The sequence below is a fragment of the Ursus americanus genome, chromosome 25, assembly GCF_024610735.1.
Source record: "Ursus americanus isolate L20-20 chromosome 25, mUrsAme1.1.p, whole genome shotgun sequence".
NCBI lineage: Eukaryota > Metazoa > Chordata > Mammalia > Carnivora > Ursidae > Ursus > Ursus americanus.
In genome coordinates this window covers 6,502,293-6,625,511 of record NC_142151.1, presented here as the reverse complement: position 1 = coordinate 6,625,511, position 123,219 = coordinate 6,502,293, and the positions used below count along the sequence as shown (strand labels likewise).

The 123,219-nt window shown below is 42.3% G+C and overlaps 2 protein-coding genes and 1 pseudogene across 5 annotated transcripts; 2 read left to right on the top strand and 1 right to left on the bottom strand.

Annotated features, from left to right (window-relative positions):
- Nucleotides 1-31,743: 31,743 nt before the first annotated feature.
- On the bottom strand, nt 31,744-32,950 carry LOC123781695 (large ribosomal subunit protein eL6-like; annotated as a pseudogene).
- A 13,110-nt stretch (nt 32,951-46,060) lies between these two features.
- On the top strand, nt 46,061-81,286 carry FGF6 (fibroblast growth factor 6). 4 transcript variants are annotated; one of them, XM_087855554.1, is made up of 4 exons: nt 46,061-46,634; nt 47,574-47,677; nt 59,770-59,920; nt 80,163-81,286. In XM_087855554.1, exons 1-4 carry the CDS (start codon nt 46,289-46,291, stop codon nt 80,195-80,197), a joined length of 636 nt encoding a protein of 211 aa, XP_087711680.1. In that variant the 5' UTR covers nt 46,061-46,288; the 3' UTR covers nt 80,198-81,286. The 4 variants fall into 4 exon arrangements, with proteins under 4 accessions (XP_087711680.1, XP_087711681.1, XP_045637146.1 ...); XM_087855555.1 differs by lacking the exon at nt 80,163-81,286 and adding an exon at nt 76,090-77,705; XM_045781190.2 differs by lacking the exon at nt 80,163-81,286 and having other exon boundaries at nt 59,770-62,746.
- A 26,260-nt stretch (nt 81,287-107,546) lies between these two features.
- Nucleotides 107,547-115,723, top strand: FGF23 (fibroblast growth factor 23). Its single transcript, XM_045781257.2, has 3 exons — nt 107,547-107,943; nt 113,818-113,921; nt 115,286-115,723. Exons 1-3 carry the CDS (start codon nt 107,547-107,549, stop codon nt 115,721-115,723), a joined length of 939 nt encoding a protein of 312 aa, XP_045637213.2.
- The last annotated feature ends 7,496 nt before the right edge of the window (nt 115,724-123,219 follow it).

The window sequence follows — 123,219 nt, the reverse complement described above, 5'->3', positions numbered from 1 at the left end:
AGAGGTCAGAGGGTAGGAGTAAGGGTTCACTCATGGAAACTTGGTGAATGCTGCTGCCCCGTCCTTCCTTTTTCACTCTATAATGTAGTGGCTTTCACTCCAGGGCAATTAGAGGTACTATTTGGCCCATGGAATCAAGATAAATGTATTAAGTATCCTTTTTTTTCACATGGTACTGTATTATGAGATATACGGAGTGGTAAGATTGGAAAAATGCTTATGATATTATATGAAGACATACCAAACTCTGAGCTAATAACAAATATATAATTTAAAGCACTAATTATATGTATTCAAGTGATGGGGATTTAAGTGAAGCAGTACATGAGGAAGTTCGGAATTTTGTGTTTGGGCCGGAAAGGGTGAGATCATGACCTTTTCTGAGTGTTCTAGAGGGCTTCATGGAGGGGAGTGGTTTGGGGCACTTCATGAGTGATATGAAAAAGGTACCTTAGCAGGCTGAGAATGGAAGGGGCATTCTAGGTCTAAGATACAGATAGGAACAGAAATCAAATGAAGGGAGGCACTGGTAAGTTGAGAGAAGCTGACCACAGAGCCTTATTGGGGGTGGGGTAGAGGGCCTCAGCTCAAACATTGGTGAGCATGAAGCTTTCTGTTTTCATAAACAGTTAAGTGTTTGTGAGACAGATGACAATATGGTCCTCAAGGCCTTAAAAATATGCTTTGGAAATCACACAGGGGCATTGAGTCTGGTGTCTCCATTCTATACTGCTCTGTCCTCCCATTCCCTGATTTTTATTCTCAAAGCACAAAACCAAGCAAAGCTATAACCTTGCCATTGATCAAGAAGTGTGGCACCAGCTGTTCTCAGCCTGACAGTGTGGCCGGAAAGGAAGAAATGCATGACAAAGAATTTCAACAGAAACACAACTTAGTTTGCCTGGGAGTTGGCAGATCTCTTACTGGCACAGTGCACACATCATTCGTGCCACTTCAGTTGGATGCTGGCTCACTCTCAAGAAGAAAAAATGTTCCATAAAGGAAAGATGAATTCACGGAAACATTGCTAATGTAGAGGCCCTAAGGAGAATCAGCAGAGCTGTGCCGAAAGAAGGAACAAAACTTAGCGGAGTCTTGGCTGTTTGTCAGTCTCTAGGTGAGAATGATTGCTTTTCTGTTACTCCGTTCTCCCATGTAGATGAACTTGGACTGCTTTGCTCAAAAGGAGTTACAGCAGTGTGAAAATCATTATCACGGTTATGAAATGAAAATGTTTTATGATACCTATTTACCAAAAGTACCATGTATTCAGAACAATTTAGATCAATGGTTTGCTACCCTTTAACCATCAAAGACCCTTTTTTCCATGATCTTCCCCGTATTTCTCTGGAATATTTTGAGAACTTTTACGTAGCAAACGATTGAAGTTAAAAAAAAAAAAAGTTATCTTTTTTTGCTGTTAAAGACATATCTGTGAAGCTGAGCGACAGTATTAGCAAACAATACATAGTGTTCTCACATAGATGATCATTGCATAATTCCCATATGTAGTTTTTACACATAAAATATATAGAATTATTGTGTAATACCAGGGAAATTCACAAGAACAACCTTGCTGTTTTACTTAACCTGCAAGGTCTCATCCCAGTGAAATGTATTTCAGAAAGATTTTTTTGTTTTTAGTTTTGTAGTTTCTTTTTTTATTATGTTCAGTTAGCCAACATATTAGTTGGCATCATTAGTTTTTGATGTAGTGTTCAATGATTCATTAGTTGCATATAACACCCAATGCTCGTCACAACATATGCCCTCCTTAATACCCATCATCCAGTTACTCCATCCCCCTGCCACCCTCCTTTCTGTAACCCTCAGTTTGTTCCTGGAGTCCAGAGTTTCTCATGGTTTGTCTCCCTCTCTGATTTCTTCCCATTCAGTTTTCACTCCCTTCCCCTGTGGTCCTCCGCTCTATTCCTTATGTTCCACATATGAGTAAAACCATATAATTGTCTTTCTCTGCTTGACTTACTTCACTTAGCATAATCCCCTCCAGTTCCATCCATGTCAATGCAAATGGTGGGTATTCATCCTTTCTGATGGCTGAGTAATATTCCATTGTATACATGGACCACATCTTTATCCATTCATCTGTTGAAGGACATCTCAGCTCCTTCCATAGTTTGGCTATTGTGGACATTGCTGCTATGAACATTGGGGTTCATGTGCCCCTTCTTTTCAGAAAGATTTTTTTAATAACTCCGTAACCTCTCCAAGGACCACAAATTCCAGGAACCTCAAGCTGGGAACCACAACTTTAGACAGAAATACTTATGTGAGAGTACATTACAAAGGGAGGGCAGGGATAAGGACAACATGAGTGGCAGATTGACCCTAGAATCGCGTTCAATAAATGCCAAGTGTTTACTGAGTTTCTTGCACACACAGGCACAGTGCTTAGCAAGAGCCAGCCTCTAGAAGGCTGTACAAAGGCTATGGGACTTGGGGAACTATTTGATGAAGGTAAGAAGGCTTGGCAAACTTTTCTGTGATCTGTGATGCTGACTATGACCAAGATAAAATCCCAAGTGAAGCAGGTGAAGGGATGAGTAGCTTCCTGAGAATACCTATAGAACTAGTGATATGGGCTTGTGATGTCCTGTTCAATATCCACAGCTACAGTTACTGCAGTGCAATCCAGGTCTCTCTTGCTGTTCTTTTCCTGACATAACCAAATCCAAGATTTAGCTGAATTTCATGCCGTGTATAGTCAATCCTCATTAATCATGGATTCTATATTTATGATTTCACCTATTGCTCAAATTTATTTGTAATTCTAAAATTAATCCATAAAGGCATTTACCGAGGCACATAATCATTTACAAAAGCACTGTTTTTTATCAAATCCAAGTTGTGTGGCTGTTGTAACTGGCCCACAGAATGAAATAAAGAACGTTTGGCAGCACTTTGGCATCACTCAGGAGTGAAAAATTTGAGTAGACACACACAACTTCCCAGCTGAAAGGAGAAAGGTAACACTCTGCCTTCTGGTTTCAGCTCTCGTAAACAAGTGTACTTTTCATGGTCTATTTAGTGTCGTGTTTTTCACACCTTTATTCTTTTTGTTGGTGATTTTGCTGTTAGCCCCCAAGTGCAGTGCTGAAGTTCTGTCTAGTGTTCTGAGCACAAGACGGTTGCGACGTGCCTGATGGAGGAAATGTGTGTGTTAGAGAAACATTGTCCAGGCATGAGTTATAATGCTATTGGTCATGAGTCCGTGGTTAATGAGTCAACAATCTTTATTAAATAAGGTGTCTTTAAAGAAACACACGTTTAAAAATGTTATGTATGGATTAACTCACAAAACTGTAGTGAGAGGCTCGCATTAACCTCACCCTATAATTTAGGAGCAATGGCTCAAAATGTGTTCCTTCGTGTTCACAGCACTAGAATCAACTGTCTTGTGGGTCTTCTCTCGTAGGCCAGAGCACCTCAAGAGCTACCTGTGGATATCTTTAGCACAGGGGGAGTAGGACATGAAACATATTACCAGAGAAGCAAACAGATCCTTTCTGGAGATGCTTGGGAATTAAGCAGAAATTGCTGTCACAGGTTAGGTATGATATCTGCAGGAGGAGAGTGTATTTGTGGATCTCTCCCTCCCTGTTTATTCTATCCTGCTTTCTATCCTTCTCCTTTTTTTCTTTCTTTATAATGAAGTCCTAGCTTCTTGTTACCAGCAAATCTGTATTCAAAACTACTTAGGATGACAGTATGCATCAGCGAGGGGGAGCACAGTCCCTTGAATTAAACAAACCAGGTTCAAGTGCCACCTCCCTGATTGACTTTCTGTGGCTTGTCACATTGGGCATATTACCTAACCCCCCTAAGCATGTTTCCTCATCTGGAAGCTAGGAAAAATTAATAATAGTATCTACCTCATTGAGTAGTTGGAAGGATTAAGTAAGAAAGTGCACACTACCTGGCATATAGTCATTCTATAAATATTTGCTGCTATTATCCTTCCTTCATGCCTTCCTGTCTCCCCTTCCTTCCTTTCTTCCTTCCTGTCTAACCTTTCTCCTTCCTTCCTTTCACTAGATAGTAGGGATACTAAGTCACTTAAAACATCATATCCTCAAGGAGCTTACACCCTTATTGAGTTGAGAAGGGAACCCATGTAACTCACAGTATTAGCCCACATATAGTAAGGGTATACAGTCAGTGCAGAATAAAGTGTACACAGAGTGCTGTGGAAGTCAAAATAGAAACATGAGCAATGCATTGGGCCGAGAGGGATGTTGAGCCCCTTGAGAGCTGCTTAGCCCTGCCTTTCTCTGGCATTGAGTGAGTATCCTCTGGGAGCCCTTGTTATACCCAATAGGTCAAGCACAAATCCTCCTGGCAGGCAGACAGAATGCCACCTGTGCCAGTGGCAGCAACAACTTCAGAAACAAAGGACAGGGCAGGTTAGAATGTCAGGAGGAAGTCACAAGGTAGGTGAGTAACCCTGTATTTGGAACAGGAAGGACTATTACATTTTTATCAGGTGAATCTACATTTTAGACATAACGATAGTATGAAGTAGTTATAAAAGTGAAAGTCTCCTAGCTCTGTAGTAGCAATGTAGAATTTGCTTCTGTAATGCTTCCCTGATTCTTCTCTTATGACTCTTTGTCAGTGAGCTGATCAAAAGTTTCCTATCTTACAGGTGACTGAGGCCAGAGGATTAAGTGCTGGCAAAGGATTAAATGCTAGAAAGGTATAGGGAAGAAGTCCTACCAGTGGAGGATTAGAATTCAGACATAACTAGTCGACTTGGTGTACTTTCTGCGTGTGGTCGCGGTGAAGGGGTGGGGATAATAAGTACAACTCTTTATTTTAAAAATCATCTTGGCTATCAGAATAACAAACCACTCTAAAATTTAGTGGCTGAAACAAGAAGCATTTATTATTCATGACTCTGTGGGTCACCTCTCTAGTACTTCTGGTCTTAGCTGGTCTCATTCATGAGTAAGTCTTCAGACCTACTCCAGTAGGTCATATAGGTAGTTCTGATGATCTTAGCTAGGCTTTCTCACATGTTTGAGTGTTGGCTGGCTGTAGGCTGGAATAGAATGACCTCAGCTGGGACAACTGGACTTGCCTTCACTGGGTCTCATCCTCCAGGAGACTAGTCCGAAATTTTTCACATAGCAGTAGCAGAGTTAGCAAAGAGAGAGTGGAATCATGCACTGACTTTTGAGGCCTAGACTCAGAGCTGACTCACTAACATCTTCCACCACATTCTATTGGTTAAAGCAAGTCACGAACCAGCCCCTACTCAAGGAGTGAGGTAGTAGACTCCTCATGTTGATGAGAAGGGCTACAGAAGTCACACTGTAAAGAGCAGGGACACATGGGGCGCCTGGGTGGCTCAGTCGTTAAGCATCTGCCTTCGGCTCAGGGCGTGATCCCGACGTTCTGGGATCGAGCCCCACATCAGGCTCTTCCGCTGGGAGTCTGCTTCTTCCTCTCCCAGTCCCCCTGCTTGTGTTCCCTCTCTCGCTGGCTGTCTCTATCTCTGTCAAATAAATAAATAAAATCTAAAAAAAAAAAAAAAAAAGAGCAGGGACACAGGATGGGCAGAAGAATTGGCAATATTTTTGCTATTAGTGTATCACTCTCTCCTTAGCAGTTACTACTTTCTTGATGTTATTTTTCATTCTTATGGGTTTATTCATAGTTTCAATGCATATCTATATAGTAGAGCCATATCTATACAGTGTAGCTGTAAAATGTGTCCTATTGAAATGTGCCAAAGTGTCATATTGAAAGCTTTATTTTCTATATGTCATTCAACAACTTGCTTTTTTTAAAATCCCACATCATGGGGGCACCTGGGTGGCTCCGTCAGTTGGGCATCTGCCATCAGCTCAGATCATGATGGTGGGATCCTGGGATCGAGTCCTTCATTGGGCTCCCTGCTCTGCAGAGACCCGGCTTCTCTCTCTCTCTCTCTCTGTCTCTCTGAATAAATAAATAAAATCTTTAAATATATATATATACATTAAAATCCCACTTCATGTTTTTGAGATTTAATCATGTTGACACAGCTGCTATATTATTTTTGAATACTCTGAATTATGTGCTTGCATATAATAGTATTATAGTTATTTATTCATTCTCCTATTAATGGACAGTGGGAGGTTATTTTCACATTGTGCCACTTTGTACCATGCTGCAGGAACCACATTCTTACACAGGTATTGTTGTGCACATATGTGCTGGTTTCTCCAGGGTATATACGTCTGAATGGAACTGCTGCATTATAGAGTATTGACATCTTCGAATTTGATGGTTCCAAATATTACTCCAAAGTACTTGTACCAAATTCCCCTTCTACTGGCAGTATGTGAACACCCCGTTTTCCCCATATCTCATATGAACTAGGCAAGAATTTTCAGAAATTTTAGTTTTTCCTATTTGGTAAGTATGAAATAGCTTCTCATTGTTCTTTTGCTTTACATGTCTGTGGTTATGGTGATGATGAATAGCACCGCATGTTTGTTGTCCGTTTTAATTTTTCTTTTTTTTCAGTTTCCTGTGTGAATCCTTTGTCTACTTTTTCTATTGGTTTGTCCTTTCCATATTGATTTGTAGACTTTCTTTTTATAGTCTGAACACTAAACCTTTATGACTTATTCTTGTACATCTTTTCCCCCAGTTTATAGTTTTCTGTTCACTTTTTTATTATATATTATTTTTTACAGAGTTTTAAATTTTAGTGTAGCATAATTTATCACTCTGAGATCTAAGCAGGAAAGCAAAAATAAACCTACATCTAGGGGCCCCTGGGTGGTTTAGTCATTAAGTGTCTGCCTTCGGCTCAGGGCGTGATCCTGGCGTTCTGGGATCAAGCCCCACATCGGGCTCCTCTGCTAGGAGTCTGCTTCTTCCTCCCCCACTCCCCATGCTTGTGTTCCCTCTCTCACTGGCTGTCTGTCTCTGTCAAATAAACAAATAAGAATCTTTGAAAATAAATAAATAAACAAACTACATCTAGGCTTTTCATGGTAAAACTGCAGGACACCCAAAATGAAGATAAAAATCTTAACAGTATTTTATTTTATTTTATTATTTTATTTTATTTTATTTTATTTTATTTTATTTTATTTTATTTTATTTTATTTATTTTTTTAACTCAGAAGTCCCCAAACCTTTTTATTAACCAGGAAAATAGTTCTATTCATTGTGCAGATAAGGAAATTTTCAAATAGAAGATTAGGAAAGACACATTATCACGTGAACAAATAATTACATTAGAGATGCAAAAGTTTTTTTGAGATTATGCTTTTGTAAACAAGGTGATCTTGTTAAAATGGAGGATTTGTGATAACTGCAATGTAAAGGAGCCTCAGAGGAAAAATTAGGAAAGCTGAGTATGAGAACTATTTATTGCCCGAGTTAGTTGTATGCATAAAATCCAATGAATGCCAAAGACTGTGCAAAATCACAACACACTGCATTCTATGACATAGTCCCATTCACTTCTTTTAAATATCTAGGTAACTTGTCATTTCTTGTAAGTGAACTGAGGAAATGTTGTCTCAGACTGACACACTTCTGAATGTTTTAAATCTCTAACAATCAAAATTTTAAATAAAAACCAAGCAAAAGCAATTTGAATTACAATTTGAAAAAGAGCAGACTTCTCAGTAGCAATAATGGATGCCAGAAAATGATCAAGGTGTCAGAGAAAATAACTGCCAACTAAAAGTTTTATACCCAACTAAACTATCATTCAAGCCATACATCTACATAAACACATTTAAGTCAAAAAAGGAGGTTTCAACTAGCAGAACTCTCTAAAAGATCTTCTCAAGGAAATTACTTCAGAAAGAAGGAAACTTATCTTCAAAGGAAGGGAGAATCTTTCAAATTGAGAACAGAGGGTTTGTTCATATACAACAACAAAAGGCCAAGAGAAACTTGGCCAGGTCATCAACAAAAACATTTAGCTATTTATGGATTTTCTGAACTACCTTAAGAGTTTAATCATGGAGCACACATGGCACGCTGTCTCCGTTTAATATTTGCTAGTGTCCTTTTGTTGGCACATCCACCTTAGTTAAATCAAGACATCATTACCCACATCAGAATTTCCCCATCTCTAAATCTTTATTTCATATTTTCCACCTATGCTGCATTCTAAGTCAATACCTTTTATCTGCTGTCTGTTCACTGTTTCTCTTAGTTTGTATGTAACCTACTGTTTGTTTCAATTTCATTTAACTTCAATGCTGAGGACCACATATTTTTTAATATTTTTTATTATATTATGTTATCCACCATATAGTACACCCCCAGTTTTTGATGTAAAGTTCCATGATTCATTACTTGCGTTTAACACCCAGTGCACCATGCAATATGCGCCCTCCTTAATACCCATCGCCAGCCTATCCCATTCCCCCACCCCCCCTTCCCCTCTGAAGCCCTCAGTTTGTTTCCCAGAGTCCATAGTCTCTCATGGTTCATTCCCCGTCCCCAAAGATACAGACGTAGTGAAGAGAAGGGCCTTATGCACCCCAAAGTTCATAGCAGCATTGTCCACAATAGCTAAATCATGGAAGGAGCCGAGATGCCCTTCAACAGATGACTGGATTAAGAAGATGTGGTCCATATATACAATGGAATATTACTCAGCCATCAAAAAGAATGATTTCTCAACATTTGCTGCAACATATTTTTTGTATAGAAATTCTACATTGTTTTCATTTATAAAAATTCTTTGTAAATCTGCCTGATATCTTGTTGTAGTGTCTTGTTCTTTTCTTATGTTTTATATTCTTTCTATGACTTTAATCATTTGAGATATATTTTTTATATATGCTTATCAGATCATTAGATTATTATTTTAGTGAGAACATTTAAGTTCTCTCTTAGCAAATTTCAGTTATATAATACAGTGTTATCAACTATACTGACCATGTTTTACATTATATTCATAGATTTTATGCATCTTGTAGATGGAAGTTTGTATCCTTTTACCAACCTCACCCTATTTCCCCCACCCCTCAAAGTTTGACTTTTTTTTAAGATTCTACAGATAAGCAATGCCATGCAGTATTTGTCTTTCTTTGTCCAGCTTATTTTACATAGTGTAATGCCCTCAAGTTCTATCCATGTTGTAGTAAGTTGACAGGATTTTATTTTTTCTCATAGCTGATGTGTGTGTGTGTGTGTGTGTGTGTGTGTGTGTGTGTGTGTGTGTGTGTTTATACACACAGATACATCTTCTTTTTTCATCTGTTGACAGACATTTATGTTGTTTCCATATCTTGGCTGTTGTGAATAATACTGCAATGAACACGGGAATGCAGATAGCTCTTTGATCTCCTGTTTTCATTTCTTTTGGATATATAACCAGAAGTGAGATTGCTGGATCATATGATAGTTCTATTTTTAATTTTTGAAGAACCTCCATGCTCTTTCCCATAGTGGCTGCACCAGTTTACATTCCCACCAACAGTGCACAGGGTTCCCATTTCTCCACATCCTCATGAGCACTCGTTCTCTCTTGTCTTTTTTCCCTCAGTTTTATTGTGATATAATTGACATATAACACTGCAACATAATGATTTGTTATATGTATACATTGTGAAATAGTTATCATAATAAGTTTAGTTAGCATCCATTACCTCACATAGTTACAAATATTTTTTCGTATGATGAGAACTTTTAAGATCTACTCTCTTAGCAACTTTCAAATATAAAATATAATATTGTTAACTGTAGCAACCATGCTTTATGTTATATCCCCAAACTTACTTATCTTGTAACTATAAGTTTTACCTTTCAACCACCTTCACCCATTTCCTTCCCCAACACCCTCACCTCTGGCAACTATCAATCTGTTCTCAGTTTCCATGAGTTGATTTTTTTAGGGTGCACATATAAGTGAGATCATACAGTATTTGTCCTTCTCTGTCTGACTTATTTCACTTAGCATAATACTCTGAAGACATCACGTTGTCTCAAATGGCAGTATATCCTTTTTATGGCCAAATACTATTTCATTATACACACACACATATACATGTCACATTTTCTTTATTTGTTCATCTGTCAATGGACACTTAGGTTGTTTTCATGTATAGGCTATTATAAATAATGCTGCAATGAACATAGGGGTGCAGATATCTCTTCAAGATAGTGATCTCATTTCCTTCAGATAGATACCCAGAAGTGGAATTGCTGGATCATATCATAGTTCCATAAACTTTTTGAGAAACCTCCATACTGTTTTCCATAGTGGCTACCCAATTTACATTCCCACCAACACTGCACAAAAGTTTGCTTCTCTCTGTGGCCTCACCAATACTTATCTCTTGTCTTTTTTATAATAGCCATTCAAACAGGTCTGAGGTGATATCTCATTGTGGTTTCGATTTGAATTTCCCTGATAATTGGTGATATTGAGCAACTTTTCATATGCCTGTTGGCTATTTGTATGTCTTCTTGGGAAAAGTCCTATATAGTTCCTGTCCATATTTAATCAGGTTGCTTGTTTTCTTTTTTTTCTATTGAATTTTATGAGTTCTTCACATATTTTGGATATTAACCCCTTATCAGATACATGATTTGCAATATTTTCTCCCATTCTGCCGGTTGCCTTTCCATTTCATTGATGGTTTTCTTTGCTGTGCAGTTTTGTTTTGTTTGTTTGTTTGTTTTTAGCTTGATGTAGTTCCACTTCTTCATTTTTGCTTTTGTTGTCTTTCTTTTGGGGTTAAACCTCCCCCACAAAATCATTGCCAAGACCAATGCAAAGAAACTATGCTTTCTTCTAGAAGTTTTATGGTTTCAGGTGTCATGTTCAAGTCTTTAATCCATTTTGAGTGCAGTTTTGTGTATGGTGTAAGATAGTGGGTGACTTTCTTTTGCATGTGGTTATCCAGTTTTTCCAACACATGTATTGAAGGACTATCCTTACCCCATTGCCTATTTTTGGCTCTTTGCCATAAGTTAATTAACTATATAAGTGTGGTTTTATTTCTGTGTTCTCTTCTGTTCTATTGATCTATGTCTGTTTTTATGCCAATACCATACTATTTTGATTATTATAGCTTTGTAGTATAGTTTGAAATCAAGAAGCATGATGCTTCCAGCTTTGTTCTTTCTCAAGATGGCTTTTGCCATTCACAAAAATAGACAAGGCAAGAAACAACAATTGTTGGAGAGGATGTGGAGAAAGGGATCCCTCCTACATTGTTGGTGGGAATGCAAGTTGGTACAGCCACTCTGGAAAACAGTGTGGAGGTCCCTTAAAAAGTTAAAAATTGAGCTACCCTATGATCCAGCCATTGCACTACTGGGTGTTTACCCCAAAGATACAGACGTAGTGAAGAGAAGGGCCATATGCACCCCAATGTTCATAGCAGCAATGTCCACAATAGCTAAATCGTGGAAGGAGCCGAGATGCCCTTCAACAGATGACTGGATTAAGAAGTTGTGGTCCATATATACAATGGAATATTACTCAGCAATCAGAAAGAATGAGTTCTCAACATTTGCTACAACATGGACGGCACTGGAGGAGATAATGCTTAGTGAAATAAGTCAAGCAGAGAAAGACAACTATCATATGATTTCTCTCATCTATGGAACATAAGAACTAGAATGATCAGCAGGGGAAGAAAGGGATAAAGAAAGGGGGGGTAATCAGAAGGGGGAATGAAACATGAGAGACTATGGACTATGAGAAACAAACTGAGGGCTACAGAGGGGAGGGGGGTGAGGGAATGGGATAGACTGGTGATGGGTAGTAAGGAGGGCACGTATTGCATGGTACACTGGGTGTTATACACAACTAATGAATCATCGAGCCTTGCATCGAAAACCGGGGATGTACTGTATGGTGACTAACATAATATAATAAAAAATCATTATTATAAAAAAAAAAAAAGATGGCTTTTGCCATTCAGAGACTTGTAGTTCCACACAAATTTTAGGATTATTGTTTCTTTTTCTGTAAAAATTGACATTGGAATTTTGATAGGGATTGAATTGAATCTGTAAATTGCTTTGAGTAGTGTGGATATTTTATTTTTTTAAGCTTTTATTTACATTCCAGTTAGCACACGGTGTAATGTAAGTTTCAGGTGTAGAGTTTACTGATTCAACACTTCCATACAACACCCGGTGCTCATCATAAGTGCCTTCCTTAACCCCCATCACCCATTCAACCCATCCCCCCACCCACCTTCTCTCAGATAACCATCAGTTTGCTCTCTATATTTAAGAGTCTGTTTCTTGGCTTGCTTCTCTCTCTTTTTTTCCCTATGATTCTTTGTTTTGTTTCTTAAATTCCATACATGAGTGATATCATATGGTATTTGTCTTTAACTGACTTATTTCACTTAGCATAATACTCTCTAGCTCCATCTATGTTGTTGCAAATGGCAAGGTTTCATTCTTTTTATGGCTGAGTAATACTCCATTATGTATGTGTGTGTGTGTGTGTGTGTGTGTGTGTGTGTGTAGATAGATAGATCTATGTGTCTATTTTTGTGCCAGTATCATATATATATGTGTGTGTGTGTGTGTATATATATATATATATATATATATATGTATATATATTTGTGCCAGTATCATATATATATATATGTATATATATATATATACACACACACACACACACACACACACACACACACACATATACACACACATTTGGGTTCTTTCCATAATTTGGCTATTGTTGATTATGATTCTATAAACATCAGGGTGCATGTATCCCTTTGAATTGGTATTTTTTATTCTTTTTTTTAAGATTTATTTTTTATTTATTTGAGAGAGAGAGAGATCGTGAGTGAGGGAAGGAGCAGAGGGAGAGGGAGAGAGAGAATCCTCAAGCAGACTCCCTGCTGAATATGGAGCCTTATGTGGACTTAATCCCAGGACCCTGAGATCATGACCTGAGCCAAAAATCAAGAGTTGAATGCTTAGCCAACTGAACCACCCAGGTGTCCCAAATAGTTTTTGTATTCTTTGGATAAATACCTAGTAGTGCAATTGTTGGATCATAGTATAGGTCTATTTTTAACTTTTTGAGGATGCTCCATACTGTTTTCCACAGTGGCTGCACCAGTTTGCTTTCTCACCAACTGTGTAGGAGGGTTTCCCTTCCCCACATTCTCACTAACACCTGTTGTTTCTTGTGTTGTTGATTTTGGCCGTTCTGACAGCTGTAAGGTAATATCTCATTGTAGTTTTGATTTGTATTTCCCTGATGATGAATGATGGTGAGCATCTTTTCATATGTCTGTTGGCCTTATGGATGTCTTCTTGGAAAAATGTGTATTCATGTCCTCTGCCCATTTTTAAATTGGATTATTTGGTTTTTTGGGTGTTGTTTTATAACTTCTTTGTAGATTTTGGATACTAACCCTCTCTCAGATATGTCATGTGCAAGTATCTTCTTCCATTCCACAGGTTGCCTCTTAGTTTTGTTAGTTCTTTGCTGTGCAAAAGATTTTTTTTTTTCAATTTTACTCATTTATCTGACAGAGAGAGAAAGAGAGAGAGCACAAGCAGGAGGAGTGGCAGGCAGAGGGAAAGGTAGAAGCGGGTTTCCCACTAAGAAGAGAGCCCAATGTGGGGCTCAATCCCAGGACCCTAGGACAATGACCCAAGCCGAAGGCAGATGTTTAACTAAGTGAGCCACCCAGGCACCCAAGAAGCTTTTTATTTTGATGAAGTCCCAATTGTTTATTTTTGCTTTTGTTTCCCTTGCCTCAGGAGACATATCTAGAAAGAAGTTGCTATGGCCTGTGTTCTCCTCTAGAATTTTAATGGTTTCCTGTCTCACATTTAGGTCTTTCATCCATTTTGAATTTATTTTTGTATATGGTATGAGAAAGTGGTCCCATTTCATTCTTTTGCATGTTGCTATCCAGTTTTCCCAATACCACTTGTTGAAGAGACTGTCTTTTTCCCATTGCATATTCTTGCCTCCTTTGTTGAAGATTAATTGACCATATAGTTGTGGGTTTATTTCTGGGTTTTCTATTCTGTTCTATTGATTTATGTGTCTATTTTTGTGCCAGTATCATACTATTTCGATCACTACAACTTTGTAATATAACTTGAAGTCTGGAATTGTGATGCCTCCAGCTTTGCTCTTCTTTTTTCAAGGTTACTTTGGCTATTTGAGGTCTCTTCTATGCTTCCATATAAATTTTGGGATTGTTTGTTCTAGCTCTGTGAAAAATACTGTTGGTATTTTGATAGGGATTACATTAAATGTGTAGATTGTTTTTGGATAGTATAGACATTTTAACAATATTTGTCATTCCAATGACATGAGTATGAAATATCTTTCCACTTCTTTGTGTTGCCTTCAATTTCTTTGATCAGTGTTTTATAGTTGTCAGACTACAGGATACTTAGGAATAAACCTAACCAAAGATGGTAGTGTGGATATTTTAACAATATTAATTCTTTCAAACCAAAAGCATGAGAATATCTTTTCATTTATTTTTGTTCTCTTCAATTTCCTTCATCAGCATCTTATAGTTTTCAGTGTAGAGATCATTCACCTTTTCGGTTAGACTTATTCCTAGCTCTTTTATTCTTTTTGATGCAATTGTAAATGGGATTGTTTTCTTAATTTCTCTTTCTAATAGTTCACAGTTACTGTATAGAAACATAATGAATTGCAGGGAGATCATTAGGAGAAGGAAGGGGAAAATGAAGGAGGGGAAATCAGAGGGGGAAATGAGCCATGAGAGACTATGGACTCCGGGAAACAAACTGAGGGTTTTAGAGGGGAGGAGGGCGAGGGTATGGGCTAGCCCAGTGAAGGGTATTAAGGAAGGCACATATTGCATGGCGCATGGGGTGTTATATGCAAACAATGAACCATGGAACACTACATCAAAAACTAATGATGTACTGTATGGTGACCAACATCTCATAATAAAAATAAAAAGAAATGCAACTGATTTTTGTATATTGATTTTGTATCATACAACTTTTTTGAATTTATTAGTTCTAACAGTTTTGTGTGTATATGTGTGGAGTCTTTAGGGTTTTCTATATGTAATACCATGTCATCTTCAAATGCAGACAGTTTTATTTCTTCCTTTCCAATTTGGATGTCTTTTATCTCTTTGTCTTGCCTAATTGCTCTGGCTAGGACTTCCAGTACTATGTTGAATGAAAGAGAATTGTGGGCATCTTTGTCTTGCTCCTGATCTTAGAGGAAAAGCTCACAGCTTTTCACCATTGAATATGATGTTAGCTGTGGCTTGTAATGTATGGCCTTTATTCTCTTGTGGGGCATTCCCTCTATACCCAGTTTGTTGTGAGTTTTTAATCACAAATAGATATTGAATTTTGTCAAATGCTTTTCTTTTTTGCATTTATAGAGATAATCACATAATTTTTATCCTTTATTTTGTTAATGTGGCATATAACATTGATTTTTAGATGTTAAATCATCCTTTTATCCCTGTAATAAATCCAACTTTATCATAACATATGGTCTTTTTAGTGTATTGTTGAATTTGGTTTGCTAATATTTTGTTTAAGATATTTGCATCTACTAATGAATCATGGAACTTTACATCAAAAACCAGGGATGTACTGTATGGTAACTAACATAATATAATTTAAAAAATATTATTATTTAAAAAATTAAATTTGATCATAAAAATAATAAATTTCAACATAAACATATTTGAAAAATAGAGAAAACACAATATAACTATGTAAACATTCAATTTTGTTTCTTTTCTCCATGCATATGTATACAAACTACAAATATTAGTAAAATTATTTTCATTATAAAAAAATAAGATATTTGTATCTATGTTCATCAAGAATGTTGTCTTATAATTTTCCTTTCTTGTCCTTGTCTGGTTTGGTATCAGGGTAATGCTGTCTTTGTAACATTAGTCTGGAAGTGTTCCCACCTCTTCCTCCCTGTTTTTTGGAAGAATTTGGGAAGGATTTGTGTTAATTCTTCTTGGAATATTTAGTGTAATTCAACAGTAAAGCCATCTAGTCCTGGATTTTTCTTTATTGGGAGATTTTTTTTTGTTACTTATTCAATGTCCTTGCTAATAATTGGCTTGTTCAGCTTTTCCGTTTCTTCATGATTCAGTCTTTAGTACCTTGTATGTTTTTAGGAATGAATGTATCCATTTCTTCTAGGTTGTCCAATTGTTTGGCATATAATTTTTCTTGTGATCCTTTGTATTTTTTGTGGTATTAGTTGTAATGTCCTCTTTCATTTTTAATTTTATTTATTTGAGTCCTCTCTTTTTTTTTCCATAGGTCTAACTAAGGTTTTTTATTTGTTTGCTTATCTTTTTTAAAAGACTATCTTGGGGCACCTGGGTGGCTTAGTCAGTTGAGTATCTGACTCTTAATTTCAGCTCAGGTCTTGATTGCAGGGTCATAAGTTTGGACCCACATTGGGCTCCATGCTAGACATGGAGTCTACTGAAAAAAAAAAGATTGTATCTTAGTTTTATTGGCATTTTCTATTGTCTTTTTAGTATCTATCTCCTTTATTTCTGTTCTGATCTTTGTTAATGTCTTCCTTCTACTAACTTTGAGCTTAGTTTGTTCTTTTTTTAGTTCCTTGAGGTGAAAGCTAAGTTGCTTATCTTTTTGATTCTGTTTACTTGTCTATAAAGTACAGTTAATACCTTTTCTCTCTCAACTTCAGAGAATCAGACATAGAAGAGAAATGAGATATGAGAACACTTTACAAATTATTAAGTTACCAAAAAAGTAAGATTTAATTTGATTCTTAAGAACCAAGGCCATATCTGAATATGAGACTATTATTTCCTTTGAGGATATGTAGACAGAAGGAAGAATAAAATTATCCACTAAATATTTATTGAGTATCTGTTATGTGTCATACACTATTTTAAATACTAGAAAAATTACACAATGGTGAAAAGAACAAATATGATCCTATCCTCTGCCTAGTATGAGAGATATAATAAATCAAGAAGTAAATAAATATGTAATTATAAATTATGAGGATTCCTATGGGGAAATAATAAGAAGAATATAATTGATATGCAAATATGGGAAGGCTTTTAGGAGGAAATGACATTTAAGCTAAGACCTGTACAATTAATAGTAATTATCCAAACAAAGAATTGAGGAAGAGGTTTTCCCAAGCTCAGGAAATAAAGCAAAACAAAGAACAAATAAATTTTTTTTAAAAAAATTCAGCAGGAAGTATGCAACTGAAGGGAGAAACTAAAGCCCCAGATTTCTTTTTTTTTATTATAATTTTTTATTATATTATGTTAGTCACCATATAGTACATCCCAAGTTTTTGATTTAAAGTTCCATGATTCATTACTTGTGTATAACACCCAGTGCACCATGCAATATGTGCCCTCCTTAATACCCATCACTGGCCTATCCCGATCCCCCACCCACCTCCCCTCTAAAGCCCTCAGTTTGTTTCCCAGAGTCCATAGTCTCTCATGGTTCATTCCCCCTTCTTTTTACCCCCCTTCCTTCTTCCCTTTCTTCTCCTACCAATCTTCCTACTTCTTATGTTCCATAAATGAGTGAAACCATATGATAATTGTCTTTCTCTGCTTGACTTAAGAAGCCCCAGATTTCTGACTAGAAGATGAAAAATAAGAGACACAGGGAAATCATAAAAAGTGAGAGCTTTAATACCCCATGAAGTTGTTTATGAAATCCTGGGCTTACTCTAGAGCTGTGTCAACATGGGTCTGATCCTAAACATCATACTAAAAACTTTGATAATTGGATTATTAGGTAGACCACCACACAAATGCTAGACTGTTCACTGACCAGCACATATGCGAGAAAAATTCAAATAGCACCACCAAGACTTTGAAAATGGAACTTACATTGAAATCATGTTTCACAAAGTTTGTTTTGAATTTATGGCCAGAAAGAAACTGGATTGATTGCCAGCTAAGAGAAATATATCAACATTCTCCATAGGGTTTAAACAAGACCCATGATTTTATAACATAATATTTTAAATGTCCTGGATGCAATCTAAAAATATTTGTCATAGACAGGACAAGAAAAATCTCAACTCCCAAGAGATAACCAACAAATGCCAATTCTGAAATTACACAGATGTCAGGATTATATAACAAAGACTTTAAAAATAGCTATTATAAAAATGCTTTATGAACTAAGGACAAACTCTTGCAATGAATAAAAAGTAGAAATTCTTAGCAAAGAAATAGATATAAAGAATTTCATGAAAATTTAAGAGCTAAAAAATGACATCTCTAAAATTTAAAAAAAAGTTACTGGGTAGGATCAGAAATAGAATGGAGATGACAAAGAGAAGAGTCATTGAACTTGAAGATAACTCAATAGAAATTCTCCAGGCTATACAATAGAGAGAAAAAAAGATTGGAGAAAAAATGAGCTGAGCCCCAGGGATCTCTGGGAAATTACCAAAAAGTCTGGTATTCATGTCATTGGAGCCCCAAAAAGAGAATGAATGTAGTTTTGAAACAACATGTGAAGAAATATTAGCTGAAAACTTCCCAAATTTAGTGAATGATAGAAACATAAAGATTCAAGAAGTTCAGCAAATCCCAAACAGGATAAAATCAATGAAACTTACACCCAAACTCATCATAATCAAACTACTGAAAACTAAAGACAGAAAAAAGCCTTGAAAGCAACCAGAGAAAACCAATGCATTGCCTATAGAGAATGCTAATTTGAATGGCAGCAGATTTCTCATCATAAATTGTAGAGGCCAGGGGCGCCTGGGTGGCTCAGTCGTTAAGTCTGCCTTCAGCTTAGGTCATGATCCCAGCGTTCTGGGATGGAGCCCCACATCTGGCTCCCTGCTCAGAGGGAAGCCTGCTTCTCCCTCTCCCACTCCCCCTGCTTGTGTTCCCTCTCTCACTGCCTCTCTCTCTGTGTCAAATAAATAAATCGTAAAAAAAAGAAAGAAAGAAAGAAAGAAAGAAAGAAAGAAAGAAAGAAAGAAAGAAAGAAAGAGAAAGAGAAGAAATTGTAGAGGCCAGAAGGAAGTGGAAAAATATTTTTTAGGTGCTAAAAAGATTGTCAACCCAGAAATCTGTATCCAGTAAAAATATATTCAAGAATGAAGGTGAAGTGAAGAAAATTTTTAATGAAGGAAGACTAAGATAACTTCTTGTCAGCAGACCTGATTTGAAAGTATTGCTAAAGGAAATTCTTCAGACATTAGAAAAATGACCTCCAGGAAGAAATTTGGAATATCAAGAATGAAGGAAGAGCAATAGAAATGGTAAATGTCTGAGTAAATATAATAGACTATTTTTCTCTTGAGTTCTTTAAAGTACATCGGATAGCTGAAAGCAACAAACAAACAAAAAATTAAAACATTGTCTAATGAGGATTTCAATGTATGTAGATGGAACTACCTAACAACTATAAAATAAAGGGAGGGGTATAGGGCTTAATATGCTGATCAGGTTTCTATATTTCACTGAAGTGGTAATATTAAGCCTAAGTGGACTATGAAAACAATCAAACAAATAAATAAACAAGTAAAAAAACTGAAACAAGAAATTTGTCTGATGCATTCAAGTAAATAAAAAGTCAAATTGTACCAAAGGGCTACTGGGTCGTGATTGCTCCTTCCTCATCTGAGAAAGATTCCAAATGGAAATTTTGCCTCATGGCCCAGCACTTTCCCATACCCCCATATGTAGACAAACACCAAATCCTTACTTCTTTCAAATCTCAAATATTTCTCTCCATTCTGTTGGGGTCTTCATAGACCAGGACATCATTTCTTTTTTTTCTTTTTTTTAATTTTTTTCTTTTTCTTTTCTTTTTTTAAATTTTTTATTGTGTTATGTTAGTCACCATACAGTACATCATTAGTTTTTGATGCAGTGTTCCATGATTCATTGTTTGCATGTAACACCCAGAGCTCCATGCAATACATGCCCTCCTTAATACCCATCACCAGGCTAACCCACCACCCCACCCCTCCCCTCTAAAACTCTCAGTTTGTTTCCTGGAGTCCATAATCTCTCATGGTTTGTCTCCCCCTCTGATTTTCCCCCCTTCATTTTTCCCTTTCTTCTCCTAATGTCCTCTATGCTATTCCTTATGTTCCACAAATAAATGAAACCATATGATAATTGTCTTTCTCTGCTTGACTTATTTCACTTAGCATAATCTCCAGTTCCATCCATGTTGATGCAAATGTTGGGTAATCTTTTTTTTTTAAAGATTTATTTATTTATTTGAGAGCGAGAAAGAGAAGCAAGGGGAAGGGGGAGAGGGCGAGAATCTCAAGCAGACTCCCCACTAAATCCAGAGCCCAACAAGGGGCTTGAACTCATGACCCTGAGATCGAGACCTGAGCTGAAATCAAGAGTTGGACACTTAGGGGCACCTGGGTGACTCAGTTGGTTCAGCATCTTTGGCTTAGGTCATGATCTCAGAGTGCCAGGATCAAGCCCAGTGTCAAGCTCCCTCCTCAGCGGGCAGTCTGCTTCTCTGTCTCCTTCTGCTCCTACCCCTCCTCGTGCTACTTCCCCTCCTCATGCTCTCTCTCTCTCTCTCATTCACTCTCTCTCTCAAATAAATTTTTAAAATCTTCAAAAAAAAAAAAAAGTCAGACGCTTAACCGACTGAGCCACCCAGGCGCCCTTGGGGCATCATTTCTCATCTATGTACCATCCCCCCAAATGGTCTCCTAACCCCAGTTTTGCCTCCTACTTTTTTTCTTCATCCCCCCCCAATTGCCTAAAATTCAAATGTCAGTATGTATTTCTGCTTATAAGATCAGTTGTTCCCTCAATGCTTTTACAATAGTGAGTTCTTCAGCCTGCTACAAGGCTTTTCATAGTATGCCTCCTGATCATCTCTCTACTCTCATTGTTTGCCACTCTAATTTCTCCCCCTAACTATATTCTCTAGACCAGCATAGTAAATATTTTAGGTTTTGAGAGCCATATGTTTCCTGTTGGAACTACTTAACTCTGTACTTGTAGTGCAAAAGCAGCCGTAGACAATATGCAAAAAAAAAAAAAATGGGTAGAATTATTTGCAAATAAAACCTTAATTACAAAAATAAGTGTCTGCCTGGATTTGGCCAATGGGCCATTATGTGGTGACCCCTGCTTTAGACAACTGAACTACCTTCAATGTGAACACGGCATTTTCTTTTATCTCTTGAGTACTGCACAATCTATTGTCTGTTTGGAATGTTTCTCTCCTTTGTCTGGCTGCTTTCAGTTCATTACCAGGTATCAACCTGGATGCCACTTCTTCAAACTCTTTCCTTAGACTCCTTGTCCCTCTATCTCCATTGTTGCACCTACCACACTAATGTATTTACCTACTGATGTATTTACCTGTTTACTTGTCTGTCTTCTCCCACTTATCTATAAGCTTCTGGAGGGCAGAAACTATGCCATGTCCACACTTTAATCCCTAGTGCCTAGAAGAGTACTTGGTACATATAAGCACTTGATAAAACTTTCAGTTTTTCCATTGAGTGAAGGGAAGGCCAATAGCCCTCTGGCTGACCCAGCCCCTGTCCTAAACCTTCAGGGCTGGGAATATACTGCCTAACTAGATGGTTGTATCTCCATGGAAGCTGTGATCTGTTTTGGGCAAGCCATCCCTTTCCTTTGGCCTGGCTTCGTCTTCCAGGGAAGTAGAGGTCCAAAATTAAGGACCAACCACTGTATCTCCTCTCAGGCAGCACCCATCCCATCTACCAGGCGTATGCCCAGTGCAGCCTTACCAGAGCTGTCTGACCCCACTTTCGGCAAGCATTCTCAGCCACTGATTTTAAAAATAAGCCCCGAGGGGGAAATTGCTACATCTCTTTCCAAAGGCTGTCGTAGATGCCAAAGGCGGTGGACAATGAACCATTTGTGGTTAAGGGTGGAGCAACCGCCATTCAGCCAGGCATCCTGGGGACTCTCCCTGCCTGTTCAATGTCCTCCCTTTCCAGCCCATCACCAATAAAGTGGGGAAAGGGCAACTTTCTCTGCCAAACCATCAGGTAATTAAGTACCAGAAGGATCAACCATGTGTCCTGTTCTCAACTAGTGCTAAATGTCAGGTAAAGACATGGACCCTTCCTGCAGGACCTTACAATCTATTTTTTAAAATAAGACAGGTATGTTTGAACCATTTAGAGGTTAGCAACATGCATTTATTTATTTACTCGTTCACTTTTTAAAGTACCAACTCAGTGCCAGGCACTGTGTGGGATGCTAAGTCACAGAGACAAAAAGTTCACTCAAGGATACTCTCAGTCTACTAAAATTTCCAGGAGGAATCTGTAATGTGAACGGGGTTTAGAGTTAAAGATATCAATAAAGGCTGAAGTTGTCAGAGAAAGTTCCATCAAGGAGGTGGAACTTGGTCTGATCTTGAGGGAAGTATGGCATACAGATTTACGAATGGAAAGAGAAAAGAATTTCGGAAGAGATGACGTGGCCAGAGGTGAGGAGGAAAACCAAGTGTGGAGAGAGGGAAGGAGAGGTCAAGAGTGGGAAATAAGGCTAGAGAAAAAATGAAGGATTGTAGTGGAAGACCTTGAAGACTGGACATTTAACTCCGAGGGGGGAGATAATATCCTTCTTTTCTTTAATTGAATTGTGATTCACATACCATAAAACTCACCTTTCTACAGTGTAAAATTCAGTGTTTTTAGTATATTGACAAAGTTATGCAACGATCATCATGATCCAATTCCAGAACAGACAATAGCCTTTTGAATATTTCTGAACAGAGAATTCATGGGTAAACCTGTATTTCAAGCAGAGTACCCCAGCTATATGAGCAGGAATGATTATGTGGGAAGAAACTGGATGTGGAAGCAAGCTAAGAGGTTCAGAGGCTTGGAGACCTGGACCAAAATAGGTCATAGTGCCACCTCCTGTCTATGATCTTCTCGCTTCAGCCATGATAGTGAGGTTTATGGCAGGATAATTCATTGAGATAATAATCTATGTCTTGCTCTTCTTGTATTTTCCCTCCCTTATTCCAAGAAGATAGCAGACATTTGTGTTTCTTAGCCTAAGCAGTTTTGGGACCTAGGCTAAAAGCAAGTTGCCTGTGGACAGCCACCCTTCCTGACTTCTGTTTTAGGAGTTCAGACTCAATATTGGGATTGTGTTGGGGGAGAAGAGAAAAGAGACCTTTGGGGGCAGTGGGAGCTGAAGATGAGAGAGCAAAGAGAGCAAAGCAGAGAGGGAGATTCCCCCAAAACTCTGAGGGGATTTCTGGTTCTGAGAGTAGGAGGAACTTCAGAGGGGATGAGAGCATGCTTGACCCCCAGGTCCCAGGCCCCAGGTCCCAGAGCTCCAAGGCTGCAAGCTTCAAAAACAACTCCTGTACCCAATTGTGGTACAGTGAGTATATCAATTCTGACAAAGTGGACTAAAGACTAGAAGAGCTCTCTCCTAAGTGTTCTATTCAACAAAAAACTCCTGGGATTTTGCCCTGTCCTGGGGGGTGGGGAGACCCAACAATAACAGAGACTGCATTAACTACCAGCTTGGCAGGTTCAGAGTCATACTTAAAGAAGTTGAAGCACTGGGGACTTTCTTGAGAGGTAGTACAACATAGGGGCTACTCCACCAGGTTCTAGGAACCAACTGTCTGGGATTGAGCCCATAAGATGGGCACAAAAGAAAAGCTATATAAGTGTTTGCTTACTATTACTAATTAATAAGAGGGAAACAAATAGGGGAGAGGAAGAGTGTTGCCCTATAAAGGAAAAGTATTGGGTGGAAATAAGGGTGGGAAAAATAGAGGGAATGAAGAATTTTAAAAGGCAGTATTAAGGAAGAAAGACTTAAGGTATAACCATTTAGACATAAAGAAGAAAGGAGAGTGAAATTAAAACAGATGAAGATAAATAAGGATAAAGAAGTAGATGAATTGATAGATATGAAATTAAAAGAGATTGAGAAATAAATGCATTACATAATGCAATAATAAGAACATCACAAAGTTAGAACAATGGTGGCAAAGAGTAACTGATAAAATTATATAATTGAGAAAGAGCTAGGAAGATCGGTAGGAGAAGAAAGGGATAAAGAAAGGGGGGGTAATCAGAAGGGGGAATGAAGCATGAGAGACTATGGACTCTAAGAAACAAACTGAGGGCTTCAGAGGGGAGGGGAGTGGGGGATTGGGATAGGCTGGTGATGGGTATTAAGGAGGGCATGTATTGCATGGTGCAGTGGGTGTTATACGCAACTAATGAATCATCGAACTTTACATCAAAAACCAGGGATGTACTCTATGGTGACTAACAATATAATTTTTAAAATATTATAATAAAAAAAAGAAAGAGCAGCTAATATAGATAGACAATAAACTCAGAATGAAATATAGAAAATAGCATCAGATACGACATGGAAGAAAAGGGGGACATAAAGGAAAGATTCAAGGGAGGTGGTGAGAACTCAGTCACGATGGATTGAATGACTTCCAGTCTGTGAGACAGAGGGTACTACTGTCCCCCTGCCTAGCCCTGCCCCGCCAGTCCCCTCCCACACAGTGCTCAGCTCCATCTTCTCTGCCTTCCAGACCACGTTCCTCCAATTGAGAACTGCCTGTTCTCTGTTCTTTACAGTTCAGAAATTATTTTCTGTCTGCTTTTCTAACTGCTTTGTGTATGCAATTCTTGTGTCCATTCCAAAAGACTGTGTCTACCACTCTCTCCAGTTTTGTGTTATCTCACCCAGTACGAAGAGGAGAGGAAAATGTGTGGAAGGTGAGTCCTGGTATAGAAATGGGAATAGTAAGGGGCACTCCAGTCTCCAACTACTCGTATCACCACCCTGTAGGACATTACCAATCACCCCTGGAAGGTTCATCTTTAAAAACAACCTGGAGGGAAATGTCCAGCTTGCCCTAGCATAATAAAAATTTATGCAGTATGTGATGATCCCTTCCCCTCATGCTTCTCAAGAGTCCAGACATCTGTAACTCAGCATTTTCCTATAAATAATCGGTCTCCCTACAAAACTGTGATCTCCCAGAGGGCAGAGACTATATGGGAAAAGCTTCAGAAATGTTACAGAATGAGCAAGAGCTTATATTCTGTATCTACCACTTCCAAGCATCTGAAAATTTCTACCACATTGTAGTTTATGTGCTTGGTCCTAAGGACAGAAACTATATCATCAGCGGAAGGGGAATTTTGGCACGAGAAAAGAGACCTAGGAAGCTCTGTTTACACAGGTCCTGAATATAGGACCAGGGCTTGTTAGGATCCAGAGAGAGTTCTGGTCATTTTGGCCAAATGAAACTCCCCCAGACTGACCTAAACCCGTTCCTTTCCTCCTAGACAAGAGGAAGGAAAAGTCCCATTCGTAACCACGGAGAAATAAAAGTCTTCCTCAGTGATTATATACAATTTACAGCAGAGTGTTTCATTTAGTGTCCAGGAGCCTGTAATAGCTGGAATTGCCCTTGTTCCTCTTCCTCCTTGAAGGGCCAGAGCTGAGAAGTGCTCTGTGATTATGGGTCAGGGTATGGCATCTCTATGCCAAACTTGCTCAGCCTGGTTTGGTGTTGTGTGCATGTGCGCGTGCATGCCTCTGTGTGTGTGTGTGTGTGTTTGTGTGTGTGTGTGTGTCTGCTTCCAGAACAAAATTTTCCCACCTCTCTGCATGGTTTTTCAATTCATAAATGATGAGTTAAAATGTTTTTGCCATTTCACCCATCCTTACTGGAAGGGAGGGAGGCAGCAAGGATGGGAGGAAATTAGAATCATTCCCCCTACCCCAAAACTTCACAGTGGATTGAGAACTCCAGTATCAACAAAGCACAAAAACTGAAGTGAGCTGGGCTGAAATGTACTGATGTTTACAGTACAGGTGATGAGAACCTGAGAGTAACAGAGTTCCTAGATTGTGAAGGTGAATGCTGCCTCGTGAAGATAGTTTATGACTGGTTCTCTCCCAACGTTTTGCAACACAGAAGCCCTGGGGAGAGTGGTATGCAATAAAATATTAGAAACCTTAAGTCTGGGTTGAAAACTTTTTCTGTAAAGGACCAAATAGTAAATATTTTAGGCTTTGTAGGCTATACAGTTTTTGTTACAACTTCTCAGCTCTGTAGTGAAAAAGCCGACATAGACAATATGTAAACAAATTAACATGGGTATGTTCCAATAAAACTTTATTTACAGGGGCACCAGGTGGCTCGGTTGGTTGAGGGACCAACTCCTGGTTTTGGCTCAGGTCATGATCTTGTGGTCATGAGACCAAGACGCAGTTGGACGCTGTGCAGAGTCTGCTTTAGATTTTCTCTCCCTCTCCTGTTCATACTCTCGCTCTCACTTTCTAGCTCTCGATAAATAAATAAATAAATAAATAAATAAATAAATAAATAAATAAATAAAATCTTTTTTTAAAAAACCTTTATTTACAAAAAGAGCAGATGGTTAGAGTTGGCCAGTGGAAGGTGGTTTGCTAACCCTTGCACTGAGTGATTTAATAGTATGAGGACCTGGTTTTGAAAAATCTTGATACTTTTAGAGTAAACACTGAAAGACAGAAAGGATGAAGAAGGAAAGGAAGAAAAGGAAGAGGTGAAGAATGGGTAATAATTGTTTTTAGAATAAAAACAACTTGGAGCATCTGGACTTACAGGCTGGGTACAAAGGGAAGCACAATTCCAATTTGAGTCATTTGTGGGTGAAATTTTGGACATCTTTAAGTGGGGTTTTGAGTACTTGCAAGGAAAGCAGTTGTGACCAAGTACTGAGGACTAGAATCTGGGTTCTAACATGAGAGAACTATCTCCTGGTATTACTTATCTATTCCTATGTAGCAAATTAAGCCCAAACCTAGTGACTTAAAACAAAAATAAATATTTGTCATCTCTCATATTTCCTGTTGGTCAGGAAGTCAAGAATGGCTTGGCCAGCTGTTTTGGCTCATGGTTTTTCATAAAGTAAAGACAGGTCAGCCAAAACTGCCATTATCTGAAGGCTTGACTATAACTGAAGGACCTGGTTTACTCACATGCCTGACAAGTTGGTGTTGGCTGTTGGTAAAGGGCCTCAGTTCTCCACATGGGCCTCTCCACAGAGTTGCTTGAGTGTTCTCACAACATGGCACCTGGCTTCCTGCAGAGTAAGTAAACCAAGAGGCCAAGACAGAAGCTGCAATATTTGTATGACCTAGTATATGAAGTCATACACCATCATACCTACCATACTTCACTGGGCACAGTGACCAGCCCTGATTCAGTGTTGGGGAAGGCTAGTGCTGGGTGTAAATACCAGGGGGCAGGGATCAACGGGGTCCAAACTAGAGGCTGACCACCTGCCACCTAATAACAGAGAGAGGTAAAAGATATGTCTATGGTCTCAGTCTAGGATCGGCATATTAACATGGCCTAGGAATTTGTGTTAGAATGCATCTGGCTAGAGAAAGAGAACAACTTGAAACACCCCACTTCAAGTTGCTTAAACAGTAAGATTGATTTCACTTATGAAAGAGTCTAGAACTGGGAGTTTTCAGGGTTAGTCAATTCTGTAGCTCAACAATATCAGGTTCTTGTTCAACCTTTCTGTGGTTTTCTTGGCTTTTCCTTCATGGTCACAAGATGGTTGCCACAGCCCACATTACATGTTTATACAGTTGCATGTGAAAGCAGAAAGTAAGGGATATCTATTGAGTAGCCAGCTAGCCCTGCTTGCCACAGAAACTGGTGTGACACCCTGAATTGAGTAATATGAACGGTGTACTTGTAACTTTCCTAGAACCACAGGATCTTAGAGATGACTAAGTCCAGTTCCCATGTAATACTTGCATCCTTTCTATTGGATCCAGGGAACATTGCCATATACCAAAATTTCCTCTCACTGTCGTAAAATAGCTTGGAGACCATAAATACATGACAGAGGCTTCTGGTCAAAGTGCAGGATTGTAAGAAATGTAAAAAGTTGAGGCCAAGCTATTTGGGGGACAAACCCTGAACCCCCCACTGGTATCAGGAACTTCGGAAGCCCTAGTGGAGTCTTTTATTAGGGACTGTCTCAGCATGTCCTGACCACCATGTAGATGAGTATCTTTCTTGCCCTTTAAATGAGTTTCAGAAGAGGCACATTCCCCTAAGTGACTTTTGCTTATAATGGTAAAACCCAAAATTGAATAACTAATACCCAGGGATAAAAGTCACCAGGAGAGAGACTTCCAATTCAGTACTAGCAAAAACCATTTTCAACAATTAGAATAGTCCAACGATGGATTTGCTAATGGGAATTCCTCAATAGGAGGAAAATTTACATAACATGACCACCAATTTTCCTCCTAACTCCAAAATCAATTTTTCTATATTTACTGCTAGGAATTTCTTACCAATGTCAAGACTAAACCTCTTTTGCTGAGCTTTCAATCTACTTCATGAAGCCATGGACTATCAGAGTTGGTATGATTTAAGAGACTGTGTATCCTTTTATTTCTTAAATATCTTGAGTGAGAGCTCCTATTCATTTATAATCAATATTTCATGACCTTCCTTCTTTTTTCTTTTTTTTAATTTAATTTTTTTGATGTAAAGTTCGATGATTCATTAGTTGCGTATAACAGCCAGTGCACCATGCAATACGTGCCCTCCTTACTACCCATCACCAGCATATCCCATTCCCCCACCCCCCTCCCCTCTGAAGCCCTTAGTTTGTTCTGAGAAACATGACCTTCCTTCTATGACTAGAAATTTTCAAGTTATATTTGAATAAACTTTCTTAAAATATAATTTACTGAGAATAAAATGCCATCATCTTAAGCATAAGATCTAATAAGTTTTGAAAAATGTGCAACCCTTACCACCACAGTCAAGATAACGGAACGTTTCCATTACGCAAAATGCTCCCCCACACCCCTTTGCAGTCAATTTACATCCCTCCTGGCTCATGGCACCACTAAGCTACTTTCTATCATTATAGATTTTTTTTTTTGTCTATTGGAGCATTTCATTTAAATATAGAATCATAAAGCATGAACTCTGCTGTGTAAAGTAGCTTGGGCCAGCAAATTGTTTTGGACATTCACTCATGCTACTGCATAGAATAGTTCCTACCTTTTTATTGTTCAACAGTTTTCCTTCATACAGATACACCAGTTCATTAATCATCCTCATGTTGATGTGCATTTGAGTTGTTTCCAGTTGAAGTAATTATGTATAAGTCTGTGATGAATTTCCACATACAAGTTTACAGTCTTCACATAAAGTTGATAGGTTTTGTACAGAATATGCTTTCATTTCTCATGGGTAAAGATGCCTGAGTGAAATTGCTGAGTTGAAGAGCAAATGTATGATAGGTTTGTAAGAACCACCGAGTGGTGGTATCAATTTACATTCCCACCAGCAATGTTTAGAGTCCTAAGTTGTCCCACATCCTCACCACCACTTGGCATTATGACACTTTTCAAATTTACCATTCTAGTGGATGTGAAGTGGTATCTCACTCTGGCTTAATTTATCCTTCCTGGACAAATGACGTAAAACATCTTTTCATGTGCTCATCGACCATTTTTCTACTTCTTTTATGAAGAGTCTGTTCAAATCTTTTGCTCGTTCGGGTTGTTTATAATATTATTGATCCATGAGAATTCCTTATATATTCTGAATACTAGTCCTTTCTCAGATACATGTATTACAAATATTTTCTTCCATGCTGTGGCTTAGCTTTTCATTTGCATAACATTGTTTTGAAGAGTAGAAGTTTTAATTTAAATGAAATACAGTTTAAAAGTATTTTCCTTTATTGATATTGCTTTTGGTGTTAGGATTAAGAAATCATTTCCTAACCAAAGTTGCAAATGTTTTTTCATATGTTTTCTTCTAGAAGTTTTATAGTGTCATATTTTACATTTAGGTCTATTTTGAGGTAGTTTTTATATAGGGTGTGAAGAGTGAATCAAAGTAGCTGCAATAACAAATTACTATATATTTAGTAGCTTAAAACAACACAAATTTACTATCTTACACTTCTGTGGATTCAAAGCCCAACACAAGTCTCACTGGGTTAAAATCATGACGTCAGCAGAGCTGCAATCCTCTCTGGAGGATCTGCAGAAGAATCTATTTCCTTGCTTCTCTAGCCTCTAGAACATATCTTGGTTTGTCATCTACTCTCTCCATCTTTAAAGCCAGCAACTTTGGGTTGCATTGTATCTTCCTTTCATGGTCACATCACCCTCTGACTCTGTCCTGCCTCTCTTCCGCCTCTCTTCCATGCTTAAGGACACTTGTCATTACCTTGGGGCCACCTGAATAATCTAGGATAATCTCCCCAACTCCTCAGATCTCTCACTCAGTCCCTTTTGCCATGGAAGATAACATATTCCCAGGTTCTAGGGATTAGAGCATGGACATCTTTGGGGGTGAGGGTCATTATTCTGCCTACCACACTTATGAATTGTTCCAGTACCATTTGTCGAATTACCTTGGCATCTTTGCCGAGGTCAGTTTTTACACGTGTGAATCTATTTCTGGGCTCTATTCAGTTCTACTGATCTCTATATCTGTCTTAAGCCATACCATAACCTCTTGATTTCTGCAGCTTAATAGAAATCTTGAAATCAGATAGTGTTAGTTTTCCAACTTTGTTTTCTTTCCAAAATAATATTTGGCCATTCTATGACTTTTATATTTCCTCTAAATTTTAGAGTCAAATCATCAATTTCTATAAAAAGCCCTCCTGGTGTTTTTTTTTTAAACAGCTTTATTGATGTGTAATTTGCATACCATAAAAATTTATTCATTGTAATATAAAACTCCAAGAGTTTCAGTAATTTGCAGAGTCATACAACCATCACCACAATTCAATTTTAGAAAATTTCCATCATCCCAAAAGGATCTCTAGTCCATTTGCAATAACTCTCTTTTTCCACCCATAACCTCAGGAAATGACTAATCTACTTCTGTCTCTATGGATTTGCCATTTAGGGACATTTCAGGTAAATAGAATCATATAGTATGTAATCATTTTCCTGTGGTTTCTTTCATGTAGCGTAATGTTTTTGAGGTTCTTCTATATTGTACCATGTATCAGTACTCTGTAACATTTTTTTGCCAAAAAGTATTCCATCTTAAGGATATATGCATTTTGTTTATGTATTCACCAGTTTGACATACATTTGCTTGGTTCCATTTGGGGGTAACTATGAATGATACTGTTATGAACATTCATGTATAAATCTTTGGATAGACCTATATTTTCATTTCTCTTTAACTTTTTCAGCATTTTTGCTCAAAACTATTTTTTGGAGGCTGCATGATTTTACAGTCCCACCAGTAGTATGTGAGGGATCCAGTTTTTTCATAATCTTATAAACCCTTGTTTTTGTCTCTTTTTTATTACAGAGTTATCCTGGTGGGTGTGAAAGGATATTTCTTTGTACTTTTAATTTGCATTTCCCTAATACTAATGATTTTGAGCATCTTTTCATTAGTTTATTGGCTATTCATATAACTTCTTTGGTAATATGTCTATTAAAATATTTTATCCATTTCTTAGTTAGGTTATCTGCCTTCTTATAATCGAGTTGTAAGAGGTCTTAATCTGTTCTGGGTATAAGTTCTTTATCAGATATATGATTTGCAAATATTTTCCTTAGTCTGGGGCTTCTTTGACTTTCTTAAATGACCGTAAAGTAAAGCACAAACACTTTCAATTTTGATGAAGTCCAATTTATCCATTTTTAAATTTTTTAGTTACTTTTCTTGAAATGGATCAGTTATTTAATTAGGTTCTTTGTAAGAAATTTAGAACACTGACTTGTGAGGGTAAACTCCATTTGCGAGAGAAAACACAGAGCAGAGGTAGCCCTGAAGCTAAGAAAGAGCTTCGATTTTTGGCAGAATTTGAGTCCACAGCTTTCTGATCAAACTTGAGCTGTTCTGTAGTCCCATACTTCTCTTTCTCCAAGTGGAAGATCTCACCTGTACACAGCTTCTTCTTCTTGAGGTAAGCATCCATAAGATGTTTTGGGATTTTAACACAGTTGATATAAGTTCTGGTGGATGTAGCAATGACAAATTTCTGGTGTGTTCTATGCAGAGGAACTCAGTTGAGGGCCAGAAGTCCAGTCACAAGTAGCAAGTTACTGCTCAGTGGCTTCAGGAAAACCACCTTCTTGTCTCTGTGGTACCCAGTGAGAATGATCAAAATGGTGCCAGGAGTGATCCTAGCTGGCAGTTTTCTCACATGCTGACTGAAAGGTTTTGGCTTGGGTTTTTGTTTTTTTTTTTTAAGATTTTATTTATTTCTTTGAGAGAGAGAGAGCACAGAGCAAGAGAGAGAAGCAGACTCCCTGCTGAGCAGAGAGCTCGACATAGGGCTCCTGAGATCATGACCTGAGCTGAAGGGAGACACTTAACTGAATGAGCCACCCAGGCAACCTGACTGAAAGGGTTTTTTTTTTTTTTTTTGCCATGGCTCAACAGCTTTCAAGGCACATCTTCAGTAGGATAATACCGAAGCATTTTGTGAAGTTTAACCACTCGGGTACCACCATTCTTGTCACCATCTGGTTTTGTGACAGTAACAATCACCTTCTCCTTCTTTTTCTTATCAACCACGGATTTAGCTGCTGAATACTTCCTCTTGTACATGGCCTTTCTGGAATATGTAGCTGACCAGGAATATCTACCAATTCCTCTGACTAGGACAGGGCTTTGGCTGTGGTGGGGCTTCCCGTTCTTTGGTGTTTTGGCCTGGAGGTTACCATTCTTAACCTTGCCACAAGCATCAGGCTCCTTTTTTTTTTTTTAAAGATTTATTTATTTATTTGAGAGAGGAGGGAGGAAGCCCTCTGCAGGACTCCATCCCACAACCCAAGATCAAGACCTGAGCCAAAATCAAGAGTCGGTCATTCAACCAACTGGGTCACCCAGGCCCTCCAGCATCACACATTTTGTCTTCAGGTTTTTTCTCTTTAGTATCCAGCTTCTCAGATTTTTCACCTGCCATCTTTCAAGATGGGGAAGAGTGAATTTATCAATTTTTTTAAAGTTAACTTTTGTGTATGATATGAGATAAAGACTTAAATCCATGTTCTTATATATGGACATCCAGTTCTCTTCAGAACCATTTGTTGAAAAGGTAGCTCTTTACCCCCGTTGAACACCTTGGCAGTTTTATCTCAGAGCAACTTACCCTAAACGTGCAAGTTTATTTCTGGACTCTCGATTCTGTTCTATTGATCTATTTCTATCCTTATGCAAAAGATCTATTAAAAACTTACTAGAAAGTTAGTTTTAATAATCAAGATGGTTATTAAAAATCAAGAAGCCCTCCATTTTGTTTTTCTCAAAGAAATGGCTATTTGGGGTTTTTTTCATTTTCATATAAATTTTAGAATTTTATTGCCCAATCTGCAAAAAAAAGCTGAAATTTTTATAGATATTCCATAGAATCTATCCATAAATTTGGGAAGAATTGCCATTTTAATAATATTGAGTCTTGCAATCTATTAATATTTACTTAGATCTTTAATTTCTTTTTGCAGTGTTTTCTTTTTTATTTGAATTCAATGAGCCCACATATAGTACGTCATTAGTTTTCTAATCTTCAGTGTACACGTCTTGAACATCTTTAGGTAGATTTATTCCTCAGTGCTGTATTCTTTTTGGTGCTATTGTAAATGGAATTATTTTCTTAATTTCATTTTTGGGTTGTTTATCGTTGTACATAGAAACAAGATTGGTATATTGGTGTTGTAGTCAATGACCTTATTGAACTCATTTATTAGTTTTGATAGTTTTTGTTGTTAACTTCTTGGGACTTTCTATCTACAATTTAATGTCATCTGCAAATAAAGACCATTTTACCTCTTCCTTTCCAATCTGGTTGCCTTTTACCTTCTCTTGCCTTACTGCACTGGTTAGAACCTCCACTACAATTTTGAATAGATGTGAGAAAAGAAACATGTTTGCCTTGTTCCTTAATTTAGGGTGAAAGCCTTCAGTCTTTACTATTGAATATAAGGTTAGCATAGATTTTTCATAGATGCCCTTTATCAAGTTGAAGATCTTCCAGTTTATCCTTGATTTTCTGAGTTGTTATAGGAAATGGATATTAATTTTTACCATTTTTTCCATGTTGAGATAATTATAATCTTTTTTTAGTTTGCTAACTGGTGAATTACACTGATTGATTTTTTATAATAATTTTTTATTATGTTATGTTAGTCACCATACGGTATATCCTTAGTTTTTGATGCAGTGTTCCATGATTCATTATTTGCATGTAACACCCAGTGCACTGTGCAATATGTGCCCTCCTTAATACCCATCACCAGCCTATCCCAATCCCCCACCCCTCTCCCCTCTGAAGCCCTCAGTTTGTTTCCAGAGTCCACAGTTTCTCATGGTTCATTCCCCCTTCTGTTTACCCCCCCCCTTCATTTTTGAGTGGTAAACCAAAATTGCATTGTTGGGATAAATTCCACACTGTCATAATGAGTTACAATTTATCTATATTTTTGTAATTGATTTGCTAAAATTTCCTTAAGAATGTTTGCATCTATGTTCGTGGAGATATTTATCTACAGTACTTTTTTTCCTATTGTAATGTCTTTATCTGGTTTTGTTAAGTGGTAATGCGAGCCTCATAGAATGAGTTTCTTTTTCATCAATTTTCTGCAAGAATTTGTGGATAATGGATATTGTATCTTCTTTAAATATTTAATAAAATTTACCAGTGAAGCTCTCTGGGTCTGAAGTTTTCTTCTTGGGAAAGTTTTTAACTATAAATTTTAGATTATTTATTTAGGGCTATTCAGGTTATTTATTTGAGGGGTGGGATTATTTATTTCTACTTAAGTGAGCTTAAGCAACCTGGATCTTTCAAAGAACAGATCCATTTTGGTGAAGTTACCAAATTTATTGTCATAAAGTTATTCATAATACTTCTTTATTACTCTTTCAATACCTGTAGAATTTGAAGGGATGTCACTTCTCTCATTCCAGATATTGGTAATTTTCATATTTTCTTTTTTTTTTCCTGATCAGTCTGGCTAGAGGTCATTAATTTTATTGATCTTCTTTAAAAATTCAGCTTTTAGGGGTGCCTGGATGGCTCAGTCAGTTGAGCATCTGACTCTTGATCTTGGTTCATGTCATGATCTCAGGGTCTGGGATCCAGCCCTGCATCAGGCACCACGCTCAGCAGGGAGTCTTCTCCCTCTTCCCCTGCCCCTCCTCCCGTTAGTGCACACACACTCTCTCTCTCTCAAATAAATAAAGAAATAAATAAATAAATAAAATCTTTTTTAAAAGTTCAGCTCTTAGTCGTATTAATTTTTTCCCCTTTTTTATTTTATTGTTCTCTCTAATCTTTATTATTTCCATTATTCTTACTTTGGATTTAATTTACTCTTTTCTTCTAGTTTCTTTTTTTTTAAGATTTTATTTATTCATTCAACAGAGAGAGAGACAGCCAGTGAGAAAGGGAACACAAGCAGGGGGAATGGGAGAGGAAGAAGCAGGCTCCCAGTGGAGGAGCCTGACGTGGGGCTCAATCCCAGAACACCAGGATCATTCCCTGAGCTGAAGGCAGACGCTTAACGACTGAGCCACCCAGGCGCCCCCTCTTCTAGTTTCTTAAAATCAAAGCTGAGGTCATTGACTCGAGATCTTTCTCTTTTTTTCTAATATAGGCATTCAGTGCTATAAATTTTCCTCTCAATACTACTTTAGTGGCAGTCCACAAAGTTTTTAAAGTTGTATTATCATTTTCATTTAGTTCAAAATACTTTTTAATTTCCCTTTAGATTTCTTCTGTTACCTGTGGATTGTTTAGAAGAGGGTTGTTTCATTTTCGAGGATTTGGAGATCTTCCAGATATTTTCTGTTATTGATTTCTAATTCTATTGCTGTCAAATAACATACTTTATATGACTTGAATCCAATCAATATTTGGTTTGGGGCCCATAATATAATCTGTCTTGGTAAATGTACCACGTGCCCTTGAAAATAATGTCTGTTCTGCTATTTTTGAATGGAGACTTTTATAAATGTCAACTAGGTCAAGTTGGTTGATAATGTTGTTCAGGTCTTCTCTTTTGTCCTTACTTATTTTCAGTCTCTTTGTTCTGTGAATTGTTGACAGAAAGTATTGAAATCTCTGACTATAATTGTGGATTTATCTATTGCTCTTTGTAGTTATATCAGTTTTTGCTTCATGTTTTCTGAAATTATCAGATGTATAATTATTTCTGACTGTAATGTCCTCTTAATTGTCTCTTCTTCATTATGAAATGAACTTTTAAAAAATTTCATACTATTCTTTGATATAAACTCATTTTGGCTGATATTAATGCAGACATTTCAGCTCTATTTTACTTTATTTTTAATGTACATTTAATCTGTACATTTATAATGGTTTTATTCTAGGCAGCACACATTGAGTCATATTTTTTTAATCCAATATGATGCTCTTTCCCTGCTAATTTATACATTTAGGCTATTTGCATTAATGTAATTATTGACACAATTGGGTTTTAAATCTAGCGTCTTGCTATTTATTTTTCTTTTTCTTTTACTCTTTTTTCTGTCTTCCTTTGGGTTAGCTGTGTATTGTAGGGAATTCTATCTTAACTCGTTTGTTAGCTTATTAGCTATAACTCTTTGTTATTTTTTTAGTCATTGGTTTAGGGTTTATAGAGTACATATTTCTACACATATTATAAACTCTATACTATATTGTTATTTTAATCCATCAGTTACCTTTAAAGAGATTTAAATGACAAGTTTTAAAATTTTATATATTTATCAACATATTTACCATTTCTTTTTTTTAAGATTTTATTTATTTATTTGAGATAACAAAGGAGAGATCACAAGCAGGGAGAGGGACAGACAGAGAAGCAGGCTCTCCACTGAGCAGGGAGTCTGATGCAGGGCTCAATCCCAGGACCCTGGGATCATGACCTGAGCAGACACATAACCCACTAAGCCACCCAGGTGCCCCAACATATTTACCATTTCTGATGCTCTTCCTTTCTTTAGGTAGGTCCATACTTCCCCATCTGGTATCATTTTTACTCTCCCAAAAGGACTTCCTTTAACATTTCTTGTAGCATGAGTCTGCTAGCGATAAATTCATTCAGCTTAAAAAAAAAAAAGGTATTATGGGGCACCTGGGTGGCTCAGTTGGTTAAACATCCAACTCTTGATTTCAGCTCAGATCATGATCTCAGGGTTGTGAGACAGATTGAGCTCTGCATCAGGGTCCCTGCTCAGCAGAGACTGCTTAAGAGTCTCTCTCCTTCTTCTTCTGCCCCTCCCCTACTCACGTGCAGGCATGCTCTAAGTAAATAAATAAAATCTTTTTTAAAATTTTAACAATATATTGCATGGCCATCAGGGAAATTCAAATCAAAACCACACTGAGAGACCACCTTACGCCAGTTAGAATGGCAAAAATAGACAAGGCAAGAAACAACAATTGTTGGAGAGGATGTGGAGAAAGGGGATCCCTCCTACATTGTTGGTGGGAATGCAAGTTGGTACAGCCACTCTGGAAAACAGTGTGGAGGTCCCTTAAAAAGTTAAAAATTGAGCTACCCTATGATCCAGCCATTGCACTACTGGGTGTTTACCCCAAAGATACAGACGTAGTGAAGAGAAGGGCCATATGCACCCCAATGTTCATAGCAGCAATGTCCACAATAGCTAAATCGTGGAAGGAGCCGAGATGCCCTTCAACAGATGACTGGATTAAGAAGTTGTGGTCCATATATACAATGGAATATTACTCAGCTATCAGAAAGAACGAGTTCTCAACATTTGCTGCAACATGGACGGCACTGGAGGAGATAATGCTAAGTGAAATAAGTCAAACAGAGAAAGACAACTATCATATGATTTCTCTCATCTATGGAACATAAGAGCTAGGAGGATCAGTAGGGGAAGAAAGGGATAAAGAAAGGGGGGGTAATCAGAAGGGGGAATGAAACATGAGAGACTATGGACTATGAGAAAGAAACTGAGGGCCTCAGAGGGGAGGGGGCTGGGGGAATGGGATAGACCGGTGATGGGTAGTAAGGAGGGCACGTATTGCATGGTGCACTGGGTGTTATACGCAACTAATGAATCATCGAGCCTTACATCGGAAACCGGGGATGTACGTATGGTGACTAACATAATATAATAAAAAATCATTAAAAAAAATAGAAAAAAAAATTTTTAACAATATATTGCATGGTGCACTGGGTATTATATGCAAATAATGAATCATGGAACATTACATCAAAAACTAAGGATATACTGTATGGTGACATAACATAATAAAAAATTATTTGAAAAAATAAAAATAAAAAATAAAATAAAAATTTTTTAACAATAAATAAATAAATAAATATTTTGCTGAACATAGGATTCTACATTGATAGAGTTTTCTTTCAGTATTTTAAAGATGTTGGTTCAGGGGCACCTAGGTGGCTCAGTCGTTAAGCATCTGCCTTCAGCTCAGGGCATGATCCAGGCATTCTGGGATCGAGTCCCGCATCAGGCTCCTCTGCTGGGAGCCTGCTTCTTCCTCTCCCACTCCCCCTGCTTGTGTTCCCTCTCTCGCTGGCTGTCTCTCTCTCTGTCAAATAAATAAATAAAATCTTAGAAAATAAAATAAAATAAAGATGTTGGTTCACCATCTTCTCATTTGCAATATTTCCTACAAAAAAAAACTTTGCTGTTATCCCTACCTTTGTTTCTCTGTACGTATTAAGTGGTTTTTCTTTGGTTGCTTTTAAAATTTTGTTTGCTACTGTTTTTCATAATTTGATTATGATTGCCTCAGAGTTTTCTTTATATTTCTTGTGCTCGTGGTTTATTGAGCTTCTTGAATCTGTGACTTTATAGTTTTCCTCAAAGTGGGAAAAATTTCAGCCATTATTTCCTCAAAATTTTTTTTGTCCCCTCCCCTACATCAGAGACTCCAATTACACATATACTAGGTTACTTGAATGATGCTCTGTTCACTTTTTGAATTACTTTTTCTCTCTGTGATCAGTTTGGATAGTATCTATTGTTATGTCTTTGATTTTAAAAGTTGTTTTAGTTGTTTTCTTCTGCAGTGTCTAATCGGTCATTAATCCTATCCAGTCTGTTTTCCGTTTCAAGTACTATGGTTTTCATCTCCAGAAGTTCCATTTGGGTCATTTTTATATCACCTCTGTCTCTACTTACCATGTTTAATCTTTTGTCTAGTTTTTAAGCATATAAAATACAATTATAATAACTATGTTAATGTCCTTGTCTAAAAATGCTAACATTTGGGTCAGTCATGGGTTGGTTTCTACTTTTTAAGTTTTTCTCCTTATTATGACTCTTATTATCCTGCTTCTCTGTATGACCGGTCATGTTTTATTGCATGTCAGACATTTGAAGTTTACCCTGCTGGCGTCTGCATGTTCTTTTATTGCTATGAATATTCTTGAGCTTTTTCCTGGAGTGAATTTAAGTTACTTAAAAATAGATTGATCCTTTTGAGTTTTTCTTTTAGTATTTGTTAGGTAAGACCAGAGCAGCATTTGATCTGAGGATAATTATTCCCCACTATTAAGGGAAGACTCTTGTAAGTACTCAAACTAATGTCCCATGAACTACTATATTTTTCCATCTGTCTGGTGGGAACAAGCACTGTCTCCAGTCCTATGTGAGCTCCAAGTACTATTCTCTCTAATCCTTTTGGGTAGCTCTCTGCCCAGCTTCAGGTAGCTTACACATGTGCTAATCTGTACCCTGCTGATCACTCCAGGGGTTTGCTCCTCTGTATATCTCTGAGTTCTCTTTCATGCAGCTGTCTCTTTTCTGGTACTCTGCCCTGAAAACTCCACCTTCATCTCCCTCAGTCAACTTCATTTCCTCAATTCAAACTATTTACCAGGCTGTACCTACATTTTTTCTCTCTGAGCCATGCTTGAGAATTCTCCTAAGACAGTCAACTGGACAATTTTCTCATTCACCTTGTTAATTTCTCATTTTTCAGAGATCATTGCCCTTTATGTTCTGATAGCTAATGTTTGAAAAACTGTTGTCTGATACATCTTTTCCAGTTTTTTAGTTTTTTTTTCACTTATCCAGATACTTTATTTTTTATAATATTTTTTATTATGTTATATTAGTCACCATACAGTATATCCTTAGTTTTTGATGTAATGTTCCATGATTCATTATTTGCGTATAATCCAGTTTTTTAGTTGTTTTGAACAGGTAACTAAATCCAGTTCCTGTTGTTGCTTCTTAGCTGGAACTAGAAGTCTTGAAATTTTTGAGGAGGGTCCAGAGCCTTAGTCCAGGGCCTAATTATCACTATTACTAAGGTGTGCCTCTTCTGGGGTCTCTGGTGAATGCTGTCTACAGAGAAAATCTAGTTCTCTCCACTCTGGCTGGTCTGGACACAAACAACCCTGTGAGCTCTGGAAATTGTCCACCTCCCAGCATTCTCACGGTGCTTATCCTGTTCTTGTGGAGTTCACCCTATATTTGTATGGCTGGGTATTGAGCAACGGACTTAAGAGCAAACACATCCAGATTTCTGGAGCTCATTCTTTACATACTCCTTCTTCTTTGGTGCTCTACCCTGCAAGTTCTTGCTGCCTCAGTCTCCTTCAAATACTGGTCTCTGCATCCTCATCTCCCTATGACCTCTGGGCTCTGCTTGGGTTCTGCTCTCCTGCTCTGTGGTCTGGAAAGTGTCTCCAGGCAGAAGGAAAAGATGATGCTAGAATCCATCTCATTTCTTCCAGAGATCACAGTCCTGTGTTGCCCATTAACCAATTTCTAAAAACAATTGTTCCATCAGTGTTCTTGCTGTCTGCAGTGAAGGCAACAAATCCAGTGCAAGTTTCCCCATCATGGTGGAAGCAGAAGTCTCTAATGGAACTTTTTTTTTTCCATGACAAAATGAAAATCAGAATATTGAAGGTGTTTTTTTTTTTAAATGAATATATCCCACCCTCACCAAAATTCTGATTACCCCTCCGCAGAAGGCTAGGCCCTTGTCTGAGAACACCTTGTCTAGTGAAATCCATAGATTCAAAGCCTTTAATTCAATAACATCTGTTCAGACATTTTTTCAACTTTATTATGTGGCAGGCACTGTGCTGGGTTCTGAATATACAGAGATCAATAAGACACCATTGCTTGCCTCAAGGATCCCACTCTCAGAGTGATTACCTAGTCAAATTATTATAATATAACCTGGTAAGTGTAGTGACAGAGATATATGCAAAACATTAATGAGGTGAGGATGGGGCAGGCAGTGGAGACGGGGACATCAAGTCCAGCTTAGAGACAGGTGGAAGGTTGTTGGGGATTGCTTCCGGAGGTGACATTTAAACCGGGTCCTTAAAGATGGGAGGAAATTTGCCAGTCAAAGAGAGGACAGTTAGAGCAAAGACAGGGAAGCAGAAGCAGCACAGAGTGTGCCTGAGAACAACAGGCCATGTGGGGTTCCTGAAGCAAAAATCCCCAGAGCTGGAGAGGCCAGCAGAGGTCAGGACACCATGGGCCTGTCGTGCCACACTGGGGAGCCTGCCACTAAGGGCTGAGTCTTTTACATAACTCTGCATGGTGGCTGGCAGGGTGCATGCCCTCCTCAGCACGCAGTAGGTATTATTAGATGATGATCATGAAAGGCAAATCTGAGAAACCGCAAAAGTTTGAGCAGAGCCAAAATCTCTTACGTTCTGAGGCTCCAGAAAGTTATCTGACTCCTCTGCCCCTTTGCAAATTCAGCTGAGATGTGCTGCCGTGGTGGTCAGCCAGCCCTGGTGCTGCCTGCTTGGCAGTTGGCTCGCCCTCTAGGCTTGTCCATATGGTGGGGAATAGTAAGGGAAGAGGGCAGGGAGGGAGTACGGGAGAGAGCAGAGGAGACAGAGAGAGAGAAGAGTGACAGAGCCGGGAGACAGGAAGTCACACAGTCACAGCAAGATGGGGGCTCAGATTGAAGAACAGATCCAAAAGATGATTTCTGGGGTGAGGGCGGGAGGACATGGCCTCCTCCCAGCAGACTCTGCAAATCCTTGAACAACCAGGCCACCCTCCCTCCCCAAGGAGGGGCTGCAGGGAGTGGAGCAGTCTTCCGTGTGAACTTAGGTCAGGATTCTGACACATGTGGACAACCAGTGCGCTGGCCCCAGCAGAAGTCTATTCGCTTGAAGGCCGAGGAGCCTCCATCCTGAAGGAAAAGGGAACTGAATCGGATGAGCTTGTCCCATAAACAAAGACTGAATACGCTACAGGCAGAGAATCTGAAAATAAAATCCAAATGGGGACAAGTAGTACCGGTCAGACATTCCCTTAACAAGTGTAACTATGAGGAAGGGGACTAAGATACGCATTCCTTCTTTGAAACAGAACATAAAGCAGCTTTCAATCCTTGAGGGCTTCGGGTCATGAGCCATGGTGAGAAATGTCATATGCATGGCTGCCGGGGGGAGGCGGAAGGCTGATGGACAGGATGGTCCACACAGATGCCCTGCAGTGATCCCAGGCAGGAGCAGTCACGTACTCACAAACGTGTGTGAGACATGCTCTGGGAACTCCACAAATAACTTGGGGACAATTTACAGTGGGGTGAAGTCCCTCCGCATGAGCTGGTAGAGGCAAAAACTCAGGAAATTTGAATCATGACTGCTAATAGAGACCCACTTACATGGGTGAGACGTGGGAAAGTTGAGCTCCACTAGGAAAGAACAGAGTAAGGATTCCTCCATGGACCAGCTAACGAGACAGCACCTGACTTCTCCCAGCAGAAGCTGAAGACCTCTGTTCTGGTCAAACTTTCTCTCTTGAATCCTCCCACTTGTAGTTGAGCCCTAAGTACCTCTTTTGCTCAGCTCAAGGGCAGGGGTTCTTCTTAATCCCTCCCATCTGCACATGCCCACATCATACCCAACAAATCTGTCAAGGAAATGCAACCCTGAAACACCGGGTGTAGGCACACAGGTGCCTGTCTGAGCAAGAGGGAGGGGGAGGCAAAGGGAGGTGGCCAGGCCCCTGTGCCAAAGGACCTCAAAGAAAGCCTGAGCCAGAAGACATAAAGACACTAAATACAAATAGTTATTTTATTTTCTATCTTACCATTTTCTGTATTTTCCAAATTATCTGTAGAAAAAAGCAAATGTTATTTTTTCAAAACCAATGTGAAAAATACAAATGAACGCAGCTTTTCACAGTTGACCTGAGTTTATGTCCTTTCCTTTACGGTCACGCTAAAGTCCTTGAGCTTTATTATGTAATAAACGAGTCCTAGAAAGCCACCTGCTTGGTATTACAGAAGTGGTTCCACAGTGTACGTGATGTGCCAAATTTTACCGATCTATACTGGGTGATACCCCACTCAGACACAAAGACCCTGTCATGGAAGGAGACAGACATTAACATTGTTTCCCGCTCACCTCCACTAACTCTTGGCTCATTCAGAGAGAGTGATTGACAACCCCAAAGGCTGCTGGGCAACTATTTGAAAGAGGGGTCCACAGAGAGGCCTCCTCCACCTGTTACTCTTTTCTCTATCACTTCACATCCATAGGGGTCCCTAAGCCCCAAGAGAAGGGTCAAGTGCAAATCTGGTAAACCAAGAAGCCCTAGCAGTTGTCAACTTAATTAGCCTTCAGGAGAAATATATGGATATATGAGCACAGTGGCGTTGCTATAGAGACAGGCCCAGGAGGCGCATTTAGAACAGGGCCTCATCACATCACCCGATAAAAATAAGACTCGGGCTTTTTAATAGAATGAATTACTTAAGTTTTATATTTAACAGGGACGATATGAAGGCTATTACTAGTTTTCAGAATATTTTAGGAATCTAGACTGCCTGCTTCAGCATATGTTAACAGTCATCACAGCATATGCTCTGGTGGCCAGGAATTAAGATCTGGAAGCCCGCGTACCTCTCTCCCACCCCTTGAGAGGAGAGAGGGCCCTTCTCACTTTGGGCTTGTCCTCCCCTAATCGGGTGAGGGATTTTCAAAGTGTTTTAGATAAAGGACCGGGAGAGAGCTATATTGTGCTTTGCACAGGGCCGTTTGCATGTATTATCGCTAATCTCTATCATAGTCTTATGGAGTAATGATCTCATTTTGCAGATGAAAATAATGAGGCTCAGAGAGTTTCAAAATTTCTGCAAGGTCACACAGCTCATAAATAGTGGAATCGGGATTCAAATTCAAAAGCCCATTGCCTTATAAGACACCACCTACAATCTCTGTACACAAAAGAATCTGGGATGAGGTGAATCTAAACAGATCTACCGTTTTTACCAATGTTTTGTATGGACCTTGTTATAGTTCAATCTCTCCTCTGAGGCAGTCCCAAAGTGGATGGGTCCCAAGAAGAATCACACAGTGCGGACGATGAGAGCCTCTCTAAGTATCCAAGGCAAGTGCTCATTTCAGACTGACTTTTTACCATCCAGCATGCTTCTGGGATGCCTCTTCCCTATGTCAGTGCAGCAAGCATAATTGATACAATATTCCAAACTGAGCATCATTAAGAGGGCGTCTCTACTGCTCTTGAGTACATGAAAACTTAAATATATGAAATCAAGTGAAGGTCATTTTTTTGTCTTTAGATTATTCATGATTCTCCTACTTTGCAGAGATTTTTTTTGTATGGTTTTCCAACAAAGGCCTACACAGTAGACTCAATCGGTGCCCACAGGTGCCAGTCATTCTTTGTTTTGGGAAACCAGGGTGCTGGTGTTGGTAAGGCTGGACATAAGGTAGTGGAGGTGCCAAGGAGGGACAAGATGGTCCAGAAGCGGGGGGTGGGGGGTGGAGGGGGCTGATGGTGAGGGGATCCTAAACAGAAGTACATGTCTCCCTCCCCATTCATTTTACCGGCGGAGGATAATGGCAGAAGATGTCAGGGCTTCAGGGGATCTGAGAGAACATATTGAAGGCAAAACTGAAATGTATGGCCTTACAAAAATTCTAAGCAAGGCATCAATTCAAATGAATAGGGCAGAAAGTCAGAAAGTAGGTAGAAGTACAGATCAAAGGCTTGACCCAGACCAGAGCAGGAGCCTTGGAAGCAGAGGGATGGGAATGGTGTCTCAGGGGAGTCCCTAAGCAGTGAGACTTGTCCTAGGAGCTTTCCCCAGGCTGCCTGTAACCTCCAGCCTGTGTGGGGAGGTGAATCATTGATGTACTCTTAACATCGAATGAGCTCGATAGACTCTGTGGAGCAGCAGTTACCTAACCTCTACTATAGGCAATCATGTGGGGATGGGAGGGTGGTTAAAAGTGCAGGGTTTGGATTCAGGCCACTTGTTAGGTATGGTAACTCAGGCCAGTCACTTAAGTTTTCTATACCTTACCTTCTTTATCTATAAAATGGGAATACTGTCAGTCAGATGCCAAGGGTGAGCCCAAGTAGGAAAATGTCCAGTGGGCTATGTGAAGGGCCAGCCCAACTTCCACCACATTGGCTGGGTGAATGCCATGGCCAGAAAAGCAAGCAGAAGTCTGATCCTAGCCCTCTCTTCCTCGACAATCCTAAAGCTCCTTGGACCACCTCCCCACCCCCCACCATCAAACTCTGTTCTCTCCTGTTAAAAGGGCTCAGTCTTTCAGTGTCCCCCAAGCTTACCTTGCCATGAGCTACCATGAGCCCTTTCCATGAAACGGTCTCTAGGGTAGCTCAAAGGCCATGGTCATCACCTGCCACCAAGCTTTCCCTATCACTGTCTTTACCCTTTGCCCTCTAAATAAGGAAGCTAGCAGCACTGCCAGGCCAAGAACTTTTGCCCAGTTTGGGTTCTGGGTGGCCTCTTGCCTCCCTCTTCCCCTGGGCCCCCAGCCAAATCCTCCCTCCCTCAGAGATGCTCTCTGCTCACTTCATTCCTGCCTCATAGCTGGAATGACAGTGGCTCCCAGAATCCCTGGGGCGTGGGGAGGGTGATGGGGGTCTGGGGAGGCAGCCAGGCCCAGGAGCAGGTTAATGTTACAGCCCTGGATAAGTGAGCTGGGCCAGTTGACGTCAGGGTGATGATGGGTGGAGGGGAGGGCCAGGCTGCTGAACTATAAAGATAGGTCAAATCAAATATAATCAACTCGGGACGGAGCAAGCCGGCAAGCTAGACACCGTCCCCAAGCCATGGTCCCTACCAGCGGCGGCTCAGCCTGGGTCCCTCTGCTCCCAACCCGAGTGCCCAAAGCAGGCTTTGGTTTCATGTCAGCAGCCTTCATCTGCCTTCCAAAAATAAGCCCCTGCCGCCATGCTGAGGGGAGAAAAACAAGAAGGGCGGTATTTTTAGGGCCATTAATTCTGACCACGTGCCTGAGAGGCAAGGTGGATGGCCCTGGGACAGAGGCTGTTCATCACTATGTCCCCGGGAGCAGGACGTCTTCAGGGCACGCTGCAGGCTCTCGTCTTCCTAGGCGTCCTAGTGGGCATGGTGGTGCCCTCGCCTGCAGGCACCCGGGCCAACAGCACGCTGCTGGACTCCAGGGGCTGGGGCACCCTGCTATCAAGGTCTCGAGCCGGACTAGCTGGAGAGATTGCTGGGGTGAATTGGGAGAGTGGCTATTTGGTGGGGATCAAGCGGCAGAGGAGGCTCTACTGCAACGTGGGCATCGGCTTTCACCTCCAGGTGCCCCCCGACGGCCGGATCAGCGGGACCCACGAGGAGAACCCCTACAGTGAGTGCCAGCTGCAGCCAGTTGGGAAGCTGGGGGCTTGGGCTCAAGCAGGGCTAAAAGACAGTGGGGACTTGCTCAGGTGCATGGGGTCCTATTATAAGGAGAGAGGAGTGTTATTCCCAAGCATAGCCACCTCCCCCAGACTCCCTTGGACTGTACTGATTTGCAGGCTTAATATGCTGAGGTCCAAGCATTCTGGTGTCCTTTGCCATCACCCCACAGAGCCCCGGTGGCACTAATTACTTCAGCATTACAGGCATATCCGTGGCCGTATAATACCACTAGAACCATCAGCTTGGAAGCCGTAAGGCAAGGGTGGTGAGAGTAAGTGAAGGTACTGGGACCAGATAAGACCCAAGCTGATTTTTACATAGCTTCCCTCTTTGAGAAGGAAAGGCAATTTGCAAAATTTCCTGCTGAACCACATCATTTTTATTCCAACCTGCCCTCTCTGTCCCCAGGCTCCTTGTCCTACAAGCTGATGGGTTGCTGCATAGATAGACTCCCCGTCCAAGGAGGGACAGGGGTTGCAGGATTCAGGCAAGCCATCAGCCACTGTGTGGCTGCAGTGTTTGCAAGTTCAGATGGGTTAAGATTTGTTGAAACATGTGGAGTATCTACTTTATTAAAAAACTAGTCAGCATTCATTTTTCTACCCCAGGCAAGAACCTCATGTGATTAAGTCAGTGAAAGCTAATCTGTTGTAGACATGCTGTAAGCCTTGGCTCTGATGTCAGAAACCCCTTGTGGAACTGGATCTTTGACAGTATAGTGGCAGGACTTGCCGAGTCCAAAGTGAGATCAGGGATAGAGGTGATAAGGGTCTGGCTTTCTAGGAACAGGGCACGGGCTTAGATGTCCTTGTGGCATCACCTCTAGACCGACGTCCCACTCTGCTCTGCACAAACCTTGGGTAATGTGACCCCCTTTCTTTGTCAGGCCTGCTGGAGATTTCCACAGTGGAGCGGGGTGTGGTGAGTCTCTTTGGAGTGAAAAGTGCCCTCTTCGTTGCCATGAACAGTAAAGGGAGATTATATGCAACGGTGAGTCCATTGGGCTGGGGGTGGGAGGGCTCCAGGTTGTGGAGTTGCCGCTTACACGGTTGAAGAAAATACTATAAAAGCTTGAGTAGAGAAGTGCATATCTGTCTAGAACAAGAAGGAAGGGCCCGGGACAGTAACAGGCCTGAAGCTCACGCTTCACTCGCTTCACAGTTAATTCGCTTCTGCTCAGGACCATGTTTTTCCTGACCCTTCCGTCCTTTGCAATTAAATCGGATCATAGCTCAGGAGGCTACTGGTTCTGAAGGAGACCTGCACCCTGGCATAAAGCCGTCACCCAGGCTTATGGTCGGGTGTGATCCCATGAACTGGAGAGGCCCAGAGCATCAAACCTGCCTTTCAGCTTGGGGTGCTGTTCCCCGAGCCCCTGCCCTCACCCTGAGAGGTACCCCTGCCTAGAGTGCAGCACACCTTCAGCAGGGTGTTGAAAGTTTACTTTAAGGTTTTAAGTCCTCTGACCCCTGATCCCATAGGCTGGAGAAGCACCCTCCTATTCTACCCTCTTGGCTGACACCCCACCTCTAGCCCCCTCCCCCTCTCAGATCACCCCTGGGTGGGCGAATGCGAGCCCTTTGGTGAACTAGCTAACTTCTAAGCATATTTACCAAAATCTCTGCTCTCTTTGACCCTCTCCATATTGGGGCTCTCCTATGATTCAGCTTATTCCAAAATACGGGCTGGGAAAACATCGCCATGAAGTTGAAGAAACTGGGCGTTCTTTTGACAGAAATAAGAAGGCTAAAAAGGTAGACCTCTGAGCAATTTTCAAGGAATACCAGAGTTATTTATGGGAAGGGCGTGGAGTGCTGTTCTACCTCTCCTTGGAGACAGACCGAGCATCAAGAAGTGAGCAGAGAGATCTGGGATTGGTGCCGGGTTCTGGGGAGGCTATCCCTACAGAGGAGGTCTGCTACCTACCCAGAGAGGGTGCTCAGGTGGCCTCTTCCCCGTAATCTTTAGTGCCGACACTGAGCCTGGGTTGGTTTGCATGGAGACAAGGCACGGATTAAAAGTGCGTGTCTGAAGTAAGAGGAATAGCTGGAGGGTAGGTGGTGCCAGGAACCAGAACTCGGGCCCCAGTCTGTACACCAAGCGCACTTCTGCTGCAGGTGTTACGCGCATTACCTGCAGAGCCTGGAGGCAGGTCCACACACAGCCCTGACTGGACAAGAGAACTTGGAAACCCCGCGTCCCATCTGTAAAGGGAGGATGAAGATCGCACGCACCTCCCGGGGGTGCTGGGGGATAACGGTTGGAACGCACTCCTCAGGGTGCCCGACAAACAGTAGGTGCTCAATACAGGGTGGCTATTATATTATCTAAGGTGGGCGAGGCACCCTGTTGTGAAGCTCTGCACCCCTCTTTCCTAGAAGTGAAGCATGTAGGAGGACCTTCTGCACCTGCGGCATCCCGGTAACTTGTTCCAAGTACAGACTTCAGGGACCCCATCAGGGATGCTCAGTTCAGCAGGGCTGGGATGGCGGCCTGCAGATCAGTTTGTTTGCTGTTTTTGAAGCTTCTCTGGGGTTTCTGAGGCACAGGCAGGCTTGGGGACTACCAGGCTACATGGCCTTTGGAGGGTTGGGCAGTTGAAACCCAGCATGAGGTTTGGAATTCCAAGACATCCTTTTTCTCAGACACCAGTCTGTGCAAAGGTGGTGGAGAACAGGGGAGGCCACCTGGGACCAACATAGGTTTGGGTGTAGCAGGGCCCCTTCCTTTGGAGTGAGTCATTCCAAAAAGTCCCTTCTTGCCAGCCTGCACAGTGCAGTTCCTGGGATCCCACTGATTGGAGAGCCAGGAATGGGGGTTGTTGGCTGTGGCACTGTCTGCAAGGGACCACTAGGCAGGTAGATCTTTGGGAAGGAAGCCCAGACGACAGAAACCCTTACATAGTATTTCTTTCTTCTTACCCGGAAAGATGTTCAACTCTGAGGCAGGGAAAGAGTATAAATACAGGAACATTTGTCCACTTGCCACTTGAAATATGTGGCCCTGGTAAGAGAACCTAAATGAGATTCCAAACTCAGAGCTTTAATCACAATCAGAGAAAGCACTGCAGGGGGGGGTAGCGGGGGGCTCAGTTTAGTGTCTAAATCTTGATCTCAGCTCAGGTCTTGATCTCAGGGCTGTGAGTTTAAGCCCTGCATTGAAAAAAAAAATTAGAAAAGAAAAGAAAGAAAGAAAACATTTAGAAAGCACTGCAAAGGGGTAAAGCATTGAGTAGGGAAAGGGAAGGAGCCCCCCTTGAAGTGTGGGCTGACTCCTGCTGTAGGAGACATCCGTGCCCCGCCCCCAGGGCCCATGACTTCAAAGAGGGTCAAGTAGGTCCATAAGCTGGAGGAGTCACTCAATGAACACATCCAGGGAAAGGGGGAGCTGTCCTGAGGAAAGACATTGTGCACACTGCGCCCTCCCCCTCCCATTCCCCTGGAGCATTACGTCCAGGAGCGCCTTGTCTGAGGTGGGAGCTTGTGCTCCCTGGAGCCCAGGGCCTGGGGACAGAGAGCAGGGCTGGACGAGGGTGTCTGGCTGAAGTGTGCCCCAAGCTTGGGCAACTGAAGCTTTGTGTGGCTGTCCACCAGATGCTGCTGAACCACCTCTAGCCCCTTGACCCCCTCCTGCTGCCCCTTGGGGGCCTGTTATCACAGTCTAAAAAAACAATTGCCAACTGATCTCCGGAGCCAGGAAGACTCCCGCTGGGTGATGATTTCATTCACACTATTTCCCTTAAGCCCCTAGAGCTGCCTCATCTCCCTGGGCTCAGCTGCTATGGCCTGCAGCTAAATGAGATTTCTCATGGGGGGGAGGGGACCCATGCTGGGGTTGGGGACAGGGGACAGCTCATGGGCAGAGAATAAGAGCCCAGAAAAGCCACCCAGGAGAAGTAGCCTCCTACATGTCTCACCTCTAGGAAAGAGGGGCGCAGAGCCTCATGGCAGGGTGCCTCTGCTACCCCATATTGAGCACCTACTGTTTGTCAGGCATCTTGCGGAGTGCTTTCCAAGCATTATCCCCCAGCACCCCCGGGAGGTGCGTGTGATCTGTATCCTCCTTTTACAGATGGGACACAGGGTCTTTAAGTTCACACAGTCACAGCTGTGTGCAGACCTGCCTCTGGGCTCTGCAGGTAATGCCCAGAAAGCCCACGGCGGAAGCGCATGGACTGTGGGACTGGGACCCGAGTTCTAGCTCCTGCCGCACCTACCCTCCACTGCTCTTTCATGTGGGGCAAGGTCACTGACCTTCTCTGGGCCTGGACCTCTGCTCTCTGGGTGTAGCCAGAGGCAGAAATCAGTGAATTCCAATCCCCTTCATCCTTTTAACAGTAAAATTGAAAAAAAAAATCAAGGATCTCCAACTGACGATGTTCTATGAGAATCCTTTGGCCAAGAAAAATGTATGCTGACAACAAGCTAGTAGGAATTTGGTTATGCTTTGCAGCGATTTTAGTTTTACTAATTACAACTGTGTCTACATCCTTTTCATCAATAGTAGTATGACAGCATGCAAAACACAGTATTTGTTTCATCCATCAAGGCCTTTGATTGTTCCTTCCGGCATTACTTTGGGAGAAGGGAGGACCAAGCCATGCCCTAGCTCAGCAGCAAAGCTCAGAGAACAGATTCCTGAGGGGACTTGTCAGCTCCAAGGGGAAGGACTGGGGGTGGGACCTGAGAGCCGTGCCTGCTACAAAGAGCTCCACAGGAATGAGAAGAATGATATGCCTGCTGAAAACCTTTGCAAACACTTCTAAATCGACAACGCAGTTGTGTGTTAGGAAAGGGAGTTGCCATAGACAGACCTCCTCAGAGCTGAGAGACGTTATTTCTCCATTTCAGCTAAGGACAGAAGAAGAAGCAGTCCAGGGCTGCAGAAGGAAGGGTCTTAAGAAAAAGAGCCTTTTTTTTTTTCTTTTCGTGACTCCCCACCTCCTTAAATACCCACCCTTCCCGTGCATATTCACAACCAGGAGTAAATAGGGGCAGGTGGCCAAGGGCAGCCCTGGGAGGAAGAATTTTAAAGACAAGCATCCACCCCCAGCAGTCTGGGTGACTTAGCTCTGCCTGAAGACAAGAGGATGGATGTCTCATCCACCTGCCCCACTAAAACGGGCATTTCCGCCAGAGGTGACATGCTGAAACAGCCCTCTGCAAAATGCCCTTCTCCATGGTAAGAGCTGATCGCTTTGGAGTTTGGTTCCACATAAGTCTGATTAGACCTACATGGAATTTAAGACGTTGTCACGCTGGGGCCTGAGGCCCAACAGGCCCAGGAAATGTGATCTGGTGGAATTATTTTCATTTGTTCAAGTAATAATATATGGTAGCTGCTTTTATTAACACGGCGTTCACTTGGCACAAGTACTTTTCTCACCAGAGCCAAGCAGCCAGCCCTCCCAGGCCATGAGAACCGGGCTCGGGATGTGGGAGACATGGATTAAGGGGCTGGGTCTGGACACCACGTTGGGCATCAGTCTGGACAGTGGGAAAATCCCATTGGCCTGAAGCATCGGCTGCTTCAAAGAGTTCAGGGAAATGGTTTTGGCCTCCTGCCACCTGAACCCCAAGGACGGGGCAGAGGGGTACAGAAAGGGACAGGCAAGAGAGATAGAGGGCTCTGAAAGCAAACTTCATTCACTTGTCTTGTTTCACTTTAAATCTGTACACAGTTCTGGAGGAAGCCTGGGCATCTGAGCAAGGCTAGAGAAAAAAGAACCAAATGGAAAGAAAAGAAAGTAGGAAAACATTTTTTTAAAGGAGAGGGAATTTGAATATACAAAATAGGATGACGACGGAGAGCAAAGCACAGTGCGTACAACCACAGTCGTGCACATTTAAACAACGTTTCAGGAGCCCAGGTTGCTAGGAAAGGCTGGATTCTTAAACTGGATACATTCTAGAATGGAGGATATGGGCAATGCCCTCAGAGTTTCTTGCCTGATTGCCTGAATCACTCAGTTCATCTCCCTTCCCTTCCCTCTCCGCCCCCCTCCCTCATGCTGGCCCCACAGTTTGATTTCCTCTCTTGAGTTTGCAAACCACACTCGAAACATCTCCTGTAAGCACCTTCCAGATCAGAAATGAATCCTCCTGGAAACTGACGGGCAGGTTACTCTTCAGGGATGTATAAATTAGAACAGAGAGGAAAGCAGTGGGTGGCAGGGGCTGGACAGGACAAGGGGGGACCACCAGTTTCTGATACAAATGTTTCCTTACTCCATTTCCTAGCCCATGTTGTATCCTGAATTCCTTCCCTGCTTTAAATAATCTACTTACATGACTAGGTAATACATGAACATGGTATGAGGGGAGGGGGGTGGAAAAAGGTGCAAAAGAATATGCCATGGAAATTTAGTCCCCTTCTCACCATCATCTTGAAACAACTAGTATCCACCACCCCAGAGAAAGACACTGTACCATCCTTGTGCGTCCCTCCAGGAAGAACCTGTGTCCCTGTGAGTGTGCCCTCACTGTTATCTTATAAAGTCACACAAATAAGAGCCTCTTCACTTAACAATATGTCTTTTTTTTAATAATATTTTTTATTATATTATGTTAGTCACCATACAGTACATCCCTAGTTTTTGATGTAAAGTTCCATGATTCATTACTTGCGTGTAACACCCAGTGCACCATGCAATACGTGCCCTCCTTAATACCCATCACCAGCCTATCCCATTCCTCCACCCCCCTCCCCTCTGAAGCCCTCAGTTTGTTTCCCAGAGTCCATAGGCTCTCATGGTTCATGCCCCTTCTGTTGTGGATGTCCCTTAAAAAGTTAAAAATTGAGCTACCATATGATCCAGCAATTGCACTACTGGGTATTTACCCCAAAGATACAGACGTAGTGGAGAGAAGGGCCATATGCTCCCCAATGTTCATAGCAGCATTGTCCACAATATCTAAATCGTGGTAGGAGCCGAGATGCCCTTCAACAGATGATTGGATTAAGAAGATGTGGTCCATATATACAATGGAATATTACTCAGCCATCAAAAAGAACGATTTCTCAACATTTGCTGCAACATGGACAGGACTGGAGGAGATAATGCTAAGTGAAATAAGTCAAGCAGAGAAAGATAATTATCATATGGTTTCACTCATTTATGGAACATAAGAAGTAGGGGGGGTTAACAATATGTCTTTGAGACCATTTCAAGTCTGTGCGCATGGAAGTTCTGTATTTTTTCATGGCTTATAGTATTCAATTGTGTGAATCTGCCAGGAACTGAATTAACTGCATCCTTCCTAATAGACACGTGGCTGGTTTTGGTCTTTTACTATTATAGGTAATGTTGCAGTGAGTAACTCTTGTACATGTGTGGGAGTGTGCCAGTAAGATAAATTCCTAGAAGTGGGATAACTGGTCCTTTTTATTCTAGTAGATATTGTCAAATTGCTCTGTATAGAGGTTATAACAATATACACACCCACAGACGTTAAATGAGAATTCCTAGTCTTCATGCCCTCACCAATGAAAGAATATTATCAAGGGGTGCCTGGGCAGCTCAGTTGGTTAAGCACTGGGGCTCTTGATTTCAGCTTGGGTCATGGTCTCGGGGTAGTGAGATGGAGCGCCAAGTTAGGCTTCAAGCTGAGCGTGGAGTCTGCTTGATACTCTCTCTCCCTCTCCCTCTGTCCCTCCCCTCCCTGCTCACACGGTCTCTCTCTCTCTCTCTCAAAAAAAAAACAAAACAAACAAACACCTGACTTCTTTTATATATATATATATATATATATATATATATATATATATATATATATATATATATAAAATCAAACATCTGACTTCTTTTAATCAAACAATTAAAAATGTTATCTCACCATTATGACCTAGATTTCTCTTATTAGGTGTATTTCTCATGTTCAGATGTTAATTGTATTTCCTTTTCTGTGAATGGTGTGTTCATAAACACTGTCCATTTTGCAGTTAAGGGTTCTGAATATAGTAACAAAATGTACTCTCTGACACATAGACATTGCAACTATTTATTATTTTATTTTTTTATTATTATTATTATTTTATTTTTTAAGTAGGTTCCACACCCAGCGTGGAGCCCAGCATGGGGTTGAACTCATGACCCTGAGATCAAGACCTGAGCTAGAGCTGGACCTCAACTGACTGAGCCACCCAGGTGCCCCAACATTGCAACTATTTTTTAACTGAGCTTGCTATTTACATTTTTGTTTTAAGGCAATTTTTTTCCAGGCAGAAGTCAAATTTATTGGTTTTGCTTTTTTTATGGCATCTAGTTTTTTGTGTCCCGCTCAAAAAGATCTTCCCAACTCAAGATTATTTAAACAATTTTTGTTTCTGGACTTTCAAGCCTCGCTTTTTCACATTTAAATCTTTGCTACTTGCAGAATTTATTGTAATGTAAGGAATGAAATAAGAAATCAAACTTTATTACTATTATTATTTACCATTATTATTGGATATTATCCAGTTGTTCCAACACCGGATTTTCTCTAGTGATTTGAAATCTTACTTTTATTTTATATCAATTTCAGATCCATTTTTATTTTATTTTATTTTTTAAAAAATTTTTTATTATGTTAGTCACCATACAGTATATCCTTAGTTTTTGATGTAGTGTTCCATGATTCATTGTTTGCGTATAACACCCATTTTTATTTTATATTGACATATATTTGGATCTACTTCTGAACTCTGTATTTTGTTCATCGATCTGCACCAGACCTTCTTTCTTTCTTTTTTTTTTTTGTTTTTTTTTTTTTAGAGAGAGAGAGAACACATGGTGTACATGTGCACACAGGCCAGGGTGGGGGGGAAGGTGGCAGAGGGAGAAAGAGAGAGAGAGAATCCCAAGCGGGCTCCATGCTCAGCGCAGAGCCCCACATAGGGCTCGATCCCAGGACCCTGAGATCATGACCTGAGTCGAACAGTCCAACACTTAACCAACTGAGCCACCCAGGCACCCCTGCACCAGACTTTTAATCAGCGTAGTTTTATTTCCCAATTAAATTTACAGTCAGTCCTGAGTGTATTTTCTCCTAGTGTTGTTGCTCCAGAGCTTAGCTCATCAACAATCTTAGTTTCCATGGCTGACTCTACACCCCATGCGCAGGTAAAGAAACCACGGTCAGGAGAGGCCCCAGAGAGTAGTGCCAGAGCGTCAGCCTCTGTGTATCCTAGTTCTGTGCCCTTCTCATACAAGCTCATGGTCTCCGAGTCACTCGGTCAATAACTGCAGAGCTTAAAAGTGAAAATGTCCAATAACCCATAGCAGGTTTTGCAGGAATGGCAATCCAGAGTAAGACAAAGTCTTTCAGGGCTTTTAATGTAAAGTAGTTCATGATAGAGAAGAATTATAGTAAAAATAGTATTTTTTACTTTACTGTGTGACAGGCGTTATACCAACGACTTTCTGTATGTTATTTCAATTCATGCTCACTCCAATACTATGACATAATTATTCTTACTGCCCCCCACTTCACAGATGAGAGAACGGAGGTTAAATCAAATGAGGGAAGGTTAAATCACTTGCCCAAGTTCGCATAGCTAAGTAAGAGGTGAATCATCATTGGTGTAATCTCAAAGCTAGTGCATACATATGCTCTGTACCCACTTTGATTAGTTTATGCACCCTACCTTTGGGAGAGTCCTTCCACAAAGACTTAACATTGATAACAAGAGTAACTTGTGAAAAGGCAAGCTCCCTAGTGTGGTACTAGGAAGCCAGCTGGTGTGGCTGACTAAAGATTTCACATTCGTCTCAGGTAAATTAACACTTGCGAAAGTGCTTTATAAACAATAAATGGGGGTGGGGGGGCAGCGTGGGGAAAGGAGGAAGGGACAAAGGGCAGGGGGAGAGTGGGCTGTTCCCTCCTTACACTTGCACTGCCCCTTTGCTCACTCTCATGCTGCATTGAAGGAGCCGGTCATGGAGTAGGGGGAATAGGGGGGAGGGGAGGATCCATCTCTCTCCCTGTTACCCCTGTTAAATCATCATCCATTCAGCATCACGTACCTGACAAGACACAATCCTTGTCTCGGGCAACTTGGAGTCTATTGGGAAAGAAGAAGCTGTCCCTGGGGATCACACACTCTTGTGCATGCTGTCTGAGAGGTGCACCCAAAGAACGTTGGGAGTCTGGGAGCCTAGTGAACAAGCTCATGACCCTCCGTTCATAACAGGAAGAGGCTCTGGTCCATCCCCCGCCTCCGGCCAGCCCGGGGTGCTCATAGTATGATTCCTTCAGAGAAGGTCAGACGACACCTCTGGCACAGCCCGCCAGCCATTGAGTGGGCTTTTTATAGCCGATGGCCTCAGTCAGCAGGAAGGAGTCAGAAATTACATCCCATCTCTCTCTTTTTGTTTCATTCTATCTTTCTTTTGAGACTGGATCCCAGATCTCCTGGCTCTCACCTTGCTCTCTCTTCCTCTAGACCTCACAGAGCCACTTCCTATCCAAAGCACAGAAACCTCCCCAGCCGCCCTCAGTGGTGGCCCCGAAGGCCTGGGGAGGAAAGGCCCTCTTTTCTAGGAATAAAGGAGGACGTGGGTGATATAGCGGGAATGAACTTGATGTGTGACAGGAAGTTCAGCATTCATTTTCTGAACAGATGGTCCACACGCACTTCTCTACCAAATTAGCACTGAAGGGGCTGATTTATCACTGGCTCCAGACTCCATGGCACCACCTGCCACAGAGGGAACCAGGTTCTCTTCCCCATAAAAATGGCTGCTCCTCGCCATCTCTGTTCCCAAACTTCCCTGGAGAGCTACGAATGTCTAGGAGGCACCAGGCATCTTCTGGGCTTAAAGTCAGAAACAAGAATGAACATCTTTAAGGGGTAGCAAACCTAGGGCATAAACTGGGAAAGACAGAGTGGAAGGACACCAGTAGAAAGAAGAAAGAGTTAACATAATCAACAGACAACGTTGGAAAGGACTTGGGGAGTCATCTGCCTCCAACCCTCTGCTAACAGCTCCCCACTTGCACCCACAACATACAGCTTGCAGGAAGGGAACAAAGGCTGAGACGGAGGAGCCTGCCCAAGGTCACACAACTATGAAGCAGAGAAGCCACTAAGTGGAGCCCAGGCTCCCAGTCCTGCTCCTCTAGACCACCTCTCGCAGTGGACTTGAGAAAACAGCCTATTGTATCCTTTTCTGAATGGAATAAATTATCAGCCAGGTGCTTAGTGGAGAGCACCCTAAACTGAAAGTCAGGAGACCCACACCATGTGACACAGACCTTGATTTCCTCATCCTAAAGGAGGCAACGTGAGAAGGGTCCAAAAGAGCTCAGAAGTCTCTTCCTTTCTGACCTTCCATGACTCGGTTCACCTAGGATGGCTCAGATTCCCTACTGGTTGTCTTACAGAGGGGAGGGGAGGTGCACCCAGTAGGGGGCCTGCTACACCTCATTTATAATTGAGCCTCTGTTGTTTGTCCATTTCTTTGGCAGCCCAGCTTCCAAGAGGAATGCAAGTTCAGAGAAACCCTCCTGCCCAACAATTACAATGCCTATGAGTCAGACCTGTACCGAGGGACCTACATCGCACTGAGCAAATACGGACGGGTAAAGCGAGGCAGCAAGGTGTCCCCAATCATGACTGTCACTCACTTCCTTCCCAGGATATAAGGACCCTGAAAGGAGGCTTGCAGACTGAAAGCAACATCTTTTGTATTGGAATTTTGCACAAATGAACAATCCCCTTACCCCCCATGACTCCTGAGTCAGCCTTCTCCTGTGATTGAGGAGAAGGCACACCGGACCCTATGGTATGTAACCAACCTAAGAGAGGGGTTGCAACCAATATCCTAGAATGGCAATGGATACATGCTCTGACCTCAACTGAGGAAAGAAGGTACATGTGGCATATGACTATGTGCACAGGGAAAGGCCAGGGTGGCAGTATGTGTGTTGGTGTATAACTATACATCTTTGTGTAGGTGGTCTGAGCGAAGGCATTGCAGAGCGTCAGGTTCCTTTCTCCCGGTATCACTGCAGCAGGAATCTGCCTGCAAGAATGACACTTGTCAAACCAGCAGGATTGATGTGTACTCCCATTCTGCCTCTTTCCAATCACCCTTCCATTCAGAGGCCACTTGAGTGCATGCATGGGTTGCACAGGCAGTAGGGAGCAGCTGTCCTCTAAGCACAGAGGGCAGGGTGGGAGGGATTAGGGTTAACTGCAAAACAGAAAAAAAGTGGGCAGGCTCCAAGCTTCCTGCCTCTGAGGACTCTGGGGAAACTGGGCTGCCCTGTTAGGGGAGCTGGAGGAGAAGGGATCCTCTTCTTGAAGCAATGGGGTAGAGCTGTGTCTTGGGCAGTTGGGGAAGGCCTGCTGGAAGTGGCGGAAGGGACTGGATGTTCTATGGATTGCCATTCTGCCCCGAGGATTCAGTGCTGTGTGTGACTCCAAGAACAAGCCGGGGCCAGGCTCCCTGCCCATAACTTTTCCTCACTTTGAACTGGGTCTTATTTTAACCTCAGATGACAAGGATCCTAATAATGGCAACCTCTTTGGCGAGGGGTGTGGGGGTGCAAAATAGGGCATGAAGGAAGTAGAGAGGCTTTGGACTGCAGATGATAATTCCTCTCCAGCTACGTCCGGGAAACTCACCCAAGTCCTCATCTGATACTCTCACTTCCTTCTTGGTCGTCCTCATCTTGCTTACACACTGGTGCCTGGATGCAGTAGAATGGGCACCATGACCTCCAGAGTTTGCCCCCTCTGGCCCCCCTACAGTAAGAGAAGAGTGATAATCCTGTGAAATCGAGCAGCCAAGCTGAAACAGCTCCTTGCTGTACAATGCCTTCTTGCGTCCTGTCCTTTGAGAGTATTTAAAGCAGAGGTTCCCCCAAGTGACTATAAATGTTGTCTGCCTGGAGCCTTCAGATTCCTGAACCATTGGAATGTTCCTAAATCTGAAACCAGAGAGAGCCATATCAGAGTGCAAATATTTTCAGCATACGTGAACCATCAAGTTACAAAATGACCTGACACCCTCTGCTACTCTCAGGGGCCCCTGCCTGCAAGACAACCCCTCATCTGCTACAAATACCTTCATCTTCGACATACCTCTCTATTTGCAGATGCGGCCATCTATAGATAGATCTGAGCTGAGCGACTATGAACTGGACATGGAGGTTGGCCATCCAATGGAGGCATCATACTGGCCACCTCTCTGTCTGACACACATCAGGGAGGACATGTGCTGGATGAGAAGGAAAAGGCCACACCAAGGTGAGCAAAGATTGAACAGACAGTAAGAGCTCAGGATCAAGAGTGGACATGACCAAGCCTTAAAAGAAATTGGAAGGAGCTGGGGTCTTGAGTGAAGTGGAAGGGGGAGATAATTGGTCCATCTTGACCATTTGGGATATTTAAAGTACAGGTATGCTTGGAGGCAGAGGTCAAAGCTGATTATCTTGTCCAGAGTAATTTACTGGTCTCTTTGACAGGGTGCATCAGAAACTGGTGCACTCAGAACCTGAGGCATATATCCATTCCCAATGGAATGTGCCAGGGGTGCAGAAAGGCTGGGAGGATGGATGGACAGTGATCTGGTGGGGAGAAAAGTTTTAGGTCCCAAAGCATTAGTTCCTTTCTTCCTAAATCTCTGAACCAATGGCATGAGAGGGGACACATTTCTAAAGAGAGTCTCAAGGCCTCAGACTGCTAGCCCTTGCCTGCATCTCTCTGGAGGCTCATAAAAATGCTCAAACACTGACAAGGAGTTCCCCCAAATGTCCATTTCCGTATCTCATGCTGAGAGTGAGAAGAAGAAGCTATGACGTGCCTAGGACCAGGCAGGCTTGCTATGCAGTCACTACACAGAGGCACCAGCACACCCATTGCCTATGACTGGAATTGGTTCCTAGCGGCAAGGCATCTGTTCTAACTGGTACCAGGGCCTATGCTGTACCAGTTGCTGAACATTCTGAATATATTCCTGGATGTGGTGATGCATCATTGACTCTTTAAAATGCCTCCTATCCAGAGGAGTTCTCTCCCAAGAGCTTTCTCTTTGACCTGTAAGTGGCTTAGGCTTATAACAAGTCACTCTCCATCCACAGAAGTGGGTTAAGGGGCAGGAACAGAGGAAGTTCAGCAAAGGCTGCTCAAGTCCCTTCTCCCCAGCTACTGTGTCTGTGCACAGGTGTGCAGAGTTGTCTCCTATCTGATCACCATGTCTACTGAGTTCCAAACTGAGCTGTCAGCCCTGCTGGATCTAAAAGGCTGCAGCAGACATTGTATAGACAGGGGAAAAAACAATCCTCACCTTCCCGCTGCCATGTATTATGAACAACTTGGGTCCTCTCTCCCCAGATCCTGAGCTATGACCCTGGTTTATAGAGTTTTGTTGTCATTGGCTTCTCTCCTATCCTGAACCTTCTCTGGCAGCTCCATGCCAACTTGGGGCTCCAAGAACCCAGACGCTGCCTTATTCCTTCTTCAAAAACAAACAATAAAAATGAGAGCAATATATGAGCACATCCTTGGAGATGAGCTTCTCAGCTGGGGAGAGGTGAGCTCAGAAACCATAGGGGAGCTCCAGGCCCTCTGTAGAATCTGCACTCTCCTCAGGACAATGGGTGGACCTCAGAGGAAACCAGAAAGCCCCAATTGTCCCATTGAAGCTATTGATTGTGTTCGCTCCATCATTTGCTGACTTCTAACACCCCTTCCCTTCCTACTTGCCGTGCATTTTGAACCTCCTTTGGAAGGCAGCATGCAATTTTGTAATTAATACCCTACCATTATCCTTCACAGCCTTCCCCCTCTGCGGCCATGTAGCACAACATGTCCAAGCCCCTGGCCAGGGCCATTCTATGGCTGAGGAAAGAGAATATTTTCTCCTGTCTTCTGATCCAGGCTATAAACCTCTCTCCTTTTTATACATATAGAATTTTCCCAGGCCAGTAACCCAGGCCCGAAATTCTCTCCTGATCTAGTCTTGTGCTGGGAAGCTTGGAATTCTTCTCATGATGGCGCTGGACCCCTTTCTTGTCCTAGACGTTGGAGCCTCCAAGTTATCATTCTGTAGAATCCTAAGAGAGAAAGATGTATAAAAGTCCACCAGCTGTAGTTGTCCTTCCTCCCAGCATTGCAGGTCCACTGCCCTTACCATTTATGTGCCACAGCCACTGGTGCAAACATATCTACCAAAAGCAGTCGCTGGCCCCTAAGACACAGGGATATTCTCTCTCCTGTCTATCCCCTTCTGCTGCTTTTCACGTGGACAGAAGCTAGAAAATTCCTATAACTTTCTGTCCCCAAAGGCTCTGGGTCAGATTTTACTGAAGAGGGACTCTCTGCTGCTTGCCACTTTTGTGTCTAGGAAGTGGGTCTCTCGAATCTGCCCCCCACCCCTCCACCCGGCCGGGAACGGCCACTCATTCTGCTACCTCCCAGAATGTTTAGGACAAGGCCAGAAGTAGAGAGAAATACTCCATACTGTGCTTACACCTGAGTTGATATTTCCTCTTCCCAGAATGGGAGGAGGGAGTGATTACACCCAAAACAGATCCTTAATCTAGTCCATCATGCCAAGAGCCAACACAGAACCATGTTTGTATACCTCATTGAACTACTGAAATTCCAGCACTCAAGACAGCTGTGTCCTCATGCGGTTTCCCCTTTCTATAAATCAATAAGTACCTCAGGCTGGGTCCCACTGCAGAGCTGTCCTCAAGTTTGGGTCGAGTAGAAAAAGTCAGAATTTGTTCAGTCATGTGCTTGTACAATGTGATGCTTCTATGTTTTAATATGTATGTGCTATGCACAAACCATATCATGTTCCAGCGGAAAGTAAAAGGTCTTTTTATACGTTCCTCTAAACTGTTTGACTCCACCTCTCCTATTAAACCTCACAATGAATCTCTGGCTTGTGGTTGGTTTTCACCTTGATTCTTTCTCATCTGTCAAGGAGGAAGGCAAAGGAAAACAAAAAGCATTGATTTATGGTGCTCTCCATATTATAGATTCATGGTGCTGTGGATTACGAAGGCAGGGAGAAATCATGTGAGTCACTTAGTCCAACTGCCATATTTTATAAACGGAGAATTCAGCTCCAAAGAGGAAGGAAGCTACCATAGACCATAGTGAGGCAGCAGCCCTCTTCCTCTTCCACCTTGGTTAAAGCAAGATATCCACATTTCTGTGACTATACCATTTATTTATTCACTTATTCACCCATCAAGAAATATTTATTGAACACCTCATCTCTGTGCTGCATTCGGTGGAGTTTTGGGATATGTGAGTGAATGAGGTAGACTCAGTTCTCACTCTCTCACAAACTTGCATTAAAAAAAAATTACCCAAGATTATGTTAAAATGTAGATTCCCTAGCCACACTTGCAGAGATACTGATCCAGACGCCTGGGTGGGGCTTAGGAGTTTACCTTTGTAACGTACACCCCAGGTGATTCTGACATTGAGAAGCCCTAGTCTAGTAGAATGACTGGAATTGTAGACTATTTGAGCTAAGAGAAACTGTATAAATATAAAAAAAAATCTTTTCATAAATTAAAAGAGAAAGACCAGGGAGCTTAAGTTTCTCACCCAGGATCACAAAGCCAGATAAGAACCCATGATTGCCAAGCTTATTCTCTCATGTTCCACACACCCCTTCCTGCACACCCCCATCATCACACGTGTAATCTCCCAACCATGCTCCTCATCACGTCACTCCCTCTCATACCCCTCTTCTATTCCTCATGCAGTCTCTGGGAGAGACTAAAGCGTGCCTTCAGTTGAGCAATGCTGGGTTCTGAATAAATCTATGTACTTTTGGAAGAGCTGCCTGGTCCTGTGGCCCCTGTGCCTCATTCTTATATTTACCCACACAACTAATATTTCTAAAATCCTACTATGTGCCTTGGAATATCACTGTGGCAAATTATATGTGGGCTTATATACTGGCAAGGAAGACAGACATTAAATAATCACAGCAAATATGATGGAGGGACAAAGTCCAGGTGTACAAAGTCTAGGTATGGGGGCACAGAACAGGATCCTGAGCTCATCTGGGTGAGTAAGGGCATCCATTCCAGAGAAAGGTGAGCTTTGAGGGGTACCAGCCAGATTTGGGGCAAGTGAGGGGAAGGGAGGGCACAGCCGGTGTTTGAAGGTACAGGTGGGAGCCCAAAGGAAGAACAAGACACCTTGGAGGACCTGAACCAGGGCCAGGTGGGTCAGGTATACGGAGTGAGGGAGGGGTGAGATGGGGCTCAAGCCAGGCCATTCTGAGTTGAGAAGTTCCTCTGCTGGTATCTGTGTCCATCATCAAGGGCTTGAGGTCCAGGGCAATGGTTCTGAACATAGGCAAAGGGACGTTGCAACCTCATTTTACAAATAATGCTTGACCAGGATGGCTGCTTCCTCTCCTTTCCTCAGGTTTTAAGAGAAAGTGCCAAAAGTGCCTAGAAAAGCTAATACCTGGTATTGAACTTTTGTTGTGAAAACAATGTCCCAGGAGTACTCTGGAATCTTCCACACCCAGTCAAAACTTCTATGCCATATTCTCCTAAAGTCTCCTACAACAAGAAATCATGCTCAGAGTAAAAACTTCTAGATCTGCAAAATCCTCAGTTGACAAATGTATTTAGTAGGAAATAAATGCGTATTTTTTAAAGATTTCAACATAAAACTTTGGGCACTCCTCTGAGAGAGTTTAAAGTTCCGTTTTTAAAAAAATCAGCCAACCAAAATATTCCACTCCGTGGACATTCCTTCTAAGGTTGCCCTGAAGCGGAGAAGGGAGTCTATTCATGGTGGCCCTTTGAAAAGCTGAAGAGTCACTTGACTGGCCAGTTGTAGTGTTTATTATAAATATCAGTGATTAATCATTACTTATTTCTATAAGGAACACTAAAGCCCTCCTATCTGGTTTTGGGGGCCACTCTCCATCTAACAAGCCAGTATATGTCTCCATGAGACAAGGCTACTTGCAGTTCCAAGGGACCACAGGGCTGTTCTCCCTCTTGGAGAGGTGCACAGAGTGCCCATCTCAGTCAGTTCAGGCTACCTTCACAAGATATCACAGACTGGAGGATTAAACAACAGATACATTCCTTCTCACCATTCTGGAGTCTGGAAGTCCAAGGTCAAGGATCAGCCGGGTCAGTTCTGCTGAGGCCTCTCCTTCTAGCCTATAGACAGCCACCTTCTTTTTGTGTCCTCACGTTACCTTTCCTCTGAGTGTGGACATGGAGAGAGAGAGCTCTCTGGTGTCTCTCCCTCTCTTTATAAGGACATCACTCCTATCAGATTCTGATCTGCCCTCATTTAACTTGAATCACCTCCCTAAAAGGCTCTATCTCCAAATACTCTCACATTAGGGATTTAGGACTCCAACATGGGAATTTTGGAGGTACATTCAGTCCATAACAGTGCCCCACTGCCCTCTGGAGAAGTCTGGCCTCAGACATGATGTCATTCTAACAACATTCCAGGAAGGAAATTGTCAGTCAGTCCATTTAACAGACTCCCAGGGGGTCTGCTCTAATCACAAGTAGCCCTCATGTGGGGGCTCTATTCTTTTGAGGAGTTACCTCTAAGGTAATGGTTCACAACTGGGGATGATTTTGACCTGTAGGGGGGAACTTGTAGGGGACACTTGACAATATCAGGAGACATTTTTGATTGTCACACCCGGGTGTGCAGAGTGTGTAGAACTACTGACATTTCATGAGTAGTGGCCAGGGATGCTGCTTACCATTGGGCAATGTACAGGACATCCTCCTAACAGAAAGAATGATCCAGTCCCTAATATCAATAGTGCTGAGATTGAGATACCTGCTCTAAAGTATAGCACACCTCTCATTTGTCCTGATATTCTTAAACTAACCCTCATCAAAGACCCATGTTAGGAAGGAAAGGCTGGAAGAGAAGCTTTGGATGCCATTTTCAACCCTTACACCCAGACCCAATCTCCAGGAGGTCCTTGTAAGAATGTGATCGGGGGGCACCTGGGTGGCTCAGTCGGTTAAGTGTCCGACTCTTGATTTTGGCTCAGGTCATGGTCTCAGGGTCATGGGATTGAGCCCTGTGTCAGGCTCCATGCTCTGCATGGAGTCTGCTTGAGATTCTCTCCTTCTCCATGTGTCCCCTCCTCCTGGACATGTGATCTCTCTCTCTCCCTCAGTCAAATAAATAAAATCTTTAGAAGAAGAGGAAGAAAAAGGAGGAAGAAAAGGAGAATGTGATCAGAGCAGTGGATTTTCACGACTTGTCCAGAGAGTACGGTGGGCAGATGGACACTGAGAAACCTTACACTTGGGTGTCAGGTTCACATTTCTGGATCAGCAGAGTGGCATGAGGGGCAGGTCACTAGGATCAAGGGGAAGGAACTCAACGTGCCCTTACTCTTCTTTCTTACCATCGTCCTGCATCCTCTCGCACCTGGACCGGGGCTCTACATCCAGGCCCTAGCCCCATGACAGCCAAGCAGGGCTTTTCTTCAGAACTTCAGCCATTAATTGTTTTTACATATGTAGTCTTAATTTCTTCATTTTTTTCAAAGATCACAGTTGATTTTCATTTCCTCAAGGAAATTTTATACAATAAAACCATGTTCATAGTAAAAAATGCAGAAAACTCAGGAAATTAAAAAATTACTTTCATCACTCATAATCTCATTCCCCGAAGACCACTGCTGTTAAGATTTTGTTGTATTCCCCTTCAGTATTTCATATGTAAAACAAATGTAGTATGTGGTACCTGCACATGATGAGATGTTGCTGCAAACAATTTTACTTCTATCTCTCCCTGGCCCTTTAAGTTTGATCCATGGAGCTAACATCCTTGGAGGAAAACTCACGTACTTGCAAGGCTTTTCTGACCGCTCGGGGCTAATACAAAGCCATGGGCATTTTGAGTTGCAAAAGCAACTTTTTTTTCAAGTTTTCTTTTTTCATTTAAGTTGCAAAACAGAGCCACAATTCAGAAATTATAACACCAGAATAATCTGCACTTTGGTCTTCATTCAAAGGAAAGACTTCTTCCCCCAACCCCAGCTGGGGCTGCTGCAGGTATGCAAGAAGGTATGGTCATGGCCAGTTTCTTTTCACTTCCTTGGGCACCTCCTCAGAAACTTGCTAGCCGTTGTTAATGACCGTTTTGGGGTGCAGAAGGGAGGCCAGAAGGAGGAACAGTAAGGTGACCAGCAACATTCTCACCTGAGTGGCCCTATTATAAATTGGCTTTGTGTTCTCTGGACCTGGTAAATGCCTAAAACCCCCTTTCTTTCTCTCTCTCTCAACCTCTTTCTCAATCTCATTCTCTCTCAATGCCTATCTCTTTCTCTCATTAGGGACTGCTTTAGATTTTTCAGGGACTGTCCATCTCTGGAGAATTCTTGCCTATAACATTCACAACCCAGGGAGTTCATCTTTTGGAGGGAGGAGTGGGGAATTTGTCTACTCCCTTTCCATCCCCTTAGAAGGCCAACAGTCCACCTGCAGCTTCTTTCTGCCATAACCCTTTACCTCTCCAGGAAGCTGTATGGAACAAGCTCTGAGTCAACCCCTCTCCCATATGTGACGCACACCCAGTCGTTGGGAAATACAGAGACAATCCCAACCCTTATAAACTCCAGAGCAGAAGCAACCTGCCCTTCACCCTTACTACAGGAGCAGCACGGAACCCTCCTTTCTCCTGCCTTGGAGATTTTCCAGGCAGAGTCATACAGTATCCATCATGTCCCTCAACTTTGGGGATACATATCCAGCCTTCTGTGGGATCTCACCAACTGGCTAAGGCACTACAGGCCCTCTTAAAGAGTCCTCTAAAAAGTCTCCTCCTCAAAAACCACTTCTCAAAAACCTTATTTTCTGACCCTTGATATGGATGAATCCCATGAATTCTTGATCCTATGGCCCTCCGATATTCTTTGGCCCTTCTCCATTCTTCTTCATCCAACTCTGCCTCGTCCTTCTCCAGGGTGAGCTGTGGGTTCACTCTAATCTCCAACAGGAAAATAACATATCTCAAAGTTTTTATGGTCTTTTATTCATTTTTAATTGGGAACAACCAGAAAAACAACAATTACAAATAAATTTAAAAGTAAGTAACCTATAACTCTTGATTAAAAATATTTTAAACCCATAGACAACAATTAGGAGGGTGGAGAGAGAGAGATAGCAAAATTTGGAAGAGAATAATAGGAAATAACACTAATTATGTTTTTGCCCTCTTTACAGATCTAAATATATGTTTCCCTTTATAGAATGTGTTTTGTTTCTTGACTTGTTAATAAAACTTTGGGAAACTAAAGATGTAATTATTTTATAAAGAAGAACAAAAAATATTTAGCAGAAAAAAGCCACTTCTTCATGTTTTCCAAATTGTTGAAAAACTTGAAAAGTTAAAACTTTTCAAAAATGTGTTCTTTTTCTAAATTTCTGATTTTCCTCCCACACTTCAAATTGTTGTTTACTTTTTTGGCTAAGCACATTTCAATTATTTTATACTTTGGCTCCGTTTTCCCTAGGGGTCCTTACACAAAACACCTGTCTCCCGGAAGGAAGTCAGGACAACCATTATTAGACCCTTTGGTACTGCCCCCTTGTGGTTGTTTGCTTAATAATGATTATTTCATCCCTAGATTTCATCCCTTAGATGTTGAGGAAAGATCCCCTGAATGCCAGTTGTGAGTTGGGACTTGGATGCTAATTTTAGAAATGAATGGATCATAGTTTTGCCTAGAAAGAGCTCACGGTCCTGAGTGGAGGACAGTCAACTGCCCAGTTAATGCTGCTCTAAGTCAGAATCCACCTGAAGTCTCAGAGGCAGAAGTGACTCACTGGAGTGGACGGGATGGGAAGACTCATGGAGGAAGGGCCACTGGGGCTGGGGCTACAAAAATGAAAGGCACATGGAGAAAAGGAAGGAATATTCTAGGCTAAGAAGAGCCTGAGCACAGGCCCCTGCCAAGATATAAAACACAAGCTAAGTTCAGCTTAGTGTGGGGTTAGAGTATGGAGTTGGGTAGCAGATGGGTGGGAGGTTCAAATGTTGGATGTGTCATTCAAGAGCATGATCTTAGGTGAGTTGTTGAAGCCTCAGTTTCCTCCTTTATGGCAATGGGGACAATAACCGTGCCTATCTCATACAGTCCTTGTCAAAATTAAATAGAATCATGTACATATAGTACTTTGTACAGTGCTTGACCTACGTCAGGGTTCAGTAAATGGTAGCTGCTAGAGGCAAGTAGTTAGGGTGCTTTAGAGTGTGGGTGGCATGGATGGGTGTGGAGGGGAATATAAGTTGGAACCAGAGCTTGAATGTCAAGCTCAGGAGCTCAAAATTATCTTGTAGACAGTGGTTGCTCCGCTGCAGGTTTTTACAAGGGAAGTGGTGTGATGAGATCCTATTTTAAGAGAAGACTTCCTTACAAGGATAAAAGATTGGAAGCAAGGAAGCTACTAGTTCATTTATTAAACAAATATTTGCTTAAAACGTACTAGCTTTAAATAAACATGCTGGTACTTGTGAAGATCAGTAAACTGGAGATGGTGGGTTCCTGTCTATTGGGAGCTTTCATTTCAGTGGAAACTAGACCATCTGCTAAGTCACCACAGCCATATTACACGTCCTGGGGGGCTGGCAAGGAAACACACACGGGGCTAAAATGGAGAAGAACACTGGGGACCTGGGTCACTTAACTGTTCTGTGCCTCAGTTTCTTCATCCCTTAAATGCCACCAATAACCCTGCCCTGCCTGCTATGCAGTCTGTGTGTAGATTCACATGAGAAGATGTCCTGGAAAGAGTTTCATGGAGTGAAAATCACTACAGAAGGACGATGTGCTCGTTCTTTTCCTGCTGATGACAGGTTCTTGGTGAGATCTTTGAGACCTATGCCCCAGGATTCCCTGCGGTTGCTTCATCTATTCCTCCTTAGCCATTCCACACGCAAGACAGGTCTGGTTCTCCTTTCCCGTGTCCCTGGTCCTGCTTCTTAGCATCATATGGAGAGACAAAGGCAGGCAAGGGGAGGAAAGGAAGGAATGGAGGGAGGAAATATTCCTGTTAAGTGCCAGACCTGTTATATCAGTGGTTACCAATGGGAGCACCAGGACAACCTGGGAGAGTGTTTTGTTGTCACATGATTGTGGATGCACCAAGCATTCGTGAGCAGAGGCCACAGCATAGAGACATCTGCAACAAGCAGGACAGTCCCTCTTTGTAAAGAATTGTCCCACACTCTGCTCAACTGTAAAATGTCATGCAAGTGAAACACCTGTTAATATATCTGAGCCTGGAATCAAACTCTATTTTATGTAAAGCAAAAAGTGTTTTCCCACCAGTTTCATACACACTGAACTCTCCAGCAAATGTGTGAGTCCAGGAAGGACTGCACTTTGTTTTGCTCAGAAATTTCCAAGGGCAGTTCACCATGTTGGAAAATCTTCTCACAATGGTGCTGCTGGTGGTACTGAGTTATCAGTACAGCTGTGTTTGTGACTCCCACATTCACAGTCATTCTCTCTCTCCGTGCGTTTACACAGGTAGACTTATTTAACCCTTACTTCAAATGTCAGAAAGGACGTAATTTTTTATTAAACATTTTTTTGCTACTCTGAGATCCAATTTATCCATTGCAACTACATATGAGGAACTGAATTCTTCATTGGGCCTGTTAATTTAGTAGTGTTTGAACACTTAAATATTGAAATACAGAGTATTTTAAGTTACTTTCCTTTCATTTCTCCTGCAGTTAAGGCATTCTAGTGATGTTCTTAAAGTGGTGTGTGTAAATTATATTAACTATGAATTTCACTTTAAGATAATAAACAGGCAGGATGCCTAGGTGGCTCAGTTGGTTAAGCATCTGCCTTCAGCTCAGGTCATGATCTCAGGGTCCTGGGATCAAGTTCGCGGGGAGCCTCCTTCTCCCTCTGCCTGCCATTCCCCCTGCTTGTGCTCTTTCTCTCTGATAAATAAATAAAATCTAAAAAAAATTTTTTTTAAATAAGATAGTAAACATGGTGTTATAAAATATTTGCTATGAAATGTGCTGCTTCATGCGACAGGGTAGAGAGCTACTGTGTTGGTTCATTTAACAAGAGCAGGTGAAGATAAAGCTCCTGGAATCCCCTGGTGACATATCACTAGGGCATATTGAGAACTGTCTCTCCTTACCCCTTGCCTCCCTGGTCTTGTGGCTTCCTTGTAAGGTCTGTCTGGGCAGCTACTCTGTCTGGTCTGATTTTAGCAGGCTGGAGCACCCTACAGGAAGGACCAGGGCGAGGATGTCCTCACAGTTGCCCATAAAAATTCACACTGTGTCCAAAACCCCACACTAAGCCATTATGCTCCTAGGATGTGATTGGGAACAGGAAAAGCCCCCAAATTACAAAGCATGAGCACTGTCCTCTGATGGTTCTTCCAGCATAGGGCTGTCGCAGTCAGGGACCTGAGCTGAGTCGCCTGGGCTAAATTTAAGTCCCCCAGGGACCCTCCCCCATCTGGATCCCTCTGGTGATCTGTCCTTTGCCCTGGGAGTTCCAAGTAGCAGAAAGATGCTGTATTTATAGAGCATCCTTCTTAGAAGAGCTCCAGGCTCTTTTGGGACATTAGCTCATTGCACCAGGGGTAGAGGGAGGAGAGAGAGAGCTGGACGCTGTGTTCTTCTCTCCCGTTAAGGCAGAGGAATGAGCCCCACTTTAGAGGCTCCCTGAGTCCAGTGAGACCTTAACTGGGTCAAGTTAACCTCCCCCTGGTGGCCAGCACTACTCTCCTGGCCCCTGTGGCCTGGATGTTGAGCAGCAAGAAGCTGGAGCTTCACCTCGATTTTTCATGTCCTGAGCGACCCTGACATGAGCGAGCTGCGTATCAGCAAACAAAAGTACAGATGCCAGTTAAAATTGGATTTCAGATAAACAGCGAATAATGTTATAGTATAAGTATGCCCTCCAGAGCTCTTTTCTGGACACGGCAGGATCTCTGTCTGGATTATTTCTTTAACTGTGGTAAAATAGACAAAACATAGAATTTTTTTTTTAAGATTTTATTTATTTGACAGAGATAGCCAGCGAGAGAGGGAACACAAGCAGGGGGAGTGGGAGAGGAAGAAGCAGGCTCACAGCGGAGGAGCCTGATGTGGGACTCGATCCCATAACGCCGGGATCACGCCCTGAGCCGAAGGCAGATGCTCAACCGCTATGCCACCCAGGTGCCCCAAAACATAGAATTTTTTAACTCTACATTTAAGTTGCATGAAATACACTCACGTTGTGCAGCCACCACCACCATCCATCCCCAGATTTTCATCTTCTGCGTCTTCTCAAATGGAAACTCTGTACCCGCTACACACTAACTCCTCGTCCCTCCTTCACCCCAGCCATTAGTCTACACTTTCTGTCTCCATGAACTTGACTCTTCCAGTACACCTCATATAGGTGGACATACCATACTTGTCCTTTGTGTCTGGCATTTTTCATTCAGCATAATGTCATCAAGGGTCATCTGTATTGTGGCACCAGACTGCATTCTTAAGCCCCTCCCCGTCCCTCCAAGCTTCCTCTTCCCACAACTTACTCTCATCTGGGACCCAAAGTATCCTCTCACACACTTCCATGGGGGGCGAGGATGCAGACTTAGCTTGACACCATACGTTAAGTTGTATAAACTTTATTTTCAGATACCCAGTCTCTGTCACTGTGCAACTTTGCCTACTCTGAATGTAGGGTTCCCATATTTGGCAAATAGAAGCACAGATGTCAGTTAAAATTGACATTGACTTTCAGATAAACAATGAATAATGTTATAGTAAAAGCATGCCACCATGCAATATTTGGATCATACTCACACTTAAAAATAATTTGTTCTTTACCTGCAATTCAAGTCTAACTGAGAATCTTGTGTTTTACCTGATAACTCGGTCCTCAGACCCCTCCACGTCTGTGGGAAACCCCATGCCTTCCTACTCTTCCTTCCCCATATCAGTCATCTATATCTACAGGTGTAAACAATATGAATCTAAGTGAAAAGAACGTGACATTTATACTCAGCAGACCTCATCTGAATCTCAGGTCCACACCCAGCTGGTAGAAAATCAGTTGGTCTTTCTGAGCTTCTTTTACCTCATCTGAAGTGCAGACCCACTTGTGGGTCTGAAGTGAACCCAGTTGTGGGTTTAAGAATCAAGTGACACAGCATATGTGAATTTCCTTACATGTGTTACTTATTTCTTTGCTCTAACTGTGGGGTTATCTGCAAGGAAGCAAGGATGCCTTTGAGATGTCTCCTACACCATCATTGTCTGACAACATCCACATGAAAGACCTGGAACAAGAGCCAACTAGCTGGGTCCAGTCAACTGCAGAACTATGAGATGTGTTAATATAATGACTGTGCTTTTTAAGCCAGTAAGTTTGGGGATCATTTTCTTTTTCTTTTTGCAGCAGTAGTTACTGGAATAAGTGGGAACAACACATACAAAGATCCTGTGGCAGGAGAGTGACTATAGGGGGAATAACACAAGGTGACATGCCTCATTTTGGTCTTTTTACATATGAAGAGCCAGTCCTCTCAAGTCCTATACCCAACCCAATATCTCTTCCCTTCTCTACATCCTTCCCTTAAACCTGCTCTTCTTCTTGAATACAGTCTCTTCTGGCTAGTGGTGGCGCCACCCCTTGGCTGCTGAAGCCAGTCATCTGTGATTCCCCTCATGCCTCTCATTGTAATAAGAGCCACCATGGTAAGGCACCCACTGTGTGTTGGGCATTGTGCATGCATGGTAAAGCACCCACTGTGTGTTGGGCATTGTGCATACATGGTAGAGCACTCACTGTGTGTCAGGCATTGTGCATTCTTAATTTTCATAACATCTCTCTAAGGTGGGCACATTCTCCATTGACTGATGAGGGTTCTGGGGGACACATGTGAGGGAACTGGCCTATGCTCACACAAGTAAAGAGGCAGAACCAGGATGCAAACCCAGGACTGTCTGACTCAGAGTCCAGGCTCTTACCTAGTGTGCACTACTGCTTGGTCAAACTGGTAAATTCACAGTGCCACTGCCATGCCTCGTCATGCCTCTCATGGGTGTTGGGGATGGTGGCAATCATTATCCAGCTTGTTTTTCAGCCATCTCTGTTTTCTGAATTTACCCTCATGTTGCCGCTAGAATGAGATTTCTTGGCTTACATCTATAGAATAAGATCTAGACTCCGTTTACAAGCCCTTCACTGTCTAACCTTTGCAGACTTTCCATACCCTCCTCCATTCACCTCTTCCAGTGTCACAAGGAACTCCATGTCACCCATACTTGCCCCTTCTGAGTCTCTACCTATTGCAAGAGCTGATCCTCTTCCTAGAATGCCCTTTCCCATCCAATGCAATTTTCACAACCCAGCTCAAGCATCACCCCCAGTGGAAACCTTCTCCCCTCACAGCCCCTAGTACACTCCCTTCATTCCCTGCACACATTCCTCATGCTGCACCATTATTACACCAGACCTTGCCAACTTCCCCCACTTGCTGGTTGCTCCTGGATGGCAGAGAGAGATTTATGAGTCATCTCTGTATCCCAACCCCAACCCGTCCCTGCTGGCACACAATACATGTTCACTAAAAAAGTTGCATTGAAAGTATAAATGAACAAGTGAGTATGCTTTGAGTATATGGGATGGGCTAGAAAAGTCATTAGAAAATCAGTGGTATTGTCGAGTGCACAGAGTGAGCCCTTTCTTCTTTGTTGAGAGAGTAAAACAATCATGAATGAGGCAGATGAATGGCATCTATTACTAACCAAGCTCTGGGTCCTGGACCATGGGTAAGAGGGCCACCAGGTTTTCTAGTCCAGCCAGCAAACAACCAGTAGTTCTGAGACCCCTTTGGCTTCCTGCTGTGATGGCACTCAGGGGAGAGATCCCTTCCCCCATGTGCCCTCATTTCCTCCCTCCTCTCACAGGGGCTGTGAGTAATAGGAAAGGAAGCTTATGGGGAAAGCCCTACACAGCTGATGAAATGCTAGTAAATGGCCACATATGGCTGGCCAGCCCACAAGATAAACATCAGGCCAAGTGCGTGATTCCTGTCACCTTTAGTCCCGTGCTGTGATTTATCGTAAGCATCTCTCTTTCAGCCAACAGTTCTAGGAATCAGGCGGAACACTGAATCCTCGGGCTGCAAGGAACCTACAGAGGCCAACAACCTTATATCTTCCCTTGAAACAGCATGCCCCAAGTACTTGCTTGGTTCTTAAATGTCTTCAGGACATTACTCATAGCTGCCAAGGGACACCTGTTCTGGAAGTTTCTCAAGTGAGGGAGTTTACCCACAACCAGTATCTTTTTACATTCAGCTCAGTCTCCACCAGGTCATTTTCTGACTCTGTGTTACTCTATGCTCAGCATGGTGCTCAGGCCCCAAGGGAGGTCTCCAGGATGGGTAATGCACTGCCCCCTGCCCTTAGGAGAAGTGGAGAGTTCAAGGGCTGAGACATAGTTTCTAGAAATGAACCCCTGGAGCCAAATTCTGGCTTTACCACATCCTACCTACAGGATCTTGGGCAACTCACTTAACCTCTCTGAGATTCAGTTTCCCTATCTGTAAAATGAATGTGATCTTTAGTACTTTCTTCATAGGTCTGTTCTATGAATTAAACTAGTAAATGCACCCAAAGTTCTTAGCACAGCCTGGTATGGAATAAAGAGTCCATACATGTCAGCTACAGTTACAGCACTTTGAGGGACTCAGACATGCACCACAAGCCATTACTAATATAAGCAGCGTAATGATGTCCTTTCATATATATTCTACATTATGGCATGCTTTTTACAATTAACCTCATTCAATAAAACAACAAATAGAATGAGAGGTGATCGAGGCAATTATTTGCTGCTAGAATTAAATGTTTGGAGCTGAGAGTAACCTTAGAATCAAACTAATACAGATGCACTATTTTTCAGAGAAGAAAAAATATGTTGAAGTAACTTGCCCACACCACACATCTCAGTAATAGCAAAAGCTGGAACTAGATCCTTGGTCTCCTCCCCACGTAATGTCCGTTCTCCTACGTCATTAGCATACATGCACAACCACAGCAGAGACAAAAAGATGAGGAAATTTCACTGGGAGAAATCTGTCTGCTTGTTCCTTCCTTGGTGGGAGTAGAAACACAGGATGAGGTGGTCCAGGGCTGGGGAGACACGCAAGTCAGGTGGAAAACCAGCAAAGTTCACAAGTCTAGTTTTGGTACTGCCCTATCGAGCTGATTTTTGCTGAAATTAATTCTTAAAATTTAAAAAATGTCAAGGCTGAAATGCTTAGAGGGAGTGCTTGGAGAGCTCTCATCTGGGCATAAGTGTTGAATGAATGTGGAAAATTAATTAATCAGGAGGGAGTATTCAGTGTTGTGGTTGATTCTTTCTTTTCTTTTCTTTTTCTTTTTTTAAGATTTTATTTTTTAAGCAATCTCTACGCTCAATTTGAAGCTTGAACTCAACTCCAAGATCAGGAGTTGCATGCTCCACGGACTGAGCCAGCCAGGTGCTCCATGGTTGATTCTTTCTCTGGAATCTGGAACCTAGAATATTTATCCATCTACTCACTTTTTCATTAATCGTAACTCATATGCTGTGTCTTCATAAAGGTCTATCTCTGGGGCGCCTTGGGTGGTGCAGTCAGTTAAGTGTCCGACTCTTGGTTTTGGCTCAGGTGGTGATTTCACAGTCATGATCTCAGGGTTGTGAGGTTGAGCCCCATGTCAGGCTCCAGGCTCAGCACTCAGCACAGAGTCTGCATAGGACTCACTCTCCCTCTCCCTCTGCCCCTCCCCTCTCTCAATAAATAAATAAATAAATCTTTTTTAAAAAAAGGATCTAGCTCTGGGCTGGGCACAGTAGGGAGAAGTACAAAATTGAAGCCAAACCCTCAAGGGTTGCCAAGGTAGCTTTTCTCCTGCTCTGATATTGTCATCGTTGTCCCAGTGAAGGGAGAAGGGTCCTCCTTCTGTACTGACATGGGCATTATGATTTCACTCATATGTGGAATTTAAGAAACAAAACAGATGAACATAGGGGACAGAAAAATAGAGAAAGAAAGAGAAAAGGAAGCAAAGTATAAGAGACTCTTAACTATAGAGAACAAACTGAGGATTGATGGAAGGAGATGGGTGGGGGATGGGCTATATGGGTGATGGGTACCAAGGAAGGCACTTGTGATGAGCACTGGTGTTATATGTAAGTGATGAATCACTAAATTTTACAGCTGAAACCAATTTTACTCTATGTGTTAACTAACTAGAATTTAAATAAAAACTTGAAATTAAAAAAACAAACAAACAGTTGAGGGGTGCCTGGGTGGTTCAGTCAGTTAAGCATCTACCTTCAGCTCAGGTCATGATCTCAGCATCCTGGGATCGAGCCCCATGTCAGGCTCCCTGCTCAGTGGGAAGTCTGCTTCTCCCGCTTGCTCTGCCCTTCCACCCCGCTCATGCTCTGTATGTCTCTCTCTCCTCTCTCAATAAATAAATAAAATTAAAAAAAAAAAAGTTGACCTGGCACAGCACTTTTATAAAAAGCAGGCATCCAGTAAAGATTGTTGGGTGGATACATGATTGGATGGACTAGAGAATTATTCCTGAAGGTTCCCTGTTTGCTTGGCTAACAAGTGAATTACCAAATCTTTTTAAAGCTGAGTATGCTTTTCCGCGCATGCCACTCCCCAGACTCACAAGAAGCGTATTCATGTGTACATCCCGCATGTAAAAAAGAACTTAGGCACCAGATGCCCCAGGTTTAAATTGAGGCCCTCCAAATTTTTTTAAAAAAGCATCCTCGTCCATCCTCAGTTCTACAACATTTCTACACGATCCCTTCAGAGTTCCTTACAAACTAGAAGGAATAATTGCAATACACAGTCAGCTATCCATTGGTCAGAGCGCTAAAATCTGAATGTTACTGCTACATGAGACCACAGAGATCATCTGGGTCTGAGGTTATCAACGGGGCAACACATGAGATTCTTGTGGGGCTTTTACAGGATGCCGATGCTTAGGTTCCACATGAGTCATTCCCTCCTGAATCATTTGTCTGAGGTACAGGCTGGGCGGTTCTAGTCTACAACTACCAGGTGATACAATGTACACCTGGGTAGAAGAGAAACAATCTCTGCTGGCCCCCTCCTTTTACAGGTGACAAAATTGAGGCCCAGAGGGGATATATAATTTATGGTCATTTCTAACTAACTATATGGGGACTACACTGCTTTTTAGACCTCATAAGAAATACATCTGGTTTCCATGTGTGAGCCTCTGAGGAGTGTCCTGGTGCTGCCCCCAATATTCCCTATAATTCTCATAATGAGCTTAAACTTCCTCTTTGAACTTAAAGCAGTGCCGGCACCCTCCTTCCCTTTCACTATTTTCCTCTCCATGCAGCCTCAAGCTAAATACTACCCTTAATCTTCTAGAGCCCTCTGCAAGTGGAGGGGAGGAAAGAATTAGCACCAGTCATAATTTAATAAATGCAAATAAATTGCAAGCGTTCAACATATCCCATCTTCATTGGTACAACAAATTCCATCCCAAGTGTCAAAGGTTGCAGCGAAGTGTGGTATACAATTGCTTAGTTCAACATTTGAGGCTTTCTTAGGAGTCAGTACAGATGGTTACCTGATATTTACACTTGACTATTCTTCTTAAGATGACCAGGATGACCAAATCTCTCAGAAAATGGTTAAATTTGTGGGTTATGCACAGAAGACAACTTCTTTTTTTTTTTTTTAAAGATTTTATTTATTTATTCGACAGAGATAGAGACAGCCAGTGAGAGAGGAAACACAAGCAGGGGGAGTGGGAGAGGAAGAAGCAGGCTCATAGCGGAGGAGCCTGATGTGGGGCTCGATCCCATAATGCCGGGATCACGCCCTGAGCCGAAGGCAGACGCTTAACCGCTGTGCCACCCAGGCACCCCCAGAAGACAACTTCTTGAACAATCTGAACTAAACCCAACAGCCCATGTTAACCAAACTCTAACAAAATGACTTTCTTTCACTCAGACCTCACTAAATTAAATGAACTGGTTCTCTTTGTTGGTCTCGATCATGTTTATTTCCGTAGAAAACCTCTTCACATCAGGAGATGTGTGCTCTAAAGAGTAACCGCTAGGATTTTCTTAAAGCATTCCCAAACTTTTGCACACAAGATTCCTCAAGTTTCTACTTTTCCATATGACCCATATCAGCCTCTCCTCATTAGCACAGAAATAGAGAATTTATAACTAGTCAAGCTTCTCAGTGTGACATTCAAGGCCTCCGGATATTGTCTCTCTTTGCTTCAATCCTCATGATTCAGGCCCTTCCGGACTTCCAAAGATTCTTGGAATCTGAACCATACTCTGGGGTACACTGCTGACGAGTAGGGGTGGGAAGAGAAGGAGAAATTTGGGGTAAGGGAAAGCGTGGGTGGTCAGCAGGCCACCTGGCCTCTGCACCTTTGCATGGTTCCGTTTCCCAGGACAATTGTATCTGTGCCTGGACAAAAACATTTTCTGAGAAATGATCATCATTGCTGTCCTCCTTCCTGGACCAACTTTGGCAAATGCTAGCCGGAAACAAGTCTTTTCTACTCTTTACCGGAATGGTATCCTTGTTGCTGTTTCTGGAATTCCCATGCTATTGATGCCTTGTCCTCTCCTTACCATAAAGAAAGGAGAGTCTCACTCATTAGACTGCATCCACTCATTTAGTCCATTCATGTAGTAAACATTCATTATGTGCCTTCTGTCTGCTCAGGCCAGTGTCATACTGCGGAGGGAATATAGTTACTGTAGAATGAGAATTAATAGAAATATGACCTATCCTCTAATGGTGATCAGCCTCAACCAGGAAGACAACACAAATGGGGAGATACAAGGGGACCACTTCCAGGAGACAACTTAGTGCAAACCAGTGTCACCCTATGTAGTAGCTATCTTCATGTAAAGTGCATCCAAAATAATTTTTGTGCCAAAAAATGTATTATAAGCACACTAAGTAAACTTTCTTTTTTAAAGTTTATGAGGAAGGATGCTCAACCAATCCTAGAGAACAGTTGTATCAAATTCTGAAAGTTAAAATTCCATGATTCTTTGAAGTCACCTGAAATCTTGCCCTAAGTTTAAAGACTTAAAAAAAATATAAGAAGAAAAAGGCAAGGCTATGATATGATCAAAGCCTGCAAACTAATTCAGCATAAGTGGGGCAAATATAGACTTTATATAACAAACCTCAAAATATTAAAAATGTAAACTCCTTTCTCAAAAGTTATAAAAGTTCTAGAAAGTTATAAAATAAATAAGTGCCATCATTTTTTATGCAGATGATAAATTTATAGAACTCATTATTACCAAATGTTAATATAGACTGATATTCTGGTTAAGGTTGGGAAAGAAATTTAGATAAATGAATGCATGAATTATCATATGGGCTTATTTGGGGTTCCTGACATTTGAGGCTAACAGCCAAAAGAGTAATATATCTTGGCCTAGGTTCTACTCCTTGCTGTGACTCTAATCAGCTCTGAAAATATCGACAAGTCATTTCCCCTCTGGGCCCACCTGAAAAATGAGGGGCTGGACTGGATGTTCTCCAAGTCCCTTCCTTCTCCACTGTTCTGAGAAACCATCTTTTGGAGCCGCTGGAGAAAACAGGATACAGGGCTAAATGCCCATGGGTCAGATGCAACAGGGTAATTCTGGCCTACTGAAAAGACACCTATGGTAAATTCCTTTGTAACAAATTCATCTGTTGTCTGTTATCTCTGTATGGGTTTCTGTATGCTTGCTCATAATTGCTTTTACATATACAAGCCTTGAGAGGTTATGGAATCTGTGAGTGGTTGCAGGGACCCAGGTTAATCTGGGGGATGTCATCTTTGGGATGAATCGTCTCTAAGTTTTGGAAGGTGAGCCAGGTGATGAAAACTGAGACTAGCAACATGTGCCCAGCAGTCATTCAGGTCACTGGCTGAAGCCAATGAGTACCAACACCGCCTAGGAAAAGCCAGCATATGCAGCAACTTACGTGATGTGATCCAGGGTGGGTCAGAAACTACTCTGGGCTCCCCTCCTCCAATAAAAAATACCCTTCCTGCCAACCTGCTTGAAAACTGCTCTACCTGTGGACCTCTTGTTACAAGACAATAATTGCATTTTTGTTTAGGAAAATCTGAATCAAGGTTTTGTGTCACTATGTATTGGATTTAACTTACCTCTTAGCAAACTCATGTCCAGGTTCTGTGGGATCAGAGGACCTCCTTTTTAGCCCCATTGCCCCCATAGTCCTCGGTAGTCCTGTCTGTATCACTGGGACTAGCTAGCAGTTAGTGGCTCGGTGGAGTAAAACAACCAGGTTCTAAAGTCAGAAATAATCCACCAAGTTTATTAAACTAACTAAGCTTCAGTTTCCTCGTCAGCAAAGCAGGAATTGTGATCTCAATTTTGTATGATTATTGTAAGAATTCAGTGTGATGGGGCGCCTGGGTGGCACAGCGGTTAAGCGTCTGCCTTCGGGTCAGGGCGTGATCCTGGCGATCTGGGATCGAGCCCCACATCAGGCTCTTCTGCTATGAGCCTGCTTCTTCCTCTCCCACTTCCCCTGCTTGTGTTCCCTCTCTCGCTGGCTGTCTCTATCTCTGTCAAATAAATAAATAAAATCTTAAAAAAAAAAAAGAATTCAGTGTGATAATACAGACAAAATATCTGGTACATAGAAAGTAAGTAGTATTACTATTGCTATATGTGGGGAGGTGTTTGCATGACCATAGAGGTCTGCTGGAGATAGATCCTTGGTATGAAAAAATGAATTTTCAAAGGCCACATCTAAGATGGCCATGGGAGCAGGTGCCCAGCTTTCTGTAACCGTAAGTTCAGAGGTGTGGGAATTGCTCTAGGGATTAAAAATATCATGGCTCTTCCTAGCCAAGACTAGGGTTTCTCGGGCAATACAGTTCCCTTAACATTTAGTAGACTCCCATCAGTTTGCTTCTGCTCAGTTCCATGCCTTATTAAATGTGGGTCAAAGAATTTCTCTGGATGTGGTCTTTGAGACTCCTCATCTATGGCCTTTGTGCTCTGCCCATCACCCTGCACCAGAGTGTAAAGACCTCTGCCTGAGAGCAATCCAAATCATAGCCTCAGCCAGGGTGTCCTCACCACGAAGCTGAACTTGCCCACAACCTGTCCAGAGTGTTAGGTAAAGGAGTTTAAAGGAAGGTGTTTGGGAGAGGACCGCCCAAGAAGGTTTTTCTGGGCCTCACTATCTCCTGAAGATAAGATCCCTGCCTCATTCTCTGCTTTCAGATGGGAATAAGCAGTAAACTTGTCTCTTTCTTATAGAATTCACTAAAGGCCACAAAAAATCACTGATACACCAGTATACTGAATTTTCCCCATTCCTATGCCCTCAGGGGTCACTTACTTACTACCCCAAGATTCTACTGAAGAGTGTCAGTTAATTCACAGCACATAGGGTCTCCAGCTTCCCAGGATGGAACAGCAAGAATCTTGATTCTCCCTGCCTGTGGCCACATCTCCTCAACTCACCCATTCCTCATTTGAGGGCACCTCTACTTCCTCATGCCACATTCTGTTGATACACCATCTCTAACTCAATGCTTATCTCCCACAATGAGGGCAGACTCGACACTTGGCCCATGAGTCACCAGCTCTGTCTGCATGGTGTCCCTTGGCTACGCCATCTAACATGTACCAGCTTTCTCCTCGGGCTGGTTGAAAAATAGTTGTAGCAGGACGCCTGATTGGCTCAGTCGGTTAAGCGTCTACCTTCGGCTCAGGTCATGATCCCCGGGTTCTGGGATGGAGTCCCTCATCAGGCCTCCTGCTCAAGCAGCTTGCTTCTCCCTCTGCTTGCCTGTCCCCCTGTTTGTGTGCTCTCACTCTCTGACAAAAAGATAAATAAAATCTTTAAAAAGAAAAGAAAAGAAAGAAAGAAAAGAAAAGAAAAGAAAAGAAAGAAAAGAAAAGAAAAGAAAAGAAAGAAAAGAAAAGAAAAGAAAAGAAAAGAAAAGAAAAGAAAAGAAAAGAAAAGAAAACAGTTGTAGCATTTCCTAATGCCACGTGCAGACATGTTACATTTTTCCTCTGTTGTTCTTTGGGATCAAGAATTTTCCTCAAGCCTGCCAGCAGGCTCTCCTAATGCCTCATTGGTCAAACTGGGCTCTGTTACTGGTAAGGGCAATTGGGATCACCATGGAAGCTTTCCAAGTGTGGCTGGGGTCTTCTAGGGTCCCTCAGATCCTTCTAGGGGGTCCGTGAGGCCAAAACTGTTTTCACAACAACATTGCCTTTGTCTGTCCCAGTCCCTCACAGTGGAGTTTTACAGACTCCATTCTGTAGGAGAACATGATGGACTGAATGCAGAAGCAGATATCCAGCTGTCTTTTAGTAAGCCAGACATTAAAAAGAGAGCTGCAAAAATGTGAAACAATGCCGCTCAATTTGAGATTTTTTTTTTTTTTTGGTTTTGGAAAATACAGTTATTTTCATTAAAATATGCTGATTATGTTAAAGTATAATGGGCTTGTTACTATTATCTTTAATTCAAAATGGTTTTTAAATTCCTCAGTTTTAGTGTCAAAAACAATAAGTATCAATAGATAAAACCCACATAGATAAAAAAAAAACTTTTTGGGTTCCTCAATCATTTTTTAAGAGCAGAAAAGTGTCCTGAGACCAAAAAGTTTAGGAACCAGCATCCACTGAGGCTGGAATGGGGTCAGCATCCCCTGAAGGTCCAGGGCTGCACAGAGGGAGGTGCAAATGTGAACAAATTCAGAGTTGTGTCAGAAAGAAGTAAAGGGGAGAATAACCGACAGTATCCATTACAACACACAATATTTTTGAACTAAACTGACAAGACCAAGGGCTCCCCCAAGGTCACCCGTAAGTTCTGCTGGAGTCTGAACATAAAACCAGGACTTCCGATCACTAGTCAGAATTAGCCGGACCTCTGAATGCTATTATTTCTGCTAAGCCCCATTACTTTCTTGCAATAGGGCACAAAAAAGGGTGAGAAATCCTGGTGAGTTTAGAGCAAGTTGGGCACGCTCATAAAATGCCCTGTATAGCTGGTGTGGCCTTTCCTGAGAACAATTTGGAAATACTCATTAGGAGCTTTGAAAGTGTTTATACCCTTTAACCCAGTAGGAATCTACACAAAGGAAATGATCAGAAATGTGAATGGCGTCTACGTGCAAGGAGAGTCATCAAAATGTTATCTTTAATAATGGAAACAACCTGAATGTCCAACAAAATGGGAATACTTAAGTAAATTCTGATAAAGCTGCTGGCTGTTTGTAGTGGTTTACTCTCGAGGTGGGAATACTCATAAACATGAATGTTTTACAAGCATGTGTTATTTTGGTGATCATGAAAATAATACAGATAAAAAATAACTATGATTTTGAAAAACTTTTAATAACATGGGAAAACACAATATACTATTAAGGAAAAAAGCATGGCACAATACTAAATATATAATATAACAGCATTTATATATGTGTGGAAAACTGCAGGAAGGAAGCATTCCGTAATGTTAACATTTGTCTTTATCTCTGGAATGTAAGATCATCAATGATTTTGCTCTCTATTTTTTCCTGAATCTTCCAAAGGTCTAGAACGAGAGCGTTTTCTTCTTTTGTAATCATGGGAGAAATTAAGATTGTTATACAAATAGATTGGTGCGGAAAGAGGAAATGAGAATGTAGCAAAGTCAAACATCACCGCTTCCCAGGCAAGGGCAAGGAAGGAGCAGTCTGTGGCTCACCGATGGCAGGCACTCTTGGTTGCCTTTGCTATTGAACCCAGTTTTGCGTGGGCCAGCAATGTGCCCAGCTCCAGGCAAAATACTTGCTCAGCCTTTCTGTAGCCAGAAATGGTCATGTGACCTGTCTCCTGCCAATGAGACATGAGAAGAATTCTACCCAGGTCTCTGGGAAGCTACCCCTTCTGTTTCCCTTTTCTTCCTGCCTTGAAGATGTAAGGATGCTGGAGGTAGAGCAGCATGTCTCAAGGAGAGGAATCACAGTCATGTCAGTCCTGCTGTTGAGCTGCTGAACCATACCAGCAAACACATATCTACGGATGTCTAATGATGTGACGAGAATACCCCATTCTGTGTTGGAGCCACTGTGGTTGGGTTTTCTGTTCATTGTAGCCAAACTCATTCTTAAAACACCACGATGCAGGAATGTTGGGAGGATTAAGCAAGACCATGTATATGAAAGTTTTTTACATCGTAAAATTCTACCACATCCCAGAAATAAGGACAACCATTGACAACAGCTAGTGAAAAAAAAAAAAAAACAAGAAACAAAATTCTCAGGACAGTTTTTGGGCATCTTATGAGTCAAGTATCTGAATGATTGGGTAGATTAAGTCTACTTTAAAAGTAGCTGTTTCAAGGGCGCCTGGGTGGCTCAGTCGGTTAAGCATCTGCCTTCAGCTCAAGTCATGATCCCAGTGTAGGGCTCCTTGCTCAGTGGGGAGACCCCTTCTCCCTCTCCCTCTGCCTGCTGCTCCCCCTGCTTGTGCTCTCTCGGTGTGTCAAATGAATAAATAAAATCTTTGAAAAATAAAATAATAGTAGCTGTTTCATATAAACACTCCTAGTCCGTGTGCACTCCCCGCAGTTGAATCTAAACATCTTGCTAACCATGTGTGTACATAAGACACTTCTTTTGGGACCATCAGTTTCTCCATCTAAAATGCCTAGATAACCACTAAAATCCCATTAGCGCTCAGGTATTTGGTTTTAATTCTGCTCCCAAATCCCTTGTACAGGCAGCCTTGGCCCAGCAGGGTCAAAGGAAGCAGCTGCACTGCAGAATGAGCACAAATTCTAGACCTTTCAGGACAGTTTCTCTCTCCCAGTAAATACGTTCAGTCAGCTCATACAGTTCAGACAATGTGTCTTGATTTCATGCTTCAAATACTGTCACCATAAACATAGGACATTTCTACAGTAACATACTGTCTTGTGCATAACTCAAATGTTAAGTGTACTATGGGTCTGTTAAAAATGCTATTATTAAAAACAGTGATGGGGGTGAAGGAGGGCACTTGCTGTGATGAGAACCGGTGATGTACGGAAGTGTTGAATCACTATATTATACACCTGAAATTACTATTACACTGTGTTAACTAACTGGAACTTAAATAAAAACTTTTAAAAATGCTCTTATCAAAAACAAACGCCTTCCCAACCCCATCCCCTGCTTTCATTCTCTTTAGTATTCTGAGATAAGCCGATATTTCCAAAAAACAGTTCCTAAAAACTAATGAAGAAGCTCAGGCTTTCAATTCTGCCTGAGCTGATTGCCTCCCAGATCTTGGATCCCCTGGGCCTTGCCTTATTCCACATCCTGTCTGAGACCATCTCAGGAGAGGCTCAAGAGCTGGAATGACTCCACGGCACCTTCCTGTGTCCCACCTCTCAGCTCCTGGGTGTCTCCCTGGGAACAATGTCACCCTACAGTGCACTCTTAGACCCTTCCAGGTAAATATCCTGCCATCTCCATGGCCACGTCTAAGAACAACAGCAACAATCTATATAAATAAAACTAACTTCTGCTTCTTGTTTCCACATTCTGTAAAAATGCCTGAAAACTTTTCTTTTTAACCAAATTTAGGGTGTTTGGGGATGGTATGACTTAAAATACCATACATGGGTGGCGTCTGGGTGGCTCTGTCTGTTAAGCGTCTGCCTTCAGCTCAGGTCATAATCCCAGAGTCCTGGGATCAAGCCCCGCATTGGGCTCCCTGCTCAGCGGGAAGTCTATTTCTCCCTCTCCCTCTGCCCCTCTGCCCACTTGTTCTCTCTCTCTCTCTCACTCTCTCAAATAAATAAATAAAAGTCTTTTAAAAATTAAAAAATAAATAAAATACCATATGTGGGACTTTTCTTATTGTCCTTGAATTGTTGCTAACACCCAAAACTAAAATCAAGAGGCTCCAAGAATCCTCACACTTGAAAGAAATCTGCAACGAATTGACGCCAAAGGTCCCCAAGCACAAGGCTTCTAAAAGGCTAGCAAAGCAGTCCTGACTCCTGCTGTCATTATCCCTTCACCTCCTCACCTGTCAACATAGCACAAAGTCAACTGGGGAGGAAGGTGTACTGGCCACCAGCCTCTCAGAGAGGGCAAGGTGCACGTAGAGAGAGCAGAGGAAGACCCAGCAACTGAAGGTCCATGGAAGAGCTCATAGGTCAGTGAGGTACAGGAAACTGGGACAGCAGTTGGGCTGAGGGATGCAACCTCCTACCCAGAGAAAAGGGAGACCAGATTTATCATTGAAAGGTAAGCACTCAGGGACAGAGGTGAAGCTGACCATCATTCCAACAACCACACCTACTCCATGGAGGCCACCATGCCACTAAGTATTCTAGCAATAAACAGACCCAGAGCAAACTAGAGGAAAGTCAGGGACACCAGCCACTATCTACATGCAGCACAACACACAGGAAGACCTTTGCCCCAGGAGCTAAGAGGGCACTGAGGCACAGTTAGGAAGAAAACACAACCCAAGGAAAAGAAGGCAGTCCTTCACAAGTGTTTCACACTAAAAAACAACCTAAAGAGAACATGAACTCCGTAAAAACAAGAACTCAAAGATGAGATGATATAAAGAAAAAATAGAATAAGACAAAAAGAGAAGACGAGAGATTGTAGAGCTAAGAAAACACAGAAGCAAAGCAAGATCACTGCAAAACTAATAAATAGATAAAAAACAGAACAGATAAACTACATACGGAAGTATTTGTTACTGGAAAGGCTTGAGCTGGTGTCAGTGAATAAAGAAAACAGAGATAAGAACTAACAGCAACTATAGAGAAAATAAGATACGTGAAGGAAGGTGAAAGACAACTCAACATAAGACTTTTGTTGTCCCTGAGGTAGAGAAGGCAAGAAATGAAGTTGAAGTAATAAAGCTACAATAGAAGAATTTTCCTTGAAGTGGTGGAAGAATCAAACCTGCAGACTGAAAGAGTACATTGATTCCAGGAAAAACTGATGCACAAACTTCAACACCAAAATATGTCCTGTCCGCTTATTAAACTTGAAGAATTCTCACACCACCTGAAGATGCTATGAAATGTTAAATTGATGGAGCGTAAGAATCAACAACAGTTAAACAGTTTCTGACACTTAGAAAGTTCTTCTGAATCAAACTCCAGGCATAAAAAAACAATTCACCCACAAGGAGCAAAAAAGTTGAGCTGACCTCAGACTTCCAAGAGCAATATTTAATGCCAGAGAATAGTGGTTCAATATTTACAATGTTTGAGGAAAATAAAATAGTTTCCAAAATTATTACCTCCAAGAAGCCACTTCATATAAAGGCCAACACCCAGAATTTCTCCATTCTGATAAAACTTAGGTAGACAGGGGCGCCTGGGTGGCGCAGTCGTTAAGCATCTGCCTTTGGCTCAGGGCGTGATCCTGGCGTTATGGGATCGAGCCCCACATCAAGCTCCTCCGCTGGGAGCCTGCTTCTTCCTCTCCCACTCCCCTTGCTTGTGTTCCCTCTCTCGCTGGCTGTCTCTACCTCTGTCAAATAAATAAATAAAATCTTTTTTAAAAAGAACTTAGGTAGACAGTACTCAGGAACTTCACTTGGCGGGGGGGGTGACTATTTTAATATAATTGTATATATTAAAATATTAATCCAAATAACAATTCAGGAAAGGAGAAACAGCTGAAAAAGTCCTGGAGGTGAGCAGCGAAACGGTTAGATATGAACGAAGATTAAACAATCATAGAAATGATTACACAACAAATTTGGACAATGTGAACTTTGACAAATTTTTGATAAATTTTGACAACTTAAAATTAATGATATACTTAACAAAATTAAGGAGTGATAAGGAGAGAGCAGACATGTGAGAAATACTAATTATTTTCTTATTATTCAATTTATTTTCTAGCATTTACCCAATCAAAACTAAATAAAATCAGTATCCCGAAAACACATAAGCAATATTCCAACCTCTTAATGTTTTTCATAATATACTCATAATCTATCTTCTTAAATGTGGAAGGATTTTATCAAAACAGTATCTTTTGTGCAAATGACACATTTAACTGAAGTTTACCAATGTCTTCAGTTTCACTTCCATTTCTTCTTTTTCTTCTGTTAAATCAAAGGAATATCTAATTAAAACATTTCTGCTTAAAAAATAGAATATATGGGACACCTGGGTGGTTCAGTTGGTTAAGCATCTGACTTAGGCTCAGGTTTTGATCCTGGGGTCCCAGGATCGAACTCTGTGTCAGGCTCCCTGCTCGGTGGGGAGTCTGCTTGTCCCTCTCCTCTGCCCTCCCACTCAGTTTGCAAGCCCTCTCTCTCTCTCTCTTTCTAATAAATAAATAAAATCTTTAAAAACTAGAATATATGGCATGATCCCATTTTTATAAAAGTACTTCTGCTAACAATTCTACCTACTCTATTGTCCATAACGATTCTCATATATATGCCTGGAATAGAGTTCATTGATATCGATTGGTGGTGGGTTGTTGGTTTTTTTACTTTGTGCTTTTTACTTTATTTTCTTAAATATTTATGAGTAACTTATTTTCGCAAAACAAAAAAATCAAGAAAGATCAGAACAACACATCAAGTTGTTATCAAATAATTACTTACATTCGGAGAGATTATGGATACTTTTAAACTCCGTCCTTTTCTATAGTGTCCAAAGTTGCTCATCTTTCAGATCACAGTATAGCCATCATCACTTCCTCCTGGTTATTCACTGACCCCTCCCTATTCACTTGTCCCTGATTATTCACTGAGCCTTATTCACTGACACATTGCCACACCTTCTCTTGGGTCTGTGCTCTATGCCCAGCGCAACATTTATCCCACTTTAATGATACAAGTAAAATTGTGTTTCTTCTCTGCCAACACTAGCTATTTGAGAGTAGATGCCACGTCTGTCATTTTTTTTACTCGTAAAGTATCATATAGCAACTCCACTCAATAAATATTTGTTACATAAATTTACACCCTGAAGTTGTATCACAGAAGAAATACGAAAGGAGCACACAGCAACTGCTTTTTATATTCTAAATTGACTCCTTTGCTTTTGCCAAACTTATCAAGCTCTAAGTCACATGGACATTTTAATGAGGAAATCATTTTTTAAAGACTTCTTCTTTAGGGGTGCCTGGGTAGCGCAGTCGTTAGGCGTCTGCCTTTGGCTCAGGGCGTGATCCCCGCGATCCGGGATCGAGTCCCACATCGGGCTCCTCCGCTGGGAGCCTGCTTCTTCCTCTCCCACTCCCCCTGCTTGTGTTCCCTCTCTCGCTAGCTGTCTCTCTGTCACATAAATAAACAAAATCTTAAAAAAAAAAGTTTAAAGACTTCTTCTTTAGAGCAATTTTAGGTTTACACCAAAATTGAAGGAAAGGTACAGAAATTGTCCATAGATTGTTCATGATCAACTCCCCCTACGAGAGTGGTATATTTGTTACAGCCGATGAATCTACACTGATACACCATAATCACCCAAAGTCCAGAGTTTACATCAGGGTTCACTCTTGGTGTTGTAGATCCCATAGGTTTGGACAAACATATCAAATGACTTATATCCATCATTATAGTATCATACAGAGTATTTTCACTGCCCTAAAAATCCTCTGTGCTCTGCCTGTTTATCCCTCTCCCTACCCGCCACCCCAAACCCTAACAATCTGAGCTTTTTACTATCTCCACAGGTTTGGCTTTTCCAGAATGTCATGTAGTTGAAATCATACAGTATGTAGCCTTTCCAGATTGACTTCTTTCACTTAGTAAAATATATATCTAAAAGTCCCTCCATGTCTCTTCATGCCTTGATAGCACATTTATTTTTAGCATTGGCTCATAGCTCATTGTCTCGATATACCACAGTTTATCCATTCACTTATGAAGGACATCTTGGTTGCTTCCATGTTCTGGCAATTATGAATAAAGTTGCTATAGACATCCGTGTGAAGGTTTTTGTGTGAACATAAGCTTTCAACACTTTTGGATAAATACCAAGGAGCATGATCACTGGATCACACGGTAAGAGTATGTTTAGTTGTGTAAGAAACCGCCAAACTGTCTTCCAACGTGGCTGCGCCATGTTGCATAAAATAAGAATTCCTGCTCCACCACATCCTCACCAGCACTGGGTGTTGTCTGAATTTTGTTCATTCTAGTAGGTGTGTAGTGGCATCTCATTGTTGTTTTAATTTGTATTTCCCTGATGATAGATGATGTGGACCATCTTATTTTTTTAATTGTGATATAATGGACGTGTAACATTGTGTTATATATTTCAGGTATCCAACATATTTGTATACAGTACAAAATAATCACCATAATAATTCTAGTTAACATTCTTCACTGTACATTGTTACAAAAAAATTTTTCTTTTGATGAGAACTTTTATGGAGCATCTTTTTGAATACTTATTTGCCATTTTGTATATCATCTCTGGTGATGTGTATGTTCAGGTCTTATGATCATCTTTTAAATTGTTTATTTTTTTACTAAGAAGTTTTAAGAGCTTTTTGCATATTTTGTGTAACAGTTCTTTATCAGATGGGTCTTTTTCTCTTTTTTTTAATTTAAAATCAATTAATTAACATATAGTGTATTATTAGTTTTACAGGTAGAGTTTAGGGATTCATCAGTTGCATATAACACTCAGTACTCATTACCTCACGTGCCCTCTTTAATGCCTATCACCTAGTTACCCCATCCTCCCACCCACCTCCCCCCCAGCAACCCTCGGGTTGTTTCCTAGAGTTAAGAGTCTCTTACGGTTTGTCTCCCTCTCTGATTTTTGCCTTATTTTATTTTTCCTTTCCTTCCCCTATGTTCATCTGTTTTGTTTCTTAAATATCAGGTGTGTCTTTTGCAAATATTTTCTCCGAGTTTGTGATGCGTCTTTGTCTTTCTCAGAGCAGAATTTCGTTTTAATGAAGTTCAATTATTTCTTTTATGGATCATGCCTCTGGTGTTGTATTTAAAGTCATCACATACCCAAGGTCATCTAGATTTTCTCCTATGCTATCTTCTAGGAGTATGATAGTTTTGTAGAAGAAATAGTTTTTCAAGTTTTTTTATTTGAATATAGGTGGCACACAATGTTACATGTGTTTCAGGTGTACAACATAATGATTCAACTTCTCTCCATAATGCTCTGCTCATCACAAACATAGCTACCATCTATCACCAATAAACACCATGACAGTATCCCTAATTATATTCCCCATGCTATGCCTTTTGATTCCATGACTTATTCATTCTATACCTGGAAGGCTGTATCTCCCACTCCCCTTCACCTATTTTTCCCAGCCCCCCACCCCTCCCCCTTGGCAACCATCACTTTGTTCTCTGTATTTATAAGTCTTATTTTGTCTTCTGTTTGCTTGCTTATTCATTTGCTTTTTCAGAATCTGCACATGAATGAAATCATATATTTGTCTTTCTCAGTCTGATTTATTTCATTTAGCATAATATCCTTTAGGCCCACCCATATTGTCACAAATGTCATAATCTCATCTTTTTTAGGGCCATGTAATATTCCATTGTATGTATGCACACATATACACATATATACATACCTCATCTCCTTGATCCACTGTCTATTGATGGACATTTAAGTTGCTTCAGGCAAATTTTTTTTTCAGAAAGAGTGAGAGAGAGGGATGGGGAGGAGCAGAGGAAAAGGGAGAGAGAGAATCTTCAGTAAGCTCCATGCCCAACGCCGGGCTCTATGTCACAACCCTGAGATCATGACCTAAGCCAAAATCAAGAGTCAGCCTCTTAACAGACTGAGCCACCCAGGTGCCACAGGCAATAACTTTTAAATTGAAAATGTAGCACCTGATTTCCCATTTTCCTGGTTGAAGACAGTTACACATTAGCCCTAAAGTCCTCCCACAGCTGAAAGCCCTATGATTGGAGCAAATGAGACAAATGAGGATTGAATACAGTGGTATTCCTCTAAAATTTTTCTCTTTGTGATCTGATAAACACACCATTTTCCTTTTGAGTTTCTTAACTGATTAGCTCAAAACACCACCCTACATCCCTTCCTATTATTGTCTCTCTGTGCTTTAAAAGTGTCTACACTCTCTATTTTCATTTCCTGTTCCTCATACTGTCCTCATTCCATCCAGTCTGGTCTCCAGTCCTACTCATTTGAAACAGCTCTTTGCAAAATCATGAATGAAAAATTGCAAAGTCTGCTCCTTTAGCTTGTGTCTCCCCTCTGCAGCATTTGACATGGTTAATCATGTCCTCTTTCTGGAAATCTTGCTTACTCTGGCTTCCCTGAGACCCCACTCTCCCATTTTTTCCCGATTCATGATAATTAAGAACACACTCTGATCTCAACAAGGAGCCTAAGACTTTCTCTTCACTTCACCCCTGGGAATGGAATCTTGGCTATAAGTCAATAACAAAATGGGCTTCCTCGAGATATTACCTTACACCTGTCAGAATGGTTAGAATAAAAAAGACAAGAAATAACACTGTTTGCGAGGATATGGAGGAAAAGGAATCCTCATGCACTGTTGGTGTAGACATACATTGGTGTTGTCACTGTGGAAAGCAGTACGGAGGTTCCTCAAAAAATTAAAAATAGAAATAATTATATGATCCAGTAATTCTACTACTGAGTATATACCCCCCAAAAATGAAAACATTAATTTGAAAAGGTATATGCACCTGTATGCTTATTGCAATAGTATTTATAATAGCCAAGATATGGAAGTAACTCAAGTGTCCATCCATAGAGGAATGAATAAGGAAATATGGTATTAATGGTACATACAATGGAATATTACTCAGCCATAAAAAAGAATGAGATCTTGCCAATTGCCACAACATGGATGGATCTTAAGGCTACTATGCTAAATGAAATAAACCACAGAAAGAAAAACAAATATCATGTGATTTCACTTATATGTGGAATCTAAAAAACAAAACCAACATAAAAAAATAACCCTTAAATACAGAGAACAAGCTGGCAGTTGCAGAGGAGAGGTGGGTAGGGGGATGGGTGAAATAAATAAAGGGGGTTAAGAGGTACAAACTTCCACTGATAAAATAAATAATCACAGAGATGAAAAGTACAGCATAAGGAATATAGTCAATAATATTGTAATAATGTTTTTTGGTAACACATGGTGACTACTCTTATCAAGGTGAACACTGAGTAATGTATGGAAATATTGAATCAATATACTGTACACCTGAAATTAATATAACATTGCATGTTAATTATACTGCAGATACATACATACGTACCCAAAAAATGGACTCCTTCCTTTGAGGGTACGCTGGGGTCCTGATAGTAGCAGCTGGAACTTTTTAGTAGGAGGAATAAGTAAACTATGCATGAAAGCAGCAAGGGGTAAATCAAAGCAAGCCCTCTTCTCAACCACAAAGATCCCTTTTGTTCCTTCTCTCTCTCTTGGCCTCCTTAGAAACCTAGGGGGCTTCAGAGTAGGGATGGAGGGAGAAGAGACTAGATCAGCTCTGCTCCAGCCCTCCAGAAAGGAGCCATCAATTCTTCCTTTTATTTTCATGTCTTAATCATTTCCTTCTTTGGGAATTAGAGAGGTAAGACCCCAAGGAACAAAAGCATGATGGAGGCTTAGAGGAAAGAGACCAAGAAGAAGCTGCTTTGTCTGTCTGTGGTCAAGATCTCAAGTTTAAGTTAGTGATGCCCTCAGGACTCACTACTTGGCACAGCTCACCAGTGTGGAAGCTCTGGCTTGAAATGAAGACAGTGCATTTTCCTGTGGCATCTTCTGTACATCTTCTTTTGGGAATCCATTGCAACCAAAGCTAGTTAATCCAGGAATCAAGTACTCAGACTTCTGAACCAAAACTCTATGAATAACATTTCTTGATCTTCTTTGTGGGCTCCTCTTCCTCCACTCTCGTCTTAGCTGTCAATATTCCCCAGATACCCAGGGCCTTTCTTTGTTAGTCCATGGGGATGACACATCCCTAACATTGCATCAACTATCACTCTATGAAAACAACTCTCATTTCTCTACCACCAAACCTGATCTCTCTCCCAGGAGCCACATATCTCCTGATGCACTCAAACCAAACAAGACCAAACTCAACTCTCCTACCAAACCTATTCCTTTGTGGTATTCTCTAGCCTGGTGATGATGCCATCAGCCCTTGGAAGCACTCAACTCAGAAACCATGGATGATCTTTGACTCCTCTCTCTCTGACCCTTAAGTAAGTACAGTCATTTATTTCTTTGAGTTCTTTCTAAATATCTCTCATCACCCTATTTTTTTCTAGCCCCAAATGGCCCCTGCTTTAGTTTGGCCTATTACTATCTCTTATCTAGAATATTTTGAAAAATTTCTAACCAGTCTCCCTACATATAGACTTGTTGCCCTCAAACTTACTCATCACACTACTACCAGAGTGATCATACCGAAACCCAGATTTGAACATGCTGATTCTTGGCTCAGAATTGCCAGGGTGCGCCGATAGGCTGAAGTTACACTCAAAATGCCTTAATATATCACAAAAGTCCATTTTTAATCCAACTGTGTCCTCCTTCTTCCCCTCATTTCCCAACACTTCACACCTCCTTTTATGTTATGACCATATTGCAATTCTTATAGCTCTCCAAAGATGTGTTCTTTCATGACTCTGCCCTTCTACGTGTGATCTCCCCGTTTAGATCACACCTTCTATCACACCTTGCCCATGGGCTAATTCTTACTCCTTCAAAACTCTACTCAGCAGTCAACCCTTCTATGAAGTCTAACTTGGCTTTCCCCAAGCAGGTTTGAGGTTCTTCCTGCTGCATCCCAGAGTCCTTTGACTATACCTACTTCATGGCACAAATCACACTAAGTAATTTTCTCTCTAGCAGGTGCCTTTCCTCACTGTACTGTGGGCTTCTTAAAGTCAAGGATAATGTCTTTTCACCCATTTATTTCTGAATCTAGCACAATGTCTAGTGTATATTAGTCACTTAATATATATTCATTGAATAAATGGATAAATATTCAGTTCATTTCACCTTGAAATATCTTTATGGGGTAGGAAAAGAAATGTGCATACACTTATTAGAGGCTGTTGGGAACTTTGAGGAAATAGAAGGAATGAAAGGGAATGTTGAGTACCTACTGTGGGTCAAGTACTTTGCATATGAGGTAGATAGTGTATCCTAATTTTATAGACATGTTAACTAAGCTCAGAGAGTTCAAGTAACTCATCCAAAATGATGGCCAGTAACAGGGCAGACAAAGACTGGAAACCTCATATCTACAAAACAAAAAGTCAGAGCTCCCATGCCATCTGGTCCATCAAAAAACCCTGGTAATACCACCTTGCCTTTGGGATTCCCCCTGCTGTAATGCAGAGAAGACTAAAGAACTGGGTACAAATCATTGTCTGTGAGACCTTGAATCGTCCAATAACCTTTTTCATCTCTCAATGTTCTCATCTATAAAACGGTGGTAATAACACGTCTTTGCCCTCACAAAGCTAAGAGCTGAGATGAAGTCCAAGTGAGGCCATGTGGCCTTGTTTGAAGGACACCAAGGGAGTGAGAGGTGCCTAGATGGTTGCCATAAAATCATAATGAATGAATGATTTCCTCAAGAATATGAGAACAAGCCCAAAGGAAAAGGCTAACCAATGCCTCTCTACAAGGAATGTTTCAGTGATGGGTGGAACAAAGCCCTTGGGTTTGGACGAGGCTGGTGGGGATGGCTTTCTTTATGTGGTGAGTTGCCCCAGTTCTGAAGGAAGGGAGCCCCATGTTTTGAGGCAGAGAAGGGAAAAGGAAGGGAGAGACTATGACACAGCCAAGGCAAACCTCAGCTCCGGAAACACGGTACTGTAAAAGGGGGCCAAATAGAATAGTTGTGTCTCCCTGGAGTGGGAAACCTGAACTAACTGAAGATAAAGAATAATCTGCCTGGAACTGCAGAGACTCTCATTGCTTCTGAGGCAACGCCACACCCTTGCTCATCTGTCCCCACAGCCTTGGGAAGGAGATTGGGCAGGAGCCATTATCCCTATCTGACAGGAGACTGAAGGATGTTGAGAATGAGTGTCCCAGCTTACCTGCTCAGGTCACAACACTAGCCATGGGCTGAAGCTGGGATTTGAACCCACGTTTTTTGTCTCATTTCTGTTTTCATTCCATGCTCAGTGTTCTTCATCCTATCGAGCTAAGGAAGAATTCATTCCCTCATTCAGTAAAAACTTATTAAGCAAGCACCTAAAACACGCCAGGCATCAGAAAGAACTCTGAAGTAAAGGTAACTCCGAATGTGCCCTGTGAGGAATTCTGACGGCAAGCGAGAGCCATGTAGGGAAGTACCCAAAGCTGTGGCAGGAGGTTGGGGTTTGGAAAAGAAACAACAGCAGCAGTAAACATTCACCATATACCAGGGAGAGCTATGTGACCACTCTATGTGAGATTATTGTATATGCCATATTATTAAATCCTCTCAACAATCTGATGAGGCAAATACAAATATTATTTCCTCTTTCCATATGAGGAAAGGGAGGCCCCATGCGGTGCAGTAACTGAACAAAAATGGCAGGTCTGGAATGGGGCATAATTGGATTTCTGATCCCACTGTCTAAGTACTTTGCATTAACTCCAACCTAGGCTGAAGACGGTGATTCGTGCCAAGGGAAGGACTGTGGCGGGCCAGAGTCCAGACAAGGGCTGGAGGTGTGAGGCTGAGCTCCCGCTCACTCTCCCGTACACACCCAACTCCTCCCCATCAGGCGGCAGGAGCATCCTGTCTGCCCCCCACCCCCACGTCTCAGCAACCATGACCTCCAGCAGGCTGAGGGGATGCCTGCCTCCGGAAGCCCCAACATCCTGCATTCTGCTGAACCCACAACGTGTCAGGTCGCTCGTCCCAGCTGCAGTACACAGACAGCCTGACCTGACAGTCTGGGGCTGAATTACAGCCCCTCAGCTAGAAATAGCCCTCTGAGAAGTGTGTGGTGGCTACGTGTCCACAGGGAGGGGAGGAGGCAGGGCAGGGGAGCCAAGGAGTCCCAGGATCCTGAGATAACACGGGTCCGGATGTGCAGAGTCCCAAACATGGTGGGCTGGCCTGGGTCATAGGCTCGAAAGAGGTGAGTGGGAACCAGGATGTCTGCTCCCCGACGTGGGCTGCGTGACAAGCCCCAGGCATCCTGAGAGGGTGGGCTGGGGTTCCTCTGGGGAGCCTTTGAGCACCAATCAGATCAGGCAGACTGTGTGTGTGTGTGTGTGTGTGTGTGCACAAACATGCTCACAGGCGTGTGCACACACACACCACAGCTCCTCTGCAGTCCAAAGTTTCTATTGCCCCTTCCCCAGGCAGAAGCCCTACTTTAGAAGCATGACTGTCTTCCCTCTGATTTTGATCAAAGGTCCAGTGTAGGGTAACAGAAGACAGCTACTTAGCAAAGCCTTGCAGGCAGAATAACCAAGGGCTGTAGACATTGCTCCTTCTTTCCTCACCTAGAAAAAACAAATATTTTCTACTTGAATCCCTTTATTCAACAAAGAACAGAAATGAGGTCCACAAGCTGAAGATGAGCTTGCCAAAGGCACCTTTCCCAACTCCTGCCCCCAGGTCCACTCTTCCCACCACATAACATGAGTCAGTAAGGGTAAGACCAGGGCTGGAGACACAATAATTGTGCAATGAATGGTTCCAAAACTTTCACCATTAATACTAAAAGGAATTAATATCCCTGAGGTGGGGGAAAGTGAAACTATGGGAAACCAAACTCCCATCCCTGAGCCAGTGCCAGCACTATGGAGGGAAGGACAGATCCGTTTGCAAAGGGCTAATCCACTGCCCAAATGCAATTCCCTCTCTCTTCATAGCACCCCCTCTCCAAGGGCTAACACAGCTACCACACCCTTCTACACAGCACCCGATATGGCAAGTGGCATGGACGAAGCATGAGATACCTGTGCAAAGGACATGCAAAGAACCACCTCGCTACTCTAAGGCAGCCTTAGAATCCTGATCCCCTTCCACTGAGTTTATTCCAATGAATAAATGTAGGTGTGCTGTGGTGGAAGGGAGTCTTGCTGAGGGTCAGAAGCCTGATCCAACACTGAGCTCTGCCACTAACATGGCCATGTGACCTTGGGCAAGTCACCTTCAGGCCTCAGTTTTCCTCACTGTAGAAACAGGCCATGGTGTGGCTTTCCAAGGCTCCCAACACCCATTATGAGGTTCCGTGTTTCTGTGACCCACATAAAGAGGAAAGTAAGGGGAAATAGTAGGGGAGGATGGGGAAGAAAATCATGTGGAAAAAGAATGGGTTCAGAATTCACAAAACTCTCAAGCTTAGGAAACTCCAGGTGGGCTTCTGACTGAGAAAGACACAGAGGAACTCTGTGGGGGTGCGCTGGGAGGAGAAAGCTCAGGAACTCGGTCACTCGGGCAAGAACTTCATTCCATGACAGCTGGCCCCTTAAGGGACACTTGGTCTCCTACGGACTTGTAGCAATAGACAAAGTAGGCCATTTCTGTGGGTACAAGTGAGATATACATTATGAAAGTTTTTTTTATTATCATTACAAGAGGTCTCATCTTTATTTATATATATATTTTAATGCTATGTTAGCCACTGTACAGTACATCATTAGTTTTTGGTGTAGTGTTCCATGATTCATTATTTGCGTATGGAAGTATTTTTGAAAAGTTTAAAAGGTCTATTTAAACATGAAGTAAAAAAAAGAAGAAGATTTTCCTTGGAGGGGAAGGAGTAATAAAGAGAAATAGAGTCAAGGAGCCCCCCGAAAGTGTGAATATGTACAGGATTTGGGGAGGGAGGGTACAAACTGACAGACTTTTCACTGAGAATCCTTCATTCAAAAGCTGTGTCTCCCGCACTCCCTGCCTACCCAAGCTACCCCATCTGACCTAGGTCTTTGGCTCTGCTCTCAGTGGAACAAACATAACCCTGTTCTTATCACCCAAAGTGAACCTTTTTTGAAATCTTTCACACAGCCTGAGCCACTCCCTGCCCGGGACACGTGTTGTCTTATCTCCCACAGTAGAGGTGGAGGCCAGGAGAGCGTTTCCAGTAAGAAGAAGGGCGGTAGCGGAAGGGAGGAGGGGTGAGGAGTGGGGAGGGAAGGAAAAGGGGCTGGAAGCTGCAACGGTTGCACTTGTCCTCTGTCCTCAGGTCTCCAGCTGTTTTCCGACCTCCAGGGCACTGGGGCTCCCCAGCGAAGGCTCTTGCACCCCCTCTGTCCTGCCACATAGCTCCTTGTTGCGGCACCAAGGGCAAGGCAGCATGGGGCGGATTCAGTACTCTTACAGAGACATCTGTATTTCATTTTGGAATGTATAATGAGGATTCTATTTAGATTTACATTTGAGTACATCTGTCAGGCTGAGGCTGCTGTTACAGTGACCTATACTATCAAATTATAAAATTTATATTATCATCTATGGGATATTGAATATTAGATTAAAAGCACTTTTCTCCCTTGAGGTTATCCTTAATCCAGTGTGGACATGGTAAGCAAGGCAGGGGGAGAGAAACAAGTCCACCACCAGAGAATTTAAGCCCTTCCCATCCCCATTCGCAGGTAGATGATCAAGTGTAGCAGGTGACAAAGCAAATAATTTGGAAAGGGGTGGGGCCTGGAAGACAAGACAATGTCCTTCCCTGGAGAAACTCTCAGACATCCCACATCCCACCTCCCCAGTTTACAGCTGGAGAAACTTAGGTGCAGAGAGAGGAAGTGATATCCCTAAGGTTGCACGTACAGATTTAAAAAGAAATGAGTTCCAATTCTGATAGGGAAGCAGCTACCTGTGACAGGGATGGCTGAACGATTTGCTTGTGTCTTATTTAAAGGAATGGAAGGTAACTAACTAGCCGTATGCATCGGAATTCTTGCTGTTTTAGCCCATATCATTGATCTGATTCTGAAATGAATCATTCCAGATAGTGATTACATTTTAAGACCTGTTGAGGCAAACACCATTGCTGGTCATTTTTTAAAATATACTTTATTTTGGGTGTGCATGGTTGGCTCCGTCGGTTGAGGGACCGACTCTTGATTTTGGCTTAGGTCATGATTTCAGGGTCATGGGATTGAGCCCCACGTCGGGCTGCACACTCAGTAGGGAGTTCTCTCCCTCTCCCTGTGCCTCCCTCCCCTCTCCCCTCTCTCTGTCTCTAAAATAGATAAATCTTAAAAAATATTTTATTTTTAGAGTTATAAGTTAACAAAAAAAAATGAAGCAGAAAGTACAGGGAGATTCTCTCCCTCTCCCTGTGCCTCCCTCCCCTCTCCCCTCTCTCTGTCTCTAAAATAGATAAATCTTAAAAAATATTTTATTTTTAGAGTTATAAGTTAACAAAAAAAAATGAAGCAGAAAGTACAGGGAGTTCCCATATACTTTCCTCTCCTCTCCCCCTTCCTGCACACAATTTCCCCTATCATCAGCATCTGGCATTAGGGTGTATATTTGTTATGCTTGCTGAACCAAAACTGACACATGATTATAAACCAAAGTCCATAGTTTATTTACATGAGGGTTCGCACTCTTTATGCTGTGCATTCCATAGGTTTTGGCAAGTGCATCATGTCATATACCCACCATTATGGTATCATACAGAGTAGTTTCACTGCCCAAAAGATCCCCTGTGCTCCAGTTCTTGGCTTTGTGTGCCCTCCTGGTGCCCAGCTCCCCTCACTCTGCAGGGGCTCACATAGGGTACCATGTGATTCCTACCCACAACGACAGCAAGGAGAGCCCCAGTTGTAGGTAGTCAGCTCTCGGCCCTCACAGCCTATAGGGCCCCACTCACCATGGAAAGCATTTGCTCTTGAGGGATGCTCCTTAATCCTGAAGCTTTCTTGCTTCTTCTCATCCCCAGTGTATCTTCTGTCACTGTCTATGAGATCTCTCTTCCAATTCTTCTGTCTTCAGAATTCTTATATTCAGAATGGCTATCTTATACTCAAAAAACTTCAAACCACTAAGTAAACGAGCACTCAGATATGCTTAAGGGAAGCATATTTTAAATTAGATATATGCTTATGTTTTAATTAAATACTCTCAAACATCGGCTATTCTTACAAAACACTTTCATGCTGTGTAGTTCAAAATAGGTGGTGAAATTTAATGTTATGCATTTGAAAATTGAGCCCTCCTCAAAAAGGGTTAAGTATATAGCACTCAGGCTCCTACCCTTCTCATCAACAGTCATTGCCGAACCATCAGTGTCAATATTTATACATTGACAAGACCACTGGAAGCTTGGGAGTTTCATTGGCAGGAGTGGCAGGAGTGAAAGCCATTACCATCTGAACCTTCTAGAGAAACACCTTACCATTTCCTATGGATATGAACTCTTTCCCAAGCTTTGATGTTTCACTCTTGAGTTCTAGGCTTCAGTCCTATGCTTCTTTGGCGAAGGGTCTGTCTTGAAAACATGTCTTCCCAGGTGCCTTTATTTAGGAAAGGCTACCATAATAAAAATAGGCTGGAAATTTTGTTTGGGAGGGGGAAACTGAGACAACTCATTTAGAGGGAAAGAAGGGAAGGGGAGAAGATTGACCCCATGGGACATACCAGTTCTTAACTGGTAGTTAAGTTCCTGCAGTGACCTGATGGCCCACCTCACAGAACTGTTTTGAGCATCAAATGAGGTACTGGATATGAATGTGCAGGTTATAGGTTGTGAAGTCCTGGACAAATGCACACTATATTCTGCTCAATGTATTGTAGGCTCCTTGAAGATCAGGACTATATTTTTTCCGTTCTTAGGCTTCCTTAGAGATTTTCTACAAAGCACTAGCCATAAAATTGGCTTTCTGTAAATAGTTATGTGTTGATTGAATGGATACATTAGAACAAGAGAGAATCTGCATCCTCTAGGTGCAAAGAACAGGAACTGGCTTACCTGATGCTCTCCCCTCGCCCTCTCAAGCTTCTAAGGAAGCATGTTTTAACTGTCAGGAAAACAAGATACAGGAATGGCATTTTCAGGAAGGCTGTAGTACCTCCCCCAGACAACTTTGAGAAGAGAAGAAATCACTATTTGTCTAGGATGGCTTAGAAATCCATCTGCCTGAGCCCAGGGAGTGAAGACGGTGAAACCATTACCATGATGATGGAAACAAAGTCATGAAGAGGCAGGAATAGCAAGGTAGCAGGGGTCTGCGATCCTACCATTTGTAGATGGAGCTTTTAGACAGAGTGTCAAAAAGAAAAGAAAACAGTGAGCCACCCTGGGACCCAGCTCCTGTTTTTTCCTTCACCTTGATCCCCTCCAGGTGCAAAGAGCAAGAACCAACTTACCCTGGACTCTCCCCTCACCCTCTGAAGCTTCTAAGGAGATGCCACACACACCAGGCTCTAGGAAAAGGCTGCCCAGGGGCACAGTGTACTGATTCAGTGTTCATTACTAACATCCCCTAAAGAGACCCATTTACGTCATAGACTGCACAGTTAGGCTGGAAATCCTGAAAGCAAATGAAAATTTGAGCAGGCCACTGAAGGGGAGCTTGGTTTCTGTGTACTAATTCCAGTGCATTTTGGGGACTCAAAGTGACGTTTTGGACGCATCAAGTGTATCCAGATTTAGTTCAGATTTTTGCCATTAGACTCCAACTTCATTTCCAAAATGTTGACTCCTGAATCCTGCTATATCCCCTTGAGTTCTGGAACCTGCTTCGTATTTGCAGAGAACTTGGGTCCCCTCCTCTCATCTCCCGTCACCTTCCACTGAGCACTTGAAGAGGTGTACATGGCTGGCTTTGCATGTGCATGGATCTTGCTACAGCTTTAGGGACATTTGATTCCGCACAGCAAGGCCACAGAAAATTATCCATTAATCAGTACAACAATAAGGGCAAATCATTATTCCCATAAGAAGTGTCCTTTAATTAAACAGAGACAGTGATTACTCTGTCATTCCTTTCATTTGATCAAGATTGAATCAGCTTTCATTCTTCTGTATCCTCAGTATAATTTAGATACATTCTTCTAAAGTAGAAGACCTTGTCTTTTTCAATACTCATCCCCCCTCTCACCCTAGAATCCCCTATGTGGGGAAGAGGCCCTCATTTGAATCGTAGCTAATTGATCAACTGTGGATTGTGATGCAGCTTGTCACAGACCTAATCTTTCCACTCAGCGGGGAGTCCACTTGTCCCTCTCCCTCTGCTCCCCCGCTCGTGTGTGCATGCTTTCTCTCAAATAAATAAATAAAATCTTTTTAAAAATAAATAAATAAATAAATAAAATCATTCCAGTAGCCTCGTGTTGCCAAGGAGTTCCCAACTAGCTCAATCTGCAACTGAGTGGAAATTTCAGCTCCACAGAGAAGAATCACCAACTGATAACAAACTGGGTACCTCTGAAGCCACCGGTAAACATGTTGGGTGGATGGATGCATGGGGGCATGGATGCATGGATGGTTCATGCACTTGGTCAGACCCATTAAGACAACATACCTGGACAGTTTGTCTTTAGTAATTTTTTCTGAGAAGTTTTATAAGACCAGAATATTAGACAGTCAGTGTTGGAAAGAGCCCCTGAGTTCATCTATTCCAATCCTTGGTCTGATTCAGGTATCTTCCTCTTCTTTTTTTTTTTTTTTTTTAATATTTATTTATTTATTTATTTGAGAGAGAGAGCAAGCACGAGAGAGAGTGGCAGAGAGAGAGGGAGAACCAGGCTGCCTGCTGAGCAGGGAGCCTGACACAGGGCTCGAGCCCAGGACCCTGGGATCATGACCTGAGCTGACAGCAGACACTTAACCAACTGAGCCACCCAGGTGCCCCAGACACAGGTATCTGCTTTACAACCTCTTGTTTCTTGAAAAGTCCTTCAGTGTCATTAACATCAAGGTGGGTTCTCCCAGGTAGCTTTGGAGGAAAGTGCAAATTTAGCCTGTACATTCAGTAGGTCTAAGGTTAGTGCTGGGGTAGTTATGGTGATTCTAATGGCAGCCAGGTTTGGAATCCACTGGTAGGGAATTCAGCCGGGAGCTGGAAGTTCTGCCATCCATGCGTGCTAACGGTCAAATCCTCTCCTCCACTCAATTTTCCCATATCTCAGTGGAAAGAATTATTCTGAGATTCTGTACTCTCTTTTGCTTTCACCAAGTGGGTAATGCTTCTTCTCCCTGCCCTGCCCACATTCTCCTCAGAAGTAAACCTACTGTCCTGGACTGTCCTCTACCTTCAGATCCAGTTGCTAGGTGTTCAGGCCTTCTTCTTGGAGGAAAATCTGGAAGTGGATTAAGTTGGCCCATCAATTCTCTAATAAGATAAGCTGAAGCAGTCAGGGAGGTCTCCCTCCAATCACCACAGGAACAAGTGAATAACCAGGTACTCTTCCTGAGACACCTGCACTGCCTTCCCACTGTGCTCTGGCAGGTGCTAGGAAGTGCCCTTCCCTGTCCATCCTATAAAGCCCCCTCAAGTCCCGCTTCCCTCAAAGCCCTCTTTGGCCACAGCATCCACCCACTGTGCTCTCATCCTCTTCTGAATGCCATTAGCATTTCTTTCTTTAAGAGATTTTATTTATATATTTGAGAGAGCGAGAGAGAAGGAGCAGGGGCAAGGGGCAGATGGAGAGGGAGAAGCAGGGTCCCCACTGAGCAGGGAGCCCAACACGGGACTCAACCCCAGGACCCTGAGATCATGACCTGAGCCAAAGGCAGATGCTTAACCGACGGAGCAACCCAGGTGTCCCTCTGTTAGCGTTTCTTACACATCCTAGGAATATAGCTCTTCTCACACAATGCTTTGTATTGAACAAGGTTTTCTTCTGCTCAGTTATAGTATAAGCCCTTCAAGGATGTTTGCTCTGCTTTTCATTCCTGGAACGCCTTCCTCCCTTCTCTCTTGCACAGAGAAGTTTCTAGATACCTGCTGATTGTTTCACAGGTACTTCCCGTCTCTACCTTTTGCAACCGGAAAAGGAAATGTGGGGTTATCAACTGGCAAATGTTCCTGGATGATTTGTGTTTCAATTCTGAATGCTACGATGTGGTACTCTATTTATGGGTCATTCTGTGACCATTATTAAAGAAGACTGTCTTATATGTCCTAGATCATCTACCTAACCTAGGGAGACAGCACCCCGTATCTTAGAGTCACAGCCTGGGTGAAGGCCTGTGTTTGCTAGAGAAACACTGGAGACTACGATGCCTTGTTGCTACTTGCACTCTCTTACCGAGTTCCTGGTTCCCATCTCTTTTGCCTTAACATGTTGTGTGGGTTTGTACATCTAGCTAAGTCCTTAGGAGGTCTAGGGACCGGACTGCCCAGATTCAAATCCAGCGTCAATCCACGTGTTGGCTGTACATCTTGGCGCACGTTACTTAAACCGTGTGCATCAGTTCCCTCATCTGTGGAAGGGAGGTAGCAGCATCTCCTCAAAGGGTTATTCCGACAATGAAATGAGTTACTACAAGTAAAGCACTTAGTGAGCTCTCAATGAGTATTAGTTGTGGCTGTGATTTTATTGGAGAAGCAGCCTAAGGAACCAAGAGACCTTGTCCTAGCTCTCCCATTTAACTGCTTTGTGACTTTGGGCATATGAATCCGTGATTGCCATTTCTTCATATATAAAATCAAAATATTAATAATGCCTGGTGTGACTCTCTCACAGGGTTGAAGTGAGATTCAAATGAACTAAAAGATGTAAAATTAGCATTCAGAAATGCTTTATGAGCTATAAAAATTGCACCAATGTAAGATAACAAATGGCATCTTTTGTCTGCACCTGTATGATTGTACATCCCATTATGCTTTGTGCAAGGATTGCTTATCATGTCTGCCTCCTCCATTAGCTTGCGACCTCCTTGAAGCAGAGATCACACCTCACTCTCTCTCTATCAACCACGATGTCTAGCCTGATGCCTGCATGCACTCAGTAAGCGGAAAATTGGGAGAGGAGCAGTCTCCTTGTGTGTATATTTTTCTGGTATGCATTGCAGTAGCTTGCTCCCCGTTGGACTGCAGGTACTGGCACTCTCACCCCACATCAAATGTAGGTTCCCAGAGGGCACACCTGTGAGCAGGGCCTGCAAGGAAGCGTCCAGTCCCAAGAGCCAGGCACCCTGGAGACACTAAGTGTGGGGACACCCTGACCTGCCCTCTCTGCCCCTGGGACCTTCCCAGGTTCTGATCCCCTGTGTTCAGCCACCAGCCTTCCCATCTTCATGAAGTGTCTGAATTAGTCTCAATGCTATTGGAGAGACCATAATACCAGTTTTGTTGCCTTTAGGCAGTCTGAACTAGGAAAACTGAGAAATCAAACCTCAAAATTTCATAAAGCAGTAGTGACCTCAAGGCCTGGTTTTCTTTCTTCCTATTTTGAAATCTTCCCAAGGTGGAAACTTTGGCTTTTGTACCTCTGTCTCCAGCTCGTATATCTTCATGAAGAGGGATCTCAGAGGGTGCCCTCCACCCCATGGGGTCCTGTATTATTTCTATACCTTCAAAACACCCACCTGGTGCTGTGCACCGAGAAAGCACCAGATACACAGTTGCTAATTGGAATTGAAAGGACGGAGAAAATCAAAATGAGTAGACTCAATGGGAGATTAATTGCACAGGAGTCTGTCAACTGCATGACTGAAGCTGGATTTTTTTATTTTTTTTCAGAACTGCTGGCTGCCTTCACATTTCCTGGTGGAAGTGGGACAGGTCAACAGACAACTCAGAGTCGTAGATAACTTTTGCCCACACATCACTCACTTTTTGGAGCACTGGCCTGAAATTGAGGGGTGTGTTTGTGTCTGGACCGACGTGCCTTCCGTGAGCCTCAAAGGGCTCTGCGTTCTCTTCCAATGGGCTGGTTACAACACAGAGGATGTGGACAGTGGAGTTTTTCCTGTTTGATGTCACACGGCTACCCTTTAAAAGTCCAAGGGGAAAAAGGAGGGAATCCAGCCTAGGATCCTCAGGCCAGATACCCACAAAGAAGAGAAGAAAGAGGCCTGCGAGGCACAGCCAGGGAGTCAGGGAGGCAGTGTCAGGTTTCAAACTCCAGCCAGCCATTCAGAGCGCTGAGATGTCCGGGACCCGCCTTGGGCTCCTGGTCTCTGTCCTGTGCTGGGTAGTCAGAGCCTATCCCAACACCTCCCCGCTGCTCGGCTCCAGCTGGGGTGGCCTGACCCACCTGTACACAGCCAGCGCCAGGAACAGCTACCACCTGCAGATCCACAAGGATGGCCATGTGGATGGCACACCCCATCAGACCATCTACAGTGAGTAGGGGCTTCATTCAGGCTGGGAAGGATGGGGAGCTTCTCTGTCCACCCACCTCCAAGGGACCTGGGGAGGCCTTGGGCTAGACCAGAGTGCTAATCCAGCCTCCTAGCTTCTTGCCCAGAATCCACTTATTTGTGTGTGTGTGTGTGTGTGTGTGTGTGTGCGTGTGCATACGCCTGTGTGTTTAAACCTGGGGAAAAGATTCTGCCACCTCCCTAATTAGCATTTACTTGTTTCTCTCAACATGAAAATTTGTCTTAACTACAATCCATCTTCCCACACTAGCAGCCACCCTCACTTTGTCCTATCCAAAGAGTCCAAAAACATACAAGGAAGTTGAGAGGGGAAAAGCCAGATAGGTCATTGACACTGATTTTGGCTCATAAACTTTGGACAAGGGTAACAATGGAGGTTATATAGAAGATTCCTGTATCAGACCAAGGATTGGAATAGATGAACTCAGGGGCTCTTTCCAACTCTGACAGTCTAATATTCTGGTCTTATAAAACTTCTCAGGAAAAATGTACTAAAGACAAGCTGTCCAGGTATGTTGTCTTGATGAGTCTGACCAAGTGCATGAACCATCCATGCATCCATCCACCCAACATGTTTACCGGTGGCTTCAGAGGTACCCAGTTTGTTATCAGTTGGTGATTCCTCTCTGTGGAGCTGAAATTTCCACTCAGTAGCAGATTGAGCTAGTTGGGAACTCCTTGGCAACACGAGGCTACTGGAATGATTGTAAAGATTAGGTCTGGAATGAGCTGGATCACAATCCATAGTTGGTCAATTGGCTACAATTCAAATGAGGGCCCCTTTGCGTGCACCCACATAGGGGATTCTGGGGTGAGAAGGGGGATGAGTATTGAAAAAGACAAGGTCTTCTACTTTAGAAGAACGTGTCAAAATTACACTGAGGATACAGAAGAATGCAAGCTGATTCAATCTAGATCAAATGAAAGGAATGACAGTAATCAGAGTCTCTGTTTAATTATAGGACACTTCTTATGGGAATAATGATTTGCAATTATTGTTGTACTAAATTAATGGATAATTTTCTGTGGCCTTGCTGTGTGAAATCTAAAGCTGTAGCAAGATCCATGCACATGCAAAGCCAGCCATGCACACCTCTTCAAGTGCTCAATGGAAGGTGACAGGAGATGAGAGGAGGGACCCAAGTTCTCTGCAAATACGAGGCAGGTTCCAGAACTCAAGGCAATATAGTAGGATTCAGGAGTCAACATTCTGGAAACGAATTTGGAGTCTAATGGCAAAAATCTGAACTAAATCTGGATACACTTGATGCATCAAAAGTGTTGCTCATTTTATTCAAGGGATGTTTAACAGAACCTCTCACTGAAAGGGTTCACAGACACGTCCTCTGGAGCATGATGGAGACAGTGTGAGTCAGCTGTGGTGAGCTGTGTGGTGTAATCCGTGGTGCTCTGCCTACAAGCAGGCAGCCTGGGTTGTAGCACTTTTCCCTCAAATATCTACCAGCATCAGGCTCAGAGGAGGCACTCATACTAGTTGGGAGTGAATTAAAATGACTGAGAAGAAGCAAAATGAATGGAACTGATTTCAGATTTTTTTTATTAAATGTTTTTTTATTATATTATGTTAGTCACCATACAGTACATCCCTGGTTTCTGATGTAAAGTTCCATGATTCATTAGTTGCGTATAACACCCAGTGTACCATGCAATACGTGCCCTCCTTACTACCCATCACCAGCCTATCCCATTCCCCACCGCCCACCCCTCTGAAGCCCTCAGTTTATTTCTCAGGGTCCATAGTCTCTCATGCTTCATTCCCCCTTCTGATTACCCCCCCCGTTTCAGATTTTTTCGATAGAAATGATTTTGTTCTGCCAGATGTAGACAGTAGCTAAGCACTGTGTCTCTAGAAATTAACACAAACCTGTGGAAGGCAACTCAGCGGGAGTCAGGGTGGGAGGAGGGAAGACTTACTTGTCCTATTTTATATCACCCTTTATAATATTCAAATCAGTCATTGTATTACCCAAATAAACGCACACACAAAAAAGTTAGCAAAAAAGGAAAGAGGAAACACTGAGGCATGTGGACAAGTAGCACAAGTAATTCAGACTGGTGGAGGATTCGCTTTTACACTGATGGAAGAAGGTGTGTGGTGTTTTTTCCCTTCTGACTAATTATACATTTCTGGCGAAATCTGGTTCATTTGATCATTGTGCTTTAGTCAATTCTTGATTAATAGTTGAGTGCTCAACCCATCTTTGGGTTGTCGGTCGTTGTGAAATTACCTCCCTGTAAGATTCTATACCCGCCTTTGGGACTCACAGCACCGATGTCAGACAGACTCTCTGACTCACCCTCCCACTCCCCACAATCCCCGCTTCACAGAAACAGCGGAAGAGATGCTAATTACCCGTGGTCAATACCACTTCTGAGTTCCTAATATTCTTCCTTCTTCCATTTTCCCTACTGGCACTTTCTTTACTTGAAGCTGAATTATCCTCGGGCTCTTTAATCTTGCAAAATATTATCTTTCTTTTGGGAAGCTCGAAGCACTTTACATCTACCAACTCGTTTATTATTTACCGGCTTGAGAATAGAACAGAGCCAATAATTTTCTAATTTTTTAAAAGATTTATTTATTTGAGAGAGAGAGAGAGAAAGAGAGAGAGATTATGGGGGGAGGGGCGGAAGAAGAGGGAAAGGGAGAGAATCCTCAAGCAGAGTCCCTGCCGAGCACGAATCCCAGGGTCCTGAGACCATGACCTGAGCTGAAATCAAGAGTTGGACACTCAACCAACTAAGCCAGATAATTTCCACTTTTTTAGCAGAGTGGAGGCAAGTGGCAATAGTAAAATTAGTAGCATTTAGAAAGTACTTTTATTGTGGATAGAAATATTATCTCATTACATCCTCAAGATGACCAAACAAGGTAAATGATTCCACCACGTGTGAAAACAAAGGTTAACTATGCTGGCACGAGGTCACCTAGAGGACACCTTGACCCCAACCCCATGCTTCTTCCGGGATCGCATGCCAGTCCATTAAGCCCACCTGGCTGCAACAGCTTGTCGCTCCAGCAGCCAGTGTTGTGCCTTCCTTCTGCCAGATTCTGTCCCTAGAACATGCGTTGCCTGGGAAAACACGCCTTCCGCACAGGCAAAGGGAGGGCAGTCTGTCTCTTCCATTTCCTGCACTTTCTCGTTGGCTCCTGTTGGTTCGGTTCAAGGCTGTGTGTCATTTGTAGCAGCTGCTCACTCTTCCCCTCCAGGCTGTTTGCTCCTGGGACCGGCCCTGGAGCCCAGGAGCACACGTGGCTCACACACTGCCCACGTGGATCCCCCAAGCACGAGGCCCGGGTGGCTGCCGAAGTCTGGGCTTGGGCTTGTCATAAATGGCAGGCCATCCCATGCTACCTAACGCCTTTCATTCGCTCAATGTTTTTTGAAAAAGGTCACTTTTCCAAGCATGATTGCACTGGATTCTGCTCGAAACCCTGTAAAGTTGGCAGCCCAGCTACTGTCATTCTCTTTACGCAGCTGAGGACCCTGAGGCTGGAATAACGACTTACCCAAGGCTACAGAGTTAGGAAGTGGCATAATTGGGACCAGAATCCAAGTCCCCTGGTTCCTGGCTCAGTGCCCCTTCCCTGACCTGTGCAGAGGCAGCATGCCTTGGGGTTCTCACGGGTTGCAACATGTATCTTGGCACTTGATTTTGTCTCCTCAGGCTGAAGATGATTTTTGTTGGAGGTGAATTACTGGGTTGTGGGAAGAGGATGTTAGAGTCACTGTCCTGAGTTTGAATCCTGCTTTAGTTTCCTTTGCACATAAATAGGGATGCTGCTACCACCCATGTTAGTACTAATAAGATTAACAAGATCACAGCTGTTTTGAGAATTTAAAATATGCAAAGTACCTGAAGTGCAACCACTCTAGAAAACCCATGACTAAGTGTAATTTTTTTCCCAGTTAGACTGAAAATTCATCAGGACAGAAACTTATTTTTTACACATCCCTTTGTTTCTCTCGGCGCTCACAGAATTAGCCGTATATTTGAGACTCATAGGCAGACCTCATTATGGGACAATTTAAATATCCTCTGCACCTCCTATACCCCACCCCATTTCCAGAAGCTTCCCTCAAGGCAAACCCTTAGCCAAACTTGGAAACAAATTAACATTTCTCCTTGGCCTTCTTGCTTTCTCTTCTTTCTGGGCTTGCTCCCACCCTCATTCTCTCTGTCCCACGTCATTCCAATTTCAGTCCATATGAAGCTCTACACTCAGCTAGTGTCTAGGTATCGTCTGCTATTCTCCTCAGAGGTCTTGGAGTCGAGCCCACACAGGCTAAAGGGGGGAGACCTAGTTGTAAGTCACCCCATGAGGCTCCCCCACTTCCTGGGCACATATGCTGGGCATTTTAAACCTCTCCATACTACATTTCTAAAATAGAAATTTAAACACCTGGGGCGCCTGGGTAGCGCAGTCGTTAAGCGTCTGCCTTCGGCTCAGGGCGTGATCCCGGCGTTCCGGGTTTGAGTCCCACATCGGGCTCCTCTGCTGGGAGCCTGCTTCTTCCTCTCCCACTCCCCTGCTGTGTTCCCTCTCTCGCTGGCTGTCTCTCTGTCACATAAATAAAATAAAATCTTTAAAAAAAAAAAAGAAAGAAATTTGAACACCTGCCAGAGGGCTGTGAGGCCAAAGGAGATGCACAGGGAAATTCTGTGGTAAGCAAACGCAAGTGACTCCAAAGACTTAAAGAAATGCTTTTTAGCAGAAAATGTCAGGTAATTAAGCAGCATTTGGGGTGGAACTCTTGCTGAATGATACTCTTGCCACAAAACAGAAAGCTTTAGACTTTAGTCCTTGGTACAATGCACTGTAGTTGTTAAAATTGCAAGTCCCCATGAGGGCAGGTAGTTATCAATCATTTAAAGTGTAGGTAGTACGTGTGGGTTTTAGGCCCTTGTTGGAGACTGGTTGTTGAGTGGGGACGCTGAAAGACCATGAGCGACTGCACTGGAGGGGACACCACCAAGCAAGAAAAGGACAAAGAGCAGCAATGAAGATCCAAGAAGAAGTTCTGTGCATCCATTGTATCTATTCAACACAGAAAAATAAACCCTCTGGTCCTAAGTAGCTCACTCGGGCAGGACTAGATAATGCAAACTTAATGCCACGTGAATGAAGGTGAATGAAATGCCAAGGTGAATGAAATGCACGCTGTAATGAAGGTCAGGGCATTAGTTCTGATTAGAGGGTTAAGGAAAGTCTTCATACAAAGTGACATCTAGCCTGGACTGGAAGGATGAGAGACTTCGATAAGGAGCAATGCAAGGGGAAGGTCAATTCTAACAGAGTTCTTGATACATAATGGGTGTTGGGTGATGGATCACTGACCACCGTACAGATACCTGGGTAGGGCATCGGGCGCTATATGCAAGCTGGACCCTTGAAGGACATCTCAGTGTAGATTTAAAAATTGCAAAGGCCCAGAAGGCTTGCAAGAATGTGATGACCACCACAAACCTTAAGAGGTATTAGCCAGGCAACAGGGGAAGTAAAGGCAGTGCAGGCAGAGAGGGAAACACGTGTCCAGCACAGGAGACGGAATGCTGGGAGTTCAGAGTGCTGCGTACAGACAAGAGGAGAGAGTAGGAGGCAAATGGGGGACGGGGTCAGGGGTGGGAGTTTGGAGGGGAGAATCAGAAGAAATGAAGCTGAACAAGTAGGTAGAAGGGAGGGTGAAGTGAAATCATCAGCGCCCTTAAAATCAATCGAGGGAGGTTTCAAAGAGGTGGGTTTTCGGGAAGCGCCCAAACGCAGGAGCTGGATGTGCAGCCAGTTTTTGACCTGGGTGGTTTTCTCCGTAGGTGCCCTGATGATCAGGTCAGAGGATGCCGGCTTTGTGGTGATAACAGGTGTGATGAGTAGGCGATACCTCTGTATGGACCTCAGAGGCAACATCTTTGGATCTGTGAGTTTCTTTTTTGTCCTGGTCCCATTTAAAGATAGTTCATTTCTTCACCAGAGCATAAAATCTTAATAAAGATTCCCCTGGCAGTGGTTGGTGCTGTTTTCACTGAGTGATTCGGTCAATCTAAGTAGTAGAGGCTCAGGTTTACACAGCTGGGGCTTGAACCCATGTCATCCGGTTCTGGAGCCCAGGCTCTCAGCCTCTAGCCTGCCTGCCTCTGGGCACCCATTTGTGTATCTACACAGCAGCTTTAGTGAGAAGCCATCAGTGTCTTCCGGATTCTTTTACTAGACCGTCTTGACCTTGGGCAGGTCCCCTTACTTCTCTCCACTTCACTTTCCTCACCTGGCTCTCCCTCCAGTTAAAGATTTCTCATGAATGATCTCTGCCCCAGCTGTGTTCGTTGGTCATTCAGGCTGGTAAGCAAAGGATGTCCCAGACCACAGGTTGCAGGCATATTCCAAAGGATTTTGAGATCATACAGTGGTAGGACTGCTCATCTCAGGAGCCTCTTACCCCAGACAGACCCACCAGAAATACCATGACAGCAGTGACTTCCTGCTTGGCCTGCTGCTGTGTCCCAGCACCGACAACAGTATCCGGCCACAAGCAGGCAACTCTCCATGGAACAAACGTAGGCATTAAATTAAAATATCTATTGACTGCATTTAGGCATATAGATATTCCTCATCTGTAAAAACACTCCGTGGAGTTCGAGGATTAACTGAAACAACATGTGAAGGTCCTAGTACTGGATAAAACCCAGTACTAGTTAGTGGCAGAGTGAGGGCTCAAACCTAGTCAGTCATCTGTTGCTGGAGTTCCCGGCAATAAATCCCAAACGGTATTATCTCTGAGTGTGAGTACCCTCATTTATGTCTGACCCTACAAACCCCATCTGCCCACCACCACCACCACCCTTTCTCCAGGCAAGGAGACAGACCCAAGCCAACTTTCAGCCAAAGGCAGAGATGGGAAGGACCGGGTTGCGCTGAAGTTAGCCCTCCCTCCAGAAACTGGATACAAGTGCTGCCTGCCTGGCCAGCCTAGCCGAGCCAGCCCCTAAAGGGCAGGCGGGGGGCTCCAGGCAAGGGGCTTTGGGGGCCGGCCGGCTGCTCCCTGCAAGTCCCAACCCCGCTAACTACTTGGGCAACTTGGAGAGCGCTGGTCAGATCACTCCCTCAAGAAGGGAGCCAGGGGTTAGGGACGACCCCCTGATAGAGTCCAGGAGGGTGAAGCCAGGTCCAGCACCGCCCACCCCACCCCCACCCCCACCCCCACCTCGGAGGGGCTGGCGGGGGTCCGGGGACGGGGCACGGGGCCAGGGGTCGGCAGAGCGCTCACCCCACCGCTCTCCCTTTCAGCACCTCTTCAGCCCGGAGAGCTGCAGGTTCCGACAGCGGACGCTGGAAAACGGCTACGACGTGTACCACTCCCCGCAGCACCGCTTCCTCGTCAGCCTGGGCCAGGCCAAGAGGACCTTCCTGCCAGGGACCAACCCGCCGCCCTACTCCCAGTTCCTGTCCCGGAGGAACGAGATCCCCCTCATCCACTTCAACACCCCCAGGCCAAGGCGGCACACGCGCAGCGCCGAGGACACGGAGCGCGACCCACTGAACGTGCTGAAGCCCAGGCCCCGCATGACCCCCGCCCCGGCCTCCTGCTCCCAGGAGCTCCCTAGCGCCGAGGACAACAGTGTGGTGGCCAGCGACCCGTTAGGGGTACTCAGAGGCAACCGGGTGAACGCGCACGCCGGGGGGATGGGCGTGGACAGGTGCCGCCCCTTCCCCAAGTTCATCTAGGGAAACCAAAAAGGAATCCTTCCCCAGCAGTCTATACTGTCTTCAGGGGTACCTGCGACCTCCACAGTCCAGGGAAAGGGAAGGTGGGGGTGAAGGGGGCAGTTAGTGGCTTCTCCCCATCCACCAAGAGGTCCCCCGAGAATGTACCTTTGAGGCCTGAGTCATGGCATTTCCACCGCCTTCCCTGTCCCACCTATACCACCTTCTGAACTTTGAAGCCCAGAAAGATAAACTAGAAGTTTCGCCTTCATTAAGAAGAGAGGGATTCCCTCCTCGACCTCCCATCCCCCAACCACCCCAAGCAGTTTCTCTTTCCCATGCCTCTCTTCTTCATCAGTCTAGCATTAAAAACCTAGCAATGGCTTAGCGAGTTCACCAGTTTGAAGGTGAAGGGAAGAGCCAACACCAGTAGCGTCCACTGCTCCTTACGCTTTTGTCACCTGCCTGGACCCTGTCGGCATTTGAGTCTGCAACCTTGACTGGGGCATTAATAGCTGACCTAGGCAAACTGATAAAAGTCCTAATCTCAAGGCTTCGCTCTTCCTTGAGCATCTCCGGAGAAGAGCTGTCAGAAAGATTGGTAGTAGTTCGGTCCAAACAGAACTAGAATGCTCAGACAACTGAGGCTAGAAATCAAACTAGAAAATTCAACCGCCCTGTGGGGTGGACCGCCCTTGCCATGCTCTCTCCCTTTCTACGCAGCCAGAGCCGGAGGGCTGAGAATGAGCCTGCCTGTTCCCAAGCGGTCCATGACATAACCTTGTCTACGGGCCCCACCTCGGGCTTTAGTGAATTTGGCTGGAGGAAGAGCTTTGGCATCGGCTCATGAAAATCTCCTCTGCTAGGAGATGGAAATAAAATTTTAAAAATGGAAATAAATTAAAATGCCCCTTGGGGGCATCTGATGAAGCCTACTTCCGGGCTGAGTAGTACCGCATTCAGGATGAATTACGCAACTGTCACAGGGAGGGAGTCTTGAGACAATGCGACTGCTCTGGGTTCAGTTTTCTGTGGACTGGCAGATTGTGTCCTTCTGTCTAAGTGAAGTGGCATCAAGGACTCAGGGGAAAAGAAGTCCAATAATCAGGGACCAAAGTGTAGCAACTACCCAAAGACAATGCTGTCAGCTCTTTACTACGCTCTCCTCACTGCTCAGTAGCACTGGCTACAGAGACAGTTCATCACTCCTGGGCTGACATGTCTGGGTCTTTGTCCACCAGAAAATTCTGGGGGCATTTCATGAAGACAGTTTGCGGTCCCAGGAAAACCAAACCTCACTTACCAAACAGCTGAGGCACCAGCCAGGTGGGCCTGACGCTCAGCCTCCCTCTACCTAGCCTTACCACCTGACTTGGAGTCTTTCTCCAAGGGCCTCCCATGTTCCTACCTCTGTTTAGATGGCCACCCACAGAGCAGAATGCTAGCAAGCAAAGCAGATTTAAACAACAGCTTCTTTGCATCACCTTGTTTTTTCCTACTGCCATCATGCACCCAGCCTTAGAAACCGACCCGTTCTTTTTACTGACGAAACATTGGGCAACTGTTTTCACCTGATGGTTTTAAGCTGAACTTGAAGGACTGATTCCTATTCTGAAACACTAAAATTATGTATACTACTATACAGCAGTGCGTGGCAAATATTTTCTCCATAGTTTTCATTTCCCGTTGGAGATACTATACTGTTTAAAAGCTTTTGGAAGCTCCCCCATTCTGATAACTAGATGTAAAATCCTAAAAGGACTTTGGCAGTAAACTAGTTGTAATCTTATAAACTCAATACCATTTATTCTTCCTTTGGCAGAGCCGGGGTAGTCCCCATAATTTCCTACATTCCTTAGCATGTGGCAATATTTATTTATTTATTTGGAAAATTTGCTTATCGCTCAATATTTATAGATATTTATAAAAGTGTAACCCCACTTTTTTTCTTTCTTCTGTTTAAAAGAAAAATAAAATTTATCTCAGCTTCCCTTGCTTTTCCCTTCTGTATTCCTACATGAAAGCATGTCAGAGTATAATAATGAAAGGGATTATGGGAGGGCAGCATTGTGAAAATCCAGAGCCAGCAAAATTGCATTGAAAAAGAGTATCAGAATTTTAAAATACTCAGTCTTTGCCATTCATAAATGGACTTGGCAATTTTGATTAATTCAGACAGAATGACTGAAAATAAGGACAATTTTTTTATCAACACTGAATTTCTGATCACTCCAGCTCAAAAGGGTTTTCTTTAAGGAGAGAATTTTGTATTTGGAAAATACCCACAGAGGTAACCACATCAATATCCCAGTGAACAGTATAACAAAAATCAGATGGGACCAACAGAAAAATGACAGACTAAATCCAATCAGATCAATAATTATATTGTACGTAAATGAAACACTACAACCAAAGGCAGGAGTGGTTAGACTGGAAAACCAGGGATGTACTGTATGGTGACTAACATAATATAATAAAAAAATATTATCGTAAAACAAACAAACAAACAAACAAATAAATAAATAAATAAATAAATAAATAAATAAATAAATAAATAAAACTACCCAACCATATGCTACTGAGTCTCACCGGGCTGCGCAGAGGGGAGCTGTCACAGGTCTGCATGTGCATTCCCTGCAGGTCTCCAGCCAAGGGCTGCGCTGCACATGCACGGGGGAACATTCCGCAAGGCCCTGCAAAGACCTTCTGCTACAGAACTGGGAGATGAGCAGGCAGTGATACCAGAGGCCATAAAATGCCAAGAAATACCAGAAGCCCAAGTAGGCCAGGGTGAAGGGGCTCACTGAGCACATCAGCATTTAACTGAGACATAGAAAGTCCACAATCTTAGAAGGAATGGGCCACAGAGGAAAGGATACACCCCAAAAATAAATTTAAACTGAAATAGACCTGCCGTAACAGAGAATCACACCATGCCTGACAAGGGCACAATGCTTGGCCGTTAATTTAACTGTCTTTCAGAACAAACTAGATGCCATTTAAAGAGAGATGACACAAACCAGACTCCACACATGGTATCATCCACACTCTGTGAGAAATAGGGGAAAATGGCCCAGAGTCAAGAGAAAATGCAATCCCTAGAAACCTAACCAGATGTTGTAATTAGCAGGCAAGAACTTTAAAGCAGCTATTATAAACACGTGTAAGGGTTTTCAAGGAAAGTATGACAACAAAGAATAAACAGATCAGTAATCTCAGGAAATGTTTTAAAAATCTAGACTTGAAAAAGAACAATAACTGAAAAGAAAAATCAAATGGGGTTAACAGCAGATTAGAGATGAAAGAATAAATAAATACCCATTTAATATTAAAAAACAGAAGGGGGAATGAAGCATGAGAGACTATGGACTCTGAGAAACAAACTGAGGGCTTCAGAGGGGAGGGCGGTGGGGGAATGGGATAGACCGGTGATGGGTAGTAAGGAGGGCACATATTGCATGGTGCACTGGGTGTTATACGCAACTAATGAATCATGGAACTTTACATCAAAAACTAGGGATGTACTGTATGGTGACTAACATAATATAATTAAAAAAATATTATTTAAAAAAATTAGTATAAATTACCTATTCTGAACAACATGGGAAAAAATGTTTTAAAACATGACCAGAGTCTCTCTTCATAATAGGAAACAAACTGAGGCCTGCTGGAGGGGAGGTGGGTGGGGGATCGGGTAACCGGATGACAGGCATTAAGGAGGGCACGTGATGTAATGAGCACTGGGTATTATGTAAGACTGATGAATCACTGACCTCTACCTCTGAAACTACTAATACACTATATGTTCATTAATTAGATTTAAATTTTAAAAACAGGGGAAAAAATAAAATTTTTTTTAAATTAAAAAAATTAAAAATGACCAGAATCTCAGCGATCTGTGGGATAGTATCAAACTGTCCAAAATATGTGTAAGTATAATCCTAGGATAGGAGCAGAAAAAGTTGAGGAATAAGAAATACTTGAAGATACAATGGTTGAGATTTTCCCCAAACTGGTGAAAAACTAATGTACTGATAAAAGTAAGAAGCTCGGCAAGATAAACACAAAGAGAACCACTCTTGGGTATATCACAGTCAGCCTGCTGAAAGACAAAGATAAAATATTGAAAGCTGGGGTAGAAATTTGACTTTACAAACTGGTGAACAACTCTAAGTACATATATGTATATGCATATATGTGTATATGGTATACCACTTTCCCTTGGTTTCTTCACCACTTAAAGCAAAAATTACAGTGCTGTACTGTGAGGTTTATAATATAGGAAGGTGAATACATACGGCAAAATTATCACACTGAATGGGAAGGGTAAACAAAACAAAATGGTTGCAACATGGTAACACTATATGTGAAAATCACACAATATGACCTCTACGTGGTAAGTTGAGAATACTGCATACTGTGACTCCTAAAGTCACACCACCACCACAACAGCAACAGTAATAATGCAAACAAGTATTGGCAAAAAGCCAACAGAAATATTAAAAATGATAATTGAAAAACAATACTCAAGGCAAGAAAGGAAGAACAGTAGAACAAAAATCAGATGGGACCAATAGAAAAATGACAAGACTAAACCCAATCAGATCAATAATTATATCATATATAAATGAAACACTACAACCAAAGGCAGGAGTGGTTAGACTGGATTAAATAAAAATACGCAACCATACGTTGTCTATAAGAGATGCACTTGTAAGAAATGGATGGAGAGGTACTGTAGGAGTTTGCTAGGGCTGACATATGAAATATCAGATTGGGGTGGCTTAAACAACAGAAATTTATTTTCTCAGAGTCCTGGAGTACAGAAATCCAAAACCAAGATGCCAGCAGGACCTCTCACTTCGGCTTAGAGCTGGCTGACTTCTCGTCCACACACGGTCCTCTCTCTGTGCACGGGCATCTCTCGGTGTCTCCACATTTCCTCTTCATTTAAGGACTCTGGTCAGACTGGATTAGGGCCCATCCTATTGGCCTCGTTTTAACTTAACTGCCTCTTTTAAAGGCCCTATCTCCAAATATACTCACATTCTGAATTAGTGGGGACTAGAGCTTCAACGAATGAGTTTGGGGAGGAAGGAAGAGGGCATGATACAGTCCATAATAGATATATATGGTAAAAAGCAGTAAGCATAAGAAAGATCTGCTTGCTACATTAATAGCATATAAAATAGACTTCAAGTTAAGGAATATTGTCATAGGTAAAAGAGGACCATTTTACAATGACAAAAGGGCCAATTCATAAGGAAGATATAAAAATCAAATGTTTAGGTCTGTAAAAACAGAGCAAGGAAACACATAAAGCAAAACTAACAAAACCAAAGGGGGAAACAGACAAGTACAATCGTAGTTGGAAATGTGAAGGACTGAGTAAGCAGGGAGGCAAAGAAAGCAGGAAGGACAGGGATGCCTGGGTGGTTCAGTCGGTCAAGCGTCTGCCTTTGGCTCAGGTTATGATCCCAGGGTCCTGAGATCAAGCCCCACGTTGGGCTCCCTGCTCAGTGGGGAATCTGCTTCTCCCTCTCCCTCTGCTGCTTCCCCTGCTTGTGTTCTCTGTCAAATAAATATTTTTTTAAAAAAATAAATCAATAAATATAGAAATATCTGAGCAACACTATTAATGAACTTCATACAATTTACATTTTTAGGACACTAAACCCAACGACTATAGAATATACACTCTTTCCAGGCCCAGGTACATACGGAATGTCCATCAAGCTAGATCATATGCTGACCAAAAATTCAATATCTTACAGAAAAAAAAAATCAATGATTGAGTAAATAAATAAATGAGGGAAAAGAGTCCAATCTCTCAAGCAGAATTCCAAAAAAATTATGTGGCTACTCTGTCTTCAAGGAGGGGAACATTAATCCCCACTGTGCACACTGACTTTCTCCCAAAGGGCTCAGTACAGAAAAGGGGAAAAAAGAACCACTGACCATGGAGAAAGCTCACAGACACTAGCTCCACCAGGTGATCGAGGTCAACATCAAAATCAACAGCAGTAATCAAATGAAGTAAGTCATGTTCATAGCACGTACTCTTGGTATGTGATGAAAATGGTACTTTGCCTGTGTTCTTCTCCCAAGAAATTATAACCCAACTCTAATCAGGAGAAAAACATTAAATTCCCACAGAGAGGGATCTGACAAAACCTCCAACCAATGTCCCTCAAAACTACCGAGGTGATCGAAAAACAAAGTCTGACAAACTGTCACAGCTAAGAGGGGCCTGAGGAGACCTAACAATTAAATGTAATATGATGAAAACGGGATTGGGAACAGAAAAGGATATTAGGGAAAAACTAAGGAAATCTGAATAAACGGTGTGCTTTAGTTAATAATAATGCATCGACGGTGATTCATTAATTGTAACAAACGCACTATGAGAGTGAATGGTAGCAACCACCGAGGAAACTAAGCTCAGGGTATATGGAAACTCTTGGCACTACCTTCTCAACTTTTCTGTAAACCTAAAGGCTTTTCTAAAAATAAAGGCTATCAAAAAATGTATATGGAAATACAAAGGGTGCAACAGCCAAAGAAAATGAATATAGGGAAGCCAAAATAGACCTACATTTACATGGTCAACTGATTTTTGGCAAAGGAACCAAAGCAATTCAGGAAGAAAGGAAAAGTCTTCTCCAATGCTGATGGAATAACTGGATATTCGTGTGAAAAACCACAAACCTCAACCCCTTACCCAAAAATTAATTCCAGATAGAACAAAGACCAAAATGTAAAAGGTAAAACTATAAAACTTCTAAAACAAAACAAAAGATCTCCATAATCCAGGGTTAGGCAGCGATTTCTTAGAATACAGGAAGCAATAGCCATAAAACACACACAATGGTAAATCAGTCATGAAAATTCACCACCACTCAATAAAAACACCATTTAGAAAAGTCATATTATCTGACAAATATAAAAACTGGAATATTGGGGTGCCTGAGTGGCTCAGTTGGTTAACTGTCTGCCTTTGGTCAGGTCATGATCTCGGGGTCCTGGGATCAAGCCCTGCGTCGGGCTCCCTGCTCAGTGGGGAGTCTGCCTCTCCTTCTCCCTCTGTGATCTCTCTCACTTTCGCTCTCTCAAATAAATAAAATCTTTTAAAAAAATAAAAACTGGAATATTATGAATGCATAAAAGTGTGTATGTGCTTACACATGCACACAGATAGCTGACAAAGAACTCGTATCTCAATAATATATGAAGAATTCAAACTCAAAATTAAGAGGACAAATTTTTTTTTGCAAAGGAAGCTACATAAATAGACAATATGCATGTGATAAAGTGCTCCATATCATTAGTGAACAAGAAAGTGAAAAATTACGACCTCTGCAAGATACTACTACATATCCACCATCATGGCTAAAACAAGACTGAGGATATCACAAGTTGGTGAGAATGTGCATCACCCAGAGCTCCCATACTTCATTGGTGGGCATAAAATGATACGACCACCCTGGAGAAAGGTTGGACAAATTTTTCATAGACTA

Coding starts and splice junctions, on each gene's coding strand:
- FGF6 (XM_087855554.1), top strand. CDS start 46,289: ATGGCCCTGGGACAGAGGCTGTTCATCACTATGTCCCCGGGAGCAGGA. Junction 46,635..47,573: donor CCACGAGGAGAACCCCTACA/GTGAGTGCCAGC, acceptor TTTCTTTGTCAG/GCCTGCTGGAGATTTCCACA. Junction 47,678..59,769: donor AAGGGAGATTATATGCAACG/GTGAGTCCATTG, acceptor CTCTATTTGCAG/ATGCGGCCATCTATAGATAG.
- FGF23 (XM_045781257.2), top strand. CDS start 107,547: ATGTGGACAGTGGAGTTTTTCCTGTTTGATGTCACACGGCTACCCTTT. Junction 107,944..113,817: donor ACCCCATCAGACCATCTACA/GTGAGTAGGGGC, acceptor TTTTCTCCGTAG/GTGCCCTGATGATCAGGTCA. Junction 113,922..115,285: donor GAGGCAACATCTTTGGATCT/GTGAGTTTCTTT, acceptor TCTCCCTTTCAG/CACCTCTTCAGCCCGGAGAG.